This window comes from Mesoplodon bidens, assembly GCF_964165515.1.
Source record: "Mesoplodon bidens genome assembly, chromosome: 3".
Classification (NCBI taxonomy): Eukaryota; Metazoa; Chordata; class Mammalia; order Artiodactyla; family Ziphiidae; genus Mesoplodon; species Mesoplodon bidens.
This window is the reverse complement of record NC_138178.1, coordinates 97,780,601-97,924,779: the sequence shown is the minus strand read 5'-3', so window position 1 is coordinate 97,924,779 and position 144,179 is coordinate 97,780,601.

The window sequence follows — 144,179 nt, the reverse complement described above, 5'->3', positions numbered from 1 at the left end:
TAAGGAAATATTTTATTATAAAATTTATTGCTGTCAACATTATATATATGTTTTTAATATTTTATTTATTTGGCTGCGTTAGGTCCTAGTTGCGGCGCACGGGCTCTTTGCTGCGGCGCGCGGGCTTCTCTCTAGTTGTGGTGTGCAGGCTCTAGAGCGTGCAGCCTCAGTAGTTGTGGCACACAGCCTCAGTTGCTCTGTGGCATGTGGGATCTTAGTTCCCTGACCAGGGATTGAACCCAAGTCCCCTGCATTGGAAGGTGGATTCTTCTCTTTTTAGTTTTTCTTATTTATTTATTTATGTATGTATTTATTTTTGGCTGCGTTGGGTCTTCGCTGCAGTGTGCAGGCTTCTCATTGCAGTGGCTTATCTTGTTGCGAAGCATGGGCTCTAGGCACGTGGGCTTCAGTAGTTGTGGCATGCGGGCTCAGTAGTTGTGGCTCATGGGCTCTAGAGCACAGGCTCAGTAGTTGTGGTGCACGGGCTTGGTTGCTCTGCGGCATGTGGGATCTTCCTGGACCAGAGCTCGAATCCGTGTCCCCTGCATTGGCAGGCGGATACTTTTTGTGTGTGTGTGTGTGGTACGCGGGTCTCTACTGTTGTGGTTTCTCCCGTTGCGGAGCACAGGCTCTGGACACGCAGGCTCAGTGGCCATGGCTCACGGGACCAGCCGCTCCGTGGCATGTGGGATCTTCCCGGACCGGGGCATGAACCCGCGTCCCCTGCATCGGCAGGTGGACTCTCAAACACTGCGCCACCAGGGAAGTCCCTGGAAGGCAGATTCTTAACCACTGGACCACCTGGGAAGTCCCTCAACATTATATTTTAAGATTCAGGGTGCAGAATTCCAAGAAGTCTTAGAGGGAGTTATTATAGCAAAGGTAGTCTTCCAGAAAGAAGTCTCAGGCATCCACTTATGCTCTGTAGGAACTTGCTCCCTTAGTGACTGTCTGGTTGTTTAGTGCCTTCAATTTTCCTTCCTGCTCTGTCTCAATTGCCATGAGCTTGCAACAAATAAAGGCTTTTTCTGTGTTGAAGAAGTGTTGGCTTGACTCTCCTATTTGCAACCTTTAAAATTTTGAATATCTAATCTGAAACCACTGGTACTCATTCTTTTCTGCAATCTTTTATCTGGCTCCTAGTATTCACCATTCTTAAGAAATAGCTCTCGTACAAATCCCCGATAGCCTTGTGGATGGAGTGTGGGGTGGTAAATATGATGAAGTCGAGGTTTTGAAAAGCCACCAGGAATGGTGTACTCATTAGGACTGGGCTGGCAGTACTGAAAGTTGATGCCTCAGTGCTTCTGGTTGGAGCAGAGGTGGTCTTTTTGGAAGACAGTTAGGTGCAGCTGCTTGAAAAGAACCCAGATGCCATAAAACCTCCAGAGCCTGGAATTCCTCAAAGTAAGTCCAGTTTATAGATTCTTACACTCATGTACAGAAAACTAGTAAGACCCTGAGTTGAGATATAAATTTACTGATTCCATAGCTAACAATTCTATACAGTTCTGATATCAGTTGGAGCAGAAATAAATGAACTATTTTCCCTCTAAGATCTAGTCCAGGAGTAGGAGGTTCATGACTCCAAGAGAAAGAGGGAGGAAATTACAGTGACCCTAGGCTACATGAATTTACACTGCCACTGTCTTCCTGTTTTTAGTGTAATAGAGGTCATTCCCTATCCCCCACTTTGTGTGAATGAGAGAAATACCAAGTAAAAGCTTTACATTACTCAACAACATGAAAAAACAATTCACTATAAAACCTTTGCAACAAAAAAGCAGCTTCTTGTGAGATTCTTGAGACAATGAGAAAGGGGTTGAGGAGAATGCAAATTTTTATTAAAATAAAAGAATGAAATAAATTCTGAGTACTATGGATACTTATATAGCACAAATCTCAGGAAAGGGTAATAAGGGTGGTTAAAGAAACAGGAAGTTTTACATACTGTAAAAGTGTCCAGAAAAGGAGAGAAGTAGAAAGTAGCTTGGTGGAAATCTTTAGCTTTTTGAAGGCTCTAGTGAAATCTACCAACAAATAGGAGAATAGGAGGTCACACTGTGAAATTAATAACCAGTAAATTTAGAACAAATAAAACAGAAATGTTCTTGCGCAGCATTTAAGCAGCCTGTGGCACTGACAACTGCAGGAAGTCAGGGAGTTAAATGCTGCCGAACCGAATTAAAGAAGAAGCAGAGTAACATTGTCATTCTTACCGCTGTCATTTGGATGATGATTTGGGTGACTTTATCCTTTGCTTTAGAATTTAATTATGATTGCACTTTGTGAAAAGCTAATAAGGATGTAAGACAAACAAAAGAGTGAAAGTAGGTAAGGGCCCCTCTCTGTGAGCCTACAAATGTATTGAACATAAGACAAGTATTAGATGATATCAACAGCTGCTGAGTTTCAAAATCTTGCAGATATGTGGGTAGTTTGAATCTTGAGAAGGTTTCATTCAAACTTCGCATCTTCAGGAAGGACAACATAAAATAATAATTGGGAAATTAGAATTCCTTTCAATTTACAAAATCTACTTGAAGAAGGAAAGTTTTTTCATCATCCCACTCCTCCCAAATACAATATTTAGTGAACTATTGTCTTCTCCTGATCTGTTAACCCCAGCTGGCACCCCACAAACAATATCTCTTGGCAAATATTGAGTTTGATGATGTTGCTATTATTGGTCCATGGTCCATTGTTTTGCACATCTCAGGAGCAGCAGCATCTCGTGTGGACACAAACATTCCACCTAAGATCATTAGTACTTCAAGCATTGTAGGGGCCAAGCCCTCGTCCCAGTTCTAAAAATGAGTCATTTTACAAGTCTTAAATGTGACTTTTAGTTTTATTGCTAACCATAATCAATGCCTGGCCATTGATTATCACCAACCTTTTTATACATAGAAGGAGCCGTGGGTACCCCTCCTTACCTCTCCACCCCTAGCATATTATTGTCAGGTTGAGTTAATGTTCAACTAGGAATTACTTAGTGCGATGGGGAGGTAAAAAGATAGGGACATTTAATTTTTCATTATTCTCTTCCTTGCCATAATTAGCAAAGGTGTAAATATGAACACCTCTGATCTAGACATGAGTTGAAACTATCATTCATAAACTTGTTGCCATGGAGGCCACATTCTTCAAAAATAATGACACCTGACCACTTCATCCAGCATCTTAATTTGTTCATATTTTGGCTGCTAAGCATTCTGCTTTTCTGCTATTGTAATATCAACAATGGAGCTCCATTAGTTTGTATTATTTTTCATTAACTTTAGAACTGTTAGGTTGAAATTGAACAATGTATTTTTTTGGTTTTTCTTTCTCTCTTTTTTTCCCCCTTTTAAAGTGCAGTTGGCTTTTTTCCTCCCCTAAATAAATAATTTTTTTATTTCAGTATTTTCACTGTAATCATGGTTATAATTGACAGCTTTATAATACCGGGGGGCACAGTTGAGGTCTCTTTTTCTTTTCAAACACTCTTCTCAATCCACAGCAAGGGCTGTTTTTCTTTGTTGCTTTGCTGTCTGAGAAGAGGCAGAAGATCAGAGAGAGTTCCTGGCGGTGGTAGAATATTACATTCCATTGTAACTAGTGGTTTACATAGACTGTGCAACTAAATAGCCTGTGAAAGCAATTCAAAATGACTTTTCCTTTTCCTGTGAAAATCCAACATTTTCATAAACTCAAGGAAACGTTATGGTTTTGAAAACCTGAAATATTTGTATCCACTTTTTAATTGTTGATGTGACGATGTCAAACCACCATGCTGGATATTTTTAGTACCTATCCCCATGACTGATGTTGTGTGTAGAAATAAGAAGTAAGGGTATCACTCCTGGCAGAACTGGAGTGAATTAGAAATTCCGTTTTCAAGACATTTTAAAATATTCACTTTTTAACCTCCTTTTAAAGCTACTTCTTGCTGTATTTTGCAAGGGTGGGGATTTAATGCATGATGCCTACACATGTGTACATAATATTCTCTACATTTTGTCTTTAATATTCCTTGGTTTTAATTATTAAAGATAAGTATTTGAATTATAAATATTCTAGTTATACAGGAATAGGCAAAGCAGGCATATACCCTCAGGCAAAATTCTTCCATTATCCATAATCCTTCTGCCTCCTGCCTCCGTTTCTCGGCTTCCTATCTTTATGTCGCCTCAAAAAACACACAGAGGCATTCTTTTAAACCAACCTTCTCCTCCCCACTTAAACCATAGAAATCCCTTCTCAATATGCATAGAGGCCTCTTCCTTGAAGTGGGATGTCATACTTGTCCGAAATATAATAAAGTGCTATCTTCAAGGCATTTCTGCATCCAAAACACTCCCCAGAAACCTGTCGAGCCCTCCCATCTAACCAGTCTGAATGTCACAAATCATAGCCCAGAAACTGCTTTATAGTGAATCATTAACATTGTCAGGAATGACTTGGCAGAGAGAAAAAGCTTTCCATTATTGAACTGAGGGAGAATATACAAATGACAGCATTGTCATTCCACTCCTATTGTTTTATAAAGCTCAGAACTGATTAGTAAGAGTTTATTACAGAGGAATACGACTATGTATTTCACACAGAGCATGCATTGTGCTAGGTATTTTTGTATGTTTGCCCTTACATTTTTGGAGCTTCATCGTTTATGTAAATGTTTTGTTTTAAAAATTCTGCTTTCAGTGCTGAGTGAAGTTTTATAGGATGAATAAAGGTGTTAAGATGGGCATATGGATGTATGCAAAATAGCTGACCTGATTATTTGTAGGTGAAAGCCATTTTTTGAGGCCACTTGCCTGGGATCTGGATCTCAGTCCTCCTGATCTTTTGCCCAGCAGGGATGACTAAAAAGGACAGGATGCTGCACCAAGGATGGGCGAGAATGAGTTTGGATGAATGCTCTCTGTCTTATCTGAGCTTACATTCTCCAAAACCAGAATGGTTAATAAAGAGTTGATTTCCTAATATTCCTCTGCCTCCTTTACCTTGTGTTTATGTGTATAGTGGATATGGTGGTGCACAACTAGATTCCCACTGGGATGGAGATACTCATTCCCCAGGGGCCAGAGTGTTTCTTGCCACTGGCTTCCTGTAGTGATATTCTAAGGATTGCCCATGGCCAAAGGGAGTTATCTTTCCCAAAGTTACAACCCTTCCCCAGGTCCAGCCTGAATTCCATGACTAAACCATGCCTCTAGATAGCCTCATCCACCAGAGGGCAGACAAAAGAAGCAAGAAGAACTACAATTCTGCAGCCTGTGGAATGAAAACCACATTCACAGAAAGACAGACAAAATGAAAAGGCAGAGGACTATGTACCAGATGAAGGAACAAGGTGAAATCCCAGAAAAACAACTAAATGAAGTGGAGATACACAGCCTTCCAGAAAAAGAATTCAGAATAATGATAGTTAAGATGATCCAGGACCTCAGGAAAAGAATGGAGGCAAAGATCGAGAAGATGCAAGAAATGTTTAACAAAGGCCTAGAAGAATCAAAGAACAGACACCTAGAAGAATTAAAGAACAAACAGAGATGAATAATACAATAACTGAAATGAAAAATACACTAGAAGGAATCAATAGCAGCATAACCGAGGTAGAAGAATGGATAAGTGACCTGGAAGACAGAATGGTGGAACTCACTGCTGTAGAACAGAATAAAGAAAAAAGAATGAAAAGAAATGAAGACAGCCTAAGAGACCTCTGGGACAACATTAAATGCAACAACATTCGTATTATAGGGGTCCCAGAAGGAGAAGAGAGAGAGAAAGGACCAGAGAAAATATTTGAAGAGATTATAGTCAAAAACTTCCCTAACATGGGAAAGGAGCTAGCTGCCCAAGTCCAGGAAGCGCAGAGAGTCCCATACAGGATAAACCCAAGGAGAAACATGCTGCGACACACAGTAATCAAGTTGACAAGAATTAAAGACAAAGAAAAATTATTAAAAGCAACAAGGGGAAAATGACAAATAATAAACAAGGGAACTCCCATAAGGCTCACAGCTGATTTCTCAGCAGAAACTCTACAAGCCAGAAGGGAGTGGCATGATATATTTAAAGTGATGAAAGGGAAAAACCTACAACCAAGATTACTCTACCTGGCAAGGATCTCATTCAGATTTGACAGAGAAATCAAAAGCTTTACAGACAAGCAAAAGCTAAAAGAATTCAGCACCACCAAACAATCTCTACAACAAATGCTAAAGGAACTTCTCTAAGTGGGAAACACAAGAGAAGAAAAGGACCTACAAAAACAAACCCAAAACAAATAAGAAAATGCTAATAGGAATATACATATTGATAATTACTTTAAATGTGAATGGATTAACTGTTCTAATCCAAAGACACAGGCTCACTGAATGGATATAAAAACAAGACCCATATATATGCTGTCTACAAGAGACCCACTTCAGACCTAGGGACACATACAGACTGAAAGTGAGGGGATGGAAAAAGATATTCCATGCAAATGGAAATCAAAAGGAAGCTGGAGTAGCTATACTCATATCAGATAAAATAGACTTTAAAATAAAGAATGTTATAAGAGACAAGGAAGGACACCACATAATGATCAAGGGATCAGTCAAGAAGAAGATATAACAATTATAAATATATATGCACCCAACATAGGAGCAACTCATTACATAAGGCAAATGCTAACAGCTAGAAAAGAGGAAATCAATAGTAACACAATAATAGTGGGGGACTTTAACACCTCACTTACACCAATGGACAGATCATCTGGACAGAAAATTTATAAGGAAACACAAGCTTTAAATGACACAATAGACCAGATAGATTTAATTGATACTTATAGGACATTCCATCCCAAAACAGCAGATTACGCTTTCTTCTCAAGTGCACATGGAACATTCTCCAGGATAGATCACATCTTGGGTCACAAATCAAGCCTTAGTAAGTTTAAGAAAATTGAAATCATATCAAGTATCTACAATGCTATGAGATTAGAAGTCAATTACAGGGAACAAAAACGTAAAAAACACAAACACATGGAGGCTAAACAATTCGTTACTAAATAACCAAGAGATCACTGAAGAAATCAAAGAGGAAATCAAAAAATACCCAGAGACAAATGCCAAGGAAAACACGACAATCCAAAACCTATGGGATGCAGCAAAAGCAGTTCTAAGAGGGAAGTTTATAGCAATACAATCCTACCTCAAGAAACAAGAAAAATCTCAAATAAACCATGCCTAAACTGGCAATATTTCTGATGGACCATCCCAAGTTCAGAACTCCTCATGGGATTGGCTGTGGTCTCTGCTGTGACTGCACTGCAATTCAACATTTCTCTCTGACAAGCCCTGTTTCTTTCACTTCCTTACACATATGATATCCAAGAGCATTCTCCAGTAAACCACTCATATACAAATCTCAAGCTCAGAGTCTGTTTTACAGGAAACTCAACCTATGACAGTTGATACTAGGGTTGGTCCTAGGAGGTAGGCTCTAAAATGAAATTTTGGAGTTGAATTATCTACTCACTGGCTGGTGACTAGGACACCATTGCTGGTGGTAGGTAGGGTATCAATAGTGTTGAGATGCCGCAGTGGTGCAACTGTTAAAATTTTCACTGATCTTGAATTGTGATGGGATATTATCAGCAGAAGAAAATGCATTGCAAGGTGTAATATCGCAGGCGTTTGAGAGTTTAGGGGTAAATAGTAACTAAAAGACTACAAAATTACATAGCTGTTGCTGCAAGCTATCCATGCACTGGAGAAGACATGAAAGGCTGAGGGTGATTAATCACCAAATTAAGGTAAAGTATTAAGGCTCCTTTGACAGCATATAAAGAGACTCCCATTTCCTGTAGCTGGAAAGTAAAAAATCTGAGGATCTGACTTAGGACTTAATAATGAAAGTAGATTACCTCCAGAGAAGGTTGAAAATTTAACTCCAAGTTGTCTCTGACAAGATTTGGGCCAGGAGTGGGACACTGGGTCAAATAAGCTTCAAAATCTTGAATCTCCAGATTATCCCGACCCTCTGAGCCTGCAGAAGTAGCCTATACTTCCCTGCTAAAAGTGAATGTTTCTCCCTTATTTGAAGAAGATAACATGTGCCCCTTCTCTCAGAATCTATTCCCTACTCCCCTCCTGGTTACCAAAACAATAAGAAGGATTAAGTCACAGCATATTCCAGCTGGGGAAGTGTTGGGCTTGCAAGATTTGGGCAATGTGTACGTGTTTGGCCCAGGAGAGTATGTATGGAAACTGGATCCTGGAGGTGCTGAATTAAGGGGGCAGAACATAAAATTTGAAAGGAGATAATTCATTGATATAGGACCACTATTCTGTGATAAGGGTGTAATACTCTGTCAAAGGCTCTAAGAGAAGGAGCAAATATACTACTTTTAAGTTTAAAGAAACTGACAGTCCACACCAAGTGAAGTAGAAAGTACCATGGGTGGTGGCAGAAGAAGGGATCAAAAGACCCAGAGAAGTGGGAATCCTATAGTGGATGCACATAAGGCTCAAACCCACCACCTGAATGTGTTCTGTGGGAGGGCCTGGATGAAACTCTGTTTACCAAAATAAGGAATGAACTGGTGAGAGGGACAGGAGAATCATTGAAATGCTCAGTGTCTGTCCACTGTAAATCAGGGCTCATGGTAGGAGATGCTATTATAAAAATAGTTTCCTTGAAATAATAGGGATGATAAGATACAGAAATACTAGAGGCCAACTGGTGGCATATTATCATCAGCAGCAAGGTATGTGCAATTTTCATAATGAGTGACAAGGCTGGAAGAGCAGCCAAGGAGACCTTACCTGCAGAGAGCTATGGAGATGGTTAACAGAACCTGGATCACTAAGGGCAAGACAGATGGGTAGTTGACAAGGGAATTGCTAAATCTATAAAAACAAAGGAATTCAGGGATGGATGATCATAATGCTGAAAACAACTCCCCCAATAATAAGTCCTGATCACTTACCCAGTTTCTGTACCTGAGCCAGTTTACAGACCCAAAATTCCTTAGGGAGGACCCTACCACACCATAAAGAGTACATGATTCTTTTTGCCTTTTCCCAAGGGGACTTTTGACTCATTTACTTGGGTAGCTATTCACTGGGGAAGGGGAATAGCCAGATATTTTTAGGGCTGTTGACCTAAACCCAAAGCCTTGTTTATGACCCACTTAGCATGAGGGTATCTAGGGCCAGGAAATAAATAAAGTTCTGGCTCAGATATAAGCTCAGAATGGGTCCACTGGGTCCATGGACCAACTCAAAGGTCACTTTTGGAGTCTCAGAATATATACTTGGAACAGACATTTCTTGGTATTTGGTAGAACCCCCACATTTTTTCCTTGGTCTGTGGGATTAGACCCATCATAGCAGGGGAAGCCAAGTAGAAGCCTCTGAAACTGCCTTTCATCCTAGAAAATAAAGCAAATGAAAAAATATATACTAGGGTGAGTGGCAAGAATTAGTGCCACCATTAAAGACCTAAAGGACAAGGGATGGTGGTCCCATTGGTATCCTTCTTTAATTCAGCATTCTGGCTTTTACAAATACCAGACTGATTCTGGAGAAGGATGACACTGGACTAGTGAAAACCGCTAGAGTAAGAATATATATGGACCCATTGATGGTGGCAAAATGCTTCCATGTTTGGTCAAGGTCCTGGAAAGAGAAAGATTGGAAAGGTAGACTCAAGAAGTTTTGGGGAAGAGGCATTTATACGGACATATGAGTATGGTCACAGAGTGCGAAGACCTTTATATCACATGTTGGTATTCACCAGAGAGAATCACTAGGGAAGATGTACCAAATGACCAAATAGATGGAATAATGAGCGAGTGGACATCAGCCAGCCTCTGTCACTGGCTGCCCGAGTGCTGGCACAATGTACACATGAACAGGATAGCCACGATGGCAGGGATGGGAACTATGTGTGAGCCCAGCAGCGTGAAATCTCATTCACCAAGGCTGATATAGCAACTACTACTGCCGAATGTGAAATCTGCAAGCAAAAGAGACCAATACTAAGCCCTCAATATAGCACCAATTCTTGAGGAGATCAACAAGCTACTTGTCAGCAAGTTGATTACAATGGATCCTTTCGACCCTAGAAGGGCAACAATACATCTTGATTAGAATAAATAGTGTTCCAGATTTGGATATGCCTTCTTTTTCAGTCCACAGGGCCTGTATGAGTTTTCTAAGCTGCATTACAACTTACCACAAATTTAGTGGCTTAAAATAACACATTTATTATCACATTTGTAACACATTTATTATCTCACAGTTTCTGTAGCTCAGAAGTCTGGGCATGGATTAGCTGGGCTTTCTGCTTCAATGTGTCACCAGGTTGCACTACAAATGTTGACCAGGGCCCTGATCTCATCAGTGGCTTGACTGGGGAAGGATTATTTACAATTAGTGCCACTATCTGAAGGCCTACGAGGTATTTAATATTCTGACATAGGATTTCACACCACACTGCATCAGGTTGTGCTTGTGTGTAGTGGACACATAGCCATAGGGTTCACTGGTTCTATCAAATACTATACCACTTAGAATCTGCTGGTCCATAAAGCAATGAAACAGCTTTTTGAAGATATGTCTAAGGCATCAACTTGGAGATGATACCTTGAGAGGATAGATCTCCATCCTCCATGATGCAGTATATAACCTAATCAATGACAATTTTATGATACTATGTACCCAAAATGTAGACTACATAGGCCTGGAAACCAAGGGTAGATGCAGGAGTGGACTTTTGAAAACATCAGTCCCAGTGACCCATGGGACTTTGTCCCCACAACTCTACAAGTCTTGAGGTGCTGGTTTACAAAAAGGAACACTTTCACCAGGGTATATAGTAAGAGTCCCATTAAACTTTAAGCTATGACTTCCACCTGGTCACCTCATACCCCCTGTGCCAGGAAAAAAACAGGCAAGACAAGAATCACTATTGTGGGGCTTCCCTGGTGGCGCAGTGGTTGAGAGTCCACCTGCCAGTGCAGGGGACACGGGTTCGTGCCCCGGCCTGGGAAGATCCCACGTACCGCGGAGCGGCTGGACCCGTGAGCCATGGCCGCAGGCTCCGCAACGGGACAGGCCACAACAAGAGGCCCGCGTACCGCAAAAAAAAAAAAAAAAAAAAAAAAAAAAAAAAAGAATCACTATTGTGGCAGGGCTAATTGACTCTGATCATTAGGAGGAGGTAGGGCTGCTATTACACAATGGGGACAGGAAAAATACATTTAGCACTCCTTTTGTACTCTCCTCTCCAGTGGTGATGGTAATCAAAGATGGGGACCTGCCAGATGAAACAAGAACACCGACTTGAAAAGATATCTCCACTCTCATGTTCATAGCAGCATGTTTTACAAAAGCCAAGACATGGAAATAACCTAAGTGTCATTGACAGATAAATGGATAAAGAAGTTGTGGTATATACATACAAGGGAATATTATTCAGCCATAAAAATGAGAAAATCCTGCCATTTGTGGCAACATGAAACTTGAGGGTGTTATGCTAAGTAAAATAAGTCAGGCAGAGAAAGACAAATATGTATGATATCACTTATATGTAGAATCTTAAAAAACAACTCATAGAAAAACAGATCAGCTTTGTAGTTACCAGAAGTGGGGGATGAGGGATGGAAGAACTGGAGGAAGGTGGTTGAAAAATACAAACTTTACTAGGGGTATAATGCACATGATGACTATAGTTAACACTGCTGTCTGGTATATAGGAAAGTTGTTAAGAGAACAAATCTTAAGAGTTCTCATCACAAGGAGAAAAATATTTCTTAAAAAATTTCTTTTTTAAGTATTGTATCTACATGAGATGCTGGATGTTAACTAAAGTTATTGTGGAAATCATTTTATAATATATGTAAGTCAAACTTTTATGCTGTAAAGCTGAAACTCATACAATCATGTATATTCATCACATCTCAATAAAACTGAAAAAAATTACATCCACATTCATATGCTAATAAATATTTTCACAAATGACAATGATGAGAAGGAATGGATTTACAGAAAAAATTGCAATTCTACTTGGAATTTTTCCTGCTCCCCCACCAAAAAAAAGATGGGGATTTGATCTAGGTCACTCTCTCTGCCATCCCCACTGGTCCGCCAGCACCAATAGGGATAATAATTGTGGGTGAGGGAAGTCTAGAATGGGTAACAGAGGAGGGAGATTATGAGTATTAATTGTAGCCATGAGACTCGCTGGGACAGTAGGCTCTAGTTTTTCTCGCTAAGCTTCCTCTTGTTAGTTTCTTCAGGAAAAAAAGGTTACTGAGAATCCTGGAGGAGCTGCTTCCAGATGTGGTGAACTTATTATCTGAAGCAAGTGAATGTGAGTGGTTACAGAAGTTGACTGTAGTTGACTGTAGTGGATACTGGGCATTGCTGCTCAGATTCCCCCTTCAGGACAAAGACGGTCATTCCCCAGCTGCCAGGAGTGTTGCCACCTGACAACTCTCAGCTGAGTTTAATCTAGGGTTTGTGTTTGGCCAAAGGCAACCACCTTGCCTGGGGTAACAGCTCCCACCAACGACTGGTCAACGTAGGAGGTCCAATGGTCTGGCCCTTTTGACTCAATTTGGGACATCTATGAAGGCCCATCCCAGATTCACAGCACTAGTGGGACTGCTGAGGCCTCTGTTGCAATCTAATCGCACTTCAAATCTCCCTCTGCTTCCTTCACTCTCCTTACAGGTCTTTCACTGGAAAGCAATTCCCAAATAAACCAACTGCATGCAAATCTCTGTCTCAGATCTGCTTTTGGGGTGTGTGACCTCCAAAAACACGGGACTCCTAGAGTGAAGATTCCTGATAGAATGAACTGGATTGTTTACTAAAACAAAATTGCCCACCCATTGGCCTCTCTTCATTGATTTGACTGGCTACTGTTCTGGCAGGATACATCCTGGGCCTGAACTCCTCTATGGGAATATAGTCATAAGTTATTGAAGGTATTTTAGAACCATTTTAAAACTCAGAATATTATTAAATGTTTTTCTTTCATTTTGTTTTAGTGAGACAACATAGGTTAATGCTAAGAAATGTTGCATTCTCTCTGCCTATTAAGTGTAAGTAAAGGAAGCTGTTTTGATTGATATGTTTTCTACAAACATGTATATTATGTATGTGTTGTAAATTAAATTTACCACCTTCATAAAAGGTTATTGCACCACATCTTGTATATCTAGCTGTCCTCAAATATAAAAAATATATTGAACTACAAGTTGTTAAATGCAACACAAGAATGCCATCCTGTGTAACACTCAGCTAGGCAAAGGCAGAGAGAACTAACCTGATTTGACACCACTGGCCCTGCTTCACCATCTTGCTCTTGGCAGAATTCCCACTGAAGTTCATATAGGCTTTGCTAGAGCAAGGACCATATGATGGAGTTCACGGATTTTCTCCAGTGGAGATATAAGTCAGACTTTATTCCTTGGGCTCTGTTTACATTTGAGTATATTTTCATATGAAAATCTAGATGTAGGCAGAGCCTGGAAGAAACCAAGTGGATAAAAAGCATCAGAAGGACATCATTCTCTGCTGGGAACCAACTGGGTTGCATTTGCACGTTTTTGACATGGTTCTCAGTATCATACAGAGTGTACCAAATTCCTTATATACAGAAAATTATCACTCAGATTCAGTCAACCTAGAAATGACTTTACTCAGAGAACTGGCTCTGTAACATTCTGATTTCTTTTTTATTTTTTTCAAATTTTATTTATTTATTTATTTATGTTTTTGTGGTATGCGGGCCTCTCACCGCTGTGGCCCCTCCCGTTGCGGAGCACAGGCTCCGGACGTGCAGGCTCAGTGGCCATGGCTCACGGGCCCAGCCGCTCCGCGGCATGTGGGATCCTCCCCGACCAGGGCACGAACCCGCGTCCCCTGCATCGGCAGGCGGACTCTCAACCACTGCACCACCAGGGAAGCCCAACATTCTGATTTCTTAGCAAAGAACAAAATGAAGTGATTTACTCCTAATATTTCTAAAAATATTTGAATGATCCCTATGGTTGGAACCAAAATATCCTTGGGTAACTATTAAAAGTAAGTGTTCATCATTCTTATATCTTAGAGCAAGGCCAGCTTTTTATTTGAATAGAAAGTTATTTACAGGATATTCCATCCTTTTTTTAAAGATTTTATTTCCAACTATAAAAATTGTATATGTCCAAGCTGTAGATAATTAGGAAAATACAATGCAGCTACTAAGTGCATTGTATAATCTTTGATTTATGTTGAAGAATGCTTGTGTTATATATATTATATATATATTTATATATATACATACATGAATATATTTTTGGCTGTGCTGTGCGCTTGCAGGATCTCAGTTCCCCAACCAGGGATTAAACGCAGGGCATGGCAGTGGAAGCCTGGAATCCTAACCACTAGGTCTCCAGGGAACACCCCAACTTGTGTTATAATATTAACTGAAAAAAAAGAGAACAGAAACTTGTATGTATTATACATACACTCTATACTGTAATTTACCTGACCATTTCCCTACTGTGAAATCTATGTGTGCTTTCTAATTATTTACTAATAAAATACTACTCTGATGAACACTTGTGCATAACAAGTGCATAACATTTCCTCATATTTTGGATTATGTTTGAAGATTGTAGTAAACAACTGGGTTAGAAGTGTGGGCACTTTAGTGTTTTAGCATTTTGACAAGTGCTGCTTCATACATCGTTCCTAGCTATGTATGAGAGTGTTCATTTCATTTTATATGGTGGAAGAGAAAGTTTGAAGGATAAAATACATATGAATCTTGCTTTATTGTTTGTTATTGATCCAAATGTTTTCTGAAATAAATAGCAAACATACTCAAGAGAATGCATCCCAAAACTTTACCTTTTTTAATCTTTCTTTTTAAAATTGAGATATCATTGACATATAACACTGTGTAAGTTTAAAGTGTACAGTATGTTGACTTGATACGTTTATATATTGCAATATGATTAGCACTGTAGTTTTAGCTAGAACCTCTATCATGTCACACACATATTTATCACTTCTTTTTTGTATTATGCTGTGCATTATATCTCCAGGACTTATTTATCTACCTGTTGCAATTTGTGTACTTAAACAAGCAGCATCTCCTCAATTCCCCCACTCCCTTAGACCCTGGTAACCACCATTCCACTCTCATTTTTTATGTTTGGCTTTTTTAGATTTCACATATGATATTATACTCTATTTGTCTTTCTCTGTCTGACATATCTCACTTAGCATTAAGTCCTCAAAGTCCATCCATCTTACTGCATATAGCAGGATTTCCTTCTTTCTTACAGCTGAGTAATATTCCTTTGTGTATATATACCACATCTATTCATTGGTTAATGGACGCTTCCATATCTTGGTTATTGTGAATAATGCTGCAATAAATGTGGGAGTACAGATATCACTTCAATATCTTGTTTTCATTTCCTATTTAACCTTTTATCAGCAGAGGTATATCTTAGTTTTATACTTTATACCACATATATTTTATACCAGTTTGAGAAGACAATGCTTTGCACAGCAAACTGTGAAAAATAATCACTTAAAAAGAATAAAATGAGTTTAAAAAATAGGCTCTCAAAAAACACAATTTGGTTACAAAATTCTTAATGATGTCTACCAACTACTTCTTCCTCTAATCAATCAAAAAGTACTTTATTTCAATGAAGTTAATGTAAAGGAGTAGGAGAAAGAAGACAATAGGTGACAATAGAAAGGTGTGCTTTTGAGGTGGTTTTTCAATACAGTGGGAAGAAATGAAGGGAGGCAGAGGAACGGAAAAATAAACTTTCTTCTGTTGTGAGCAAGAAGATATAATTTGCTGTATCTCTTTGGTTTGCATTACACAAATGTTAATTCCTTTCCCCGTTCATTACCCTTGCAAAATATCCTGCTAATTTCTAGATCTGAAGACTTTGTCTTTTATGGAGTCTATACCAAGGGACCAACACAACCTTACAAATAAGAGCACATATTTTTACATCTACAGAAAGGTATTTACAAGGTTTTCCTCAGTTATAAACTCCATTTGAACTACCAACCCCCAAACAATTCAATGGTTTACTCTACCTTGGGTGTGTTTTCCACAGATTGCTGTATTTAATGTGTATTTGATTCACATTTCATATTGATTTGATAACTCTAACATTTAAATAATAAAATATTGGAATGCAGTGAATATAGGACTTTCAAATTCTACAGGTATGATCCTGGTGCAGCATACACTGTCTCATATGGCATATATACTCTGCAACCATTTTTAATAAGGAATTAAATTGGTAAGGTTCTATGTAAACTGAACAATTGGCCAACTTTTTGGGGCAGCCACATACACTCACAAACTTCTAATCACAACCAGCTTTCAGGTTTTGTTCAGCAAATATATATGTATTTATTATTATTGTTAATATTATTATCATTATTATCCAAACTAGAACATTTCTTTTTTTTTTTTTTTTTTCAGTACGCAGGCCTCTCACTGTTGTGGCCTCTCCCGTTGCAGAGCACAGGCTCCAGACGCACAGGCTCAGAGGCCATGGCTCATGGGCCCAGCCACTCCGCGGCATGTGGGATCCTCCCGGACTGGGGCACGAACCCGTGTCCCCTGCATTGGGAGGCAGACTCTCAACCACTGCGCCACCAGGGAAACCCCAAACTAGAACATTTCTGGGAGTGAAGGAAGAATGCCATGGAATAACTAACACAGAAAACGGGCACGAGCCATGATTGTCCAGAGCAAATGTGGGACACATTTTCACCCTATTTGTAGGGTATAAGGGGAATTTTCACCATGGCTGGCTACATAGTTTGTAGGGCCAATTGCAAAATGAAAGCACGAGCCCCTTTGTTAGAAAGGTATTAAGAATTTCAAATGGTGATTGTAGAGCATTAAACCAAGCAGGGAGTCTTTCTGAGTGTGGGCTTCTGTGTGATGCACAAGTCACATGCCCATGAAGCTGGCTCTGATTATCACCACTGTTAAAATAAGTGGGTTCCAGAACTTTTCTCTCCACACCAAGTAAATGTCAACACATATTTTTGTCTCATTTTGAAGTTTTTCAAAATTTTAAACAAATTTATTATCATTTTGCTAAATTAAAGTCCATGGTGTATAAATTAAAATCAAGTGTTCTGGAGTTCTTTGTCAGCAGTCTTATCATTTTTGACACGAGCCTTAGAGTGGAGGGCTAAAAAAGAATGAAATTCCAGGAATTTCACATTTAAGGAACTGAAGAAATTTTCATTTTTTTGCTCAGAACTAGCTAGTGTTAACATTGTTGATGTGATGTTTTCTTCTAATCATTTAGGAGAGTCCCCTATTTATAGGCGAAGGGTGTCAGTTTAGGAAATATAAGCATTTGATCTAAATACTTATGAGGAAAAAATACAGTAAAGAATGTTACACAAACATCTGTAAAGTGCATAGAAAGCACAATTGATGCAGAGAGAAAGAGATAAAGAAAAGGAATGAAATAAACCTAGTGTTTATCAAGAGGTAGCCATACCCCTGGCATTTTTTTTTTTTTTCCCAGTATGTGGGCCTCTCACTGTTGTGGCCTCTCGTGTTGCGGAGCACAGGCTCCGGACGCGCAGGCTCAGCGGCCATGGCTCATGGGCCCAGCCACTCCATGGCATGTGGGATCTTCCCGGACCGGGGCACGAACCCGTGTTCCCTGCATCGGCAGGTGGACTCTCAACCAGTGCGCCACCAGGGAAGCCCCCCTTGGCATTTTGATGAAGTAGCTGAGTGACAAGTGGCCATCAGGTGCTCCTGCTTAACTGTGAAGAGCGTGGCTGGCCACAGAAATTAGGAGAAATCACCTAGGAGCTGAAACCCTGTTTATAAGAGCGGCTCCAAATGTGGCCCATGAACTAAAGAAGGATTCCTGAAAGGAACCTATAAAACTAGCTTTAAAACAAACAAACAAACATGAAGGCCAAAGAGCATCACGGAGGGAAAACAAATTACAGCACCCATTATGGATTCTTACTAATGAACATGGGTCATACCGCTTAGATTAATACTGATTTTCACACTAGATGAGTTTTTACAGTGCTACATGATGAAAAAAGGGGCTTTATTCAGAGGTATATAGATTACTAATCTCTGCAGTAGGATAGCCACAATACTGGAAAGGCTCATTACCATTCAAAACTTCAATTTTTCACCTGTTGGTCAAAGTCTGGAATCCTCCAGTAAAACTAGTTTCCTTAGAATCGTGTTCTAAAGAAGCTGAGTTTCAGGCACTGCCAAATTAATATACTCCTTGAGGAAAGGGAATGTCTTTTTCTTGTTTACCCTTTCTATGAGTCTGATTAAAACCTAATTTTTTAGTTCCAGAGTAGAGCTATAGTGGATTCTCTTTCTCTTTCTCAATCTCTCTCTCTCTTTCTCTAGATGGGTAGACACAAAGGCACAGGGTATAGAGAGGACTTAAGTATCTTCCAAAATGAAAAAAAGGGATAGTGAGCGAAGGAGGATGACCATTTTTCTATCACTACAGGCAGATTTTGGAGAAGGGGAGGAGGGCTGTCATCGCACAGGCCCTCAGAAAGATGGATCGTATTTTGTCGTCCAAAGGAAGGAGAACACACCCTTCAGAGGGTCAAAACAAATGAACAGCAGTCACACAGGTTGGGTGTGAGTCCTGTTTCCATGGAGCCTCCTTCTATGGAGTGCCACGTGGACAAAGGTCTACAGCCTAATTCCAACAGTCCACTGGAGTATATCAAAGTTTAGCCAGGGTTCAAGAGCAGGGCAAAAAATAAACAAACTTTAAAAAGTATACTGCTAATAACCGGACACACACTTATAGTTCAAATATAATTTTGGTACCCATGTTTAAACTGCTATGTTTAATTAAGTTGCACCAACCACCTTTGTATCTATGGCCTATAGACTTCAACAACTTTATGGAATGGTCTGATACCAAAAAGAAACTGTGGAAACAAAGTGATATCTGCTTAGATGGCCCTAGGTTTCCAGGGCCATCTGGGGATTGAATATGAGACCTGACTAGTGCAAATTCTATATGCTGTATCATTCAGACTCGATCAGAAGAGCTCCCTGGTGCAGGTGGGATTGCACAGACAAAAGCAAGGAGAGAAATCCATGTATGACTGTGACCAGATGCAGACAAAGCCTGTGTAGATTTCTAAGCTGTTGAGGTTGGAAACTGTGCCATAAATTTTGTTTAACTTCTATAAAATACTTTGCACAGTTTGTAAATTGCTTTCATCTCAATAATAAAGATCTGTTTGTAAAACATACTCTTGCAAAAGTCTCTTTCTTTCTGGTATGCTTTTTTAAGGTAGGATTCAACCAATAATTCGTAGGAATTTCCAAGCAGGTTCAGATAAAACATCCGGTGCCTTGCAAAGTCATAGGCTACCAGTTCTCTCATTTGGGAATATAATCAGAAATAATCACTTTGCTCAAAAATAGTCTAACGCTTAAAATTTGTTTTGACTCCTAAAGCATTCAAGTGTTCTCCTTAAAAGTATCTGGAGAGCTTGAATAAATGGGGGTAGAGCATTTTGAGGAACATCCTGGGAGAATGGGTGAAGAACTGGATTTGGGATCCAACCTAACTATGTGATTTGGGCAAATCACTTGCCCCTGGGTTTTGAGCCTCAGGTTTTTTTCAACTATAACATGCAGGTAATAATATCCGTTCTGCTTACTTCACTAGGTATTGTAAAGACTAAATTAAATTATACAGATGAGAAAACTTTAAAAAGTGATGTACATGTATAAGTATTTTTATATGTTTATCAATAAGGAGGAAATAGTTCACAATCAAAGGATAAAGTTAAACCTTGTACTGTAATTATTATGACTGCCTATTCCAACCCTTTTGAATAGTGAGATATATTAACTTCAATTATGGTACTTTTTACAAAAATGAAATAAAAACTAAAGGGATGTTAGGTATTTTTTTAAAGAGGAATTTTCCCTGATAAACCTCAAGGACCTTGTGTTATTATTCATTTCTTTTTCATCAGTGCCTGGCATATTATGGCTGGCAGATAGTGCCTGACATATTATGGCTACTCAGTAAATCTTTAATGAACAAATGCCAGGAGTTTGAGCATCACTTAGAAACACACTCAGTTTATAGAGTTAAAACTAAAGCCCCAATAGAATTTTAAATTGAAATTATTTTTACATATTGAAATATTGATACCAGTGAGTAGAGTGACCTGCTTAAAGAACAAGGAAGTTTTTTTTTTGACAGAAGTTCCCATATAAGAAGTTTTATTTATCATAAATATTCAAGGAAACTTTATTCATCCAGCTAGAAACTTATATTCGTCAGCAAAAAGGCATTGCTCTGTGGATGTCTATTAGAGTCCATTCAACACAGTAGGTATTTTTTGCCTATTTTGTCAGAAGCATTTGGACTTGCAGAAAAATACATTATCCTATCTCTAAAAAGTAAACACACATTCCGAGCGTGTTGGGGCGAGCCACTAAGTGCCCATTTAAAACAAATCTTCCCATTTGATTTTCAGAGCAAAAATGGAAACTGTCTGTTTTGATTTAAATCTGTCTTTGAGCAGTTTCCATGAGTTAACACAGCTGAATTGTAGACCTAGGACCAAATAAACAAACAAATACCCAAGTGGCTTTGAACAACTGAACCACTGCATGGTTTCCAGTGGGTGCATCCTTCTCCCCAAGCCTGCATTATAATTAAGAGGTTACAATGGAAAGAACCTGGGACAATGGCATGGGGAGTGAATGCTAAAATAATGAGAGGAAAAACCTGGGACAATCTGTTTAATAACCTCATAGCCATTGTTCACATCAGAGTGACAAACAGTATAACATGGCAGAGCTCTTGTGTCCTCTGGCTGTCCAGCACAGCGTCCACACTTCTTTACTGTGCCAGAACGACTTAGCTTGTTTTTACAGCCCTCACACACATTAAGTCGACAAGAGACGGAGAAAGCCTGCCATTGCAGCATGGGAAAAACAGGAGAGTGATGAGGAACTGGGTCAGACTGATTAAGGCATAAAGATGAATCTTGAGTAGACATATAAGGAGTAAGACAGATAAATGACACAAGCCCCAGATATTTTAGTTTTTAGTTCTGTGTGTAAGCAATAATCAATGTCCTTTTTTGTTTTTTTTTGTTTTGTTTTTCCTCTGAGTTTCACACTGTGATATTAAAAAAAAAAATCTCTTAATTGGACTCAAAGGTTCATTACAATAGCCAGGGCATTTGAATTAACAGAAACAAAATAAAATAAAGAGTGTTAGAAAAGGTAACTTGACAGATTGTAGGATACACTTTTTGTTGGGTGTGAAAGTTATATGGAGGAATGTTGAAGAGTCCAAAGGGCAAAGTGCTTGGCACTTTCTTATGGAGACATACGTAGTTTCAACTAGGCCATTCATTCATTGTAAGGCTCAAAAGGACCAGGGCTCACTGATCTACATGCCTTTAGGGTACAGGGATAGTGCATAAATGCATACATTTGGCCAGGCATGAAATAAAAGGGAATGGCAGGGATTTTGCTTTTATCCATGATAAACTAGTCCTCCTACAGAACAAATATAAAAGGTAAACTAAAAAAAACAAAAAAAACCACAAACAAAACCAGAAAACAACTGTTTGAAGGCATTAGAGCAACCAAAGAATCCAGAAAATAGGGATACATCTTTAGATGAGCCAGATCTCACCTGCTCTTATTCTATTCCTTAGGGTTAGTGTTAGAGTTAGAGTTATGTTTACAGTTAGAGAGTCTGCTAATTCCAAGCACGGTGCCTAGAGGCTGAACTGAAAGCATTCGTTTTAAATTTGCAGAGGTTTCAGTGGGCTGGGAAGACAAAAGTTAGAGTTTAAGGTTACCAGGTTAGCCAGGACTTAAGGGGCCAAGATCCTGGAGAAAAGGGAACTGCAAAGAAATAAACCCAACAAACTACATGGAATTTCCCCTGACACATGTGTAACCCTGAATTGTACTTGAATGAAGCCAAATCAAAAAAAACAAACAAAAAAACCCAGGAAACTAAGTAAAGAACGATTGCTAAGAGCCAAAGAGCCAAGCAAAGATCTGGCAGCCTCAGGATTCTGGAGAGACATAATCTGGAGTTCTGGGCCAGCTATGAAGGAGGGGCTCTGAAACTCCAAGAGCTTCACTTGAGACTTCCTGAAGGTCTATGCCCTAGGAGTAAGAGCAAACAGAAATATACAGCCTTGAGTGGGTCAAAGTTATCGTCACATGTATCTGCCAGATGAAAATTAAATTTTTCATAGAAGATAAACTCATCCAGATCCTTTACAACTTTTCCTACATAATGTTTGGCAGTCAATCAAAATCAGCAGGTATCCTAGAAAATAGAGCCAGATGAGCAAAAATAAAAACATACAATAGAACCAGAACAATAGAATATCAAGAAATTGTAATTATGAGATTGGCATTAAAGTAACTATGATTAAAATGTTCAAGAAAATAAATGAAAAGATGGATAATTTACCAGAAAACAGGATTTTTTAAAAAGAAGAATCAACAGAAAATTCTAGAATTAAAAAATATAATAACTGAAATTAGAAACTCAGTTGGTGGGTTTAACAGCAAATCAGAGGGAGGAAAAGCAAAAATCAAACAGTAGAAAATACCCAGGTTGAAGCATGAAATGCAACAAGGATAAAATAATGGAAAAAAATGAGACATTTGAGATAGTGAAGAAAGACCTAATGTGTATTTAATTGGAGTCTCAAAATGAGATAAGATAAAATATGGAGAAAGATATTTGAAGATATATTGGCTCAAATTTTCCAGTAATGCTAGATCTATTTAGCTGTAGATTCAAGAAGTTCTACAAATTGCAAACTTTTTAAAAAGTGATACCTAGGTATATGATAGTAAAAATGCTGAGAACTAGAGACAAAAATATAGTTTTAAAAGTGGGCCCCTCTCCACAAAGACTTATAACCTTCAGAAGAGCAGCAGCTGACCATAGGAAAGGTGATATAGTCAAAGTACTGAAAGAAAATAACTACCAGCCTCAAATTCTGTATCAGGAGAAGATATTCTTCAAAAATTAAGGCAAAATAAATATATATTCAGGCTAACAAGAATGGAAAAGAGTTCATCATCAGAAGGCCCATACTTAAAAGACATGCTAGGGACTTCTGGGGAAGATGGCGGAAGAGTAAGACACGGAGATCACCTTCCTCCCCACGGATACACCAGAAATACAGCTACACGTGGAACAACTCCTATAGAACACCTACTGAACGCTAGCAGAAGACCTCAGGCCTCCCAAAAGGCAAGAAACTCCCCACGTACCTGGGTAGGGCAAAGCGGAGAGATTCCTGCACAGAGGATCAGTGCCAACCGGCACTCACCAGCCTGAGAGGCTTGTCTGCTCGCCCGCCGGGGTGGGTGGCACTGGGAGCTGAGGCTCGGGCTTCAGTCGGATCACAGGGAGAGGACTGGGGTTGGCGGCGTGAACACAGCCCGAAGGGCTAATGCGCCACAGCTAGCCGGGAGGGAGTCCGGGAAGAAGTCTGGACCTGCCGAAGAGGCAAGAGACTTTTTCTTCCCCCTTTGTTTCCTGGTGCACGAGGAGAGGGGATTAAGAGCGCTGCTTAAAGGAGCTCCAGAGACGGGCGTGAGCCGCGGCTGAAAGCGTGGACCCCAGAGACGGACGTGGGACGCAGGGGCTGATGCCGCCGCCACGAGGCCTGTGTGCGAGCGCAGGTCACTGTCCACGCCCCGCTTCTGGGAAGCCTGTGCAGCCCGTCACTGCCGGGGTCCCGGGATACAGGGACAGCTTCCCTGGGAGAACGCATGGCGCGCCTCGGGCTGGTGCAACGTCAGGCCGGCCTCTGACGCTGCAGGCTCGCCCCGCACTCCATGCCCCTCCCTCGCCCCCGTTCTGAGTGAGCCAGAGTCCCCGAAGAGGCTGCTCCTTTAACCCTGTCCTGTCTGAGCGAAGAACAGACACCCTCCGGCCACCTACACAGAGAGGCGGGGCCAAATCCAAAGCTGAGACCCGGGAGCTGTGAGAACGAAGAAGAGAAAGGGAAATCTCTCTCAGCAGCCTCAGAAGCAGCGGATTAAAGCTCCACAATCAACTTGATGTACCCTGCATCTGTGGAATACCTGAATAGACAACGAATCATCCCAAATTGAGGAGCCAGGAGTCAGTGCTGTGCCTCTGAGTTGGGAGAGCCAACTTCAGGACACTAGTCCACAAGAGACCTCCCAGCTCCACATAATATCAAACGGCGAAAATCTTCCAGAGATCTCCATCTCAACACCAGCACCCAGCTTCATGCAATGACCAGCAAGCTACAGTGCTGGACACCCTATTCCAAACAACTAGCAAGACAGAAACACAATGCCACCCATTAGCAGAGAGGCTGCCTAAAATCATAAAAAGTCCACAGACACCCCAAAACACACCAGCAGACGTGGACCTGCCCACCAGAAAGCCAAGATCCAGCCTCATCCACCAGAACACAGGAACTAGTCCCCTCCACCAGGAAGCCTACACAACCCACTAAACCAACCTTAGCCACTGTGGACAGACACCAAAAACAACGGGAACTACGAACCTGCAGCCTGCAAAAAGGAGACCCCAAACACAGTAACATAAGCAAAATGAGAAGACAGAAAAACACACAACAGGAGAAGGAGCAAGATAAACACCCACCAGACCTAACAAATGAAGAGGAAATAGGCAGTCTACCTGAAAAAGAATTCAGAATAATGATAGTAAAGATGATCCAAAATCTTGGAAATAGAATAGACAAAATGCAAGAAACAGTTAACAAGGACCTAGAAGAACTAAAGATGAATAAAGCAATGATTCAAAACACAATAAATGAAATGAAAAATACTCTAGATGGGATCAATAGCAGAATAACTGAGGCAGAAGAACGGATAGGTGACCTGGAAGATAAAATAATGGAAATAACTACTGCAGAGCAGAAGAAAGAAAAGAGAATGAAAAGAACTGAGGACAGGCTCAGAGACCTCTGGGACAACATTAAACACAACAACGTTCGAATTATAGGGGTTCCAGAAGAAGAAGAGAAAAAGAAAGGGACTGAGAAAATATTTGAAGAGATTATAGTTGAAAACTTCCCTAATATGGGAAAGGAAATAGTCAGTCAAGTCCAGGAGGCACAGAGAGTCCCATACAGGATAAATCCAAGGAGAAATACGCCAAGACATATATTAATCAAACTGTCAAAAATTAAATACAAAGAAAACATATTAAAAGCAGCAAGGGAAAAACAACAAATAACACACAAGGGACTCCCCATAAGGTTAACAGCTGATCTTTCAGCAGAAACTCTGCAAGCCAGAGGGAGTGGCAGAACATAGTTAAAGTGATGAAGGAGAAAAACCTGCAACCAAGATTACTCTACCCAGCAAGGATCTCATTCAGATTTGATGGAGAAATTAAAACGTTTACAGACAAGCAAAAGCTGAGAGAGTTCAGCACCACCAAACCAGCTTTACAACAAATGCTAAAGGAACTTCTCTAGGCAAGAAACACAACAGAAGGAAAAGACCTACAATAACGAACCCAAAACAATTAAGAAAATGGGAATAGGAACATACGTATCGATAATTACCTTAAATGTAAATGGATTAAATGCTCCCACCAAAAGACACAGATTGGCTGAATGGATACAAAAACAAGACCCATATATATGCTGTCTACAAGAGACCCACTTCAGACCTAGAGACACATACAGACTGAAAGTAAGGGGATGGAAAAAGATATTCCATGCAAATGGAAACCAAAAGAAAGCTGGAGTAGCAATTCTCATATCAGACAAAATAGACTTTAAAATAAAGACTACTAGAAGAGACAAAGAAGGACACTACATAATGATCAAGGGATCGATCCAAGAAGAAGATATAACAATTGTAAATATTTATGCACCCAACATAGGAGCACCTCAATACCTAAGGCAAATACTAACAGCCATAAAAGGGGAAATCGACAGTAACACATTCATAGTAGGGGACTTTAACACGCCACTTTCACCAATGGACAGATCATCCAAAATGAAAATAAATAAGGAAACACAAGCTTTAAATGATATATTAAACAAGATGGACTTAATTGATATTTATAGGACATTCCATCCAAAAACAACAGAATACACATTTTTCTCAACTGCTCATGGAACATTCTCCAGGATAGATCATATCTTGGGTCACAAATCAAGCCTTGGTAAATTTAAGAAAATTGAAATTGTATCAAGTATCTTTTCTGACCACAATGCTATGAGACTAGATATCAATTACAGGAAAAGACCTGTAAAAAATACAAACACATGGAGGCTAAACAATACAGTACTTAATAATGAAGTGATCACTGAAGAAATCAAAGAGGAAATTAAAAAATACCTGGAAACAAATGACAATGGAGACACGACGACCCAAAACCTATGGGATGCAGCAAAAGCAGTTCTAAGAGGGAAGTTTATAGCAATACAATCCCACCTTAAGAAACAGGAAACATCTCGAATAAACAACCTAACCTTGCACCTAAAGCAATTAGAGAAAGAAGAACAAAAACACCCCAAAGTTAGCAGAAGGAAAGAAATCATAAACATCAGATCAGAAATAAATGAAAAAGAAATGAAGGAAACGATAGCAAAGATCAATAAAACTAAAAGCTGGTTCTTTGAGAAGATAAACAAAATTGATAAACCATTAGCCAGACTCATCAAGAAAAAAAGGGAGAAGACTCAAATCAATAGAATTAGAAATGAAAAAGGAGAAGTAACAACTGACACTGCAGAAATACAAAAGATCATGAGGGATTACTACAAGCAGCTCTATGCCCATAAAATGGACAACCTGGAAGAAATGGACAAATTCTTAGAAATGCACAACCTGCCAAGACTGAATCAGGAAGAAATAGAAAATATGAACAGACCAACCACAAGCACTGAAATTGAAACTGTGATTAAAAATCTTCCAACAAACAAAAGCCCAGGACCAGATGGCTTCACAGGCGAATTCTATCAAACATTTAGAGAAGAGCTAATACCTATCCTTCTCAAACTCTTCCAAAATATAGCAGAGGGAGGAACACTCCCAAACTCATTCTATGAGGCCACCGTCACCCTGAGACCAAAACCAGACAAAGATGTCACAAAGAAAGAAAACTACAGGCCAATATCACTGATGAACATAGATGCAAAAATCCTCAACAAAATACTAGCAAACAGAATCCAACAGCACATTAAAAGGATCATACACCATGATCAAGTGGGGTTTATTCCGGGAATGCAAGGATTCTTCAATATACGCAAATCAATCAACGTGATACACCATATTAACAAATTGAAGGAGAAAAACCATATGATCATCTCAATAGATGCAGAGAAAGCTTTCGACAAAATTCAACACCCATGTATGATAAAAACCCTGCAGAAAGTAGGCATAGAGGGAACTTTCCTCAACATAATAAAGGCCATATATGACAAACCCACAGCCAACATCATCCTCAATGGTGAAAAACTGAAACCATTTCCACTAAGATCAGGAACAAGACAAGGCTGCCCACTCTCACCACTCTTATTCAACATAGTTTTGGAAGTTTTATCCACAGCAATCAGAGAAGAAAAGGAAATAAAAGGAATACAAATCAGAAAAGAAGAAGTAAAGCTGTCACTGTTTGCAGATGACATGATACTATACGTAGAGAATCCTCAAGATGCTACCAGAAAACTACTAGAGCTAATCAATGAATTTGGTAAAGTAGCAGGATACAAAATTAATGCACAGAAATCACTGACATTCCTATATACTAATGATGAAAAATCTGAAAGTGAAATCAAGAAAACACTCCCATTTACCATTGCAACAAAAAGAATAAAATATCTAGGAATAAACCTACCTAAGGAGACAAAAGACCTGTATGCAGAAAATTATAAGACACTGATGAAAGAAATTAAAGATGATACAAATAGATGGAGAGATATACCATGTCCTTGGATTGGAAGAATCAACATTGTGAAAATGACTCTACTACCCAAAGCAATCTACAGATTCAATGCAATCCCTATCAAACTACCCCTGGCATTTTTCACAGAACTAGAACAAAAAAAGTCACAATTTGTATGGAAACACAAAATATCCCGAATAGCCAAAGCCATCTTGAGAACGAAAAATGGAGCTGGAGGAATCAGGCTCCCTGACTTCAGACTATACTACAAAGCTACAGTAATCAAGACAGTATGGTACTGGCACAAAAACAGAAAGATAGGTCAATGGAACAGGATAGAAAGCCCAGAGATAAACCCACGCACACATGGTCACCTTATCTTTGATAAAGGAGGCAGGAATGTACAGTGGAGAAAGGACAGTCTCTTCAATAAGTGGTGCTGAGAAAACTGGACAGGGACATGTAAAAGTATGAGATTAGATCACTCTCTAACACCATACACAAAAATAAGCTCAAAATGGATTAAAGACCTAAATGTAAGGCCAGACACTATCAAACTCTTAGAGGAAAACATAGGCAGAACACTCTTATGACATAAATCACAGCAAGATCCTTTTTGACCCACCTCCTACAGAAATGGAAATAAAGACAAAAATAAACACATGGGACCTAATGAAACTTAAAAGCTTTTACACAGCAAAGGAAACCATAAACAAGACCAAAAGACAACCCTCAGAATGGGAGAAAATATTTGCAAATGAAACAACTGACAAAGGATTAATCTCCAAAATTTATAAGCAGCTCATGCAGCTCAATAACAAAAAAACAAACAACCCAATCCAAAAATGGGTAGAAGACCTAAATAGACATTTCTCCAAAGAAGATATACCGACTGCCAACAAACACATGAAAGGATGCTCAACATCTTTACTCATTAGAGAAATGCAAATCAAAACTACAATGAGATATCATCTCACATCAGTCAGAATGGCCATCATCAAAAAATCTAGAAACAGTAAATGCTGGAGAAGGTGTGGAAAAAAGGGAACACTCTTGCACTGCTGGTGGGAATGTGAATTGGTACAGCCACTATGGAGAACAGTATGGAGGTTCCTTAAAAAACTACAAATAGAACTACCATATGACCCAGCAATCCCACTACTGGGCATATACCCTGAGAAAACCATAATTCAAAATGAGTCATGTACCAAAATGTTCATAGCAGCCCTATTTACAATAGCCCGGAGATGGAAACAACTTAAGTGTCCATCATCGGATGAATGGATAAAGAAGATGTGGCACATAAATACAATGGAATATTACTCAGCCATAAAAAGAAACGAAATTGAGCTGTTTGTAATGAGGTGGATGGACCTAGAGTCTGTCATACAGAGTGAAGTAAGTCAGAAAGAGAAAGACAAATACTGTATGCTGACACATATATATGGAATTTAAGAAAAAAAATGTCATGAAGAACATAGGGGTAAGACAGGAATAAAGACACAGACCTACTTGAGAATGGACCTGAGGATATGGGGAGGGGGAAGGGTAAGCTGTGACAAAGCGAAAGAGAGGCATGGACACATATACACTACCAAACATAAGGTAGATAGCTAGTGGGAAGCAGCCGCATAGCACAGGGAGATCAGCTCGGTGCTTTGTGACCGCCTGGAGGGGTGGGATAGGGAGGGTGGGAGGGAGACGCAAGAGGGAGGGGATATGGGAACATATGTATATGTATAACTGATAAATTTTGTTATAAAGCAGAAACTAACACACCATTTTTAAACAATTATACTCCAATAAAGACGTAAAAAAAAAAAAAAAGACACGCTAAAGGAAACTTTCTGGGAAGAGGGAAAAGGATAATAGATAGATGAATGGAAATGCAAGAAGAAATGAAGAGCACCAGAAAAAATAAACAAGTAACTCTATGTTTACTGACTTTTGAAAGCAATAATAATGATGTCTTTAAAGTAGTCTTTAAAATTTAGGTAGAATTAGAATATATAACCACAATAGAATAAAAGGTCAGGGGATGAATAGTGTTAATTTAGAATAATAAAAATACTCAAATCATCCAAAACAGAGTAAGAAAGGAAGAAAAGAAGGATGAGATAAACAGAAAAGAAATAGGTTGGTGATTTAAATCCAAATATATCAGTAATTACTTTAAAAATAAATGTAATATATACTTTTTTTAAAACTATTTTTTAAATTAAATTAAGTTAATTAATTTTTTTGACTGCACAGCTTGCGGGATCCTAGTTCCCTGACCAGGTATCGAACCCAGGCCCCCAGCAGTGGAAGCGTGGAGTACTAATCACTGGACTGCTAGGGAATTCCCAGGACTATATACTTTCAATTAGGCTACATAAGCTTAAAAAAACTATAATTGCCAGACTGGATTAAGCAAACAAATAAAAATTAACTATATCTTACTACAAAAGGCATATCTGAAACATAACATAAAAGTTAAGTGAGGGCTTCCCTGGTGGCGCAGTGGTTGAGAGTCCACCTACCGATGCAGGGGACATGGGTTCGTGCCCTGGTCTGGGAGGATCCCACATGCTGCGGAGCGGCTGGGCCCGTGAGCCATGGCCACTGAGCCTGCGCGTCCGGAGCCTGTGCTCTGCAACGGGAGAGGCCACAGCAGTGAGAGGCCCGCGTACCGCAAAAAAAAAAAAAAAAAGTTAAGTGAAAGTGTGAAAAGGGATTTACCATATTAATACTAACCAAAACAAAGTTCGTGTAGTTCTACTAATATCAAAGTGGACACAGTTATATTTGTGTTATTAATTTCTAGATTTATTGCACTCTGGTCTGAAGATATAGGGTATATGATTTCAATCCTTTGAAATTTCTTGATACTTGCTTTATGATCTATTACATGTTTAATATGTGTATGTGTATGTTTGATAATCTTGTTGTTCAATTCTTCTTTTTCTTTACAGAGAAATCTGTTAAAATCCCCAGCTGTAATTATGGATCTTCTATTTCTCCTTTTGGTTCTAGCACATTTTGCTTTATATATTTTGAAGCTATATTCTTAGTTGCATATAAATTTAGGGATACTCTAGTTGAATTGATCATTTTACAGTTAGAAAGTGTTCCTCTTTTCTAGTAAATACGCCTGCCTTTCACAAAGTATAAATTCATTACTGAGAGAAATAAAAAACTATATAAATAGAGATATATATCATGCTTATAGGTTGGAAAATTAGTAATGAAAAGATATCAATCCTCTCCAATGTGTGTGTGTATTTAAAAAAATGCAATCTCAATAAAAATCCTAGCAGGTGTGTGTGTGTGTGTGTGTGTGTGTTTGAAAATGAAAAGGCTGATGCTAAAATTTGTATAGAAATGCAAAGGGCCAAGGTCAACAAATAAAATTTGAAAAAGAATATAAAAATTGTTGGACTTACCTACACATATGGTCACTTGATTTGTGACTAAGGTACTACTGTAATGCAGTAGAGAGTCTTTTTAATTAACATTCATAGATCAATTGGATATACATATCTAAAAAAATGACAATTCCCTTATTTCCTACCAAACACAGAAAATCAATTCCAGACAGATTGCTTGTGGATGTAATTGTGAAAGATTAAAAAATAAAGCTTATCGAGGATAACACAGAACAGAGGTCAGCAAAATATGGTTTAGAGGACAAATTCATCCTGTCACATATTTTTGTAAATAAACTTTTATTGTAATACAGTCATACCCATTTATTTATGTATTGCCTCTGACTGTTTTTGTGCTACAATAACAGAGCTGAATGGTTATGACACAAAGTGTAGGGCTTACAAAGCAAAAATATTTACTATTTGGTTCTTTACAGAAAAAGTGCCAGTTCTTGACATAGAAGAATATTGTCATGTCCTTGTAAGAGGTAATGATTTCTTAATTGAATGCAAAAAGTACAAATCATAAATAAAAAGATTGCTAACTTATGCTTCATTATTATTAAGAATTTCTATTAATTATAAGACATTATTAACACAGAGTGGGAGAAGGTTTTTGTACTATGTTTCTAACTGTGGTACATTGTATTATTTATTTACTGTTATTTTATCCCTGCTCTCCTCTGCCTCCTCAGTCCTCCCCTCCTTCCCTCTGCCTTCTTAATCCTCCTCTACTTAATCCTCCCTTCCATAATCTCTAGGGAGAGTGTATTTCCCTGACCCAGTGAGTTTGGGCTTGATTTTGTGACTTGTTTTGGCCAATGGTATGTAAATGGACCTGACATTTATCCTGACTGAATAGATGCTTTTAGAGGCATTGCTAGTTTCTGCTTGCCCCATCTCTTGCTCTGACTTTCAACCATAAGAACAGGATATGTCAGATAGTGGATCCATCTATAACTTATGTTCTAGAATGAGAAGACATGTGAGGCCAAGTCCAGCGAAGAAAAGCTGAGTTCTACTTAGTCTAGTAGAGTCCAGAAGAGTTGCAACAGATCTGCAACCAACATGTGAAGTAAGCATAAAATATATATTTGTTATTCTAAGCCAATGAGATCTGAGATTGTTTATTGACATAACCTCATGAAAGCTAACGCATAGACAAAGGATACATATCTAGAAAAAAAATTCTGTGAATCAATGAGAAAAAGAAAAACAACCCAATTAGAAATGTGTATGGAGGATATCCAAAGCAACCAATAAGCATGTAACAAGTTGCTCAAAATGCAACTTAAATACAAATTAAAACTAAAAAAAATATCATTACACAGCCACCAGAATGGCTAAAATGAAAGAAAAAAGCCTTGACAGTACTAAGTGTTGACAAGGATGTGGGACAACTCTAACATATGATGGTGATTGTAGACTAAATTGGAATAATCCTTTCAAAAACAACTTGGTAGTATCTACATGAATACATGCATAATTCTATTACCCAGCAACACTACTCCTGGAAATATAACAAATTGAAATAAATATAAATGTGTAACCAAAGACGTTAATAAGAATTGTTAAAAGCATTATTTGTAATATCTCCAAATTGGAAACAATGAAAATATTCATCAAGAGCAGACTGGATATACAAATTGTGATATATTTCTTCAAAAATACTATAAAGCATTGAAAAAGAAGAAACCACTGTCAAGCATATCAACATAGATGGATCTCACAGGTGTAATTTTCAGCAAGAGAAGCCAGATGCAAAAGAATATATACTGCATTTTATGTTCTATAAATTGCAACAATAGGCAAATTGATTTTGGGGAAAGAAAGATTACTGGTTACCTTTATGTGCAGTAAGCACTGAGAGGGAGCATAAAAATGTTCAGGGTGCTTGTAATATTCTACATCTTGATCTAGATGATGATTACACGGACAGGTTTACCTTGTAAAAATTCTTTGAGCTGTAGACTTAAGATCTGTGTATTCTAATACACGTTATACTTTGAAAAAATATCTACAAAAAAGGAGTAGTGGGGTCTATTAATTGGGCGTGTTTGGGAGGTGAGTGTGCACACTAGTGCTCACACTTACACATAGCTTGAAGGGATTCAAATGAAACAAAACAAACAAACATATTTCGAGGGATAAAGTCAGTTTACATGTCTTCTGCTTAAGGAATTTTATTTCATTCTGTACCAACTAAAAATTGAAGATGACTTTTTTCTTCACATAAAAATTATACTAGGCATAAAACTAAGATAATATATAAATAATTTATAATGGCTTCTATTTTACTTTTAAATTTTACAGTCTAAGAAAAATATTCAATAGTAATAGGTCCCTGGTGATACTAACAATTGAGTGTGAACAACTGTTCTAGAACGTATTTCTATTAAATGTGGAGTTAGAATATAAGATCCAGAGGGGCAGGTATTTCATTATGTTTGTACAATGCTCTATACCACATTTCTAGAAATTTGTCTTGTTTGTGGTAATACTCAATAAATATTTATTGAATTAACATAAAATTAGATACTTTGTTCAACATAAATATTTTAAATACTGTAGTTCCACTGTGTCTGTACATCCCTATGGTCAAGTTTCCAGTTCAGGATAGCAACATAAGAGGATCCTGAATTCACCTCCTTCACACACTGAATCTCCAGCTACATACAGAACAACTTCATCTGAAAAAAACTAAAACCTGGCACGAGGCAAAGGAGAGAAAGCCAACATCAAAGCAAGTAGGAGAGGCTGGGACAGAATCTCACCACAAACCCCACTCCCTGGGCACGGTGACCCATAGTCAGTAGGGAATTCAAAACCTGGAGCTTCTCCCTGATTAGTGAAGGGTTTGAATCCCACAAAGGGCACTCCCAACTTTTGAGACCTTCACCTGAGAGATGAACCCCAAAACATCTAGCTTTGAAAACCTCATGTTTTCAAAGAGGTTTGAAACCTAGAAGCCTATAAGGATCTAAGAAATAGCTCTTAAAGGGCTCATGCACATTTGGACTAGTTTATCTGTATCTGTGAGTCTGTTTCTATTTTGTTATATTACCTTTTTGTTGTATTTTTTAGATTCCACATATAAGTGATATCATATAGTATCTGTCCTTCTGACTTATTTCATTTAGCATAATACCCTCTAAGTCCATGCATGTTGCTGCAAATGGCAAAATTTCATTCTTTTTTATTGCTGAGTAGTATTCCATAGTATATATACACCATATCTTCTTTATCCATTCATCTGTTGATGGACACATAGGTTGCTTCCATATCTCAGCAACTGTACATAATGCTGCTATTGGGGTGCATGCATCTTTTCAAATTAGTGCTTTCGTCCTTTTCTGCATATATACCCAGGAGTGGAATTGCTGGGACAGATGGTAGTTCTATTTTTAGTTTTTTGAGAAACCTCCATAGTGTTTTCCACAGTGGCTGCACCAATTTACAATCCCACCAACAATGTACAAGGGTTCCTTTTTCTCCACATCCTTGCCAACACTTGTTATTTTTGTTCTTTTTGATGATAGCCATTCTTACAAGTGTGAGGTGATAGCTCATTGTGGTTTTGATTTGCATTTCCCTGAAGATTAGCAAGTTGAGCATCTTTTCATGTGTCTGTTGGCCATCTACGTGTCCTCTTCCGAGAAATGTCTATTCAGGTCTTCTGCCCTTTTTTTTTTTTTTTTTTTTTTTGCGGTACGCGGGCCTTTCACTGTTGTGGCCTCTCCCGTTGCGGAGCACAGGCTCCAGAGGCACAGGCCCAGTGGCCATGGCTCACAGGCCCAGCCGCTCCGCGGCATGTGGGATCTTCCCGGACCGTAGCACGAACCTGTGTCCCCTACATTGGCAGGCGGATTCCCAACCACTTTGCCACCAGGGAAGCCCATTCTGCCCATTTTTTAATTGGATTGTTTGTTTTTGGATGTTGAGTTGTATATTAATCCATTGTTGGTCAAATCATTTGCAAATATTTTCTCCCATTCAGTATGTTGTCTTTTCATTTTGTCAATGGTTTCCCGTGCTGTGAAAAACTTTTATGTTTAATTAGTTCCCACTTGTTTATTTTTGCTTTTACTTCCTTTGCTTTAGGAGACTGATCCAAAAAATATTGAGATGATTTATGTCAAAGAGTGTTCTGCCTATGTTTTCTTCTAGGAGTTTTATAGTATCCAGTCTTACATTTAGGTCTTTTTTTTTTTTTTTTTTGCGGTAGGCGGGCCTCTCACTGCTGTGGCCTCTCCCGTTGCGGAGCACAGGCTCCGGACGCACAGGCTCAGTGGCCACGGCTCACGGGCCCAGCCGCTCCGCGGCATGTGGGATCCTCCCGGACCGGGGCACGAACCCGCGTCCCCTGCATCGGCAGGCGGACTCCCAACCACCGCGCCACCAGGGAAGCCCACATTTAGGTCTTTAATCCATTTTGAATTTGTTTTTGTGTATGGTGTTAGAGAATGTTCTAATTTCATTCTTTTACATGTAGCTGTCCAGTTTTCCCATCTTTTGAAGTCTTCATTCAAAGAAAAAGTTGACTTCAAGATGGGCCTTGAATAACTAGTAGAATCTGGACAGTCATAGAAAAGGATCAAGAATACTTATTTTATTAAACAATGTCATACAGCTCATGGGAAAAGTACAAAATAGTAGAGACTACCAAGATTAGCTTGCTGGTATCAGAAGGCATATGTGAGGATTAGAGGAGATCTGGAACAAGCAAAATGGTGCCAATTATGAGTGCCCTACCTAGCACAGGGCTTTTCTAGCAGTGTGCCTACGAATCATCTTGTTAAAAGCTAGACTGTGATTCAGCAGGCTTGATTTGGGCCTGAGATACTACATTTCTGATAAGCTCCCAAGTGACACTAATGCTACTGGTCTGTAGATGCACTCAGAATAGCAAAGGTCTAGAATACATAACAAGAAGATTTCAAATTTGATATGATGGAAAATAGTTTTGTAGGACTGGAGAGGGAAGAATACAGGTAGATTATGCTACTAATGAAAACAACAACAATAATAACCTTTTATTGAATTTTTACATAAATTATCTCCAATTCTTATTTTGGTCAGTTACAGAAGCAACCACCAAGAAGCCAAGAATATTTCTGTAAAAAACAGGGATGAAGAGGGAGATAAGAACTTTATTAAGACAAAAAAAGTCAGAGAGGACCAAGAAAGTAATGAAGACACAATAAACAGTGGCATGATCCAGGGTTTGCTTTAGAATCCCATAGCAATATTAACGTTCTGGGACTTCCCTGGTGGTCCAGGGGTTAAGAACCCGCCTTCCAATGCAGGGGATGCGGGTTCGATCCCTGGTCGGGGAACTAGTACCCCACATGCTGCGGGGCAACTAAGCCCTGCACCACAACTAGAGAGCCCACGTGCTGCAATTACAGAGCCCATATGCTCTGGAGCTCGTGTGCCACAACTAGAGAGAAGCCCGTGCACCGCAATGAAAGGTACTGCATGCTGCAACTAGGACCTGACACAGCCAAAAATAAATAAATATTTAAAAAATATTAATGTGTCGAGGACATGGGGTTCCCTTGAAGGCCTGGAATTGCTTTGAAGCAATCAAATGGACCTCTACCTGAGCTTGCAGCGTCTTCTTTCATATTCATAAAAATCCAGGTCATAAGTTGGCTTCATAAAGAAAAGTGCTGAAGCTATGCTCTTTTCTTTTGGTTGTTTGCTTGTGTTATTCACCCTCCCACCATCCCCAGTAAGTTTGCTACTGGTTTGTAATTTTCCAGTGTAACAGTCTGAGTGCACATTAGGGACTGGAGGTTTGAAATAGTATCACAAGATGTATGTTAGTCACCTGTTAATTGAGCACTGGAATACCAGGCCCTTGCCTTACAAAGCATACTTGCTTTACAAAGAATACTTTGGGGTTTGTAGATAGTATAAGAAATGTGTAGACATTTGAATACAAAATTAAGGAGAACCTCTCCTAAGTTCACTTGTGATGATGAGTAACTTGGAAGCATCTTACAAGGTTAACAGGGTGGAGCTGGCCACCCTACTCTTTTATGAAGTGAAGGGAAATGCTGGTAGTAGGGCCATCCTGGGACAGATGAATGACCTGCCCTGTCAACACTATTCAGAGGTCAGTGTCCTTGGGGAAGAGGATCTAAGGCCAGATGCACGTAGGATATGCTCCCTGCATGTGCTTAACTTTCTACTGCTAATATATGAATTTTCAGTATGTGTTTATTCAGCTGCTCAAGTCACAAGTATTTTTTTGCCCGAAAATAGAAACTCTAGGCAGAAAAACTCCTCTTTCAAAATGAAGGGGAAAAAAAGATATTCAGATCCCATTAGTCTGCTTTATGAAAACAAAAATTTAAAGTTAGCTAAAGCATGTATGTTCTGCTCATCTTAAAAAATTGTCAGGGTCAGATGCATAAACCTTTCAGATAAAGAGGTGTGCAGGGCAATGAGAATTGTATTTATCTTTTCATTTGTGCTTAAATAATTAGAAATAATTTTTACTCACTTTTATCACAAAGTAATACATTATCACTATAGAAACTGTAAAATACCAATAAGTAGAAGAGAATGTAGTAGCCCATATTTCCACAGGTTAGTTAACATTTTGCTGTGTGTTTTTCCAATCTCTTTTCTATGCATGTTTTATTTGCTATTTGACATAGTTGTCTATGTCCAGATTAATTTGAATCCTGCATTTGAAAGCGAACATTATACCAATTCTTAACAGATGAAGCCTTCTGGGGGCATTTTTTATTTTGAAGTTACCAAGCATTTCACCCTTGGAAGGTTAAGAGGATTAAAATAAAGAGATACTTCCATTAAGTGGAATGCAGAGCCCAGGAAAACAGCTTTTGCTTTAGTGGTAAGTCTTTGTAAATGCAATTTAAAATGTTTATAGCATGCATCTGTACTTCTATCAGACCTTAAAAAGGAGATTGCACTGTGAAGAGGTAAGATTTTTTTTCTTGCTGAATATTTGAATTTGTGTGAGAATCCATCTTTAAAATTCCAGTTAATGAAGTAAATTCAGGGGTTTTTCTTGTAGAAAATAGAAACTGGGATGATTTTTCCCCCATATTGAATTTCTCCAAGGCCTTAAGTTTTCTTTTTAATTTGAAATACAGACATTTACATAAAATAAAATGCATCCACTTTATATACACAAGCTGATAAATTTTGACAAATTTCTACACTCATGTAATCACAACCACAATCAAGATACAGAACAACTCTATCACTCCAAAAAGGACTCTTGTGTCGCTTCCCAGCCATTCTCTTCCCAGAGCCAGGCAACCTTCAATCTACCTTCTGACTACACCAGCTTTGCCTGTTCTAGAATTTTCTATAAATGGAATAATAATAATTGTTCCATTGTGTTTCTTTTGCTCAGTGAAATATTTTTGAGATTCACTTGTGTTGTCGTGTGTATCAATTTATTCCCTTCTAAACCGAAGTATTGTTCCATTGTGTGAGTGTTTCACAGTTTATCTATTCACTAGTTGAAGGACATTTAGGTTGTTTCTGGAAACATTCATGTATAGGTTTTTGTGTGAACACAAGTTTCCATTTCTCTTGGGTAAATACCTTAGAAACAGGATTTCTGGGTCTTATGATAAGCGTGTTTAACTTTATGAGAAACTGCCAAACTGTTCTCCAAAATGGTGGCATTATTTTGCATTTCCAGCCAAAATGTCTCAGAGTTCCAGTTGTTCTGCATCTTCATCAACATTTGATATTGTCAGACACCTTAAAGGTGTGAAGTGGCATCTCCATGTAGTTTTAACTTGCATTTCTCCAGTGACTAATGATGTTGAGCATCTTTTCATGGGCATCTTTTATTTGACCATTTCTATACTTTCATTGGGGAAGTGTCTGTTCAAATCTTTTGTTCACATTTTAAAAATTGACTGCTTGCTAGAGTTTTAAAAAAAGTTTTATTGAGGTATAATTGATGTAAGTAACTGCACATATTTAAGGGTACAATTGATAAGTTTTGAAATATGTATGCACATGAAACTACCACCACAATCAAAACAGTGAACATATCCATCACTCTATTACTTCATGCTTCATTACATGCACTCCATGGCCCCCCTACTTACCCACTGGCATCCCTAATAAACCACTGATCTGCTTTTTAAAACTAGAGACACTACTATATTTAAAATAGATAGCCAACAAGGACCTATTGTATAGCACAGGGAACTCTGCTTAATATTCTGTAATAACCTAAATGGGAAAAGAATTTGAAAAACAACAGATATATGTATATGTATAACCAAATCACTTTGCTGAACACCTGAAACTAACACAACATTGTAAATCAACTATAGTCCAATATAAAATAAAAATTAAAAAAAACCCATATTTCAGCCAAAAATAAATACATTAATTAATTAAATTAAAAAAACTAGAGAAATCTTTGTTCTGTTATTTTAGTGGTTGCTTTAGTTTATAACATACAGCTTTAACTTCCCACAGTCTACCTTCAAGTGGTATTGTACTATATAGAGTAGATGAGCTCTATAACACTGTACTTCCATTTCTTCCCTTCCTTGACTTACCACACATTTTACATGTATGACAGGTTGTAAACTTCACAATACAGTGTTATTATTTTTGTTTAAAAGTCAATTGTATTTTATTTATACCTCTTTTAATTTCTTAGTGTGTTTAAAATATGCATCTTTAATTAATAACAGTCTACCTTCAAATAACATTATAGCACTTCCTGTGTAGTATAAGAAACTTACAACTGGATACACCAAATTCCTCTCTCCCATTTTATGTGCTATTTTTCCAAAAATATTAATTTTATATATACTATATGACACAATATTGTCACTATTTACTTTAGACAGTAAATTATATTTTAGGATGACTAAAACTTAGAAAAAAAGACTTTTAACTTCATTTTAACAATTTCCAGAGATGTTCCTTTCTTTGTGTAGAACTCAGTTTGTCTGGTAACACATTCTTTTGTTTGAAGAATTTCCTTTAATATTTCTTATGATGCAAGTTTTGGGGAAATTAATTCCCTCAGCTTTTGTTTGTCTGAAAAAAAGTCTTTATTTTCAGTGTGTGTAGCATTCTTGCCTGACTTTTGTCCTTTCACCGCTTTAACGGTATTATATTATTTTTCTTCTGGCTTTTAAACAAGTCTGCTGTAATTCTCATCTATATCACTTTAAATATAATGTGTCTTTTTCCTCTGGTTGCCCTTTCAAGATTTTCTCTTTATCTCTCATTTTCAGCAGTTTGAATATACTGTGATTAGATCTTAAAATTATTATTATTATTAATAATATGATTATTCTTGGTGTTTTCTGAGTTTTTCAGATTTTTTATTTCATGTATTTCATCATTTTGGGGAAAATTCTTGGCCACTGTGTGTTCAATACTTTCTAATTCTTTCTTCTCTAGGATTATGGTTATACACATTTTAGACTGTTTGGTAGGTCTTGGATGGTCTTTTCTCTTCTGTCATTGATTTTATTCCTTTTTGTCTTTGTGCTTTGCTTTATTAAATTTCTGTTGTCCTATCTTCAAGTTCACTGATTCGTTCCTTAGTTGTGCTGACTGTGCTTAATGAGACTGTCAAAGACATTCTTCATCCTTTTACCATGATTTTTATTTCTAGTATTTCCATTAGACTTTTCCATCTATTGGCTGATATTCCCCATCTCTTAATACATTTGTCTGTCTTTTAACTTGAGCCATTATCATGTTAAGGGTACTCATTTTTAATTCCTTATCTAATACATGCAATATCATGCACATCTCTGGGTCTGGTTATATTGATTCCTTAGTTTCTTGACAAGAGATTTTTTTTTCTTCTGAATGCTGACATTATATGTAGAACAGTAAAGATCAAGGTAAATAGTATTTATGCCTAAAAGTGGGCAAGTCTCTTCTGTTAGGTCAATAGTGTTGGAATTTTCATCCATATACTCATTAGTTAAGCTGTGTTTGCCTTTGGTTGTTGTTGCTGTGATTATCTTCTGTGCAGAACCAACTGCAAATCCCTCTAGTATGGCCTTAAGTGTATGGTATGGACTGACTTGCTGGAGGGTTTCTATAATGTTCTTTCTCCATCTTCTGCTTTTGCCCTTCTTGTGCCTGTGCTTAAGAGGGGGTTTTTTCTCCATGCTCTTGCCTCTCTGATAATGGAAAGCTGCGGTTGTTCTTTATTCAGTGCTTCCTAACTTAGATGTGGGGGCAAGGGTAATTCTCTGTACTCTAACCCAGCCTCAGTTTTATGTATGCCACCTGTCCTTGGGTCTCAGTGATCCTGCTTCTGCTCCATGTGGCAACTGAATTTTGCCTTGTATGTGAGAGGGTTTCCAGCCCCTCCTCCAGCAGCAGGAGACCACTAATGGTCTGGGCCCAAGAAAGTTTTTTCCCTTCCCTAGGAATATAGGTAGGAACTGTTATTTTACCCTTTCTTCAGACTCCGCAAGTGTTCGTGCCCCTGGGAGTTATATATTTTCTGCCCTTTGCCCATTGGGTTAAGAATCTTATTCCATATGGGAGAAGAATCTGGTAGGGCTTTGGAATTTTTTCCATAGCAGTGGTTTCTCCCCTCCCCAGGTCTGTACTACTGAGAGAGGATTTCTCTGGTCTCCTGCCCTACCCACATGCTTTCTCTTCAGTGCCCAGTGGATGTCAGTGGAAAAGAACCTATAGGTAGATTCCCCTTGAGTCTGCAGTTCTCAGGGATTTTATACTCTCATGCTAGCTCACAGGGATTTTATACTCTCATGCTAGCTCACACTGAGCCTTAGAAGTTTGTTAAATATTTTAGCTGAGATCTTATTCACTTACGTGGGGCTCAGCACTTCTTCCCCACATGTTCTGCTAAAATTGAGCCTGTGATCACTTTCTTTCTGTTTGGACGGGCCTGTCTTTCCTTAGATTTCAGGTTGCTTGGTTGCTTTGTAGTGTTAGCTCTCAAATGGATGCAAGAAAAGTGATTATTTTTAGTTTTATATAGCTTTTTAAAATTATTGTTAGGGTAGGAGTGATGCGCTTTCAAAACCTTCATTTTTAATACACTCATAAATGTAGATGTCTTTAAAGTATTAATAAAATGTTTTGTGTTTGGGACATACCTGATATATTTTCCTTTTTATTCAGAGATAAGAGTATTTGGTATGCAAATTCCCCTGGTTTTATTCCCCAAGCTTCACTGAAGCCCCTTTTGGGAAAAGAGGTCAATGATATTCTATAACATATATTGTATGAATAGTTTGGGATGGTGGGAATGAGGAGACTTTTACTAGCTCGTATTCAAATCGCTGTGTCAAGCTGGAAGCATATGGGAAATTACCGAAAGGGTAATTATAGGCATAGAAAAAATAAACTTTGGGCACACTAGTATTTTTTACTGGCAAAAGTCTGAGCATTGAAATTATATTTCAAAATATCATATAAAATTTGTCATTGGGAATGAAATGGCAATGTTACTTATATACACATTAACTTAACCTTAAAAACAAATAAAGATAGTTACCAATAACTCCAGTAAGGTAGGTAGATCCTAGGCAAATAGTTCAAGATATAAAATTATTATCATAAATAATTGACTTTCAGAAAGTGGCCATGGTAGATATGCTATATGTTAACTCTTTAATAAGTGGGATTGCTTAGAACAGTTTAAATTTGTTAGTCCACTGATGGCAATATACTTGGAAAAACTATTTTCTCTAAAATATTAACAATTTCTTCTAAGTTATATAAGAAGTACTAATATTATTTTTAACTACAGTAGGCCTACAGAATATTGTATACATTATTAAACAAGATTATCTGGCAGATCATTAGTGTACTATGACCAGTGTACACTTATCCTATCTTTGGAGAAAAATAATGGGTTAATTAGCTTTGAAAGTGTCTCTAATTCTCATGTGAAGTTTTGAAGATGAAGCATTAAATGTGACATTATTTTAATCCTTTTCTGGAAGCCTCCCACTGATGTAAAATAATGTAGGACAATGCAAATCAGAGGAAATAAGAAGTACATTAACGTAAATATATGTGTGGTGAAAGTATTAACTTCTAGGCATCGCAAGAGAATTTTTATTTGAATCAGAACTCCTCATTTCTCCATTTTGTGGCTTTTAAACTTTGTGAGGAAGGCATAGTAAGGGAATGATTCTTTAACAGTACATTGAGTCCCTTCAAGGAACAGCCATTGAACTCTCAGTATTTTATTGGTTTTTTAAAAAATGTTTTTTATTGTGGTAAAAGTCACATAATATAAAACTTATTATTTCAACCATATTTAACTGTACGGTTCAGTGGCATTAAGTATATTCATATTGTTGTGCAACTCTCACCATCATCTATCTCCTGAATTTTTCACCTTCCTAAACTGAAACTCTGTCCCCTTTAAACACTAAGTCCCCATTCCCCCCACCCCCACCCCCGGCCCCTAGTTATCTACCAATGTACTTTCTGAGTCTATGAATTTGACTATTCTAGGTACCCCATATAAGTGGAATCAAACAGTATTTGTCTGCACCTACTGTATATTGGAATGCATTTGTAAGGTTAACTTAATATATGTCCTACAAACAGATTGTACCTTCTTCTTTTTCTTTCCCTGTGCTATACAGTAGGTTCTCATTAGTTATCTATTTTATGCGTAGTAGTGTGTATATGTCAATCCCAATCTCCCAATTTATCCCACTCCTCTTTTCCCCCCTTGGTGTCCATGCATTTGCTCTCTACCTCCGTGTCTCTATTTCTGCTTTGCAAATAGGTTCATCTGTACTATTTTTATTTCTTTTAAATGTTACTTTCTCCCTTTTTTCTTCTCTTTCTCAGTTCTTGAATATGTTAGTAAAGATTCATGTTCTTGAGTTGGTCAAGGCAAATAAGACAACAAATTGAAATTTGTTGAACTGTATTGTTGGTCTCATTAATCTTGCTCTTTTTGAGGCTGTCATTAATTATTTTTAAATATTTGAATTAATTGTATTTATCATAAATTAGATCAAGGCCTAATTATGCATTCTCATGGAGGATGCAATTAAAGATGTGAAATGAAATAAAAACAACAGCTAGTACCTCTGCAGACTCAGCTTGCTTAATTTTTCAAAGTACTGTTAATAAAATCAACATAACGAATTTGCATTTCTGAGTGGATAAATAGACATTGGAAAAGGAAAAATTTTCTTTGTGTTCAGAACAAAGCAAAAGAAGAAAGCAAAATTTCCTTTATAAATATAAAACAATTTTCATATAGGGCATTTTTGCAGAAATCAGAGTCAATATCTTAGTAATGTAATCTCAGAATTCTCAGTCTGGGAGTGGACTGTGATATAATTCCATAAGCAAAATATTTATAGAATGACTGAAATGAAGTTGTGTCCTTTTTATCAAATGCCAGAAGTATCCCCCAATCATTGTGATAACCAAAACCAAACAAACGAAAAAAACCATTACTTCCAATTTCCAGTATACTCCTGGGAGCATTACTGCTCCATTAAGATCCACAGGTTTAAGGTCACAAGGCCAAAGAACTGGCGAGGGACAACAGCCTCACAGTTTTGAACTTGGAAAGCAGATGTGCTAGCGGTAAGAGCAGAGCTTAGAAAGCTGATCCTAAGCCAGCAGCCAGGAAAACTGACAACCTGATTTACACCACAGAAACTCAAAAAGGCTCATGAATTTGTGACCATATGTATCTCCAAAAGTAGAGGTGAAGGTAGGTTAAAAGCAAGATGGTATGGAAGTCTGTTTCAAGTTGAGTCTGGAGGCACTGACTGAAAAAACCATAAATGAATATTTCCACCTGAATGAAACATTTCCACTTCTTACCCTTGATTCTATTTGGTTTCCAGAATCCTGGCAGCCTGTATTGTACCCTCTAGTCTGGGGCTTGTAATATTCTTCTATGGGACTCTCAATAGCTTAGAGGAACTAAAGGTAATGACCTCAGGGTTACCTGGTAAAACATCTCAGCCAGATCACCATACAGTGAAACTCTTGTTTCCCTTTTCTAAACCCTGTTCTGGAGCTCAGATTTTCAATCAATTTATAGAGACCCATGCTTTGCTATGAGTGGGAAATCAAGGATCACCAAACATTTGAGAAAAGCCTTCAATGTAAAAGCTGGAAACTCAAACAAACTAAAAAATGCAACCTCAGGGAAAAAGAATGAGGCTGGATTAAGAAAACTTCAAAATATAACCATTAGTATCCTTACAAAGTAAAACACTTCATTCTTAAAGTAAATAAGAACAGGTTGCTATAAAAAGGAACATCAGAGACAAAAAAGTTAATGAAAAGGGAGTAAAAAAGTAGAAGTAGAAAAAAAATTAGAAGACGAGGAAATCTCCAAGAAAATAGACACAAAGTGCAAAGAGAAAAACAATATGTCTGAAAAGATAAGAAATTTAACCTCTTCAGGAGTTCCAGAAAGTGAAACAAAATGAGGAGGAGAAAACTATCCATTAAGTCATTAAAGAAAATTCCCCTAAACTGAAAGCTTTCCTTGGTTTGCTTCTAGTGTTATCCAGGGGAGCCTGACAAAGAGTTGCATCTTTTTGGATTCCTTAGGGCACCTTTATTTAAGGAATATTGCCAATATTTAAGGAATATTTAGGGGAAGTCAGTGAAGCTCTAAGTCCAGGAAATGGAGAATTTGACACAAGCAAAATCGTCCTCTTGAAGCCTGAAGGACTAATCAGGAAGGCTTTAAGTCATTCTGAGGTGCTTAGGATTAAGCACAGCGTGTAATAACATGCAGGGAACCGTTAGTAAATGGTCATTGACATGAACAATTGCATGCTAGCCCTTGACTGTGCATGACTGGGATTGGTAGTGGTCTCAATGGGCTGTTGTCTTCTGAACATTCCTCTTGGGACTGCAGCTCAAGCAGAAAGAGATTTGGATTTAAAATATGTTTTAGGCACGGTTATAGCTTTTTTCTAAACCAAAAACAGGAACTCTTATCCTTGCAGGTAATTTTCTTTCTGAATTGTAAATTTACTATATGAAAAGTTTTGCAAAGGTATACAAATTGACATTTAATTTGTTAAAAAGAATAAAATTATACTGAATTGGATATGCTCCAGAAACTCTAGGCTACCTGCAGTAGCCTTAGGTTATAAATGCAAATATACTTCATTATAATTTTGTCCTACAATCAGTGCAGCATGCATAAATAAGCTGAGTAAAGCCAGATTGTGCGATAAACAGCAGTTTCAATCAATGGCACCTGAGATCCTATAACCTATTGGAATCTATTGTTTTAGAAGGTTGAACTTTTTAGAGAGGGCTTCACTATTTGGCAACTACCTCTCAAGATTTAGGTCATAAAGTTCCGCAATACTGGATAAGGGCAGGCTACAGAGTTTCTTTCAGACACACTGAGAAAGGCACATTTATAATACTGAATAATAGGGAAAACAGTTTCTTTTAGGGGAAATCTGAAAACTAAATACTGTAAGACTATTACTTAGAATAGAAAACTTTTATTTTTGTGATCAAATTAAAAATGGGAATAAATCGGATACTACAAAGTTGCGATATGCCAATTTAGACCACTTTGACAGGACTATGTTCTGACTTGTTTTCTGTCTTTCCCTTGTCTTATTGAATGTATACCTTACTATTTAGCAGTCTGGATCTTTCTCCACATTTATTTTATGTGGCAATGATTCTTTGTGTTCTTGGATGTAAACTACACTTGGAAATTGAACTTATTTGGGCGAGGGAGCCAAGCAGACCATATCTACCTTTATACATTTGAGATTGTAGCTTTTGCCATTTCAAATAATTCTCTCTGAGCACTTGGAAATTTCTCATCCATATCGTGGTATCTAGGAGCTCTGGAAAGGAACAAAATGTTAGTGTTTTTCTATTGAAATCCCATTTACTCCATTCTTCCTGCTCTACTAGTAGGCATAACTGTAGTTGGTCAGCCAGGCAAATGCTGTTGTGAATGCAGAATTAGATACCAGTTTTTTAGGTGAAACTGAAACAAGGATTATTTCATTGCCATCCAGGTAGATTTAATCTTTTTATCCTTCAAATTCACCCAGACCTCTCGCCTGTCATCTCCTCCAAATCTCTGTACTTGTGCTCCCCTACTTGCCCTTTCATTTTATTCTCAATTTTCTTGGCTCAAGGAGCTCCAACAATGGTGGCACCAACTGCTGAAGAGTGACACATTCAGGCTAACAGTTGGGATTTTATTGTTTGATACCAAATTATTTACTGGATATGTTTTGATAAATAAAATGTAGCAAAACCAGAAGAAACTACTCTTACCTTTCCTAATAAACACAACTTATTTATTTAAAATTACTTCTAAACATATGTCCTTCTTCTGGAATCTGGGTGGGATTCTCTGTGAAGAGAAGCTCATCATACAACATGATACGTTTCTGGGTTAAGTGAACACATTTTACTTGAAATGCTACTTAACGTTTCTTATCTACTTCTAATTATAATGCCTTTTTTTCCTTTCTTATTTTTTTCCAGCATCCTTTCCTGAACTATTTTTAAGACCTTACTATCTGCAAAGAACTAAGTAGACACAATCTTTATCCTTGAGGAACTTACAAGGGAGTGTGCGAAACAGAGATATGAGTAACTATACCACAATGCAAACTGCTAACACTTATGGATAATGCTACTATGAGCTGGACACAGTACTAAGATCACAGAGAATCTCATTTAACCCTCAGAAAAGACAGTACAGGGTAGGTTAATATTGCTTTCATTATAACATATGAGGAAATAGGTCCAGAGACTTTGGATCTTTGGTTTAGGTTAAAGAAACTAAGTTTTCTGCCTCCAAAGCATAGGGATTTTTGCACAATGACCCACAATATCCCCAAAGGCAGAAATGTAGATGGAAGATAACAGGTATCCTAAAAGTGAAGCAGGTCATACCCCCAAAATGCAGTAATAGGCAGGTGGGGAATGTGGGATCAGGGATGGATTGATGGAGTAGGTGGCAATTAAACTGAGTTGAATGGCATTAGGGTGTTGAGAGAGAAAGAGAGAAAATGTGTGCATGTGTGTGTGTGTGTATGTGTGTGTGTGTGTGTGTGTGTATAAGGCACCAACAAACCAGGCTTTCAGCCTTGAGAAAGCTGGGCATCTTTTTGAGTATATTTGCAGCAACTTTACCTGAGTCTTATCAGAGCTCTGAGACAGCTGCAGTCCATTGAGTTAAATGGTTTGTCAAAGATCCCACAGCTCATCAGAAGCAGAGCCAGGACCAGGACTACTGTCATGTTTATACTTATACAATTTTTTTATACAATTTTTTTTTTTTTTTTTTTTTGCAGTACGCGGGCCTCTCACTGTTGTGGCCTCTCCCATTGTGGAGCACAGGCTCCGGACGCGCAGGCTCAGCGGCCATGGCTCACAGGCCCAGCCGCTCCGCAGCATGAGGGATCTTCCCGGACCGGAGCACAAACCCATGTCCCCTGTATCGGCAGGCGGACTCTCAACCACTGCGCCACCAGGGAAGCCCTACTTATACAATTTTAATTGGCTTTTATGTTGTATCACAACTCATTCAATCATAGCTCACTGTAGTCCAAAAAGTTGATCCAGAGCCTTGTGACCAATTATTTGGAGCCACAACTGGTGACTGATTTCCTGTTCCTAAAATAAGTTCATATTGGGGAAATCACTTGACTATAATTAACCTTCTTTAAAAATGGAAGCACATAATCAATGTGTGACTAATATTGCCAAAGAAACTATTAGTCATCAGATTTCAATATGAAAAACAATTCAAAATGTTTTAGAAAAGTGAAAAAAAAAAAGACTTGGGAAAGAGATTGTTTGAGGTAATAATGAAAGATCTGAAGAGTGGGAGCATTTACCTTGGTGAATAAAAGGTTAAGATATTGTCGATCGGGCTTCCCTGGTGGCGCAGTGGTTGAGAGTCCGCCTGCCGATGCAGGGGACATGGGTTCGTGCCCCGGTCCGGGAAGATCTCACATGCCACGGAGTGGCTGGGCCTGTGAGCCATGGCCGCTGAGCCTGCACGTCCGGAGCCTGTACTCCGCAACAGGAAAGGCCACAACAGTGAGAGGCCCGCGTACCGCAAAAAAAAAAAAAAAAAAAAAAAGATATTGTCGATCATCAAGTTTAGATTATCATTGTAATGGGAAAAGACAGTCTACCCCCACCTTTAGCTCTGTACACATTCAATAATAAGTTTAAAAATGCACACTGAAGTTCAGAATTTGATGTTTGAGAAAATCAATTTCATTCACTTTATACACTTGAAAAAGTTTTTTTAATTTTTTGGAAAAAGATCCAGTTTATATGAGCTCATAAGGCTTCATAGAAATTGAGTTTATAATTTTGGTTTTGAGGGAAGAAAAGGGATGGTCTCTGAGTATAAGATATATACATATAATATAAAATATATAATGTTAATTATAATATAATAAAAAATTCACTTAATTATGTGCTATAAAAAGGAATAAGTTAGTTATTATAACATAGGCTAATTATATTAACCTATTATATATGCATAACCTATTATAATATAGGTTAGTTTTATAAATTATGATATTTTCTATAATTAACTCATTAGTATTAATTTTTTAATGACAAAAAGATTAGTGCAACATAAAAGTTTAAAAATAACAAATGATTTAAGTGTAATTTGGAAGCTTATCAATAATAAAAGCTTGAGTGAGAGCTATATCCTTCATTGGAAGATGAGGGTAACTCATAGTAGTTGATAGATAATAATTCATTAAAAACTTTCATTATTGTGTATTACCAACATACACAAGTCAAATAACATGACAAATCCCCATGCTCCCATCACCCAGAGTCAATTATTGTCAACCTCGTTGCCAATATTATTCCACTTATCCTCCCTCTTACATTTTAATTTTTACTAGAATCTTTTAAAATAAATCTTAGACATAATGTTATTTCACTCTAAATATTTTACTATATTGTTAACAGATGAGAGTTTTTTTTAAGGTGCCCACAATACCATTATCACATCTAGCAAGTTAATAACTTTTTATTATCTAATACCTAGGCCATACTCAAATTTCTTCAATTGTTTAAAAAAAAATTTTTTTTAACAGTTGGTTTGCTCAGAAAGAGATCCAAACAAGACCCAGGCAAATACACTTTATTTGGCTGATATGGCTCTTAAAGCTCTTTTAATCTGTAACAGACCTTCCTCCCCCCACCTTTTAAAAAAAAGATCTATTTATTTATTTATTTTATTTCTGGCTGTGTCGTCTTAGTTGCAGCACGCGGGATCTTCGTTAAAGTACTCGGGATCTTTCGTCATGGTGCGTGGGCTTCTCGCTAGTTGTAGCATGTGGGTTTTTTCTCTTCTCTAGTTGTGGCGCACAGGCTCCAGGGCACGTGGGCTCTGTAGTTTGCATCACATGGACTCTAGTTGAGGTGTGCAAGCTCAGTAGTTGTGGCGCATGGGCTTAGTTGCCCTGCGGAATGTGGGATCTTAGTTCCCTGACCAGGGATTCAACCTGCGTCCCCTGCATTGTAAGGCGGATTCCTTACCACTGGACCACCAGGGAAGTCCCTTCCTCCCTTTTTAATGGTATTTATTTGGAAGAAATAAGGTCATTTGTCCTGTGGAATAGTCCATATTATGGATCTGACTGATTATTTCCTCATCATATCAAATAATCTGTTTCTTTTTCTTCTACTTTCCATAAATGGTAGTAATATTTGATTATATTTGATTATATTCAGGATGACTCATTTTAAAATTTCTTAGAAATGCTTCAAAAACAACTGTAATTATGTTACAGAATTATTTAGTGTCTCAGATAAGTGAATACACAATTTTTACATACAGTAAAAGTAAGGTGTATTTTACATATAATAAAAGTACAGATCTCAAGTTTTCTATTTACTATGTCTTGACAATTCTATACCCATTTCCCACCACCCAAAACAAGATACAGCACATTTTCATCACCCCAGAAATTTCCTTTATGTTCCTAGCCAATCAATCCTCCCTTCCAGAAGCAACCACTTTCTGATTTCATTCACCACAGATTAGTTTTACGTTCTTGGATTTTATATAAAAGCCTTCTTTTCCTGAATGAAACACTTTTGAGATTCACCCATATTGTTGCATGAATCACTAGTTCTTAGCTTTTTGTTTTTGAGGAGAAGTCTATGGCTATGCCTCAATTTGTTTATCAATTCTGTTGAGGAATATATGGATTTTGTCCAGTTTTTGGCTACCATGAATATAGCTTCTCTAAGTATTTTTTTTCAGCTTTATTGAAGTATAATTAACAATAATTAACAAATAAAATTGTAATATATTTAAAATCTACTGTATAGCTCAGGGAACTCTACTCAGTGCTCTGTGGTAACCTAAACGGGAAGGAAATCCAAAAAAGAGGGGATATTTGTATACATATAGTTGATTCACTTTGCTGTACAGTAAAAACTAACACAACATTGTAAAGCAACTACACTCCAGTAAAAAGTAATTTACAAATAAAGTGTATAATGATTTGATATATATTGTGAAAGATTCCTACCACTGAGTTAATTAACAGACCCATCACCTCACATATTTATTTATTTATTTTATTTATTTTTTTAATGAGAACACTTAAGTTCTACCCTCTTAGCAAATTTCAATTATACAGTACACAATTCTTTTTGTGGGTATATACACACATATTCATCCCTCTTGATCTTCTATGTTTTTTTCTTGGAAGCTTTATAGTTCTAGCTTTTATGTTTAGGTCTATAATCCATTTTTAATTTATTTTTGGGTATGGAGTGAAGTACGGGTCAAGAGTCTTATTTTCTTCCAGACAATTGTACAGTCTTTCCAGTATCATTTGTTAAAAAGACTTTGCTTTGTTGAAAATCAGCTGCTTTGTTTACATGTAGATCTATTTACCTCTCCTTATTCCAGTAATTAACTGTCCTGATTAGTTTAGCTATAGAGTAAGTCTTGAATTCAGAAGGTGAAAGTTCTTCACCTTCGTCTTTGTCTTTTCAAGGTTGTTTGGCTATAGTTTGCATTTCCTTATAGATTTTTGAACCACTGTGTCAATTTCTTCAAAAAATGTTGCTGATACTTTGTTACTTGTGTGGGATCCATAGATCAATTTAGGGAGAATGAATGTTTAATGATATAAACTCTTCCAATTAAGAACAGGGCACCTCTCTCCACTTGTTTACATCTTCTTTAAGTTTCTCAGCAATGTTTTATAGCTTGCAAGACAAACACATTACACATCTTCTGGTCCATTTATTCCTAAGTATTTGCCTTTTTTGGATGCTTTTATTAATGCTCTTAAAAATTTCACCTTTTGGTTAGTATGGGGAAATAAAACTGATTTTTATATCTCAAAATTTTATCTTATAAATATGTTCAACTTACTCATTAGTTCTAGTAGTTTTTTTTTTTTTTTTTTTTTCCCTCTTTGGATTTCTTAGGGTTTTCTTTGTGTACAATCATATCATCCGGGAAAAAAACTATTTTCATTTTACTATATTTCTAATTTTATGCCTTTTGTTTATTTTTCTTGCCTTGATTAGAGTTAATGACTAGAACTTCCAATGAGTGCAATGTTAATATGGAAAGGGTGATAACAGACACTTTCTAACTTTTAGGGAGAAAGTGATAAATATTTGCCATTAAGTTTGATGTTAACTGTACATTTTTAATAGATGCACTTTATTAGATTGAGAAAAGTCTCTTTTATTTCTAGTTCACTTAGAATTTTATCAGGAATAAGCATTAAATTTTGTCAAATGCTTTTTTGTGCATTTATTATCATATGATTTCCCTTTTTATTATATTAATGTGATGAATTATATTGATCGATTTTTTTTTCTTTTGCTGTACACGGGCCTCTCACTGTTGTGGCCTCTCCCGTTGTGGAGCACAGGCTCCGGACGCGCAGGCTCAGTGGCCATGGCTCACGGGTCCAGCCGCTCCGCGGCATGTGGGATCTTCCCGGACCGGGGCACGAACCCACGTCCCCTGCATCGGCAGGCGGACTCTCAACCACTGCGCCACCAGGGAAGCCCCAATTTTTGATTGTTAAACCAATTTTGCATTTCCTGGTATATATGCCATTGATTATGGAATATATCATCCATTTTACATACTGCTGGGTTGGATTTATTAATATTTTGTTGATAATTTTATATATATTCATGAACAATTTTTATCTGTAATTTTATTTCCTTTGAAAAATGTTTTGATAATATCTTTGTCTATTTGTATTTAGCATTATTGTGGCTTCATAAAATGAGTTAAGAAATGTTTCTTTCCTTCTCATCTATTTTATCAAAGAAATTATGTAAGCTTGGTATTATTTCTTATGAACTGTTTAGTAGAATTCACCAGTTAAACTACCTGGACCTCAAGTTTTTTTTGTTTGTTTGTTTTTTTCGGGGGCACATGTGTAAAATTTTAATTCACAATTATTTTTCCTGTTATATACAGGGCTATTCAGTTTTTCTATTTCTTTCTGAGTCAGTTTTGGTAAATTGCATTTCTTAAGGACATTCCATTTCATTTGTGTTGTTGAATTTATTGCCATACAATTGTTTAAAATATTCCCTTATTTTCATTTCCTGGTTATAGGCCCTGTTAGGCTACCACCTCTTTCATTCTGGACACAAGCAATTTGTGCTTTTTCTGTCTTCTTTTCTTGGCCAGTCTTGCTAGGATTTTGTAAAATATATTAATCTTTTTAAAAAAAAGTTGTTTAGTTGCTGTGTTTTTTGTTTTATATTTCATTGTTTTCTGCTTTTATCTTTATTTTCTTCCTTCTATTTTTTTTAGATTAATTTGCTCTGCTTTTTCTAACTTCTTAATATAAAACCTGAGGTCACTTATTTTAAACATTTCTTCTTTAATCAGGAGTTCAGATTAATAAATTTCTCTCAAGCACTGCTTTAGCTGCATCTCACAAACGTTTATATATTGTATTTTCATCATTGCTGTTTGAAATATTTTTAAAAATTTCCTAGTGGTTTATTCTTTGTCTCATGGGTTATTTAGATGTATGCAGCTTATTTTCCAAATAATTTGAAGTTTTCTACATATTTCTAATTCAACACTATTGTGGTCAGAGAAATACACTCTATGATTTCATTCTCTTGACAGTTTTTTATGCTTCTGTATGACCCAGCATATGATCTATCTTGGTTATCTCATGTGCATTTCAAAAGAATTTGTATTCTGAAGTTGTTGGGTGAAATGTTCTATAAAAATTAATTTGTTCAATGTGGTTGATAGTGTTGTTCAGAGTTTGTGTATCCTCACTTTTTATTGTAGTTGTTCTATTGGTCTATCAATTATTGATAGAGGGGTGTTAAAATCTCCAATTATCATTATGGATTTGTCTATTTCTCCCTTTAGTTCTATAAGTTTTTGGTTCATGTGTTTTGAAGCCCTATCGTTAGGTGCATATATATTTAGAATTCTTAGCTTTTTGTGAATTGGACCTTTTATCATTTGAAAATGTCCCTTTATCTCTTCTTGTCAATGTCTATTTTGTCTGATAGTCACAGCAGATTTTTCCACTCTTATTTCAATCTAAATCTGTGTTTTTATTTATCTATTCACTATGCTTAAAGTATATATTTTAAAGACATTTTATAGTTGGGTCTTACTTTTAAATCCAGTCTGAAAATCTGTATCTTTTCATGGAGTACATTTGTACCTAATGCAATTATTTACATGGTTGGGTTTAATTCTATCATCTTGGTATTTATTTTCTGTTTAAACCATCCAGTCTTCCTGTTTCTCTTTTTCTGTCTTCTTTTGGATTAGTCATATATTTTATAAAATAAAATTCAATTTTATCTACTTAATGAACTATTTTTATTACTTTTTAGTGCATGCTCTAGAAAGTACAATATTCATCTTTAACTTACCACAGTTGAATTTTAAATATTACCTTGCAAACAATGTAAGAAACTTACAACAGCATAATTCTATTTAACTTCCCTCTTGTTCTTTATGCTTTTGTTATATCTTCACTTTTTTATATCTTATTACTTTAAATACATTGTTATTTTTTCTTTACATTGCCAATAGTCTTAAAGTTAAATATATATACATATACATATGTATGTTCACACATATGTAAAAAAGTCTTTTATATTTAGCCACATAGTTGCCCTTTCTGGTGGTCTTTTATTTTTTCCTTTAGATTCAGGCTTCTATCTTGTATTATTTTCTTTCATACTAAAGAATGTCCATTAACATTTCATGTAGATCAGGTTTATTGAGATAAATTCTCTTGACTTTGTCTATTTGAAATGTCTATTTTGCTTTTATTTGTGAGGGATATATTTGCTATATACAGCATTCTATTATTGCTTTCAGTACTTAAAGAATGTTATTCCATTGCCTACTGGCCTCTTTTTTTTTTTTTGAGAAGTCAGCCATCATTCCTATATTCTTTTTCTTGCATGTGTTGTGCCTTTTTTTTTCCTGGCTGTTCTTAAGATTTTTCTCTTTATCTTTTGTTTCTAGTAGTTTGATGTTATGCCTAGAATATGTGGATGTATATATTTCATTAATTTTGGAAAATTCTCAGCCATTATCTCTACAAAATAAATGTCTGCCCCATTCTCTCTTTCTCTGTTCTCTTTCTGGAACTCCAGTTATACATTTATTAGATAATTTGATGTCATTCAACAGGTCTTGGCTTCCCCATTCAGTTTAAATATTTTTTTCTCTTTGTATTTCTGTTTGGATGATTTTTATTGTTGTTTTCCAGTTCACCAATCTTTTCTTCTGCTGTATCCACTATGCCCTTATGCTCAGTAAGTGAATTTCACACTCCTTATATTATTATAGTGTTTCTACTTAGCTCTTTTGTATAGTTTCATATATTTGAAAATTTCAACCTCTTTTTGCATCAAGTTTCACTAGATTCTGTAAGGCATTTATCAGAGTTAAAGTTCTCATTAGCTAAATAAAATATCTGAGTCATCTGTCAGCCTGTATCTGTCTTTTCCTTATTGGTCATATTTTTCTACTTCCTCACATGTTTTGTAATTTTTATTGTATGGCAGTCATCTTGTATCAGGAAACTGTCAGCAAAGGGCTTCCCCTTCCTCTGTCAGACTGCCAGAACGTGTGCTGAGTCAGTCTCATCTGTCATTTCACTGAGCATAGGCTTTGTGGTAGATTTAGTTAGATTCGGTTTGCCACTGGCTTCAAATACTTTAAGGATCAGCAACTTCTTTTCAGCAGGGCCTGAGATATGAGCACCAATAATTCTCTAGCAATACTTCAATGCTTTAAAACTCAATTCCCAACTTTGTGAGTTACTGGAAGTTAATTTTGCTCTCCAGACCTGCCCTGGCTTTCTGTATCTCAGGACAGCTCTGTTTATCCTGTTTCCTTAACCCCTTGGTACACCTCAGGGGATCTCTTCAGTTTTCCCATTCTACTCCCAGCCTTCAGTGGGTTACTGCCTTGAAGTCAGTGAAAGACCCAGTGAAAATCCTGTGTAACTCTCCAACTGCCCCCAGCCTGCTGCTGTTGGTGTCCTCTGCCTTGTGCTTTGGTGAAGGCCTTTGTGTGCCAGAGGAGTCCTGTTCTCTCTTCTTGCTCCCAGCCTTTAGCACGTTGTCCAGATGTACTTAGTGATGGTTTCATAGAGGAGAGTTTGTGGGTGGGTGCACATTCTCTCTGTGACTGGGGCTCCTTGGGTCTGTAATCTGTCATACTAACCCACAGTAGCTACTTATAGCTTGTTAAAAGTTGAGCTGGTTTCTCTTTACCTTCACATGGAAGATTAGTCTCTCCTACCACTACTGTTGTTCTTCTATCAATAGAAGCAGGCATATGATTCTCTTAGAAAAGATTTGTCCATTTTATTTTATTTATTTATTTATTTGACTGCAGCTTGTGGTTTGTGGGATCTTAGCTCCCCAGCCAGGGATTGAATGTGGTGCCCCCCGGCAGTGGAAGCATGGAGTCCTAACCACTGGATCACTAGGGAATTCCCCAAGATTTGTCCATTTTAAAATTCAATTCCCTCAGGGCTTTTTTAAAAAAAAATCATTAGCTCTCTGATACTCTGAAAAACTCTTCTTTTGTACTTCTGTCTGTTTTGTTTTGATTATATTTAAAGTGGGGATGATGGTTGTATTAGTTTCTTTTTGTTCCTATAAAAATTGCCACAAACTTAGTGTCTTGAACTAAATTTATTATTTTACAGTTCTGAAGGTCAGAAGTCTGAAATGAGTTTTACAGAGATAAAATTAAGGTCTCAGTAAGGCTGCATGCCTTCTGGAGGCTCTAGGGGAAATTTTATTTCCTTGTCTTTTCCAGTTTTTAGAAGCTACCTGCTTTCCTCGGCTCCTGGCTCCTTCCGAAGTGATCTTCAAAGAGCATCACTCCAACTCCTGTTTCTGTTTCACAGGTCCTATTATCACTCTAATACTTTTCCATCCTTCTAGTCACAAGGACCCTTATGATTACCATTGGACCCACCAGGATAATTCAGGATAATCTTCTCATTTCAACATCCTTAACTTAATCACATATGAAATGTCTCTTCCCCATATATGGTAACATATTCACAGGTTTCAGAGATTAGGACACGAACATCTTTGGGGGGCCATTATTCAGCCTACCACAGTGTCCTATTGCAACTTCCTGCTTCCTAACAGAAACTGGAGATAAGGACATCATCTAAAATAATATGGGGCTTCCGTGGTGGCGCAGTGGTTGAGAGTCCGCCTGCCGATGCAGGGGACACGGGTTTGTGCCCCGGTCTGGGAAGATCCCACATGCCGTGGAGTGGCTGGGCCCGTGAGCCATGGCCGCTGAGCCTGTGTGTCCGGAGCCTGTGCTCCGCAGTGGGAGGGGCCACAACAGTGAGAGGTCCGCGTACGGCAAAAAAAAAAAAAAAAAAAAGTTTTATTTCTATCTTTCACAAAGAAAGATATTTTATAGATAAAATAAAAGAAATGTTTCATTGTGGGTTATAGATAAGTATTTCTTTTCCATAGTAAAGCAAAGAGGGAAATCTGACTCTGGAACACTAAGGCTTGACTACAAACTTGTATTGTTACTTATCTTCTTTGACCCTCTATTGGCTCAAATGGAGATCATCATCTTTCACAGATTTGTTGTGATTATGGTATTCAATGCCATAGGTACATTTCTGATTACTAATAACATAGTACGAACTCAATAAATAAATGTTCATTCACTTTCATTTTCTTTTTCTTTCTGTAGCATATTAAATTAGAAGAATGAGGACAGCAGATTAGAATTGCAAACATGCAATGGCAACAATGTCAAAGTTGAGAGTTTCCCTTTGAAACACCAGCTATTATTTGTGACCTTTACCTTGGTGGAATTGAGGTGTGTCTTACTGATAGTCAACCATGTAAAAAGATCACAGAGCTATATGCCATATGATTGGCATCCTGTTATTTTGTCTACTCTCCTGAGGTCTCCCATAGCCCAATTCAGATTCAATATCCTTACATGGTGGAAATATGTCTAATACTACATTCTTCTGACCTTTAATTATTTCCATGGTAATTGGCCCCAAAAGAAATATGCTCAGGTAAAATCTTATATCATTGTCATCACAGTATCTTGGCAATGGCTGATGGAGTAACATTAGAACTCCATATATGAATCTTCTCTTTGTGGGCAGTTTTTCTCCTAATGAGTACCTACTCAGTACAATTAGTCATTTCAGCACCCTATATTTTAGAACTATTCATATGTGGTTTATAAATAGCTGGCACAGAAAAGTGGTTTGGGTTTAATAATGCCCTCTATTTTAGATGACACTAAGTACCCTGTTATTGCTAGGAAAATAAATAATAATATACCTCTTATAAAATGTTAATCCCAGTCCATTATTATTAGTTCATCCTGTGGTGTAGGACTGAGAAAATGTGACACGTAACTAAGAGCATAGGTGGTAATTATACTTGAAGATGTCCCATAATTAAAGTAAAACCTTTATAAAAGAGAACATTTTCTATAGTTAATTTATAACATCTCTTGCAAGATTTTGAAATGCCATTTTTACATTTCGAGTAATAAAAGATACAGGAAAACATTGCATACCATCCATGTCTAAGCACAAATGCAGTTGCCATGTGGCTTTTGCTTCCTTTCTTTCCTAAACAAAGTCCGTGCACAGGAGTACAGCATTTTGAGCTACATTTATCGTGAGAAGCAGGCTGCAGAACACAGATATAGCAATCTGCTTGGCTGACTCCTGCTGCACATTGGGAGTCATGGAATAGGTCTCAGCAGGTTGAGAGCTGTGCACCCACGCACAGCAGAACGCTGTGATTATAGCAGGTAGGTGGCTCGGGTAACGGAGAACTTTAGAGAGCGGGGAGTCCAAGATAATGTGATGTGTGATTTATTGGTATTGGTGGGGACACACACTATAATTGTATCTTGGTCTAATGTCTGATTGTTGTGCCTTTTATGCCCTCTGGAGGCCAGACCCCATGTAAGTGATAACCCACTGGAGCTTTTGTTGTGAGTGCAATTGAAACATATGAAATGAATAGCAACTGATTAATTGAAGCAGACCACATTTTTGGAAAACAAATCAAAGTGATTTGCGTGAATCACAATTTGTTATATAATACACTTTGAGGGCACAAATTACCTTTTTAAAGCCTAAGACACATACATACACAGTGGAACAAACAGAAATACAATAAACTGGGCTATAACTACATAATTCATATTGAACACTCGATGCCAAAACTGATATGAAACAAATGATTTTCCAATAAACTACTCAGGCAGAGCCATACCTGTTCTAAACTTTCAATTGAATATTATTTATAATACCAATAATTCTTCCCAATTGTTAACTATGGAATGAGGGAACAATCTGTTTTACATATTAGTTTGGGGTGTTTGTGTATTCCCAAGTAGGAAACCGATTTGTAGTCATGTCCCAGAAGATGTGGTAAATAATAGTAAAGTCTGAGAGAAGTACTTGGAGGAAAAGTTTCAGAGCAAAATCATTATTGCCGTGTTCTAGTTTTGAATAAAAATTGAAGTAGTAAAAATAGTGTTGTCAGCATTAAAGGCAAATATAATCATCATTATCATTATATGTTTCTCTGAGTTTAATATCTATAATAGATTTTTTAAAGTTTCCTTTATACATACATATACATACATATATATGAGAAATAGTCCTAGGAAAATATATAAAATATACAAAAGCATATTAGAAAATGGGATTGTACTATATGTATCACTTTATAATCTGCCTTTTTACATAACAAAAAAGTAGCAAAAATTTTTCTATTCAATAAATATATATCTGTATCGTTATGGAATATCATTATTTATTTAACCAAACACATTTTTTTTACTATAATAAACAAAATACCAAAGAACATCCATATACATAAATCTGAACATACTTGTTTGATAATTTTGTTGGGATAAGTTCCTAGAAGTGGAATTAATGAATCAAAATGTATGCAGACTTTGAAGGCCTTTGTTCACATTGTAAAATCACCTTCCAGTAAGTTTGTATCTGAGATTATTCCCCCATCTTCTTAAGTCTCATGACTCCTAACTACAAATGAAAATGTCCTTCTGTAGTAGGTTGGGCCCCTCTCTTCCTTTTTTATCCTCCCTCCTTTTTCCCTTTATTCCTGCATTCCTTTAGATAGATGAAGAGCAAAGTACCTCTTTATTTTTCTTAAGTGCATAACCTTCACTCACTTAACAGAAACTTACTTAATTGAAAGATGTTTTTTTAAAATAAATCGTTATTGGAGTATAATTGCTTCACAATACTGCATTAGTTTCTGTTGCACAACAAAGCGAATCAGCCATATGCATGCACATGTCCCCATATCCCCTCCCTCTTGGGCCTCCCTCCCATCCTCCCTCTCCCACCCCTCTAGGTCATTGCAAAGCACCAAGCCGATCTCCCTGTGCTATGCTGCTGCTTCCCACCAGCCAACTGTTTTACATTCAGTAGTGTACACATGTCGATACTACTCTCACTTCGTCCCAGCTTTGCCCTCCCACCCCATGTCCTTAGGTCCATTTTCTATGTCTACCTCTTTATTTCTGCCCTGCAACTACGTTCATCAGTACCATTTTTTTCTTTTTTTTAGATTCCATACATATGCATTAGCATATGGTATTTGTTTTACTGTTTCTGACTTACTTCACTCTGTATGACAGACTCTAGGTCCATGCACCTCACTACAAATAACTCAATTTCATTTCTTTTTATGACTGAGTAATATTCCATTGTATATATGTGCCACATCTTCTTTATCCATTCAACTGTTGATGGACACTTAGGTTGCTTCCATGACCTAGCTATTGTAAATAGTACTGCAATGAACATTGTGGTACATGTCTCTTTTTGAATTATGGTTTTCTCAGGGTATATGCCCAGTAGTGGCATTGCTGGGTTGTATGGTAGTCCTATTTTTAGTTTTTTAAGGAACCTCCATACTGTTTTCCATAGTGGTTGTATCAATTTACATTCCCACCAACAGTGCAGGAGGGTTCCTTTTTCACCACGCCCTTCCCAGCATTTATTGTTTCTAGAGTTTTTAAAAATACTTTATCAGTCTTTTTTTTAGGGTACTATTGGCTACCTACCGAATTTTATTTTATTTTATTTTTTTTGCAGTATGCAGGCCTCTCACTGTTGTGGCCTCTCCCATTGCGGAGCACAGGCTCTGGACGTGCAGGCTCAGCGGCCATGGCTCACGGGCCCAGCCGCTCCGTGGCATGTGGGATCTTCCCGGACCGGGGCATGAACCCGCGTCCACTGCATCGGCAGGTGGACTCTCAACCACTGTGCCACCAGGGAAGCCCTGTTTCTAGATTTTTTATAATGGTCATTCTGACCGGCATGAGGTGATACTTCATTGTAGTTTTGATTTGCATTTCTCTATTAGTGATGTTGAACATTTTTTCACGTGCCTCTTGGCTATCTGTATGGCTTCCTTGGTGAAATGTCTGTTTAGGTCTAATGACCATTTTTTTAACTGGACTGTTTGGTTTTTTGATATTGAGCTCCATGAGCTGTTTGTATATTTTGGAGATTAATCCTTTGTCTGTTGTTTCATTTGCAAATATTTTCTCCCATTCTGAGGGTTGTCTTTTTGTCTTCTTTATGGTTTCCTTTGCTGTGTAAAAGCTTTTAAGTTTAATTAAGTCCCATTTGTTTATTTTTGTTTTTATTTCTGTTACTCTAGGAGGTAGGTTAAAAAAGATCTTGCTGTGGTTTATGTCAAAGAGAGTTTTCCCTATGTTTTCCTCTAAGAGTTTTATAGTTTCTGGCCTTACATTTAGGTCTTTAATTCATTTTGAGCTTATTTTTGTGTATGGTGTTAGGGAGTGTTCTAATTTCATTCTTTTATATGTAGGTGTTCAGTTTTCCCAGCACCAATTAATGAAGAGGTTGTCTTTTCTCCATTGTACGTTCTTGCCTCCTCTGGGCATTCTATCCAGAAACTGATCTATATTTCTGTTTTTGTGCCAGTACCATACGATCTTGATTACTGTAGCTTTGTGTTATAGTATGAAGTCAGGGAGCCTGATTCTTCCAGCTCCGTTTTTCTTTCTCAAGATTGCTTTGGCTATTCGGGGTCTTTGGTGTTGCCAAACGAATTGTAAAATTTTTTGTTCTAATTCTGTGAAGAATGCCATTGGTAGTTTGATAGGGATTGCATTGAATCTGTAGATTGCTTTGGGTATTATAGTCATTTTCACAGTATTGATTCTTCCAATCCAAGAGCATGGTATATTTCTCCATCTGTTTATGTCATCTTTGATTTCTTTCATCATTGTTTTATAGTTTTCTGAGTACAAGCCTTTTGCCCCCTTAGGCAGGTTTTATTCCTAGGTATTTTATTCTTTTTGTTGCAATGGTAAATGGAAGTGTTGCCTTAATTTCTCTTTCTGATTTTTCATTGTTGGTGTATAGGAATGTCAGAGATTTCTGTGCATTAATTTTGTATCCTGCAGCCTTACCAAATTCATTGATTAGTTCTAGTAGTTTTGTGGTGGCATCTTTAGGATTTTCTATGTATAGTATCATGTCATCTGCAAACAGTGACAGTTTTACTTCTTCTTTTCCAATTTGTATTCCTTTTATTTCCTTTTCTTCTCCAATTGCTGTGGCTAGGACTTCCAAAACTATGTTGAATAAGAGTGGTGAGAGTGGACATCCTTGTGTTGTTCCTGATCTTAGTGGAAATGTTTCAGTTTTTCACCATTGAGTATGATGCTTACTGTGGGTTTGTCATATATGGCCTTTATTATGTTGAGGTAAGTTCCCTCTATGCCCATTTTCTGGAGAGTTTTTATCATAAATGGGTGTTGAATTTTGTCAAAAGCTTTTTCTGCATCTATTGAGACAATCATATGGTTTTTAGTCCTTAATTTGTTAATGTGGTGTAGCACATTGATTGATTTGGGTATATTGAGGGACCCTTGCATCCCTGGGATAAATCCCACTTGATCATGGTGTATGATACTCTTAATGTGCTGTTGGATTCTGTTTGCTAGTATTTTGTTGAGGATTTTTGCATCTATGTTCATCAGTGATATTGGTCTATAATTTTTTTTTTTTTTTTTTTTTTGCGGTACGCGGGCCTCTCACTGTTGTGGCCTCTCCCATTGCAGAGCACAGGCTCTAGAAGCGCAGGCTCAGCAGCCATGGCTCACGGGCCCAGCCGCTCCGTGGCATGTGGGGTCTTCCCGGACCGGGGCACGAACCCGTGTCCCCTGCATTGGCAGGTGGACTCTCAACCACTGCGCCACCAGGGAAGCCCCTATAATTTTCTTTTTCTGTGACATCTTTGTCTGGTTTTGGTATCAGGGTGATCATGGCTTTATAGAATGAATTTAGGAATGTTTCTCCCTCTGCAAGTTTTTGGAAGAGTTTGAGAAGGATCAGTGTTAGCTCTTCTCTAAATGTTTGATAGAGTTCGCCTGTGGAGCCATCTGGACTTTTGTTTATTGGAAGACTTTTAATTACAGTTTCAAGTTCATTACTTGTGATAGGTCTGTTAATATTTTCTAATTCTTCCTGTTTCAGTCTTGGAAAATTGTACCTTTCCAAGAATTTGTCCATTTCTTTGTGGTTGTCCATTTTATTGGCATATAGGTTTTTTTAGTAGTCTCTTATAATCTTTTGTATTTCTGCAGTGTGTTTTGATTTCTCTTTTTTCATTTCTAATTTTATTGATTTGCGTCCTCTCCCTTTTTTTCTTGATGAGTCTGGCTAAGGGTTTATCAATTTTGTTTATCTTCTCAAAGAACCAGCTTTTAGTTTTATTGATCTTTGCTATTGTTTTCTTCTTTTCTATTTCATTTATTTCTGCTCTGATCTTTATGATTTCTTTCCTTCTACTGACTTTGGGTTTTCTTTGTTCTTTTTTCCCTAGTTGTTTTAAGTGTAGGGTTAGATTGTTTATTTGAGATTTTTCTTGTTTCTTGAGGTGAGACTGTATTGCTATAAACTTCCCTCTTAGAACTGCTTTTGCTGCATCCCATAGGTTTTGGGTCATCGTGTTGTCATTGTCATTTGTTTCTATGTATTTTTAAATTTCTTCTTTGATTTCTTCAGTGATTTCTTGGTTATTTAGTAGTGCACTGTTTAGCCTCCATGTATTTGTGTTTTTTACAGTTTTTTTCCTGTAATTGATTTCCAATCTCATAGCCTTGTGGTCAGAATAGATGCTTGATATGATTTCAATTTTCTTAAATTTTCTGAGGCTTGATTTGTGACCCAAGATGTGATCTATCCTGGAGAACGTTCCATGTGCACTTGAGAAGAAAGTGTATTCTGCTGCTTTTGGGTGGAATGTTCTATAAATATCAGTTAGATCTATCTGGTTTGTTGTGTCATGTAAAGCTTATGTTTCCTTATTTATTTTCTGTTTGGATGATCTGTCCATTGGTGTAAGTGGGGTGTTAAAGTCCCCTATTATTATTGTGTTACTGTCGATTTCTCCTTTCATGGTTGTTAGCATTTGCCTTATGTATTGAGGTGCTCCTATGTTGGGTGCATAACCATTTATAATTGTTATATCTTCTTGGGTTGATCATTATGTAGTGTCCCTCCTTATCTCTTGTAACAGTCTTTTTTTAAAGTCTATTTTATCTGATAGGAGTATTGTTACTCCAGCTTTCTTTTGATGTCCATTTGCATGGAATATCTTTTTCCATCCCTCCACTTTTAGTCTGTATGTGTCCCTAGGTCTGAAGTGGGTCTCCTGTAGACAGCATATATATGGGTCTTGTTTTTGTATGCATTCAGCCAGTCTGTGTCTTTTGGTTGGGGCATTTAATCCATTCACATTCAAGGTTATTATCAATACTTATGTTCCTATTACCATTTTCTTAATTGTTTTGGGTTTGTTCCTATGGGTCTTTTTCTTCTCTTGTGTTTCGCAGTTAGAGAAGTTTCTTTAGCATTTCTTGTAAAGCTGGTTTGGTGGTGCTGAATTCTATTAGCTTTTGCTTGTCTGAAAAGCTTTTGATTTCTCCACGAATCTGAATGAGATCCTTGCTGGGTAATCTTGGTTGTACGTTTTTCTCTTTCATCACTTTAAGTATATCCTGCCACTCCCTTCTGGCCTGCAGAGTTTCTGCTGAAAAATCAGCTGATAACCTTATGGGGATTTCTTTGTATGTTATTTTTTTGTTTTTCCCTTGCTGCTTTTAGTATTTTTTCTTTGTATTTAATTTTTGGTAGTTTGATTAGTATGTGTCTTGGTGTGTTTTTCCTAGGTTTTATCCTGTATGGGACTCTCTGTGCTTCCTGGACTGGGGTGACTATTTCCTTTCCCAGGTTAGGGAAGTTTTCAACTATAATCTCTTCAAATATTTTCTCAGACCCTTTCTTTTTCTCTTCTTCTGGGATCCCTGTAATTCGAATGTTGGTGAGTTTAGTGTTGTCCCAGAAGTCTCTGAGATGGTCTTCAATTCTTTTCATTCTTTTTTATTCTGCCCCTTGGCAGTTATTTCCACCATTTTGTCTTGCAGCTCACTTATTCATTCTTCTGTCTCAGTTATTCTGTTATCAATTCCTTCTTGTGTATTTTTCATTTCAGTTATTGTGTTGTTCATTTTTGTTCGTTCTTTAGTTCTTCTAGATCTTTGTTAAACATTTCTTGTATTTTCTCAATCTGTGTCTCCATTCTATTTCTGAGATTCTGGATCATCTTTAATATCATTACTTTGAATTCTTTTTCAGGTAGATTGCCTATTTCCTCTTCATTTATTTGGTCTTGTACCTTTCTCCTTCATCTGTGACAAATTTTTTTGCTGTCTCAGTTTTTTTTTATTAAAAAATTTTTTTTAATGTTTGGGTTTGTGTTCCTGTCTTACTGGTTGTTTGGCCTGAGGGTTCCAACACTGGAGTTTGTAGTCTATTGGGTAGAGCTGGGTCTTGATGCTGAGATGAGGAACTCTGTGAGACCACACTCCCATGAATATTCCCTGGTGTCTGAGGTTCTCTGTTAGTCCAGTGGTTTGGACTTGGAGCTCCCACTGCAGGAGCTTCAGCCCGACCCTGGGCTTGTGAACAAAGATCCCGCAAGCTGCCTGTGCTCATTTGTTGCTGGGTGCTGCTTAATTACCAGAGAGTTTCTGTTAAGGATTTTTAGCCCTCTTTGAGTCCAGACCTGTCTGAAGCAAGGTCCTGGAGTAACACCCCACCGTGTGTGGCAGATGGCAGGCAGGACATCTGAAAGATGATTTTAAATAATTTCTCATCTTTGCATTAATTCACTCTAGGAAGGAAAATCACTCACCTCTGGAATTTTAGGATTCCATGCTGTCATTTCTGTGCCTGTCCTCTTGTTCTTGTTCATGTCCATTAAAATATTTTCCTAGGGGAAATCAATGTATAGACTTTAAATGTTATTTCATTTCTTTTAAAAGGAAATGAATACACTACAAAACTCCTAAACCTAGTTATGATTGCCAAATGTCTAAGCAAGTCACACTAATCATTAGTAAGTTGAGCATAGAATGATCCATAGACTCTTTCTCCCTCTTAATTTATTAGGTCTTTTAAACTAGAGGTTCATTATCAGGAGAGCAGCACATATCTCAACAGACACTTGCTTGGCCTTCATAGAAGCTTGTGGTCTCTAATTTTTTTGTATGTATTTTACCTCTTCTTGACAAGTACATATATTTTTAAAATCCTGAATTAAGAGATTTGAAAGGAAACCAAAAAATTTGGACAAAAATAATTTTCACAAGGGCAAAGTTAGAATTGGGGAAGTTTTGGGTTAATAAAAATATTAGAAATTGTCAGAGATTTCCCCTACAAAGTGTTTACATAATATGAACTAGAAAACTTATCACATTGATAAGTTCTTACCTTTAAGAAATTTGTTTTAATAATATCATGATATTCCAAGATAGGCACAGCGGCACTGATGTAAGCATATTGATTGGTAATATTTTTTTCTAGCCAAATGTATTTTCAACTTAATGGCATAACACATTAGGAAAATAAGTTTCATTTAATTAGGGTGGCCCAAGGCAAAATTTTGAACTAAGTGGGATTGATCCTAGCCATCTTCCTAACTCCAATTTCTCATTGAAAAATTATTAAGCATAGAGGGGCTTCCCTGGTGGTGCAGTGGTTGGGAGTCTGCCTGCCGATGCAGGGGACGCGGGTTCGTGCCCCGGTCCGGGAGGATCCCACGTGCTGCGGAGCGGCTGGGCCCGTGGGCTGTGGCCACTGGGCCTGCGCGTCCAGAGCCTGTGCTCCATGGCGGGAGAGGCCGTGGCAGTGGGAGGCCCGCGTACCGCAAAAAAAAAAAAAATTATTAAGCATATATAATATTCTATTCATTGCAATAAGAGTAAAAGAATAAGATAATTTCTCTAATCTTTAAAATTACTCAGTTAGCCAGGAAAAATGAGGAACAACTGGTATGGGTGAAAGAGGCTTCCATTGGAAAGAACAACATGTGCAAAGATTGACTGCAAAAAAGCAAGTAACGGGCTTCCCTGGTGGCGCAGTGGTTGAGAGTCCGCCTGCTGATGCAGGGGACATGGGTTCGTGCCCTGGTCCGGGAAGATCCCACATGCCGTGGAGCAGCTGGGCCCGTGAGCCATGGCCACTGAGCCTGCGTGTCCGGAGCCTGTGCTCCGCAAAGGGAGAGGCCACAACAGTGAGAGGCCCACGTACAGCAAAAAAAAAAAAAAACACCAAGTAACAATTTTGAGGAAGTGCGAGCGTTCAGTTGGTGTTCTTTTATGCCCTGCTCTGAATCCACTAACTCCGCGCTATGGCTGTTCAGAGTCACCAGTCCATGTGGTTTCCCTTATGCATTGGACTAGGATCAGAACCTTTCTGTCTTCTTCTCCCTCTTCACAAAAATTTTCCCTGTTGTAGCTATTTGTTGGAAAGACACTAACATCTTTGTGTGAATATTTGCCATTGACTTATAGGATATTGCACATGCTATCATTCCGGGGAAAAAACCATATCACAAAAGAGGGCAATACCTAATGCAAGAAACCTTTCATGGAAGAATTTCAGGCAATAGTGGCAATCTTTGTTTGGAAGATGTTTTGGGATCTTTAGAATTACTCCTTATAGGCAGCCATTTATTTTGGCCACAAATACGTCTAATTTTGTATTTAAAAGAAATCTTTGTAATAGAAAGCTTTTCTGAAGAAAAAATGTATATCCAGTTATATGTGATACCTGTGCCACATACAAGACTTTGCTGTACTGTTACAAAACTTAGCACAACCATTGCCTTCCATTGCCTGCTTATTTTGCTAAGTACAGGTAACCACCACTGACTTGGATAATTCTCTAGACAGTACATGTCCTGAGATGCACGTGTGACAGTCAAGACAAAAGAGTAATGCTTGGAGTGGTTCAAGGCTGAGGTTCCTGTCTTATGAAAACATTGTGAGCTGGCTGGTGTGTGTCTTTCTGGTAAAACATCTATGAGTTAAGGATGCTTCCTATTGTAGGTTATAGGATCTGGTGCCTACAGATCTCCTGGTTTTGGCTTAGGCTTGTTTTACACATTAGTGGGGATTAAACTTGTTGTTACCAGTTCCATCTGTTCCATTAGATGCTTATTAATAAAACTCCAGGTGCCCAGTATTCACCACATCATAACATACGGATGGCAGTTAATTCACCTAAAGTTTTCACATTTGATGACTTCCTCATTCGTGTTAATTGGGTACTTGGAATTTTCCATCAATCATGGCATCTCAGGTTTTGACTCTTCTGAAAGAGTCCATTTGTGAGACATATATTATAAGCCAGATGTACACAAGCAAAATTAAGTGTAGGATCCAATTTCAACTATGACTCATGTCTGCTTTGACTGAAGTGCTGGGTGTAACTTGGCCCTTCAACAGACTCTTCCTCAGAAGAGGAAAAGGAAGCTAAGAGACCTCAGACCTTTACCTCAGCTCTCCTTGCTCAGAACTCCACTGATCCATAGTGCCATGAGAAAAGATTTACGTTTAAGGAGGCTTTGAAAGGACATTTGCTGCAGGGAGCCGTGTGGGGCAATTCTGAGCATGTGGAGAGTCAAGTTCTTTTCTGGGACATTGAAGAGTATCATGATTTTGTTCCTTGTGTTTCTCATCTGTAAACCCCAACAGTTAAAATCGATGGTCTCTTGGGATCATTCCAGCTCTTTAATGTGGCCAGAATCTGTTGATGAGAATTCTTGAGGTTTGAGGGAGTATTATGCTGCTTTTCTCTACCTTGCTACAAATATCTCCCCTGTTTCCATTCACCTACAGTTTAAAGAAATGCAGTGTTTAAAGAAAAGGATTGTTCTTTTATTCAAAGCAACCAATTTCTCATTCCAACTTTAATCTGAAATTCATGCTCTGCTTCTCTTCTCAAAGTAAAATAATTTTTTAAAAAACAAGTAAGAACATTGGTGGTACATATTTCGCTTTTTTTTTTTTTTTTCCTCTACTGCTCTTACCAGAAATGGTTACAATTTAGATACAGAATATTTCAGTGAAAGAGAAACTCAGCAGAGGGCATGGGCTCAGGCCACTTTTGTCCATGACACTCGGTGAGTCATCTTTCTGTAATGTGATTGCCCTGTAACTACTGCAGTATCTGCTCACTGGGCTGAATCTGTAGACATCCTACTGGTTCGTGTATCTTCAAGGTCAAGTAAATAAGCAATTCCTACAGCCCCAAGTTTCTCCTTATGCCAACATGCTGCCAGGATACTAAGTAGGTCACAATAGGACCCAGATAATAATTCATTTCAGGTTTCCAGGTTGCTAAGAGCCCCAGTGGTTTTCCTATGTATGGCCCACATTCTCTTCAATCTTGCTTGGCTGTTTCCCTTCTGAGGTCTTGATCTCAGATCTGCATATATTTACATGTTTTAGCCTGTAAGCTTTTTAGCTGCAAATTATATAAAATAGAGGTCAGCCCTCTGCCAATATAATTTTCCTTTTTTCCCCATTTGCTTACTCTAAAAAATAAATAAAACCATGAAGAGAAAGAATAAAAAAGTGAAGTCTTTCTATAGAGGTCTTTTAACTCTGACCATCAAGACAACTGTTGCTTTAATACTCCTTTCCACAGAGCTGCACTGTATCCCCAACTTCCAAGGTGCTTTGCTCCAAGCTGGTGCTTTCCCTACTATACATGGAGGGACAGTGGTGCTTTGCAAAATTTAAAAGACTTATGATCTCTCCCGGTGAGGCTGGATCTCAAGACAATATATAGACTTGGACACTCTGAACACTCAGTTAAATCACTAATGCATGATCTGGGTTTCTGACCATTCTCAGTTCAGTTTTGCTAGTAAAGATACAGTTAGTGATAATCAGTGGGTTGGGCTTTTCTGTCTCCAAGGTCATTGTGGTTCTTAACCCTTTAATCATATTTATAGAATGATTTCTTTTCTTTTGAACTTGTGTTTAGTTTCATTTTTTTGTCTATCCATTCTAATTCTTAAGTATTAGTGCTGTTCAACTTACTTTCGATTTCAGGCTCCTTCAACATTCTTTAAACTTTCCAAGCACTTTTGGTTTTGTGTCCTTTTAAAAGTTACATATTATTCATGGATTTGGGAATGAAGAAGAAATACTACAAATTTATAAATTCAGTAAAATTTCATCTCTTGCACTTAGGTGATGCTTGTCTATCTGGCATATTTTTGTACATTAAAGGAAGCTTATCTTTCCTCAAGACATTTTCTAATCTGCCAGAACAAGAGTCCTAATCAATAAAGAAATCTATGATTACTATGGATTGTTCTCCCTGGAGCTGGCTGGTGTACAACATGTACCACCATATGCAGCAGACATGAAGAGCCTTTACCTTTACCTAACCATTGTTGCCCTAATTATACTTGTATACTTTCCTGAAGGAGTACCATCTTTATAGATTGACTATGATTGCTGAAAAGTGGAACTGAACTTGAAGTTGAATAGGAGACAGTGCTTCACCAACGACTGAAATGATTGTTAGCTGGGATAAGAAAAACATCTCCTTTTCTTAGGATTATAATGTAAATCTCCTTTATCCACTACAAAACAGCAGAATCATGAAGCCAAACTTTTCTGAAGAGATTGCCTCCAGAAAAAAAAAAAACCCAATGTTAAACAGAGAAACCTGTAACATAAATCATGCACTGTAGTACATGATTATCAGGCACATTATAATCAGTGTATGTGCAGTATTTTAAAATACATCTGATGATTAATAAATCACCCATGTGTAATGACATACGGATATCAGGAAAATGGTTCTCTGAGTACTGCTAAAATCTGCAGAGTAGAATACTGGCAGGTTTCCAAGACTTGATTCACATGCTCGTTCCAATATCTAAACAATGGATCAAATGTTTACCTGTATTAATGATTTAAGTTAATCATTCTATTTATTCTCAGAAGACCATAATAGGAATCAAAGGTTATGATTTAGATTTAATGCCATTCTAGTTATAGCCTATTAAATGTTCATCTTTTCACTTTCTGAACAAAGTATAACAATGGAACCCTAGTGCCTAAGCTAGAGGATAAAGTACAAACTCCTTAGCAAGGCATATAAAACTTCCCCAGCCAAGTTCACCATCTAGGCTCTTGTTGGTGTAAGTGGATGAGGGGGAGGCTTGGGCTCTTTCCTGAGCTGGGGTCTTCAGAATCTGTCCCATGATCCTGGGTAAAAGAACCAAGGGGAGCTATTGTTTGTGTCCTAGATGCAAGTGTGCTCAGGGATAGATGAAGAGCTTTTAGAACTGAATCTGAAGGGAAAAGTCTGCCATGGAGATGAGGTAAAATGAGGAGGTTGGTGCTGGAGGCAGCACCCAAGGAAATTTCTGAAGAATGAAACAGTCTGTGGGGTAGAGTGTGTTTACATTTTCAAACACTTCCCTCTTTAACTCCATCTTCTACAATTCGAACACTCACTATATTCCAGCTACACCAATTACTACTTTTCCCTCTGCCTTGAAAATTCTTCCCATCACCTTCTACCTTTTGAACATATTCTTTAAGAACCAACTCAGTCTCTACTTCTATCAATTACTTCTTTATCTGAACCTCACGCAGATTTGGATGGTAACTCCTATCCTAAGACACTGTAACTATTTATGACTGAGAGCAGGACAATACATTCTTTAATCAGTCTATGCTTGTGGATAGAACCTAAGATTCAGTAGTTTGTGATATAAATTAATGAATAAATAAAAATTATCATTAGTGAGATGTGTATTCTGTCCTTATGCATAACAAATAGTCACAGTTACATTATCAAACCCCAAGTATTTATGGGCACTTTCCAGGTGCCAAAGACTCATATTTGCATATTTTTGGGGAATACTGTGGCTTATGTATGAGACATAGACTTTATCATTGATGAATTTACAATGTAACTGGGGAAACAAGATATATATTCATGCAATCAGTAGGAAACATGCAAGTTAGTGTGTGATATATGCTCTCTTTGGTACAGACCAGTTAGTAAATACTTCAAGTGAGGAATATATGGTTTGAAATAACTCCTTTTGGGAGTTCTGTGAACTCCCTGACTATTAAAGCCTTCTCAGAGAGTAGACAAAGGAATAAAAGATCGTAGGCATAAAAAAAAGAATTTCTTCATATTTACACTGGAATGAGAGTTTGAGCACTTAACAAGGTGAAAGTTGAAGTCCCTTACAATCCTGAGGTTTCTCATAACTATGAGCAATAACCACATTGGGGTAGGTGGTGTGTGCTGTTCCAGGAAGGGGAAGAGCATGATAATGTCCTTTGTCTGAGAATATGCTTCTGTTATTAGGACCTGGGGCTTCCGAAGGACAAACTAGTAGACCATCGCACAGGTTTCTGATTTCCCCTTCTTTCATTTTGTTTGAGACAATACTGTTAGAAAAATTTCAAACTAAGATAAAATTTTTCAGACATAATCTTTATTTTAATTAATTAATTAATTAATTTTTTGGCTGCGTTGGGTCTTCATTGCTGTGTGTGGGCTTTCTCTAGTTGTGGCAAATGGGGGCTACTCGCCTTTGTAGTGCGCGGGCTTCTCATTGCAGTGGCTTCTCTTGTTGCGGAGCATGGGCTTCTAGGCACATGGGCTTCAGTAGTTGCAGCATGTGGGTTCAGCAGTTGTGGCTTGTGGGCTCTAGCTCTAAAGCACAGGCTTAGTAGTGTGGTTCATGGGCTTAGTTGCTCTGTGGCATGTGGGATCTTCCTGGACCAGGGCACAAACCCATGTCCCCTGCACTGGCAAGCAGATTCTTAACCACTGAGCAACCAGGGAAGTCCCATAATCTTTTCTTAATGTCCAAAATAGTCTTGTTACTAATTTCATTCTTCCTCTTCTCAAATGGATTGTGCAAGCATTCCACTAGTTCTTATCATTAAAGCAAAATTGCTTCAAAAATCCCACAGCCCTCAGTGTGCCATTGCTAAGCAGCACCACTAGGATGGAGCATTCGACATTATTTTGTATCTAATGCAAACACATATGATAATAAATTTGTTTCTGTAACCACCTATATATTTACTAACTTACCCAAATAGTTGACATTTTTCCCCTCATGGATAATTATTTTCTGACAATGCCAACCTAAACAAGAAGAAAAAAAAGAAGAATGTTATTGCAGTCATGGTGCTGGGGTTCCTATCATTTTCTTTTGACTCCTATTTCACAGAAATAAGGGCTGAGAAAACCAGTACATGACTAAAGAGCACTTTCTAAGACAAGCATTTTAGTTCAGCATCATATGGCATCACTCAGATCCAGCACCATTTGCTGAAATGGTGTGTGTACTTACAGTTCTTTCTAAATGTGGTAATTAAAGGGAGAAGAGCCATTTATTTCTCTCCTTTGATTTTTAAACTTGAATTTACTTTTGTATGAGTAGAAAAAAGAGAAAATACATGAGCAGAATTTCTTTTTTTCCCCTTCTTTCCATTTGTACTCTCGTATTTAGCCCAGCCATTTACTTCATTTTCAGATTATCGGTATATATAAATCCATTAAGGAAACATGCCTGGAGCAAACAGATACCATACAGACTTATACAAAGATGCATGCAGTTTAGAGACTTTCGTCAGCTAATCAATTATGAACTGTTTTGACAAAGAAATTTGTGGTTTTGTTAAAATACCCATATATGTATCCTTATACACTCTGACTCTTATTGCTGGATATTTCTGTAGAATGTCATATCCTTTCAAAGCTCTCTTTAGCCAGTAATTATTGCTGACAACAATCTAGGCCCTGGCACTGTTTGCGGTCACCTCTGGCTGCTAAGAGGAGCAATCTAGACCCTAGCACGCTGCAGTTAAATTAAATTATCATAGAGATGCAATATACGCTGCTACACCACTCTAGCCGTGAACCCAGAATTGAAAAAAGATTGATAGACTACAGGAATGGATCAACAAATAACTATGTGGGTGGTTCTGTAAGATACTTACTTCTACAAATATTGATGTAGATAAATGGAATGGGGCTTAAAAATTATATTTTCCCAAAAAGGGAAGTGTTGTTTGTATATATTTCCCTGTAACTATCAGCTATCGAGTGATAATGACAATGTGTTCATGTTTTCCATATATGGGCCCATGCGATATTTGACGTAAGATTTGCCTTCATGTAAGTAATATTAAATCATCATAGGATGAGGTCACAGGCCCTGTATGCTTGAGAGTGACTACTTCTCACCCCGGAAAAATGATGCAGAAAAGATCCATTGAAAGGTGACCAAAAAATACAAGACTTTTCCTTAACTCTGGAGTATGGACCAGCATCTATGCAAAAATAAATAAATAAATAAAAAATAAAAAAAGGAAGCAGTTGCAAAATACACTGGGATGTGTCTATAATTATAGCCACCATTTAACATAATGAATTATAAGAAGTAATTCCATGATGGCACTAATACTTTTGTGTCTATAAATAAAATATAAAAATAATATTAGTTTGGAATGTCAAATGAAAGTGTGTTTTAATAAAACCAAATTAAAGAAGCCACTTAGTTTCTAACATTTAACTCCTCATTTGTATATTCAGCTTCTATGTAAGACTTTAAACAGCAAAGGAGAATACAAGACAATCATTTATTTTAAGAAGACCTAGGAGATGAGACTGGCAAATGAGGCAATTAGATAAAAATTTAAAATAGGAAACTTTAGCCATCTAAATCTCTGAAATACATAGACAACTTTTATTTGGGGTTATTATAAAGTCTTCAAGTGATATGGGCATTTTTTTTTTTTTTTCTTTTTGCGGTATGCGGGCCTCTCACTGTTGTGGCCTCTCCCGTTGCGGAGCACAGGCTCCGGATGCGCAGGCCCATCGGCCATGGCTCACGGGCCCAGCCGCTCCGCGGCACATGGGATCCTCCCAGACCGGGGCGCGAACCCGTATCCCCTGCATCGGCAGGCGGACTCTCAACCACTGCGCCACCAGGGAGGCCCGATATGGGCATTTTAAGACCTAGTAGAGTATGACACACATACTGCCTTCATTAGTTTTCAAGAAATTCAGATGGTAAAAAATGATAGGTAATAATAATCATAAAACCAGACAGAAAAAAGTTCCTAAGAGCTTGTATTAGATGAGTTAAATCACACCACCTTGAAATAGGTATATATCACATAGAGGCAGTGAAATGAAAGTATGTATGTAAAGAGAATAAAGTGAGACATAAATATATTGTATTATGTATTAGTCATAATAAAAGTGTTTATCTTTTCTGTTAAAAATAGAGTATAGAATCTCATATAATGCTCAGTTATAAAATGCCATGTATCCCTCTCTCATCCCTGTTTACATTGGCATGTAAATTTTTTGCTATGGAAATAAATCAAACATTAAGAGCAGATGTGTGTCAACCCAGCTCTAAAGAAAGGATGCTAGCACTTATGGCTAATAAAAAGAGCCATAATTAATATTATCTCAAGAAGATATGGTGTCATCATGCCCAGCAATATCAGTTATTAACAGCTTTTGTTGTTAGAAAAGAAAATCCTTTCAAATGGAGAAACAGATTGGAATAGAGTGGATTCAATATGAAAATTCAAATTACTGGTGACCTACCCATACTTAACATGATTGAACTAGAGAGGGCTTAGCTGTTACCCAATCCAATCTGTTCACTTTACAGTTAAGAAAAATAAAGCTCATTTACTCATTCAACAAATATTTATTGAGTACCCACTGTGTGCTAGTCATGTTATAGGTGTTGGGGATGGAGCGAAGAATGAGACACATAGGGCCTTACTCTACGGAGCTTGCATGGTTGATTTGGAAAGGCTTCTCTGAGGAGATGGTATTGAAGCTGATGGATGAATGACAGGAAGGAGCCAGTTGGAAAAGATGGACAGAAGAGCATTCTAGGCAGAGGCATCAATTAGTGAAAGTTTGTAAGGCATGAATAAGCCATGAATGATTGATAAACAGGAAAGAAAGCTCACTGTGACTTGAGCATGGTGAAAATAGGACCACGAACGAAGATGAGGTGAGAGAGACAGGAAGGGGCTGATCATGTTAGCTTTATAAGCCAGGGTAGGACATTTTGATTTTTTTTTTTTTTGATAGGAAGCCATTGGAAGATTTTAAGCACTAGAGTGACATGATATGATTATACAGTGAAAGAATATGATGACTGCTGTGTGGAGAATGGATCAAAGAAGAAAAGAATGGAAGAGGCTGATTGGTTAGGAGGTCACCACCTTTGTCCAAGGCAGAGGTGGTGCTTTGACTATGCTGGGAATAGTGGAGATAGAATTGTTTGCATGTGAAATAGGTTTTGGAGTAGAATCATCAAGGTTAGATGAAAAATTGGATACTAAGGGTAAACAAACTGGAGAAATCAAGGATGACTCCTAGGATTTTAGCTTGAGTTGCTGGGGAGATGGCAGTACTGCTTATTGAATTTGGTAAGGCTGAGGGAAGAGGAGGCTTGGGGGAACCCTTAGTTTTTGTGACATGTGTTTGGTATGATTATTAGATATCCATGTGGAACTGTCAGTTAAGCAGTCAAATTAAAAAGTCTGACTTAGGGATGGTACTTAAAGCCATGTGACTGACTGAATTCAAAGAGGAGAAAGCATGTATATATACAGAAGAGAGGAGGACCTAGGTACAGAAGCGGAGGAAGAGACAGCAAAGGAGACTGAAAAGGAGAGTTAGTGTCACACTGGGAAAATGATATCATGGAAGCCAGGAAACAATGTTTTAAGAGGATTGAAACTGTTACTACAACAAATGCCATTGAGATAACAGGTAACACATGATCAGAAAAATAACCATTGGCCTTGGCAACATGAACATCTTTGTTGGTTTGTCCAAGAGCACCCAGATAGAAAGTGCTTAAATTATTTGTGATTTTCTATTCCCATCTGCAAAAAACAGAAGTCCATGTTGCGACATTTGAGGACTTCCCCTGTATGTTAGCTGCATATTAAGGCTGCCCCCATAGCATTGGAATATTGAATTAATAAGGTTTTATATTATCTCACCTTTGATACCTTTTATCAATTAAAGTTTTATTTACATGTTCTCATAATTCAGTGTATATTTCCTTCAAAGTAGGAAAAGAAAAAAGATGACCACATCTTCTTTAAAGATGGGAAAAATAGAGGCAAAACTAATGATGCTAGGAGCCCTCTGTAGGTAGTTGTTATACATTAAGTAATTAATGAGACTGAAAAATGCAAATTTTTGAATCAGAGATCCAATTAACACTTTTTGACTAGGCAGAACAATTTTCTTAAAAGCACCTACTGCTGGAGCTCTCAGCAATAAGTTGGGCATTTTTCAGGCAAAGAGGAAGGACATACAGGCCTGATGTTTCCTGGAAGACTGTAAGAAACACTGAAGCTATAAGAAGAGAGAATTTTACCTGCAATCTTCCTATCCTATGCTAAGCCATCTTCTCGTCAAAAATGACGAAAAACTGTCAGTGCTGAAAACATCGAAATGATTCAGAAAATCTCCATGTTAATCCTTATACTCAGGATAGGAGTAAAGTGAATAAATTGTAGTTACTCCATTTGTCACAAATGAAGCTTCATTCATATCTGATTCTGGTGATACCTAGAAGAACTATTACATGTGGCTTAGGTTTAAAGACTTTAATCTTAGTTCATTTGATTTATGACAAATTCTGTTTTTTTTTGCAAAGACCGTTTTAAGGATTATTGCTCCTTCTGTTGGATCTGGGAACATGCCCAAAGTTCTCGGACAAAAAGTACCTGACTCTTAGGAGCTTAAACTCTAAAAAGTTTACAGTGCTCCTTACATTATGCGTGAAATATGACCTAAATGTAAGTAAGCTTCTTGTTAAAGTGAGCTTTTAATTTTTCCTTTATTTTATGTCTGCTCTTTTCCAACCCCACAACCCTCTTTTTACCCCTATCTTCAATTTGGTAAGCCTGGAGAGGAATAACAAATAGATGAAAGAGAATTTATTGGCATTACATTGAAGACACAAGTAATATTTTAGCTGGGATAGGTCTTGGAGAGGAATCAATCAACAGGCTCTTTTTATAAATGAGAAAACTGAGGCCTAGTGAGGGTTCCATACCTAACTGGTGATGAGAACAGATGGAAATCCAGGAGAGATGCATCCTAGTCATGTGAAATGCAGTTTGCCCTTTTATTAGACTGCGATATTCACATGTCAAGTGGGTGATACACTTTAGCGCTTCCAAAATATGACCTAAGACCAAAGCTAATTTCATCTTAGTCCATATAAATAAAAGTATACTTTTCAGAAAAAGTAACCAGACCTCATAAAAATTATTACATTTTGCTCTAGGTGCCACATTTAAAAAGAATCCCTAAGGGAAAGTTAAAAGGACACAAAAGACAATCAAAGCAAAGTCACGTGAGAAATAGCTCAGACAACTGGAAATGTTAAACTGGACTCAGAATGTCTCTTGGAAGAGAAGAAAGGTAGCAAGGAAGTGATAATGATATCGGCATGGAATCAGTTTATTTTGCAAGACTAAAACAGAATGTGTATATATTTCAGGGAGGTAGTATTCCATAATGGTTATAGAATCAGACAGAACTAAGCAGCTCTGTGCCCTTGTGGAAATTTCCTAAACTATGTCTGTATCACTTCATCCTTAAAATGGGTTTAAAACACTACAAGTGGATTTAAATGAGGATATGCATCTAATGGTCCTATCCTAATGTCTGGTATGTAATGAATGTTAAATAAATGGTCACTATCATTATTAAACCTTTCATATTCCTATGGAAAGAAGGTCTCACTCAAGGTAAATATCACATCACTAGAGGAGAATAGGGGCAAATACATTCAGCCACTCCAAGTAGATGTTGTAGAGAGGAATTCATGCATAGGATGGGTGGTTTCTAAGTGCTCTCAATTCAAATGTAGTGATGTTAGGACTTTGGCCTCCTACTCAGTGTTTTCACTCCTGTCCTGTGAACTTCAGGAGAAAACAGCAAATCGAAGGTATGATTGTAAAACCATTCCTGAATCTTCATTATTCAACAAAGTGCGGGTTTGAAAACAGGAACAAAGTCACAGACTCCGTATGCAGTGTCGTCATTTCCATACTCATAACATTCACCCAATAGTTAATTCTCTTCCACATGTTTTCAACCTTATCTTCCTGGACAGCTCTGCTGTGGTTGTGATCCTGATACCAGATGTTTGAACCAGTGTTTGTTCCTTGTTCTGTCTCCATTTTACACATGGAGAAACAGTACGATGAGTCCATTGGCTGACATAGAGGCAGAAGGGATAGATGGAGGGAACAGGAGAGATGTAATAAGAGCTGAAGGAGAATAAGGAGAAGAGAGGTGAAGCTCACAAAGTAAGCTATTCCCAGAATCAGAATTGGCATGCACAGAGTTTTCATTCCTTAGCTCCAAGCTAGGCTGGCTGCCTTCTAAATTTTAATGTACTAATTTATTTTTCTCAAATTTAATTTACACTTTTATGACATTTAATAGGTGACTTGTATCAAATGGCCACTTGACTGCTCAGGTCCACATCTCTCATTCATATTTTTACTGAAGCAAAATTTTACAGTTTTGAATAACGCAAAGGATTTTCCGGAGGTTTCCATACTGAAGTGGGAAAAACAGACACAGACCTGACTTTGCCCTGGCAGGGAAGCAGCAGTTCTAACACGGTTAGTTACTGGCAAGAGTTGTAACCTCCTGGAGGAGGCTTGTAACAACACTTGAGCTCTCGTCCCCCTCATTTAGAAGCCTCTTGGTGTTGATGAATCAATACGTACATGACAGAGAATGAGGCCCAGTGATGGGGAAAAAGGGTGATAATTTTTTCATATTTGTTTTGCAAGAGATAAAATGAAAGCCCAGAAAATGAGGGATTTGTGATCGCTGAAGGCTAAAGTTGTTTGTTATCCTGAGATTAGACAGACATTTAAATATTAGCTATCATACTCAGTATACCCAGACCCTTGAACAGGAAACCCTGGTTATGTTTAGAAAGGAAAGGGTAATTTTCTCGGCATCCTTCAAAACGGAATTGTTTTGAACAATAACAAAATGAGCCCCACTCTTGCCAGGTAGACGACTATTTATCTGGCCTTGGATACTGATAAAACAAAGTCATGTGATTTATGGAATGTCAGCAACCGTCTCATCAGAATAACACAGACTTCTTTGGACTATGCACCAACCAGACTCTTTCTGGAAGGAATTTGGTTAGCAAATCTACTAAAACCTACAACATTTGGGGTCAAAAGAGTTTTGGCTTTTCATCTTCCATTTTACCTCTGGGAAAAGAATGACATACAAGTTGTATGATAGGTACAAAGCAGGATGTTGTGACTGAAATGATGAACTACATCTAACTAACTTGCACTAATGCATTATGCAAAATAAAAATATATATAATTCAAACCAAACATGTGTGGTCAAAAATTGCATTGCTTGATAAAAACAGACTTTCTCCTTAAGTAGTGAGTCTAGAGGATGTATTTACAGGGCTATCAAAAAACAATCTGAAACATCATAAGGCATAACATTTGTTTGCCTTCTCAGGAAAGTAACTGTGCAGGCTTATGGATCATCTAAATTAGACTTTACTATTTTGATGTCCTTGCCATTTGTTCTTTTAAATTTCAAGCCTAAGGGGTATATTCTCCTATCAATGTGCATGTATAAGTCCCATTAAGGCTAATAGGAATTTGGTGCCTGAGCCCAAAGAAAAATCTGCCTCTAAGATGGCATTATGCACATGTAATACACAAAGAAAAATAACCAAAAAAAATCCATTTCTCTTCATCCAAAGCACATAAAACAATTATATTAATTATAAGTACAAGATAGAGTACTTGCTTGTGGAATTTTAAATCCATTTAATAAATTTGCGATTTTATGCATTTCTCTCCCTCAAAATTGCTTTCCTCAAATTGCTTTAGGTTGTCTCAGGCTTTGAAGAACCTAGTGACAAATGGAAACCAAGAAGAATAGGAGTGGTGGGAGTACATTTCTCAACAGTCTTCATTTATTTATATTCTGCAGCACACGCACTCATGATGTTTCAACCTTATTTCCACCAGATTCAAAATAAAACCTGGAACACAAAACAGCTTGCCCATATTTTGTTGTTTAAGGCTCTATCTCCTGAGCTTTCCTCTGTATCTCAGTTTCTAACCACATAAGAAATTTTCAGGCAAGAGTCGGTATTCAAATGAGATGTTAATTTAAAAAATTGCTCCATCCTTCTGTTTATTTTGGTAGAAGGGAAATATTGGTTCTTGGAGTTGCATTAAAGCCCAGATAAAAAACAGTTTTTATCTTTATACATCTTTCGGAAAAAAAATTCTACCTCAAGAAATTTCTTTAACAAAGAGAACATTATTTCAGACTCTAACATTTCTGTCTGCCGATTATCATTAGTCATAAGCTAAGCCCTGCACTAAATGTCTAGTGAGCACAGATAATGTTCATTTTGTCTGGAAGACAGGTTGCTGCCTGTCAAGGAGCGATGGAATAAATGACAGGTTTTGACTCTGTGCCTTGCAGGCATATTAGGCTAAGAAATCGCCAACATGATGAAAAATTATTTTGTCAAAAATTTGTAGGTCACCCATCATTGTCTAATGTATTCTGTGATTAATTGCTAGCATAGATCAGCATTATGTCTTTCCAGTGAATCGCTTAATTGTTGCCTGCTTCATGCTCTTAATGTAATGATGAGGCATCTGCTCCTTTCACATGTGCTTTTAAATGCCAGCTTTTGCATCCAGGTTACAGGGTTGGTAATATTCAACTTAAAGAACTAGTTCAAATGAAAACTTTTTATGGGAGCGTGCGTGGAAGGCTGAGTGTTAGTGTTAATGTATGTAGATTTTATTTCTGATGAGTGATTATTTGACTGTTCATTTTACGAAGATTTATGGTGTGCTTTCTATCTCCTGACTGCAGTGCTACTCTTATCTTTAATAAAGGAGATGAGGGCATTAATCAGCCATTGTCAGGGCTCCTGACTAAGACATTAAATGTACTGTATGGGATAGGTAAACACGCTCCAGATCCTTCTCTACTCCACTGGATCAGGCAAAAAAACACTCATTATATTTATCATAATTTCACATCTGCTGTTTTTGAAGCAATGTACCATGAGGCCATAAACTGTATTACAACTGTGCATAAATTCAACTGATTTGTGGCTGGAGTAACTAATTCCTAAAGTACATTTTAGAAAAACAAGCAGTGAGCCCTGAAATTGCAGTTCCATAAAGGCACTAAATTACTGACTGCAGAATCAAAAATTTGCTTGATGTGATTCTGCAGTGACCATTTTATAAAAAGTGACAGTGTGCCTGTGATTGAGTCAATAAAATAAGGACGAGTGAGCTGTACACTCAAACAAGATTAAAGAGAAAAGGAATGACAGAGGACAGGCTCATGGTATACAAATAGAGGAAAGCATAATTTTTCCCCCCAAATGGCTTTAGGATGCAACTATTTTAGCAACAATATTGATTTGTCAGTAATCTTTTCATTATTGTGGAGGTGAAAGAAAAGATTTTATTTTTCTCTCTTATTCATTTCACAGCACAATCGGGAGCATACTTAATATGTTAACAAAGTGGATTTAGAAATAATTTTTTAATTGTGGCATTATCTATTGATTTAAGCTTGCCATAATATTTTCCAAGATTATAAAGGATAATTCTTTATGGATTATTTACTTGTCTCCTTGTTTTTAACGGTGTATGTCCAAGTAAGCTCTTTGTTAAGGTATCTAGCCATGTTTGGGTAGAAAATGCATGTGTACGTTTATGCGAGGGGGGAGTGGAATATTTCTATGTGTGACTTTACCTTTACAGATGTGTACCACTTCATTTTTTACAAACTTAATCAGTACCTGAACTTGCTATAATATCTTCTGCAAAAGAGAAAGGAGAGCGGGAAGTGATCTTTCATACAGGACAAGAGAAACCAGAAACACCATTGTTTTTGAAGACAAAATGCACTTGACATTTGTTAAGATGAAAACCAAAGGCAGACCTGACACGTGGAATCCTGAATAGAGGTGTGAGCCCACAAGTGAAACCTGCTAAGGATGTCAACCATGTATGTTCTCCTGGAAGTAGGATGTGATTGTGTGATTATTTATTGACTAGAAAAAGCAATTTAAGGGAAAAATAAATGGAACTGGACTTTCATTGCTTGGGTTTCTCAAGATATCCATTGCCTTTCACCAATTATTTCATGCATCTCTGTTGTTGAGACCGGAAGTGCCACCGAGGTGCTTTTGTTGTCTTTGACAATGACACATATGCATTCTTTGTTTTTTTTTTTTTTTTTTTTTTTTGCGGTACACGGGCCTCTCACTGTTGTGGCCTGTCCCGTTGCGGAGCACAGGCTCCGGACGCGCAGGCCCAGCGGCCATGGCTCACGGGCCCAGCCGCTCTGCGGCACGTGGGATCCTCCCAGACTGGGGCACGAACCCGTGTCCCCTGCATCGGCAGGCGGACTCTCAACCATTGCGCCACCAGGGAAGCCTGCATTCTTTGTTTAATATTCTGTGTTTGAAGGCTCCTTCTCATCAAATGTGGGCAATTACTTGCTACCCAGGGCATATTGTGAAGGGCATGTACACAGAACATATTTTAGAGTAATATAATCTTGTTTGGTTTTATTTACAGAAGAGTCTATTTGCCATATTTTATCCCTTTTCCTGATCACATTCCTGGTCAACTTTTATAACTGCAAATCTGGAGCTGGCACATTGAATATTGCTCTATTCTTTACTCATAATATCAAGTCAAAAATGGTCGTGTTCATAAGGCATTGCACAGTTTCTATCTAATGGTATCAATCTGTGCATCACAGAGCGTTTCTTTTCCTGACATTATTACTTTACTGAAATTAAGCTTGAAACAATCTGATGTCAGATATTGTATATCTACTTTTATTGCCAGCCTTTCTGAGCCCACCATATTGCCAGGACTGCATCTCATTTTAGATGGGTTTAACCAGATATATATTCTCAAGTTTACTGAGAGTTGGAGAGATTACATTTCCCATTCTCAAAGAGCAGGCTGGTCCTTTCAGTGCATTTTATAGAACAAATGTAAATTCCCATGCTGCAGTTGACAAAAATTCATGGTTCTTTTCTTAGTGTCAAAAATAAATTCAGCATAGCACTGGAGATGAGTAAGTGTGGTATAGAGGAGCAGGCTTCAGTTCACCCTTCCTGATTTAGCAGCAGTTTCAATGTGCTTGAAAAATCTGTAGAAGTTCAATTACTGTGGTCTAGGCAAAGAGATCTGCTCACACAACAGAGCTACTGTACTTGGATATGAATTGTAAGGACTCCATGAAATGCAAAGCACTTTCTGAGCACAGCACGCCCCTCTGCCTCCCATCTCCTCTGTCCCCTTTCCTTCCCCATCTACTTATATCTCTTACATGAAGACTTTTCTGAAGGTTTTCATTGTAGTTAAATAAAACACAGCATAAAAAATTGCCAAATCACTCTATTAAATGCAATAAAAATTAGTCTTTTACTACATTTGGGAATTTATATATTTAGGAGGTGCAGGATATGCAAAGAATAGATATCAAATAAATTTATTAGCAGCTTGGCTTGATCAGTTTGTCAAGATTGCTTACATATGTATGTTTTTGCAGGAAAAGCAGATTTGTATGGAAAAGGTGTTTATAGCTAAGAGTAAACCAAACATACTGAATCATGGAAAAAAATGCTCTCTCAAATACCATGCACTTTATCAACACAACACACAGCTCAGATTGTGGACTGTCTGCTTAAATGCTAAGAGTGTGTCCTTATAAACAAACAGCATGTCTTTCAATATTTACATTCATTGATTTGATTTTTTCTCTTGGTCAATGTTAGGGGTTTCCTCTAACTATCCATCAAAAATTGCTTTTAGGAAAAAAAAAATGAAGAAAAAAATTGAGTATCCCGTGAAAAGAATGTAGCCTGTCTACTACAAGAGTCAGGTCAGGTGTGCATGTTCTAAACATTTTCCTTTTGTCATTTTTCATTTTGCTACCCCAAGGTTTGAGCAAGTAGGGGATGGGTACAACTGGGAAGAGTTAAGACCTACATAATTCCAGCAGGGGTAATGTGATCAGACTTTCTTAAAGAGGAAGGTCAAGTTCCTTACAGTCACATTTATACTCTTATTCATGTTCTTAATGAGAAGATCATAAATAAGGTGGAATCTTGTGGAATCTCAGAGTATGGTCCTCCTCGAGGCATCAATGAGGCAAGGACAGCCTTTGGTTACAAGGGGAAGACACATCTGGACACACACACACAATGCGTATAAAACATATTACACAGATATGGTATATGGTTATTACTTTACAATCATCCCATCTGACATACTTGTGTGTGATGATAAAATAAATTTTAAAGTATTAAAAAAATAATTATTTCAAGTTTGTGAATTTGAATGAGGGGCAGCCTTCACATAAGTCCAAACTAAAATTACAGAGAGTCCAAACTAAAATTACAGAGCTTATTTCTAAGACATTGTGTCTTGTGAAAATTAATGCTCAAAGAACATATACTTTCCTTCATTAAGGACTGTATCTTACATTCTCAAGGTAATTCATTTGATAAATATTTTTGGAGAATTCACTATACATCAGGCACAATCCAAAGCACTGTGAGCTTGTCAACTACCAGTGATCACACTATCCAAGGTGAAAATAATTAAAATCCAGGATAAAATGTTCTCTTATAAAGATATATAGAGAGGGACTTCCCTGGCAGTCCAGTGGTTAAGACGCCGTGCTTCCACTGCAGGGGGTGCACATTCGATCCTGGTTGGGGAACTAGGATCCCTCATGCTGCTCGGGGCAGCCAAAAAGGAAAAGAAAAAGATATATAGAGAACCTGTCATTAGAGCACAATTAATAGAACTATGAGTGTGAACAGAAGCTATGAAATTTGTACCAACACTTAAATATGCAGTAGCTACATCCATTTGTTTATTCATTCACTCCTTTAACAAATAAGTGTGAAATACCTATTATGTGCATCACTGGATTGGGCTCTGAGACTACAGCAGTGAGCTGGGACAAGTCCATGCCCTCTATTGCCTACAGGGAGCTGGAATCAATAGGTGGTGGGATGATAATTTACCAGGGCAACTAAGCTGGGCTTGATGAGTCAGAGAAGGTTCCCTGGAGGAAGAGACTTCTGCAGTGACTCTCAACGTGGAAGGACAAGGAACAGTTGGCCAGGTGAAAAGTGAGGAAGCCCCTGGAGAGTGGGGTGGTCCTTGAAAGAGTGTTTCCAACTGAGGGAAGAGAGTGTGTGTAGGTCAGGAGGTGAGAGAGAGCGCATGGTCTACTTTAGGAACTGGAAGTTCAGTCTCACTGAAATGTGTAGGCTGAGACGGGGAGGAAAGAGAAAGCAGGTCATGTCGGGTCTCAAGAGCCAAGAGTCTGGATATACGCTTTAGGGCAATTGGAAGCTAGGAAAGGGCTTCTCGTAAGCAAGAGGGTGATCAAATTTTTAAAAATTACTTTGGTTGTAGTTGTGCCAAATACCCCCCAAATTCTTTCATCATACATCCCATCAGTAAAGATTTTTGGAGAACTCATCTCTAACATACGAATATTTATTTATTTTTACATTACTATACAGGTTCCACTGTACTAATATACTATGTTTATTTAAACAAGTACACAAAACTAAAGATTTAAAAGAATGACCTAATTTTGAAATGCATTTAAAATTTTTTAAAGGAGTATTTTGTTTTTTTAATCACACCAATTCCTCTGCTTTCAAGTTGTAGATGTTTGTTTTCAGGTAGTGGGTGTTCAGTTTTGATGTGTCTTGCCAATCACCATTGCATCATTTTTTATCTCATATCATTGTCTCAGTGATGCTTTCCCTGATCATCTTTAAAATTATAACTCCTTCCCTACCATTCCCTCTCTCTCTTCCCTGCTTCATTTTTTCCTATTACCTTTGAATACTCTATATAATTTACTTACTTGGTTTACTGTACATCTTACTGCACCTCCCCATGAATGCATGGATTTGTCTTTTGCTCACAGCCATCATCTCCTGGGCCTAGAATACTGCTTGGCCCATCATAGGTGCTCGCTCAAGAAACAGTTGTTGCGGGCTTCCCTGGTGGTGCAGTGGTTAAGAATCCCCCTGCCAATGCAGGGGACACAGGTTTGAGCCCTGGTCTGGGAAGATCCCACAGGCCGCAGAGCAACTAAGCCCGTGCGCTCTAAAGCCCATGAGCCACAGCTACCGAAGCCTGTGCGCCTAGAGCCTATGCTCTGCAACAAGAGAAGCCACCACAATGAGAAGCCCGTGAACCGCAACAAAGAGTAGCCCTCGCTCGCCACAACTAGAGAAAGCCCGCGTGCAGAAACGAAGACAGGATGCAGCCAAAAAAAAAAAAAAAAAGAAACAGTTGTTGCATGAGTAGGGTGAAGGTCATTATTAGCAGTTGTGGATGTAAGTCTACCTTTCCAATAGTTTTCCTGAGAATTAAAAATTTTTTTTGCCTGAACTTTTGTTAGACCAATTTAGGCCATCATTATTTTTTAACTTGTAATGTGAATGATGAAGCACATGATTAGGAATAAGAGAAGGATTGCGTGTGCTTCTATTGTCTCAGTTTTTCTGCAGGAATCTTCTAGAGGCATAAGGCCATATTGGGAGGGTCAGTTTAGTTAAAACTAGATAACATGATCTGGAGGTCTGTCTAACTGGGTAGAAGTAGGCGATTATGCCCTGGGATGGGCTGCAAGCAGACGAAGGCAGGAGGGCCCTTCCCTGCTCTAGTGATATTGCTGCTTTGTTCAATCTCCCTCTTGTGCTGTAAGTGACGTGTGTCTGAGTGAGGCTGTCAGTGTCAAACTGTATATTGAGTTTTAATAAAGATTCATTTCCTTCTTACTTTTATCTAAAAATAAATACAGGGACTTCCCTGGTGGCACAGTGGTTGGTAGTCCTCTTGCTGGTGCAGGGGACATGGGTTCGAGCCCTGGTCTGGGAAGATCCCACATGCTGCAGAGCAGCTGAGCCCGCGAGGCACAACTACTGAAGCCCATGCGCCTAGAGCCCATGCTCCACAACAAGAGAAGCCACTGCAATGAGAAGCCCATGCATCGCAACGAAGAGTAGACCCCACTCGCTGCAACTAGAGAGAGCCTGGGTGCAGCAACGAAGACCCAACACAGCCAAAAATAAATAAATTAATTAATTAAAAATAAATAAACACAGATAGAATGTCTAGTGTGTTCTCTCACGTTGGTGGCTCACCCTGAACACTCTGAAGGCATCTGGGAGAGAAAATGAATCCTGGAGGGCAGCAGAGTGGTTAGAGAGGTAACCCTGGCTTCCCTTCACTTGGTCAGCTTCACCTGAGGAAGTCCGGGTGGGTAGGCTCCCAGGTTTTCAACTTCGAAGGATTCAACCCTTATTGGGAAATATATTTTCTGCTATGCCTATTTTTCTTTTTTTAATTTCCAAACAGAGGTCACCGCCCTCTGCCACCATACACACATAGTCAATGTATAAAACACCATGTCAATTAAGATAGGATATGAACATTTTTCAGGATTGCCTGTTGTCAACTGTCTCTGCTCAACTAAAAACAGAACCCAAATAAACTGAAGCTGTAATTATGTGTACGGGGATTCTCTGGTAGTGAGGATTATTTAAAATTAGAATATGCTTTTAAAAGTTTCCATTCTTATGCTTGTGGCCTGTGAGGAATGCTATAGAGAAGAGTCCTTCTTAGCACAACATTTCTTTGGGTCCTTTCAAAATGTGAGTGAAGGAGAAACTGATTTTTGTCTTCATGAAAATTGTATACAGACTGGTGTCTTAGTTCACTTCAACTGCTGAAGCACAGCTGCTATTCTGAAATAGCTGGGCAAAGCACTTCCTACTTTACAAACTGGTTGTATTACCATTTTATCTTTATTTTTAAATATTTCGTTGTTATTGGGAAGCAGATCCTATACCACTCATTCCAGGTAAATAGTGAACAGTTGACTGTGTCTGCCTCACTGAAGCTGAAGGGGCCCATGTTCAACAGAAATAACGGTGCTAGGAAGGAACAGTCTCACAATTGTGACTTGGAGGTGCTGTTTACTTCAGCAGGAGTTGGGCAACTTGTAGTTTACTTCCTATATGGGTTGCATGTGGAAGCCAGAGTTTACTTCCCCATTGATTGAAATGATGTTCTTGCATCGCTTATAGATTTGATTCCAGGTCCATGAATAGGCTTACAGTTGGTGCCTTATCCAGCTCCACACAGAAGCATAGTTTTGATGACTTGTTAAATCCCTTGTCACCTTCAGACTCAATTACTCAAATTCAGGAATCATAATCTAATTGAATCATTTCAATAAGAAATCATGATTTTCATCTAACTTTTAATTTAATCTACTCCAATGAATTATACTGAGGTTATTACAGCATCCTTTTGACTTCAGCAACAAAGGCATCTCCCTATTCACAAAGCAGGACAAAATCCTTATATGTGGCTAGGTTCTTTCAAAGTAGAAGGCATTCTCTTGCCTAGTCCCTTTCCAAATGTGATTCTATGCTATTTGTCTAGTTAGTGTGTTAATGGTGTACACATGTGCATGAAATGGGACCAGTACATTGAGCTTTGTATGAAGTGAATATGGTGTGATGTCTCCAGTATGTGATAAGCGATCTGGACAGCAGAGCCAAAGCGGTCATTTTGGCCATCTTGGCAATCAATACTGACCATTTCAGCTGTACGCTAGAGTCTGGAGTCTGACTTATTCACAAGAGTGGCCAAAGTGAAGAACAAAATGCCTCAGGATTCCACTTATGTCATTCAGATGGGCACAATCTCGGTCAACATTTAATATGAACTTTGTGTTGAAATACTCAGAAAAGTGTTATAAATCACAAATTCAAAGGGCAAAGGAGACAGAAACAAATAAACAAAACCTAAGGTCCTAATTTCCAAAATAAAATATACATAAGATTATATTCATGTATAGTTTTGTGATTTCTAACATCTTCCTCCTGTGATAAGAGCTATTTCTAGAACTTGGACCTAAATTTCAAAAAGAAAAAACCATTAATCAAATGCTAATTAGCATGTATCATTAAATGTTATAGAGTGAGACAGGAAGCCCGCCTCTTTATAAATGGCTCATTCCATTTCTCCTATATTGTCAGACATTTGGCCATTTCTCTTTCTTTCTCTCTGGTTCAGTTCTTTGCTGTGCAGACTGCAAAATATAATAACTTCTAAGCAGTGTGTAAAACAAAGTGCTCAATTCACTTTATTAAAATATCCAATAATAATTGATTTAAAGGCAATAAAATGTGTTCATTAGAGGGTTTATATTCAAGAAATATTGAAAGTATACCTAAAACTGTCACTTTTATTGTGAATGAACAGGATAATATAATTTGAAAAGAGTGTGATCATGCTAAAGATTTGTCCTGCAGCATTATCTGATAGCTCGTAAAGTGCTGAAATTTAATATGATGCTTTCAGTCAGTTTAATTGAAATTTAATTGCCACTTTGGGCAGAAGGTTTAGATCTGATCAATAAAATATTAAAGATTTTGTGCTTTCACTTGGAACAGTTCCTTTAGCAATGCGTCAAGAGGACCCTATATTTTTGGAAATATTTGTTTGTTATAGTTCACACATTGCTCGATACCACTTTCTAATCTGAAAGTTTTAATGTGCTGTGCAGACAAATAGTGGAAATAATAAAGCAATAGTTGATCCATTTAATTACAACATGATGAAAGGAATAACGGTCACCTTCAGATTCATGAGAAAGGCATTAATGTAAAAGAGCAATAAATATTTTGAAATGTCAAACCTCAGAAAGACAGAGTCCAACTTGAGCTGGGTTGTAAATCAGACTGAGGGAAGAACCTTGAAAAAAAGATGGTTCTTTGGTATTTTAGAAATAATTACTAATACAAAAAGGGTAATGATGAAACTATAAATTACATTAAAAAGAGCCATTAGAGGAGGATTAGTTTATAAAGCCGTGAGATGGTTCTTAAAATTATCCTGCTGGTTATTTCTACTTTTCATTTTATTCAGGAACTCCCTGCTCAATTATCTGATTATTAATAAGCTAATTGATCACTGCTTTGCAGTTCAGATACTAAAGGCAAGTTAACTTTCTCCTTTTCAGGGACTCCCATGGGACTTCCACATTGCTTATATTTTAGGAAGGAAGAGAGTTGGAGATATCCTAAGATATAAGAACAGTAAACTGGAGAATGACTTCAAGCTAAGTAACATCCCTATTAATATGTCTCAAAATTATCATTTCTTTCAGATGACTATATGCCAAAGATGACTGATACTTGTGTGGTTATACTCTTTTCCTAATTATCCCTGGAATAAGTCTTTTCCTAATGATCTTTTTTAACATATAGAACTTTTCAAATGCTCCATGTTCCAGCCCACATGCTTCTTTAGTCACCAGTCTCCTATAAGAGTGTAAGTTCTATAGCATCGTGAGTTGTTTTATTTGGTTTGGTATAACTCTAAAGTATATTTCCTCTTTACAACCACATTCAAACAAGACTAATTATCTGCAATGATCATAATCACTTGTCTTTTTTTCCTCTAACCATCTCTGTCCCAGACTTCTCTTGGTTAACTATCTGCTATCACCATAGTTTTTAATCTTACAACCTTATTGAAATAGATCATTTATTTTCTTTTGAAGTAGACACACATTTTTTTTCCTGTGACCAGTCAAAAATTGTTTTGTGACATCTAGATGCTGGGCGTTATTCTAGGGCCTGGAGACACAGCAATGCCTAAGGAAAACATTCCTGACTTCAAGAAACTTATATTCTAGTCTGGGAGAAAGACAGTAAACATAGATAAATGAAGAAGGTAATTTCAAATCCTGACAAGTAGTATGAGGAAGATAAGTTAAGCCCTATCTCTAAGTTAGTGTGTGTGTGTGTGTGTGTGTGGGCGCACACACATGTATATGAACAACTTTAACTCCTTCTCTGAGAGGTGACATCTAAGTTAATGAAAATAAGGAGGCAACCTTGTAAGGATTTGATGGGAAGCTTTCTAGGAAAAGGAAAGAGCAAATGTAAGGACACTGAGCTAGGCACAAGCCGGATTTCAGGGTCTATAAAAAATATCAATGTGGCACTCTAGCACTAATCAAGGGGAAGATTGGGAGGAAATGACATCAGAGAGGCAAACAGGGACCAGATCATATAGATTATGAATAGCCTTATAGGCCAGAATGAGAAGTTTTGATTTTATTTAAGTATAATGGGAAGACAAAGGAAGGACTTAAGTAGAGAAGAGCAAGAAGTGATAGGGTGTGTGTGTATATCTCTCTCTCTATATATAGGTATATATATATGGGGAGGGTGGGAGCTGAGTAATATGAATTATGCTTTCAATAGCTCACTCCCTGCTTTATGGAGGCTGGGCCATAAAGAGTTAAGAGTGGTGGCAGAGGCATAAGATAACAGGTCATTGCAGCAGTCCAGGCAAGGTAGCTTGGACCAGTTGTAATCACGGACATGTTAAGAATGAGTGAAATTTGAGACATAATGTAGAAAGTAGGACAAAAAGACTTATTGATGGATTGGGTGTAAGCTTGATGATGGTAAGAAAGAATTCAAGATTGACTTTTACGTTTTGAGCCTGAACAACAGGGTAGATGATAATGCCATTTACTGAGATGGAAAAGGTCTAGGAGAGTAGGAAGTATATGTTTGTGAAAAAACAGTAGTTCTGTTTGGCCTCTGTTGTCTGAGGTGCCTATTGGAGAGCCAAGTGAGAGGTCAAGTAGGCAGTTGGATCTAGAACTTCAGAGCTCAAGGACAGGTTTTTTTTTTTTTTTTGCGATACGCAGGCCTCTCACTGTTGTGACCTCTCCCATTGCGGAGCACAGGCTCCAAACGTGCAGGCTCAGTGGCCATGGCTCACGGGCCCAGCTGCTCCGCGGCATGTGGGATCTTCTCGAACCAGGGCACGAACCCACGTCCCCTGCATCGGCAGGCGGACTCTCAACCACTGCACCACCAGGGAAGCTCAAGGACAGATTTTGACATGAGCTATCATTTGAGTTCTATTAGCACATAGTTGGTAGTTGAAACTGGATGGGATCATCTGAGAGCCTGTATTTAGAGATGAGAGAACCAAGGATAGAAGTTGGAAACTTTATCATGAGAGATTTGGCAGAACAAGGTGGGTAAGTGAAGTCGATTGAGAAGGAGTGATCAGTGAAGGTGGCATGTAGCCAATGACAGGTGTTTAAAATTGTTGACTCAGAGACATATAACAGCTTGTTTCTTCTCTGGGCACCCATATGAGCTTGCTATGTTACCTCTCCCCCTTTCTCACCTGCTTCTTGAGTCTAACCCCCCAGGAAAAACACATGAGAAACTACAAATTAATTCAATTTTTACAGTAGGATGACCATATGATTTATAGCTTTGTAGTAGGCATTAAGACACAGACCAATAAAAGTTAGTAAGAGAGCTGATCCCGCCTTCACGAGGTTTATAGTCTAGGGTTGGGATTGCACACTCTTTCTGCTTGCTTTCTAAAAGACATGCTGGACTTCTAGAATTTAAATTTGAAGCTCTTCTTAAGATTTGTCTCTAATATTTGTATGTTTTCTTGAGAGCATAATCAGGGCCCTCCCATATTATAGTTCTTAATTACTGATTCCATTACTTCTTTTTAAGAATAAAAAGATGTATTTTTATTAAATAAACATTGGAAAATATAGAAAACTAGAAATAAGAAGAAACTGTTCCTGATTATATCACAGAAGTTTAGTTACCATTAATATTTTGATGTCTTTTCCCATTTCCCATTGGCGTTTTTTTTCCATTCACTGACTTTTTGGTAATTTTTTTCATAGCGTTAATTGTAGTCTGAGTATTACATTAATCGCTATGTACTGTAAATCTGTTCATTGTGGGGTAAAATGGTATGATGGTGAAGAATGCAAACTCTGGAGGGAGACTGCAATTTTCGTTGCTGGCTTATTGACTTACTAAGTGTGTTTGATCTTGGGCAAGTTATTCTACCATTCTATGCCTTGGTTTTCTCAGCTGTAAAATGTGGATAATAATATCCTCCTCACTGAGTTATTGGGAGCATTAAATAAGTTACTGCATATGAAACACATAAAACAGTGTCTGGCACATAGAAATTGCTCAATAAGTTTTAGTTGTTATTAATTAGAAGTGTTTCCATATATATGTAAAGATATTTTTCCTGGAAGGCTATATATATAAATTTTTATTATAAAAGTCACATAGGTTTGTTGTTAAAATGTATAAATAAAGAGGAGCTGAAAATCAATAATTACGACAGGTAATGGAAACACCCAGGGATGTTAACTACTGTTAATATTTTCATCTACATTTCTCTGAAAGTATATTTTACACAGGTACCTGGGTATTTCATGGCCCAGCTAATAAGTATAATTATCCTGGGTCTACAATTAATATGCTTTATTCTACTGCTGATGGGAAGTGAATCAGACAGGTTACAAGTCACTCTGATGTGTTCAAGTCTAGTTAATAATTTTGGCACATTAGTGACAATTTTGGGGTCAAGTTAAATTTTTTGATAAATACCAGCAACCAAGTTATTTAAATAGTATGACCATAGATTGTAGACATCTTCATAATGCTTTTCGTATTTTACGTATTTTCTTAAAAAACTGTACACCCAACATGGTATCCATTGAATGCAGATTGTATGCTAAGAATTCTTCTATGGATTAAAGGTATAGTTCCCTGAACTTACAGATTTTAAATAATAACGTATTTTCTAATTTTGGCATTCAGCAATTATCAGTTTTGCTGCCCATGTTGTGAATCTAAGTCACCATCTCGAAATACTGTAATGAATATATAGATTTGTTTAGTTTTGGAAGACTATGGCCTGTGTCTGGGCAACAACAGCCCATGAAATTTTTACAGTACACTTTCTTACTTTTTTGAAGAGTATGGTAAAGTGGAATTTCAGTCCTGGGGCATTACTTCAACTTTTCACTAGAAGAATCCACACAGTGTAGCAAAACATAGAGTCACCATCCCATGTAGAAGGAGATGTGTTTTGGAATTTTACAGACCAGGGTTTAGACCCAGATTCCGTCATTTCCTCACTCAGTGGATTCCGGCACATTATTTAATTCTTTGTGCCTCTTTTTTTTTTTCTTTTCATGTATACTGTAGTGATGAGAAAAATCCTTGTAGGATTTTTCATGATAATCAATGAGATTATGTATGTTATGAAGCTTGCACTTACATTGTGGTTCTTGTCACTGGTGTTTTCATGAAGCAGGAGAGCCTCTGGGAGACCTTGATAGGATGGTAAAAGTGTCCAGGAGCTTGTTACTGTCATAGTTTTGAGGACACTACTTCTTCACGTTGCCAGTGAGAGGCATGCTGCTTTATGAGTCCATGTGAGCTCATTCTGACCAAAGGAGGCGGTGGGATGGGGTGGGAATCACTCCTAGAGTGAACAACAACAGGAGGGATGGATCAACTCTAAGAATGTATTGGTTTTAATATCAGCAAGATCTCAGTTCAAATATTTACCTTTTTTTTTTTTTTTCGGTACGCGGGCCTCTCACTGTTGTGGCCTCTCCCGCTGCAGATCACAGGCTCTGGACGCGCAGGCTCAGCGGCCACGGCTCACGGGCCCAGCCGCTCCGCGGCATGTGGGATCTTCCCGGACCGGGGCACAAACCCGCGTCCCCTGCATCGGCAGGGGGACTCTCAACCACTGCGCCACCAGGGAAGCCCTACTTTTTTAAAAAATAAATTTACTTATTTATTTATTTTTGGCTGCATTGGGTCTTCGTTGCTGCACGCGGGCTTTCTCTAGTTTCTCTAGGAGCTACTCTTCGTTGTGGTGTGCGGGCTTCTCATTGCAGTGGCTTCTCTTGTTGCAGAGCACAGGCTCTAGGTGCGTGGGCTTAGGTAGTGTGGCTCGCAGGCTCTAGAGCGCAGGCTCAGTAGTTGTGGCTCATGGGCTTAGTTGCTCCGCGGCATGTGAGATCTTCCCGGACCAGGGCTCGAACCCGTGTCCCCTGCATTGGCAGGCGGATTCTTAACCACTGTGCCACCAGGGAAGCTCTCAAATATTTACTTTTGATAACTGCCAGCAAAGAATAAGTATCTTTAAATCTCTTCAACTCCCCCTTGCCTCATGAGACTTAATAACATACTGTTTCTTGTTTATCACTTTAATGACTGAATTAGTCCATTTTCTTACACATCTCTACCCATGTTCTATTTCTCCGAGTGCCACAGACTATTGCTCTTATTGGAGTCCAAAAAGCAGCTCTCCTTTTATATAGATTTGGTAAGAAAGAAGGCTACAGTCTCTTCCTGGAACTCTGAAAAGCTTAAATAACTTAATTCTAAATTTAGGAAAGGGACAATATGTACTAGAAAATTAGGGTAAGCGCAGTGGAAAATCCTTTATTTTTATTTCCCTTTCTCAGCAGATTCAAGACTAGACCTTAGTTTCCCTATGTTTTAAGATAAGGATATTTTCCCCTCTTGTTATTTCTGAGGAATGTGAAGAATTTGAATGGTGAATGGTTTGATCTTAGTAGTGAGAAAAGAATAAATTGCTCACTTAATAAATTGCCAGGCCACTTGGGTACTATTTAGTAGATTACCTTTTCCAGAGCACTAAATGACAGTAAATGGCAAGTGGCAGTAACCAGAAGAGTTAATGCAGCTTTGATCTCTTGAACTGAAAGACTCTGTAGTTTCCTTAGAATGAAATGGAATTATTTCTTCCCTTTTATCTGAGGCCCAGTAAACCCTCAAAAAAGGAAGACATTATTACTTTTTTCCCATCTTGCATGACCATTACAATAAAAGGGATATGATAGCTCTACACACACTTATATGCACACCCAAAGTGGCCATTATGAACTCTGAAGAGAATTCTTGAAAAAGTACCATTTACCACTGATTTAATTAAAAATACTTACTGAGGACTGACTACGTGCAAGGGTGTGTGCTAGATGCCGGGAGAAGCATATGGGAGCAAGGTAGGTCCTGCCCTTTAGGTGTGCCAGTGAGGAGAAAATACTTTCTCAAGGCTCTTAATTTCACCTTCCTTTCAAAACAGCTGACACTTAACACACCAATTTGCATCCTAATACCCACTGCTGGTAACATGGATGGTAGCACACATGGGCCACAGGAGAGAGCCAGAATCTAGGGCAAATACATTTTAAGTTGCGCCTTCTTCAGTCAGGAGCTGATTATGACCACGAATAATAAAAAGATATCTATTCACTTGGTGGAATGCTTGTAGAAATGTTCTCTTGCTTGGTGGAGTTCACTCCTAATGTGAACAAAAACGGGAGGGATGGATAAACTCTAAGAATGGATTGGTTTTAGTATCAGCAAGACCTCAGTTTAAATATTTACTTTTTATAACCGCCAGCAAAGAATAAGTATCTTTAAGTCTCCTGGGAGTAAGTACAAGGCCTAGGGGGAACCGTACTCTCTGCGAAGTGTGTGCTCACTGTGAGCTCTAATACTTATGCTATTAGTGCAACGCTGGATGCCTGTGCCACGGTCAAGTGGCAGATTCAGTCTGGAAGGAAAGGATGCACTTCCTAGGACAAGGCTGTAGTTGTTGACCAGTGTTCCTAGAATATTTCCACGGACTCTGCAAGAGATTCTCAAGTCATAGTCATTAAAGAGAACCAAATTTCAGGAGCTGGCAAGGCAGGAGAGGGAACACCCCGATTCTAATTTAATTCTAGTAGATGGTCGAACTGACTCTGAGCTGCTTTCACACAGTACTGATACTCCAAATGGCAAGCACTGTCTTATTAATTTGAATAGTAATATATGCCCATGGTAGAGCAAACTGAACTCCCAACGTATACACAAATATATGCGCATGGTTAAAAAATCTAAAACCCAGTTCTACTCCCCAGAGATAACTGCTCTTAACATTTGGCATATATATTTTTTTATTTTCAAAATTGGAATCATATTGTGTATTCAATTTTTGCTGCCTGCTTTTATTCATTTAGGAACATACTGAACACATTTTCCCATGTAATTAAATGTTCTTTGAAAACATTATTTTAAATTACTGCCCAGTTCCTCTCTTATTGGGCATTAAGGTTGGTTTCTTAGTTTTCTTCTATATAAACAAACCTTCAATGAATATTCTTATTTGTAATAATCTTTGCCTATTATTTCTTTAGATTCCTAGAAATGACATTACTGGTTCAAAGGGCATAATTTTTAAGGCTTTTTGATATATTTTACCAAATTGTTATCTGGAATGATTGCACCATTTTACAGCTTCATCCATCTGCAGGTCTTTTAGGGTACTGCTTGATGACTGATATTGGGTTCAACTGACCAGGGCACAGAAGAAAAAGCACACAATTCACTATACCTTTGGGTTGTTTTGGTTTTAGCAGAGACAGAACTCTTTCCATTTCCAGAATGAGTTGGATTTTACAATGTTGTGTAGACGAGGGCTTAAATATATAGACAATTGTACATTTTCTATTTCTACTACCAGTTGGTTAGAAGTGATACAAAGTTTCAAACACACACACATTTTTATAGCAGAAAAATACTTACATCTAAAAATACATTTTTATGTTTTTCTTAATCTAAGAGTAGGGTAAAAATACACTCCATACATCCACACTCACTACTCATGAATATATTTGCTGATATGTATGAAAATAGGCATTATAGATATATCACACCAATACCATACACCAGCATATCCAATATTATACACCAGTATTATCACACCATACATCATATTTTTGTACCTGGCTTCAACTCAACGTATTAAGAATGTTTTTCCAATTTGAACAAGTTCTCATTTAACTAATTTTTCTTTACTTTGGCTGCACTGTATGACATGCAAGATCTTGGTTCTCTGACTAGGGATCAAACCATTCTCTCTGTGGTGGAAGCACAGAGCCTTAACCACTGGACCATCAGGGAAGTCCCTGTAATACACAATTTTAAAACTTTTTCTTGTTTTATATTTATTTTCACATCTTGTCTCTATTAGTTTTCTACACTAACAAATTACCACTCTAACAAATTATCACCAATTTAAGGGCTTTAAACAGCAAACATTTATATCTTACAGTTTTGTAGGTCAGAAGTTTCATGTGAGTCTCACTGATCTATAATCAAGGTGTCAGCAGAGCTGTTCTTTTCTGTAGACTTTTGGTAGGATCCATTTCCTAGCCTTTTCCAGCCTCTAGCGGCCACCCACATTCCTTGGTTCATGGTCCCTTGCCTCCATCCTCAAAGCTTTCAAAGGCGAATCCAATTTTTCTGACACTGCATCACTCTGACCTCTTCTGTTTCCCTTTTCCACTTTAAGGACCCTTTTGATTACATTGGGCCCACCTGGATAATCCAGGATACTCTCTCCTGCTTAAAGTGTGTAACTTAATCACATCTGCAAAGTACCTTTTGCTAGGTAAGGTAACTCATTCCCGGTTTGGGGGGATTAGAATGTGGACATTTTTGGAAACCATTGTTTTGCCAATCACATTGTCCTTTTTCCTCTCGTTGTTCATACCCTTGTATTTTTATTATAATCACACTTCACTTTCTTTCTCCTTAGATTTTCTAATGTGGATCCAAGTCTAGACTTTTTGCTTCAGAGCTAGTATTTATTAATTCAGGTACCAACCCTTAGTGTGGCTGTCCCTTGATCATATGCTAAACAGCATAGTATTTTAGGATGACAAAGACCATTATTTTGTTTGTTCCTTAACTTTCAAGCTTCTTCCTTCCAAGGGTACATTTTTCATTTCAAAGCCACAGGAACTGGTGTCACTTTCTCTCTGTACTGATAACACAGGATTAAAATTGTTGCACCGAATAGTCTTCTTTTTTTCTCTCTCCTCCTAATTTATCACAAGCAGATATTCTACCAGAAGTTGGGAAAAAAGATTTCCAGATGATGGGCAGCACCTCTACCTTGTGGAAGATTCATTGCCCTGCACATTTTGAATCTGCTGACAAGAAACTTGGAGCAGAAGTAATCAGAGCTCTCTCAAGATTGATTTTTGTCTCCTGCTGGCATACGGTATAGAGGGTGGAAAGGCGCTCATCTCTCAAACTAATCTTAACTATTTAGAAGCCATTATTGCAGGATTACAAATCATCAGAATACCCCCTTTTCTCTAACAACGTTATTTATTAGCAAGACCTTCAAATTAGTCTTGTGTCTTGGTTTTACACTATTCTTAAAATCAACCCTGATATAAGTTTCTTCTAAAAAGCATTGCAGTTAGCACCATCACTTTAATTGCACAAACGTTAAGCCAAATCCCCTTTCCAGTTCACATTTTAAAAATAATTCAAACCAAAATGCAAATTGATTCTTGTCTTCAGTTTGTAAGAAATGCTTAAAGTCAACTTGTCATGAAGGAGAAATTGAATCTATTACCTGTACTCTTCCAGGAAGGAAGATGTATGGAAAGAATAGTGAGATTTATCTGATGTTTGGCTGATATATGGGTATATAAAATCTTAAGTAATACTGATAATGTCACACAATATTGCAACATATATTTTCAGTGGAACATTATAAGACAATAAGGCATAAATGGAAATTAAAGGGAAAAATCTGAATGGTTGTCAGGGAACACTTTTTCATTCAGAGAATCATAAACATATGGAATGGTGTGTCAGGCAAAGTTTCTAAGATGAGAATATTGGAGTAATTACAAAATGGATTTATATTGTGAGGATTGAAGTGCACACAATGGGAAAGAGCTTTGAGTCAAATGATTTTTAACCACCACCCCCAAAAAAGCGCCTCATGAAAATGTATTTCATAAGCATTATCTGAAACTGTGAGGCATCAGAAAGAAATGTTTAATTATTTAAGAAATAGCTATTTCAAAAAAACAAAACAAAACAAAACGATGGTAAGAAAAAGAAATAAGTAGAGATAATACAAAGATTGGAAGGGGAAGAACCAAGCCAGTGTGAGGGAAGACTTAATAGAAAACCATTTAAATGAAATGGGTGTATTAATTCAATTTCACAAGTCCTGATTAAAGGCTGAAAACTTGGTCAAAGTCACCTTGAGGACTTTTTGAAACTTGGTGGATAATATTTTTAGCATAGCTACCCTATTAGCTTCACAAGTTTTGAACCAAGAATTCATAATCTTTACATCTGAATCCAGTCTACCTTGTAACCCCCATCTTCTGCCTCCTTCTTACAACAGATATTGCTATGTTACACCAAAACATTAGTCATTCCTAAATGTAACACATGTTGCTCCCCCTTGAATATGTTGAAATGGGCCCCTCAGCAGAGATTCTCCATTTAGTGTCGCAGCTCTGGGAGTTCAAAAGAGCTCTGCTTGGTTGGTTGATTGGCTGAAACACAGATCATGAGGTGGTTCATAGTGAGTAAGCTGAAAATGCTGACCTGCCTTGGCTCCTCATAGAAGAAAGGATTCAAAGACTAAGGGAGTTTGGAATGTTAGAGCAGATTTGTCATTTAAGACTAACTATCCACTCTGGGAGAATCCAGAAGATATACCTTTTACCACAACTGTGAGAAATAAATTTGTGAGGGGAGGACCAGTATCCTTAAAGAGCTCTGTGATCATTTTTCTCTGGAATGTCCCATGGTGGGGACTGCGGCCACTAAACTGGAAAACCTAAATGCAATGAGAGTAATTGCAGCTGTTGCATGAAATGCAATTTCATTGCTTGAGCAAATTAACGTGTCCCACGATGCCTGGTATGCACCTATGGATCTGGCAGATGTGGCTTTTTTTCCTTGATATGTGGTAGAAAGATCACTAGAAGCAGCTTACTTTCAGCTGGCAAGGCCAGCAATACACCTTCACTGTCCTACCTCAAGCATATATAAATGCTCAGCCCCATGTAATAATTTAGTTCATAGGCTTTTTGATCACCTTTCCCTTCCACAAGATATCACACTAGTCCATTACATTGAGGAAATTATGCTGGTTAGACCTAGGGGGCGAGAAGTAGCAACTACTCTAGTCTTGTTGGTAAGAAAGACATTTGTGTGTCAGAGAGAGAAATAAATCTGACAAGGATTCAGGGGGCTGCTAGATTTCACATGTAAGTGATACTACCACGATGTACATTTAAATATCTTAAAATATTATTTGTCAATTATACCTCAAAAAAGCTGAAAAAAATTCAGGGATGTTCTACCTGAATTTCTGGAGTGAAATTTCTAGGGTTCAGTGGTGTGGAGTATGCTGGGCTATCTCTTCTAAGGTGAAGGACGAATTATTGCATCTGGCTTCTCCTCCAGCTGAAGAAGAAACACAATGCCTAATGGGCCTCTTTGATTTTGGTGGCAACATATTCCTCATTTGGGTGTGTTACTTTGACCCATTTACTGAGTGATATGAAAAGCTGCTAGTTTTGAGTGGGACAGGAGAAAGCTTTGCAATGGGTCCAGGCTACTGTGCAAGCTGTTGTGTTACTTGAGCCTTATGATCCAGCAGATCCAATGGTGCCTGATGTGTTAGTGGCAGATAGGGATGCTGTTTGGAGCCTTTGGCAGGCCCCTATAGGTGAATCATAGTGCAAGCCCTTAGGATTTTGAAGCAAAGCCCTGCCATCCTCTGCAAATCACTACTTTCCTCCTGAGAAACAAAATGTTTAACCACGGGCCACCAAGTTACCATGCACCTTGAGCTGCCTATCATTAACTGGGTATTATCTGACTCACCAAGCCATAAGGTTGGGCATGCACAGCAGTACTCCAGTGACAAATGGAGGTGGTAGATACAACATTGGGCCCGAGAAGGTTCTTAAGGTACACATAAGCTACATGATGTGGCCCAAAGGCCTATGGTCCCCACTCCTGCCATTCTACCTTCTTCCTCCCAGTTTGCAGCTATGGCCTTATGGGGAATTCCCTACAATCAGCTGACAGAGGAAGAGAAGACTTGGGCTTGGTCTATAGATGTTTCTGCACGATATGCAGGCAGCACCTGAAAGTAGACAGCTGCAGGACTATAGCCACTTTCTGGGACACCCTTTAAAACAATGGTGAAGGGAAATCCTCCCAGTGGGCAGAACTCCAAGCAACACCCCTGGTTGGTCTTTTTGCTTGGAAGAAGAAATGGCCAGATTTGCAGTTATATACTAATACATGGGCTGTGGCCAATGGCTTAGCTGGCTAATCAAAGACTTGGAAGGAACATGATTGGAAAATTGGTGACAAGGAAGCCTGGGGAAGAGGTATGTGAATAGACTTCTTTAACTGGGCAAAAAATCTGAAGATATTTCTGTCCCAGGTGAATGTTCACCAAAGGCTGAGCAGTTGAATAATCAAGTAGATAGAATGACCCATTCTGTGGATACCAGTCAGCCTTTTCCCAGTCACCCCCATCATCACTTAGTAGGCACATAAACAAAGTGGCCATAGTGGCACAGATGAGGGTGTACACAGACTCAGTAACAGACTTTCACTCACCAAGGCCAACCTGGCTATAGCCACTGCTGAGTGCCCAATCTGCCAGTAGCAGAGACCAACACTGAGTCCCCAATATGGCACCATTCTCTGGGGTGGATTGCTTCCATCATGGAAGAGGCAGCATTTTATTCTTTCTGGAATAAACACTCTGGATACAGATTTGGCTTCCCAGCATGCAATACTTTAGCCAAAACTACCATCTGTGGTACAATTCTTTTTCCACAATCATGGTATTCCACACAACATTACTTCTGATCAGGAAATTCACTTCACATCAAAAGAAGTGGGGCAATGAGCCCATGCTCATGAAATTCACTGATTTTACCATGTTTTCCCACCATTCTGAAGTATCTGGTTTGACAGAGTGGTGGAATAGCCATTTGAAGACTTAGTTACAGTGCCAACTGGGTGGCAATACCTTGCAGGACAGAGGCAAAGTTCTTCAGAAGGTTGTATATGCTCTGAATCCGTGTCAAACATATGGTTCTGTTTCTTTCACAGCCAGGATTCACAGGTCCAGGACTCAAGGGGATGGAAATGAGTGTGGTACAATTCACTATCATCCCTACTGACCCACTAGCAGAATTTTTGCTACCTGTACCTGCAACCTTATAATCTGCTGGTCTAGAGGTCTTAGTTCCAAAGGAAGAAATGCTTCCACTAGAAAACACAACAGTGATTCCACTGAACTGGAAGTTAAGACTGCCATCTGGCTATTCTGGCTGACTCATGCTTCTGAATCAATAGGCAAAGAAGGGAGACATGGTATTGGCTGGGGTGATTGATCTTGAATACTAGTGGGAAATTGGACTGAAACTCCACAATGGAGGTAAGGAAGAAGATATCTACAATATAGGATATCCCTTAGGGCATCTCTTAGTATTGGTATGCCCTGTGATGGACAGTCAATGGAAAACTGTAACAACCCAACTCAGGCAGGAGTACTAATGAGACCCTTCAGGAATAAAGATTTGCCTCTTCCCAGCAGGCAAAGGATCACAACCAGTTGAGGTTCTTGCTCAAAGAAAGGTAATATGGAATGGGTAGTAGAAAAAGATAGTTATGACCATGGGACCAGTGACAGAAATGAAGACTGTAATTGTCGTAATGCGTCCTTATTTTGTCATGAATATGTTTGTTTTCGTGTGTGTATAATATCATTACATAAGATGTATATCATATCAAGGTGTTACATCATTGTATTTAAGTACTGTTAACTTTACATCATAGTATTTAAATTACAGTATATTGAGAACAGTAAACAATAAATACTTTGTATTTTCTTTTGGGGAAAGGTTAGTATGTTTTCAGTTGTACACAGAATAGTCATATATTAGGCAGAAATATGACCTTATTATTCTCTTTATTAGGAGATTAAGGATGATTTAAGGAGATCTGTATGGTTGCTAAAGGGTGGGTTTGTGATGGTTAGTTTTGTGTGTTAACCTGGAGGGTGTTTAAATGTTAATGAGGTTAACATTTAAATTGGTGAACTGCTGGTAAAGCAAATTGCCCTCCATAAAGTGGGTAGGCCTCATCCAATCAGCTGAAGGTCTGAATGGAATGAAAAGAGGCCTCTCTGAGCAGGAGGAAATTCTCCAGCAGAGTGCCTTCAAACTTCATCTGCATCATTGGGAGGTGAACGGGTTACTTTACATGGCAAAAGAGACTTTTCATATGTGATTAAGGTAAGGAACTTGAAATGGGAAGACTATCCCGAATTGTTTAGCGAGTCTAATGTAATCACAAAGGTCCTAATAAGGAGGCAAGAGGGTCAGAGTTTCTGGGCTGTTGGCCTCTTTACACTGGATCTGCACCATCAGCTTTCCTGGGTCTCTTGACTGCCAGCCTGCACAGCAGATTTTGGACGTGCCAGCCTCCATCATCACATGAATCAATTCCTTATAATTTCTATCTATATATGTACACATCCTAATTGTTTTGTTTCTCTGGTGAACCCTGACTAATACATATTCCAAATATCTTACTTCATTTCTGGTTTGGGTACTTAGAATCAAAATAATTGTCTTCTGACACAATGGCTTTGTTTTGTGCTTGCTATTTTTAAAAAATGAGATGAAAATGCTTAAAGAATTCCTATGGTTTTATGAACCAGGAGAATACTCACTTACCTTTTTAAGGTGAGTATTCTACAGCTCCTTATATTTGGTACCATGTTAGTCATATTTCACAAAAGCACGGGAGCCTAAGTTTATTCCTTAACTCAATTGCTTCATATGTGAGTTTATCAGTTCTCCTAAGACCGTAAGCTTTGGAGAAGTAGAGAATTTGACATATTTTTTTCTCCCTTGATAGCACCTATCAGGAATAATATAATGAATACAGTATAGCATAGCAATGACTATGTAGTATAATACATAAATATAGCAAATGCTCAATAAATACTCTACTTGCAGTTTGGCTGTTGACCACTACATCTTGCCTTCCCAGATCCATTGGGCACCTGGATGAAATGAATCACCTGAAGTAACGTTAAGAATAAAATGCACAGTAAAGCAAATAAACTGAGGAGAACTTCAAGATGACGGAGGAGTAAGACATGGAGATCACCTTCCACCCGTGGCACATATATACAATGGAATATTACTCAGCCATAAGAAGAAACGAAATTGAGTTATTTGTAGTGAGGTAGATGGACCTAGAGTCTGTCATACAGAGTGAAGTAAGACAGAAACAGAAAAACAAATACCGTATGCTAATACATACATATGGAATCTAAAAGAAAAAAAATGGTTCTGAAAAACCTAGGGGCAGGAGAGGAATAAATATGCAGACGTAGAATATGGACTTGAGGACATGGGGAGGGGGAAGGGTAAGCTGGGACGAAGTGAGAGAGTGGCATGGACATATATACACTACCAAATGTAAAACAGATAGCTAGTGGGAAGCAGCCGCATAGCACAGGGAGATCAGTGTGGTGCTTTGTGACCACCTGGAGGGGCGGGATAGGGAGGGTGGGAGGGAGACGCAAGAGGGAGGAAATATGGGGATATATGTATATGTATAGCTGATTCACTTTGTTATAAAGCAGAAACTTAACACATCATTGTAAAGCAATTATACTCCAATAAAGATGTTAAAAAGAAAAAAGAAAAGAAAACTACAGAAAGGAATTATTGCTAGTGATAATAGAGGTCAATAGCATAAATGTAAATCCTATGAGTTTCCTATAGTTGCTGAAACAAATTATCACATACTCAGTGGTTTAAAACAAGACAAATTATCTTACAGAATACAGGTCAGAAGTCTGAAAATGGGTCTTATAGGTCTAAAATCAAGGTGTTAGCAGGACTGTTTTTCCTTCTGGAGTCTCTACGGGAAATCCTTTCTTTGCCTTTTCCAGCTTCTAGAGGCTGCCTGCATTCCCTGGCTGGTGGGTCCTTTCCAGCAATGGCAATTCCCTAACCTCTGCTTCCACTGTCACATGGACTTCTCTGACTTTGACCATCCTGTCTCCCTTTTATCAGGATCCTTTTGATTACATTAGATTCGCCTAGGTAATTCAGGATAATTGCCGCATTTCAAGATCCTTAACTCATTCACATATGAAAAGTCCCTTTGGCCATGTAAGGTAACATATTCACATGTTTTAGGAATTAGAAAGTGCATAGTCTGCCTATCACTAAAGTCAATATTTATTAAAAGAGTGGCAGTTTTTTCTTAAAAATAGGAATGTGTATATCTTTTCATTTTCCAAATAAAGTTAAATACTTTCTGGATTAAGTATGTGTGGAGTGTTCCACAGTGAAATGTGTTTTGATGTTTCAATAGCAGATGTATCACCCAGGGACATTCTGCTTAGGAAACAGCAGGAACCTTCTGCCTACTCCCTCTTCTGACTTGGAATTCATCTCCTCACCAGCTGCCAACTTTAAACTGTAGTGGGTTTCTCCGTTTATGGTCCTTTCGAGCTAAAATCTGTTGCACTGGTAGAGAAATTACAATACTTATGTAAATCAATAATTGTAATGTATATGACACCATAAATTCATAGCATGCCCAGAGTATTATTAGCTGCAACATTCATGTTTAACATGTTTAGCCTATAAAACAACATATACAGTGTAACTCATTTTGCATACCTACCTAGGTATATCTTTAGTTTTCTAATTCATTTTTTATAAAAATACAACAATTCTGGATTCAGGAATTTTTTTAAAAATTGAGAGAACTCTGAGTTTAAATAATTCAAATTATATTGTAAATATCCTGAGGGTTTTTTTTTTAGGGCTTCAACATGGTAACATTTCTGAGCAAGACTGGAAGGCTCTTAGTAGAGCTTTTTCTCCCCAGTTGCTGTCACAGATTCAAATCAAAAGTCTTATTAGAAACTGGAAGTAGACTCAGTGTTGATAGTTCTAGGTGAACCCAGGTTCTAGATTTAGAAATTTTATTTTCTCTCTTAATTCTAGTGCCTGTTTCTATGTTAGTGTTAAAAGTTGATCACACTATTTTTTTTTCCCTGCACCACCTAGAGTTTGTATGGGAATAGTCATTCATTCATTCATCAAGTAATTTTAAAACACCTGTCACCTCATGCATGTGTGAAAAAGGAGATACAATGGTAAGAGAGACATGATGTCTGCTCCTAAGAAATCTACAGTCTAGTGGGGGAGCAGTAATTAACAATCATACAAATAACACATCAATATAAATAAAATTATGATAAGTGCTGCCCAGGGAAAGTACAAATAGAATGTACAGCAATAGATTTAATGTAGTCAGGAGATGAGAGAAGACTGCCCTAAGGGAGTGCTTCTAGGTTGAAGTGGAACAAACAAATTCTATTTGAGGATATTTTCTTCAACTAGTCATTTTTTCTTCTACTATGGCTATATGACAAAGCTTTTGACTTGGCTCTTTCTTCCATTTTATTTTTTTTTGGCAAATATTTTTTATGGCTTCAATGAAACAAAGACCTGCTGCCACCCACCGATTCCAAGATGTTTCTGTAGTGTCCATTGTTCCTCCAGGTTCTTTATTCATCTTGAGCTTGGAAGTACAGTTCAAACTTGATCACACATTTGTATTTTGACAATTTACAGACCTTCCTTATTTACTGAATTTATTCTTCTTGAAAATATTCAGGCTCAGTTTAGGACACAAACTCAAACTTCATTTGAGTTTCAAGTTGGGTTTGACTGCAGCTCTCTGTCAATAACAGACACCATGGCAGTGCATCCTGACACGGGTGCCACCTGTGCTCTTCCATTGGAAGACCCATTTTCCAGGGGCAGGGAGGAGGACCAACCCAACCTATTTTTATGCCTAAATGTACCTTTATCTCTGCTGGGATTATCTCACTCAAGTTACTAACCAGAAAAACTTTGTAACCTTCCTCATGGTGTTATGTACACATTTTTCAAGACATTTCAAGTATTTATATGCATCTCCTCATAGTCTAAATTGGTGAGAATTCCTCTAGAAAGAACTGTGCTATATGCTGCCATTGCATAAAAATTTAAATGCACAGACCCATAGTCAATGTTGACATGTTTCGTGTAAACCTCTAGAAAAAAAATTTGTTATATACTTGGGTATTTTTGTGAGGTTATGAAGTAGAAAGCTTCAACTATTATTGTGAAAGGGTTTTCCATTTTTCTTAATGTCAGAAGACACTGGGAGACACCGTTAGTATTCCCTTGACACACTCTAGAGCATTAGACAGTTCAATCTGGCAACGATTGGGAGAGGCACTGTGCTTACTGATTCAGAGAGCTGGTTGGAAAGTCAGGTAGCCTGGATCTGAATCTCAGCCCCGCCTATACCAGCTGTAACTGGCAAAATTGCTCATTCTCTCTAAGGCTCTCTCATGTAAGAAAAATCATGATCTACCTATGGGCTTGTTGTGGGGATTGATTAGGTAATGAATTGCATAGTGCCTGAAACACTGTATGTAAAAGACTCAATGCTGACTGCTATTTTGAGTACTGAATTTTATACCATATGCTAAGTAGTGTTATGGATACTAGGCCTCACACTTAGGGAGACAGTGGTGCTGGAGAAGTGATCTGTAGTACCAAGTAAATGCCCCTCCCTGTATGGAAAGGTGGGGGTGGGAGTGACAAAATCTTCCTGGGATGAGAAGGTGAGCAGAAGGAGGTGGATTTAGAAATGCTTCTCAGATCAAGTGACTTGTAAGCAAATTCTTAAAGAATAAAAAGTATTTTCTCAGTGGAGTAAAAGGGAAAGAGTTTTGGAGGCAGGGGAGATATTGAAAAAATGTGGAAAGTACCCAGGTAACCAGGGAATGGTAAGGAACACAGTGGGACTTCTGGACTGAGGACAAGACGGGGAAGATGTTGCAAAGGTAAGTTGGGGACAAGTTATATATACAGTGAAACCCTTGTTCAGCACTCAGATTTGACCAGATGAAATATTGTTGAGAAGGGATTTAAGCTAGTTCACAAAGAGTGAGTCTATATATTACCATTTGTCACAGCCATCAAGCTATCAAAATATTCTCATTCTTGGCAATGGTGGTTTACATACATTATTCAGTATATCAAGGTGAAATTTTTACATGTTTTCTGAGGGTCTCAGACCATGCATATTCTCTAAAATGTGCAACGACAAACTGAAAGTAATCTCAATATATGCTGCCAAGATCATGTGAAATACAATCCCATTTTGCTAGTCCTCTAACAAATTGTGAAGAAGGTCACGCTTGACTTTCATTTTCTTATTCCTCATCAATTCATCTCAATTTATAATATATATGTACATATATATACCCAAATCTTATAATTTCTCACCACTTCCAGTCAGAATCACTATGAAAATTAGAATATATTTTGAACTTAATGAAAATAAATCACAGCATAATAAAATTTGTGAGATGGAGCTAAATAAATGTTTACGGAAATTTACAGCATTAAATGCTCATATTAAGAAAGAAGGAAGGTCTTAAATTAATGACCTAAACATTCACTTTAAGAAACTAAAAAAAGAAAAACATAAATAAATATAGATGCTAAAATCAATGAAATAGAAAACAGAAAAATAATACAGAATTTAAAAAAACAATGAAAACAAAACCTGTTTCTTTGAAAACATTAATAAAATTGATAAACCTCTAGTCGATTGATCAGAAAAAAAGAGAAAAGACACAAATTGCCAATGTGAGGAATGAGAAAAGGGACATCATTAAGGATCCTTCAGGTCTAAGTATAATACAAGTATATCATGAACAACTTCATGTCAATAAACTGAACAACTTATGTACAATGGGAAAATTCTTAAAAGATAAGAGCTTTTAAAGCTCACTCAAGGGACTTCCCTGGTGGCACAGTGGTTAAGAATCTACCTGCCAGTGCAGGGGACACGGGTTCGAGCCCTGGTCCAGGAAGATCCCACATGCTGTGAAGCAGCTAAGCCTGTGTGCCACAACTGCTGAACTACTGAGTCTGTGCTCTAGAGCCCGCGAGCCACAACCACTGAGCCCGTGCGCCACAATTACTGAAGCCTGCGCTCCTAGAGCATGTGCTCCGCAACAAAGAGAAGCCTCTGCAATGAGAAGCCCACACACCGCGACAAAGAGTAGCCCCCGCTAGCTGCAACTAGAGAAAGCCCGTGCACAGCAACGAAGACCCAATGCAGCCAAAAAATAAATACATAAATAAATTTATTAAAAAAAAAAAAGGTTGGGGCTTCCCTGGTGGCGCAGTGGTTGAAAGTCTGCCTGCCGATGCAGGGCACATGGGTTCGTGCCCCGGTCTGGGAAGATCCCACATGCTGCGGAGCAGCTAGGCCCGTGAGCCATGGCTGCTGAGCCTGCGCATCAGGAGCCTGTGCTCCGCAACGGGAGAGGCCACAACAGTGAGAGGCCCGCGTACCGCAAAAAAAAAAAAAAAAAAAAAAAAAAAACTCACTCAAGAAACTAATTACCTGAAGAATCCTAGATCTCTTAAAGAAATTGGACTTGAAGTTAAAATCTTCCCCCAAAGAAAACTCTAGGCCCAAGTGGCTTTACTGACAGATTCTAACTAGCGTTCTTAAAAGAAATTGTACAAAAATTCCTCCAAAAAACAAAAGAAAAAAAAAACTTTTCAACTCATTTTCTGAGGCAAGCATTACCATGTTAGCAAACAAAGACATCATAAGAAAAGAAAACCAGAGATCAGAATTCTGCATAAACATAGATGAAAGAAGCTTTAATAAAATGTTAGCAAATCAAGCCCAGAAATATATTTAAAATGGTGATTAATAATGACTTCAGTGGGATTTATCCCAGGAATGCAAAGTTGGCTTAATGTCTAAAAATGAATCAATGTAATTCTCCATATTAATAGATGAAAAAGGAATCCATATGTGCATCTCCATAGATGCAGAAGAAGCATTTAACAAGATTCAAAATACATTTATAATAAAGAGTCTCAAGCCTATTTAGAAGAGGAGGGAACATTCTCAATTTAGATAAATGTAACTGTGGAAAAATATATAGCTATCTTTATACTTAATGGTGAAGTACTAAATCATTTTCCACGAATAGGGAACAAAGCAAGTATGTCTACTCTTGACACTTTTATTCAACTTACTGAAATTCCTAGCCAGTGCTATAAGGAAATGAAAATAAATGCTTACAGACTGGAAAGGAAAAAATACAATAAAAGTCCTTATTTACAGTTGGTATGATCAACTTTATAGAAATTCCAAAGAATCTATGAAAACCCAAATTTGACAAGGTAGCATGATACAAGGTTAATGCACAAAAATCAATTTTATGTCTATATGTTAGCAACAAACAATTGAAAATCAAAAGTAAAACAACAATGCCATTCAAAAATATGAAATAGGGCTTCCCTGGTGGTGCAGTGGTTGAGAGTCCACCTGCCGATGCAGGGGACACGGGTTCGTGCCCCGGTGTGGGAGGATCCCACATGCCGCGGAGTGGCTGGGCCCGTGAGCCATGGCCGCTGAGCCTGCGCATCCGGAGCCTGTGCTCTGCAACGGGAGAGGCCACAACAGTGAGAGGCCCGTGCACCGCCAAAAAAAAAAAAAAAAAAAGAAATACTTAGGGGTAAATTTAACAAAATATATTCAAGGCATGTACACTGAAAATTACAAAACATATTAAAGAAGACCCAAACAAATGAAGAGAGGCACTATGATTATGGATTATTAGAAAGTGTAATATTATTTATTTATTTATTTTTAACTAAAGTGTAACGTTATTAAAATGTCAGTCCTTCCTAACTTGATTGACAAATTTGGCTTGATTCCAATCAAATCCCAGCAGATTTTTTGTAGCTGCTGAAAGCTTATTCTAAAATTTTCATGTATATGGAAAGGACCTAGATTGGCCAAAATAATTTTGAAATAGTAGAACAAATCACAAGACCTACACTACCTATAGATTTCAAGATCTAATATCAAGCCACAGTAAAGATAGAAATATTGATCAGTGGAACAGAAGTCCATAAACAGATTTTTCAGGGTGGGTACCAAGACAATTTCATTGAGAAATTATGATCTAATCAACAAGTGGTGTTGGAACAACTGGATATCCATGTACAAAAGAAAAAAAAGAAAACAATCCCAACCATTACCTCAAGCTATATTTAAATTTAACCTGAAGTAAATCATAGTTTTAAACTGGAAGAGTTAAAACTGTAAAACTGTAAGTGTAAAAATGTGGAACAATTGGAATTCTCATTGCTGGTGGGAATGCAAAATGGCACAGACACTGTGAAAAACAGTTTTGCAGTTCCTCATAAAGTTAAATATATACTTACCATGTGAACCAGCAATTCCATTACTAGGTGTTACCCTTAGAGAAATGACATTTAGATGTACATAAATACCTGTAGTTGAATGTTCATGGCAACTTTATTTATAATAGTCTCAAACTGGAAACAACCCAAATGTCCATCACATGGTGCATGCACAATTTGTGGTACGTTCATAAAATGGAATGCCATCCACTATAAAAAGGAATAAACTACTGATATACATAATAACACAGATGACTTTCAAAAGTATTATGTTAAATTAAAATTTAAAAAACAGAACTGTATGCCACAAAAAGCAGATCAGTGTTTGCCAGGAGCTTGGGGGAGAGTTTGCTAACGAATACAGAAAAAACTTTTGGAGTGGTGGTAATGTTCAGATCATGACTGGTAGTGGCCATATGAATATTTACATTCATCAAAACTCATTGAATTAAAACTGATCACTTAAAATTGATATATTTTATTGCTTATAAATTATATATCGATAACGCTGACAAATATACTAAGAAAGAAAAAAATGACAAAAAAAGTTAAGACAAGGACATATTCAAGACACCCAGTCAGATTTGAATAAAGAAACTAAATTAGCTTAGGGAGAGTAGGCTGGGAATAAAAGGTTGGATCCCTGTTATCATAAGCATGCTTGAAAATACCCATTATTGCTTTTCTTTCTTTGTTATCTAAGTATTTATTAAACTAGCACCTAGAATATTATAATGCTTCAAGGACATTTATTCAGTAAATGTTAGGTGATATAGGTAGGAAAGTAAGGAACCACAGATCTATTCAAGAAATTACCTTCACTCTTGAGTGAAAATTCAAAAATGGAAGAGAGATTGCTGACATTTCGATCTGTTCACTCTTAGCTGTTTCATCCTCCTGGTGGTTTAGTTTTTTTGTGTAAGCAAATAAACCAATCAGAATGATTCGTTCCTGCTACCAGTTTAGTTTATATGAACAAACATTTAAATTAGTCACTGTGGGCCAGCAAGACAAATGGGTGGGCGTCATCCTGATTCTGTCACAAGTTTTGGTACATGTTCAATCTTATCAGGTTTCCCCAGAGCCATAAACTTAAGCATAGCGGAGTCTATTGTTTTTGACAGCATAAAATGCATATAAATTGAAAGTTCATGAAGGAATATGGACTCTGAAACCTGTTTTGTTATTGAGGGTTTTTTTTTTTTTACTATTAACTTTTGGTAAATATATATCTCCTTTTCTTATGTAGTACAAATCAAGTGAAGTATCAGAAAGGGTGTCTTAAGAGAACTTTTAAACTTTTTAATCTATTCAATTCATAAAATATGCATTCTTATTTTTATATTCAAAAAAGTTTTTTTAGAATAGGCTTGCATTTTCATACTGTTATAATTCTGGGTTTAAGATTATTTTCATCAACTGAAATTAAAGACTAAAAGAAAGTTAAGGTGTTTATTCATTATTACATGGTAACTATGTACACAGTTAAGTATTTACTGTATAAAGTTAGAGTAAAAATCATACACTCTACCAGTAGGATTCTGTAGTATGTTACATTCTGACATATGTTACTTCTATCTGTCCAGCAATGATTCCATCTTTTCTGGTAGTTGCATCCTCATTTACTTTGGGCAACTACTTCTTAATGTCACTCTTTTTTTTTTTTTTTTTGGCTGCTTTGGGTCTTCATAGCTGCACGCGGGCTTTCTCTAGTTGCACTGAGCACGTGCTACTCTTCGTTGTAGCCTGTGGTGCACAGGCTTCTCATTGCGGTGGCTTCTCTTGTTGCAGAGCACGGGCTCTAGGTACGTGGACTTCAGTAGTTGTGGCACATGGGCTCAGTAGTTGCAGCACGCAGGCCCCTAGAGCACAAGGGCTTCAGCAGTTGCAGCACGTGGGCTCAGTAGTTGCGGCACGGGCTTCAGTAGTTGTGCTGCGTGGGCTCAGTAGTTGTGGTTCACGGGCTCTAGAGTGCAGGCTAAGTAGTTGTGGCGCATGGGCTTAGTTGCTCCACAGCATGTGGAATCTTCCTGGACCAGGGATCAAACCCATGTCCTCTGCATTGGCAGGTGAATTCTTAACCACTGTGCCACCAGGGAAGTCCCTTAATGTCACTCTTAATGTCAATCAAGGCTCTCTGTCCTTTACTAGCCAAGAGGTGCATCATTGAAACTAGGCTAATCTGATTCTTCTCCTTTCTGGGAATTTTGCATTTTGAGAAAGGATGAAAAGTGGGGCTGAGTTCCTTCCAAAATGGTGTCCAGAAAAGATGATCAATTCCAGCTACCTAGAACTCTGGATGCATTCTGGTTTCTATTCTTTCAGAAGAAAGTATCTTCAGTTTTTTTAATCTTTCAGTTTTTTACAGAATACTATAAGCTATTCTACATATCCTTATATTAAATTCCTCCTTTCTGCTTAAGTTACCAGTGTCATTTGAGTCAGTTTACCAGCTTGTTGCTTGCAACTGAAGAGCCCTAAGTGTTAAAATCCCATGATTATCCTGAGTGATTTCTTGTCCAAATGGAAGGTTCAACTAATATGCTGTCAGACCGATGATCTCTACATCTCCATGGACCTTCATCTCTACTCTACCTTAGCAATGTACTTCCATTGGCACACCTGGATCTTAGCATTACCCATATCTCCTTTTACTCTAAAATTATTAGTTCAAGTATGCTGTTTCCTCTGATCACATTTTCTCTCCTTCCAGTTTATTTGTTCACAAATTACTTCCAGAGTCTCCCCTTTCAGGGGATGAATTTCAGGATGTGGAGTTTCCCATAATTCCCTGTTTTAAGAATGGTACCCCACTCAATCCTTGGATAAGCCTGCCTATCACCAAGTCCAGTTCAATTCTCATTCTATAATCTCCAGTTCTGCTGGAGTCCATAGAGGATCAGGAAGGGAACCTGGAGGACCTTGATATTCTCTATACAATCTTCCGTTCAGATTTTCATGTTTTCAGCCTCACCATGCATCACTTTCCGAGGTACTTGGAACCTCAAATTCCCCAGCACTTCCAAAGGTTTAGTGTGGGAAGTGACTTTTTTTTTTGGTTCCCTTCCTTTTCCCTATCCTAAATGTAGATTTAGGTTTCCAAGCCAGCAAGGCTACTATCTAGTCTTCAGTATTTTACCCTCTCCACTGTCATAATTTATCTTTTTCTTAATTTTAAACTCACTTAAAAAAACATTTTATAGCAATTTTAATGAGATTTCAAGAGAGAAAAGAGATAAATAAGAATACAAGTTGCCATATTTATCAACACTGCTATTGCTTTATAGATTTTCCAAGCTAGAAACATCTTAGTGTTATCTAGTTAACACCTACATTTCCCTCTCTTAAGCTTCCATCTATAAAATGAACATACTTTTTGCCTTGTGGTAACACAGTGTTATTTGAATATTGAGAAAGATGAAGTATTTGAAATATTGTACAAAATAAAATATTTTATTATTAACTTTATGTAAAGTTTTATGCAAATATGAAACATTATTTTTAGCAATCATTTATTATTCCATTACCAAATTGTTATTGAGCATAGAATAATAATAACATATGAAACAGTTTATAGCTATTCAGCACCTACCATCTGCTAAATACTCTGCTAAAAGTCAGGGTTTTGAAATAAAGAATAAATAATGGCCTTTATTCTCAAATATATCACATTAAGGTAAAGAAGTAAGCACATAACAAAGATACGCTTTATGTTTATCATAATAGTTATTATATTTTAATAGTTTAAATATATTATATAATAATGTCATTATATATGTTCCATACATTCTAATAGAGTTATAATTTAGGTAAGGGAATTATGCACAAAAGAAAAAGAAGGCATCTGGAATCAGAGAGGGTCTCAGAAAGCTGGTCATATCTGATCTATATATTAAAAGATTAGCAGAAGTTTTCATGGGAAAAATGAGCAACTAGGCAAAAGTTTGTGCAAACACTCAGAGGCACAAAAAATTATGCATGGCTGGGAAATTTACATAGCTACTGTATTACTTAGGGTTCTCCACAGAAACAGAACCAATAGGATCTATCTATCTATCGATCTATCATTCTATTGGTCTATCTATCTATAGATTTAGATATACAGAAAGAGATTTATTAGGAAGGACTGGCTTACACAATTATGGAGGCTGAGAAGCCCTACAATCTGCCATCTGCAAGATGGAGACCCAGGAAACCTGAAGGACTGAAAACCAGGGGAGCCAAGTGTAAATCTGTGTCCTAAAGCACAAGAACTAGGAATTTGGATGTCTGAAGGTAAGAGAAAAGAGATGTCCCAGCTTCAAGCAGAGAGACAAGATTTGCTCATTCTCCACCTTTTTGTTCTATTCAAGCCCCCAGTGGATTGGATGATGCCCACTTGCATTGGTGGGGGTGATCTTCAGTCTACTGATTCAAATGCTAATCTCTTCCAGAAACAACCTCACAGACACACCCAGAAATAATATTTTACCGGCTATCTGGACATCCATTACCCCAGTCAAGTTGACACATAAAATTAACCATAACAGCTACATTGTAGAATATGCACAGGAAAGTGGTAGGGAGTGAGGATTCAAAAAATGACTGCGGTAGCCCACACTGTGAGGGCCTATATGATGTCTGGGACTGTTAAGAAGCAATTTTGTTTTATGAAATCCTCTAAATAAGGATTTCAGATTAGCTTCACAATAAGGACTTAGAAATTTGGTTCTTACGTGTAACATGAGAATCATCTAAAGTTGTTCTAAGTTCAGCATTTGTTGCTCTAAGTTCTACACGTGTTTTTCTATCTTTAGTGGATGGTTGGTCCTTGGCTTCCATTTAGCACAAAGAGCAGGAAAGGAAAACTCTGCAATACCAAAATACAGATTATGAATTACTACATAGAAAAAAAAGGTCAATGTTCACCTTAGTTTTTCTGCTGAAGGCTTCATAAACCTTCAATAATTTATCAGTTACCCTCAATGTGAATTATGATTGACACTATCCTCTGAAGCCTCCAAATGGTCCACATTCCCTTTGGAGGGAATCTAGAGGTTGATACAGGACCACAGAAGGGTCTGATGGTTAGAACACAGAATGACAAACTTGGAATTAAACAGATACTTCCTGGTCATAATCAAAATAATATGGAGAGTGCTATGAAATGCATTAGTAGGTCTTTGGGCTGTAGTTTCTTCAAGATATACTAAATGAATTCTTAGGTGTTTACCAGCTATAACATGCTGGGATGTAACATGTAAGATGCTGTTTAAAACCTGCAGATAACTAACAGGTGAATACTTTCATTCTACCAAAATTTAATTATGGTGTCCAGAGACCAGTGCTCGCAACATATTAAAACATTCATATTTTCTTAAAGAGAGATTTGATTAAGGGGTAACAGATTTCACTGGAGTATCCTGAGGAGATACAAAACATCAGATGTTAATAAGGAATGTTTATCTAGCATAGTTTAATGGTTTTCCTTGGAGACTATTTTAATTAGCTATAGTAGTTCATAGGTTAGTATGTCATTGTTTCTAAAGTTCATTGTGATTATAATGACTTCCATCATATCAGGTCACTTCCTCTGAGGTCCTGTAAAGAGACAGATGTTCTCCTTTTCACCTGTGCTTTTGCAGTTGAATCCTATATGATTGTGTTCTTGAGTATAAATTCTCTGGGATAGATGCAGAGCCATCAATATAAAATGTTATCTGGATTTCCTCACTAATCTATGACAAATATAAGCCATTTGGAAATGCTGCTGCAGTGTCATGTCTCAGGAGCATGTTACATGCCAAATTAGAAGGAAACCTTTTGTTCCACCATGATGGTAGATCATACTTCATTCCCCTAGAATTATATGGTTATTGTTTATATGGCAATTTATACTAGCCTATTCATATATATAAAATAATACTTTAATTATTTATATTAATGTAATATATATTATATATAAATTATATATATATATATATATATATAATTTTATTCCCAAGTGTTTTTCCTACTGATATGGTGATGTTGACAAATACTATATTTGATATTCTATTTTGGTAGGCCAGAAAAGATGCATTTTGGAATATATTGATTATGGTTTAAAGTAAAATCCTGGTAGCCAAATGACAAATGCCATTCTATGTAATTGATATTACGTAGGACTGAATCATTTTATTAAAAACTATATTTTAGTACTATTCTTAAGCAATAAATATTATAGAAATTCTTCCTCACACAGTATCTAAATTTTCATAATAATACTCTGTTCTGGCTATTTCTATTACCAAAAGAATCCAGATGCTGGGGCATAGGTGAATGGTCATCCTTTGCAATGAATGAGGAATGACCTTGTGATATATATATATATATTTTGCGGTACGCGGGCCTCTCACTGTTGTAGCCTCTGCCGTTGCGAAGCACAGGGTCCGGACGGGCAGGCTCAGCGGTCGTGGCTCATGGGCCGAGCCGCTCCGCGGCATGTAGGATCTTCCCGGACCGGGGCACGAACCCGTGTCCCCTGCATCGGCAGGCAGACTCTCAACCACTGTGCCACCAGGGAAGCCCCCCTTGTGATATTTTTAATCTAAATATAAACAACTACTTTTTAAAGGGGCTTGAGCTTAATGATATCACAAGTGTATATTCCAGAAGACTGAGATAAATGAAAGAAAATGGATTACTTGGGTACCTAGAGCCTAGAAGATAACCAACAGTTGTTGAAAATAAGATATCCTGGCTAATAATCTGAGAGCAGTGAGTTGGATTTGACATTGAAAGTATACAAGACTAAATGTTATTAAGATTTAAAGTGAGGCATATCTGGTCTAAGAATGGTTTTACAAGAAAATTCTATTTAGTAAATTTATGCCCAGAATGTTTTGAATACCAATAACAACCCAAAAAATTTCTCAGTGCAAAAGAGACACAATCTTGATCAACATACTTTACCAAAAATTCAAATTTAAATCGTAGATCAGAAAGACAACTTATAAATTATTGAGTCCAGTCCTCCCTTCCTCCTCTTGGGCTTTCCCACCCATATATCCAAATACAATTTACACTTCAGTAAAGTAGGTGAGGAATTTATAGTAGAACCTGCAGAGGGATTAAGTGACGTGACTAACAAAGACAGAATGATTTGTGGCAAAGAACATAGCTGACTGGATTCAAATCCGAGCTTTCTCACTTACTAGCTGTGTAATCTTCAACATATCACTTAACCATTTCTGTGCCTTGGGTGGCTCATCTGAAAAATGGGAACAGTAGTAGCAACTAACTCATAGAACTATTCTGAGGTTTAAATTAGCTAATCTGTGTAACGTGTTTAGTACAGTGCCTAGCATATAGTAAGTGCTCAATAAATGTTTGTTATTTTAAATTCTAGTTCTGCAGTTGATTAGTTGTGTGCCCTTAGGCAACTTACGCTAAGCACTTTGTGACACTTATCAGGATTTGCTTTGCACAGTTTATCATTTATGGTCTATCTTCTCCACTGGATATAAATATCCAGGATTGCAGGGACTAGATCTGAAGTGTTAAATAATTAATAATTAGTGCATTGTTTAATAATAATTAATGTATTATGTGGTGTCTAGCATATACTAGGTGATCAAGAATGCTTTTTATTATAAGCGTAGGGTGGATTATTATACTCACAGCCCTTAATAGGGTTATTAAGAGGATTAGATGACAGAATGAAAGTGAATATGCTACAGGATAGATCGTACCATGCTATGAACTCAAAAGAGCAAGTACTTAACTAATGTGTGTGTTGTGATTGTTGCTATCACTGTAAGCCTCAAAACTAGACAGTGGCAGAAATGCGACTGCAACTAAGTTTTCCTAGCTCCCCACTGAATGATATCAATTATATATATATGGAAAGCAGAAAATCTCACTCGTAATGTTAGAAACTGTATCTCACGATGTTATTCTGAAGTTGACGATACTGCCTGGTGGCAAAATCTGAGGAAGAGATAGTAAACTGAGAGATCAAGGGTTGATTGAATTCTTCTCACATACACTTTGCTTGGCCTGGACAGCATTACAACAACAATATCAAATAGGCGAGGTGGCCAACATTTTAAAGTAAAGAGATTTTACAAAAGTTATCAGAATTTTGGTCTTTCTGGAAAAAATTAGAAGGGAGGCACACAGGGCTGCCCCCCCCCCACCTGGCAACAACTCAGTGGCAGCTCAGAGGTGGCTCCCCCTTCTGCGGGGCACTTGCCTTTCAATTTACACATGACCCCTTGGAGGCACTGGTGTTTGGGACCTGATTTGGGATTAATAGGATGTAAGGCACCTGGATGTCTTTGTAGTAATGATTCTGACCCATGTAAGCAACACCTTTTTTGTTGCAGAAAGATTTTTATTTCTGTTGCCTTTTTCATCATTCCTCACCTTGCTTGTCTTTTATGCAGCATCTGATAGTGAGTGTCATGAGAAATTTAAAATTATAGTTCATTTACTCTGGTTAAACATAAGGAAGGAAAAGCAATTACCATAGTAAAATGATGGAATTAAAGATTCTTCTTGCAACCTAGTTAGGTATTTAGTGTTTGATGAGTGCTGGAAAAGATAAATACATTTTTCAAGGAGGACTGTATCAATCTGCAATCATGAATGAAAGACTCTGAACATGATTTAGATATCAAACATATGGTTTGCAAACACAATCAATCTTTCTCTAGGCAGTCAGAGTTAGTTGACAATATATTGTACCTCTTTTTTTGTTTCTAAATTGGAAAAGGCTTTTTTAGTAGTGAATAAATTTCCTGCACCAACAGATTTTTTTTTTTTTTTTTGCTAAGGAAATATGCTATAAGATAGATGGTGCTTTAGAAGAGACCATGCAGATGGTCTGTAGAAAATCTTATAAATATAATCCCATATAAACAGAGTAAATGCATTCTTCATATGAGAATAAAATGTTAATTAGTTTAGTTTAATTACAGATTTGCTACATGCTAGAAGTTTAAATTTAATGGATTGGTGATTCAATTTGATAGATCATAAAAAATAACCATAAGCATGTTCCTGGCTGTTTTGCTGACTAACTTAACAGGGATGCCCCATGCATCTTTAATTCAGCTCTGGCTCAAAATGTACGTTATTCATAAAGGAGCCCATCAGATAATCAAACGTATCTAACTCATGCTAACATGGGCTATATACATCAATCTTTCTTTAAAACTAATCATGTGGTCCTTTTGTTATCTTTCACAATACACCCGTAAGAGGAGTTACAAAAGCAGTAGAGAGTTCTCTCTGCAATAATGTAAAATTTGGAAATGTTGCTGTCATTTTGTTCTCAAAAATTTGAAGGAGTAAGATTTTAGGAGTGGGCTGTAGTTATTCTGCATGTTTTATGCAGGCAAAACCCCCCCACAGAAAACAGGGAAGAGATACCAATAACATCAGGAAGAGACTGATGAGGAAACTTTTGATTCAAGAGCATCATAAGATATCGGAATGCATTATTTAAGGTCATTGTAGAATCTCTAAGATTATGAAAGATATTAGTGTGGGATGATTACTTGTCATTTTGTTACAGTGCTGGAGATTAGACCAGACTAGTTTTAGAAATACATTTCAGAAGTGATTACACTCCAAAACTTCTGTCTAGCTAGCCTATTGCGTTTTCATTGTCCACATTGGCACTAACCCATGCTGTCACCTCGTCCTCATCTACTTACTTCTTTCCCATGATAAAAAGCGTGGATAATAATATCACATCAACAAAGATTTCAGCAAAAATAAAAACAAATAGAAAAGTGAATAACTTCAGTACTGATATAAATTATTTTGTGCTACCTGATTTGGTGAAGTCCTATTTTCATGCTTAGATTATGCTATTAGTCACTGATGGTTTTATGAAGTTCTGTTATCAAGTTATTTTATGAAAGAAAACTAAAGACTCATGACCAAAAAATGTAACATCAGCTCAAACAGAAATAAGTACAGCGTTTCTTCTGTATTAACTGAGAAACACAGAGAAAAGTGTATCAAAACTATTTCTAAAAGCAAGGGCTAAGACCTGATGAGCTTGCTTCAATTTTCATCACAGTTCCTGTCACTGTGTGTCCCTGAAATATGCTTATTTATGGGTGACCATGAATTGAAAGGATTTACAATATTTCAGTTTAATTATCTGCCATTGAAGCATTTTATATTTATAAAAACATTACATTAAAAGAAGAACCCAACTCTATTTTCCTATAGATATATTGCTTTTTGTTTGATGTAGACCATTTTCATAAGATTACTTAATTTTACTAGTCTGCTGATGAGTAATAGTTGTATTCCCCTCCTACCTCTTGTGGAAACTCATTCACAGCCTGTTAAAATTCATTAAAATTTTTTCTAAACATCACTGGCATTTTATTTGTGCAGGTATATTTTGAAAAGACTTATGAATGTACCTGTTTTGTTGCACAGTAATTTTAAAATTTGCTTTCAGTACATAAATCTAAGGAGGCTGTGTCTACACTTTTCTTTTATAATAGAAAATATCAGGTATTTCCAATGATTGAAAGACTAATAATAATAAAAAATCAAGTAAAATTAATCACAAAATCCATTTTTCTTGCATTTAACGTAACTATGTAGTAAATTTAGATGTTAGAATAATAGATTTTAAATATTTTCTCATAAATAAGTAAGTAAATCAGTAGTCCAGTAGAATAAACATAATCTGTAGAGTAGGGGATTAGCAAATTATTTTAGAGATAAACTGAAATCAAATTTGAAAGCATCTGAGAATAGTGCCTTTTCTACTGAAAGCCTGAAGGAAACGAGGTGGATAAAAATATGAACTCTTAGGCCTAAAAGGATTTTGTTAACAGGGACAAACAAAACAAACATTTTGTTAAATGCTTAAACTACATTATTCATTTATACTTCACAACAGTCTCATATAGGAGGTGTTATATTCTACATTTTGAAGATTGTGAAACTATTGAAAATCAGAGATATTATATTACTTGATCATGATTATATACCTCCTAAGTGGCTGAGGTTGGATTTGAACCCCGTGCTTTTGGTCCTACATTATAAAGTCTTCTTCCTTCCCACACTTACTGCATATATACAGATATTTCGGGAATTGGTGCAGTGAAGACCTTATATAGCTAGACAATTTATGAAGATACTCATTTGTGTATGGACTCCCTGTGTTGTTTCTCTCCCTCAGCAAACTCGTCTACCCTCTCCATTGACAGGCAGATGGTCTAGTCTCTTCATTTCCTTGTCTTGGAGATTTCTGTACAGGTCGAGGCTCAGAGAGGCTTCTGGGCCTCTTGAAGCCTCCTGAAGCCCAGCAAGTCAGAAAACGATGAGGGGGACAGGAAGGCCTAGCTGTGAAGTCACAGGTCACACCAGTTCCACCTTTAGCTCTGACAGAAGGCTCCTAGGCCCTTCACTCCACTGTCTTGAATTCAGAAAAGCCACACTCCTCTCCATATGACCCCATACCATTTTGGAGGCTTTTAGAGGGAGAGGAAAAAACAATGAGAGTGTGAATTAGTTTTCTATTGCTTCCATAACAAGTTACCATAAATTTAGCAACTTAAAGTAACACAAATGACTAATCTCTTGGTTCTGAGGCCAGAAGTCTGACAGGGGCCTCACAGGGCTAAAATCAGTGTCAGCAGGACTGTATTCCTTTCTGGACGCTCTAGGAGAATCTCTGTTTTCTTGCTCATTCAGGTTGTAGGCAGATTTCAGTTCTTTGCATTTGTAGGACTGAGGTCTCTGCTCCCTTTCTGGCTATAAACTGAGTTGTTCCAGACTTCTAGATGCTGCCAGCAATCCTTGCCCCTTTCCTCCATCTTCAAAGCTTCAACGGTAGGTCAAATTTCATATTTTAAATCTGTCCTGTCTCTTCTTCCATCATATCTGTCTGGCAAAATTTTCTGTCTTCCTCTTCTTACTTACATGGGCCTACTTTTAAGGGCCCATGTTATTACCTTTGGCCCATCTGGTTAAAAAGAGTTTAATCTCCCTATTTCAATGTCTATAACCTTAATTCCATGGAAATATCCTTTTACCACGTAATATAAAATATTCACAGGTTCTAGGGATTAGGGCATGAACATCCTTGGGGACCATTTTTCTGCCTACCACAGGTTTTTTTTTACCTTAAGATAGTTTAAATTATTGTACAGGTCTATAGTTATTGTATTGTATTGTAAGCTTACTTTCTCTTTATGTTGGAGGAGGGCAGTCATGAGGAAAATTAATCATCTCTGAGAAAGACAATGTGATGAAGCCCATTTTCTTTCTGTATTTGAATGCACATCTGAATTGTGATTCCATTATTTAGAACAGAGAAATAGTTTTTAAACAGATTAATCTTGCAGAATATGGACCTCCTAACCCATATGCTCTATTTGCTACTGCTGAAAAATAATTCCAATTTTAAAAGGGTATGTTGGCTTTAAAAATAAGTTTATAATAGAAATGATTACTTCTCACAGTACCATAAATATAGGCATTATTATGCTATAAATATTATTGCTATGAGACCAACCCATGCACCTACAGCCTTAAGTAATACATAGGCCTTTCAGAGTTCCAGACGTTTTGAGAAACAATACTTGATGGCTGTAATTTTAGGTCTTCCAAAGCTGGCTGAAGTTCTAGGGTTCTCCTGACTGTTGATCAATTGCCAGAAGTGTAGCTGGCTTCATGGAATTCCCCTGACATTTCATATTAGTTGTTAATATTCTGTGATTTAGACATCTATTTGAACATTTCCAATAACATAGTTCCCAGACTAATGGACCCTCTCCCCAGATTCTTTTGACTAAATTCATGAATACTGACCTATCTTATTAAGACCTAATTATAATATCCCATTCTGAATTCTAAGCAATGGAATTGGACTAAAGGAAACAAGTCCATTAGTAATGTGACTGAGATCATTTCAGTGGTAAGTATATGATAGGCTCAGGAACTGAGACCTTGTCTGAGCATCTACCAGATAACCAGGGCTTAATGGGGAAGTAAGATTGGTAGAGGCCTCGGGAATCTTGGTAAGTGGAGATTTTTGGATCTGGGCGTCATGGCTTTGTATATGTGCACTTCTGCTTTTGGCTCTTTAATCTTTGTATTGCACTTTACTCACTGTTTTATGATTGTGCACTCTCTAAAAACTGGTCATAATTTATAAGCATTACTGAACGTTTTATATGTTTTTATGTGTCAGAACTATATTTAAATTTCTATGCAAAGAATAGATTGAACTTAGTTAAAGAAAGAAAGTAAGGTAGAAAGTAGAATTTGGGGGAAAGAGTGCACAATAACCGAAACTCTGAAAAACTATAATTGCAAGCAATTTGGGTACAATGGAACAGAAACCATGAAACTGAGCCTATAAACAAACTCCGTGTTCTATAAATGAAGGGCATGACCCAGTGAGTATGAGTAAAGGTGAGACAAGATGGGGAGGGGTGGTGGTGATAGTTAAGAGCTAAAGGAAATCTCCCCAACTTGATCAAACAGCTCCAAGTTTAGAGATTTTCTTCACCCTGACAATACAACTCTCAGAATGGGAAACACTGCCTTAATTCACAATTTCAATAACGCAGGAAGTCATTATTCAAATTTTCCTACAGGGTCAAGAACTCAGAGGTTGACTTCAAACTATAAAGCATTTTAAACTCCTTTGGCAGGCTTAAAGTTCTCTACCTCTACATATGTTATGGTATATATACTTGACTACACAGACACAATTTGTATATAATTCCATTCCCAAAAGGCATGGAAGAGGCAATGCATCTTAACTCAATTGCCACCAAAGAGCACAAAGATGAATGTTTAAGTCCAGATGCTGAGACATCCCCCTAAATTTTCAAAGCATGGCTTGCAGTCTCAGCCCCCTGACTCCTATTCCCTGTAATGGAAGTCAGGTGGCAAAACCCTAATGCAAACTCCTTGGAAATCTAGAAGACGGCATAATGATGTTCTTTGTTTTGCTATGGAAACATTTATATGGGACACAGGTTCAACTGTCCATGAAATGATGCACTAATCTCCAGAGTTCACAATGTAATTTGGAGTGTATTTTCTTCTCCATGTGCATGCAATTGTGAAGGTAATTGCCACCCTGAAGGTAAAGAATGCCGTGTCCCCCACGTAACACACAGTTACATTCTGAGCTATCTCAGAGCCAGGTATTCACATTATGCATCCAAAGAAAAAGTCCAGGGAATTCGTGTACATCTTCATTTTTAACATGCAGTCTTTCTGGAGAACACCTGATCTTTCCTTGATAAGGTTTGTTGGTTTTCATAAACTAGTTTGTTGTGAATAATCAGTTCAGTTTCTGGCCTGAATAGTATCATTGATTTAATATGATAAACAGTTCTCTTGCTTCTCAAATTTATAAATTCTATTTGGATCCCATAGATGTTTAAAATCTGAAAATTAAACCAGCTTAAGAATTAAAAGGGTGGACTTCAGACATGCTAGGGATTTATTAAATGCAATATCAGCCCCTCAACTGTTCTTAGATTAGGCTGAGACCACAAGTCAGAGGCTCCTCTATTACATTCAGGAAGTAAAATCACTATCTTAATTTGTGTGTAAACTATTTTTAGAAATTAAAATAATTTAATTTTGGATAAAAAGGGGTTATCTACATTTTCAATGACTCTAACATATGATCACATTACTTAATTATAGGCAAAACTCTAATAATAAATATTTTAAATTATTGCATCTAATTACCTTATGAGAAATCCACTGCAACTTAACTTTTCTACACAACCTAGCACTTAGGGACACATAGTTTTATATCTATTTCATGTTTTAAAGTATCACTCTTTTTCTCTCTTCTGAACTTGACTAAGCACTCCTCAAGGGATGTAAAAGAAGTTTAAGACATAGTTCTCCCTCGTAGCATCCAGCACAGAGTAGAGTTCATTACAGGAGCTCAATAAATACTGTGCATGTATTGATTGATTGTCAGCATTCTGCTTTGTGACTCCTTTTAATATTTCAGGTGCTGAAAGGTCATTATCATAATCATTGTAAACCTCATTTATCTGTTCATGACACTGTTCTGGGCGCTACGTAAAATTTAGCAGTGAGTTCTATAAGTATAAGAACAACTGAATGCACGTTGACTTACCCACTAATCAATCAGGAAAGATGGCACATGGGGTTGGAGGATTCACCCACACATTTTAAATTAAATTTATTGAATTTACATATAACTCACTTCTTTTCAAAAATAACTTGAAGCATTTTATGGCAAAAAGTGATAAAGTTATAATATAAAAATAAGATATCTGTACTAATGTAAGAAATGGGTAGAATGATGAGAGAGTGAAAGTTTTGCTGTGAATTTCTCTGCAGTCCTGACAAGGAGAGAAATATCCTAGGCCAACCTCATTTTGACATTTTGGACTGGATAATTCTTTGTTGTAGAGTGCTGTGCATTGCTGTCTGTTTAGAAGCATCCCTGGTCTCTAACCACTAGATGCCAGTAGTACCTCCCTCCCTCCCCTTCTGTTGTAACCACTAAATATGTCTCCAAATACCGCCCCCAATTTAAGAATCACTGCCCTAGGTGACCTAGCCTTCTTTATAAGGATGAGAAAGCACAACCTAGTTCTATGGGGGTAGGGGTATAAGAGAGCAACACAATTATTTTCTGACACTAATTTCTAAAACAGATTTCAATAAAACATTAGTGATTTGATCTATAGTGTCCTCAGTAACAGTGGCTAATATTTCTTGAGACCTTACTATAAGCCAGCTGCTGAAATTGGCACTGTATACACAGGACCTATGAGATAGGTAATATTGCAATCTTCACTTTATAGGTAAATAAATTGATGGGACTTCTTATTTGAAATAGCTTGGCACTTAATTTTCTTATTTTCATCGATTTCAATAATATGCTGTATCACACTGTAGAGTGAGAAGGAATCTGGAAAAGAGCTTGGAATTATACCGATCCAGGTTGAATTCTAGTACTGAAACCTACAGCTGTGTAACTCTGAACAACTATTTGACCTCTCTGGTCCTTATCTGAAAATGGGTATATAAGTATTATATATATATATATATATATATATAAAATACATATAATATAAATGTATAATGTATTTATTTATTTGTATGCATAAGATTACAGACTTAGGTAATATGAAGTATTTCTTAAAATGTTAAGTTGTGAAAATGCCTACACAGTACTAACACTCTTTTTTATGTGTTATTTGCTGTATTTGCTCTGGAAAACTTGTGGAACTTAGTATAATGAAAAGGGAAGGAGTGGTAATACTGGAGATTTCCAGGGCCATTTTTTTTTTCCTGGGAAAACATATGTTGTCCAATGCTCTATTTCTTCAGGTAGAAGTAAGCTTTTGGCTTATGTTGACTTATTAAATATCATCCCTGGTAGCAAATTTCCTTTGGCACTACTTTATCAGATCCTGAGCTCTCCCCCTCCCCTACTGGACAACAAGATGCACTTTCTCTCTTTTTGTTCCTATTAGGCTCTTTAACAGAATCAAACTATGACTCAGAGATTAGAAAGATTTATGCTGACTTGCTGAATACCCAATACATGTCTAGTTTTTGACGGATTGCTTATTAGTTCCCTTCCTTAGCCATTAATTTTTTTGTAATTTAGTGGATTTTGAAATACACCCAGAGGATCCTATTAGATACTCCATTCTAAGCTAAGTCAAGCATAAACATATATATTTTGGAACATATTTTTAAAATATCTTTCTACTCTCACTTAGGTTAGGTAACCCAACTCAGCAAGTATTTTTGAGTACCTACATAGGCAATGCAGGAAATGTAAAACATATATAAGATTTGATTTAGCTACTCAACAAACTCAGAATTGCTAGTTCCAACAAGACATATGGGAGGGCCTTGGAACATGGCAGAGGAATTCAGAAAAGGGGGAGCAAAAATAAGCTGGAAACACTGTGAAAGGTAGGGTTGGTAATATATATCCCTTAAAAAAATTTTAAGCAACATACATACAATTATATGATAGTTATACCTCACATCCTCACACACAACACACATGCACTCGAATTTGTATATTTTTGTTGTTCTTTGTTTTACTAAGAAATGAGATTATTCTTTAAATTTTTTACATGGATATACTTCCATACAGTGTACATAGATCAGTTTCATTACTTAAAAATGTGAATAAAATGTGAAAATTATTTAAAAATGGTAATCACATAAAATGGATATGCCATAATTTAAATATTCCCCATGACGCTCATTTTAAGTGGGTTTTCAAATTTCCTCTCATATGGAGAATGCTGCAAAGAACATCCTTACTTCCCTATGCAAGCAACTCTGTAGGATATGGCTCTAAAGTGGAATCCCTGGTTCAAATTATATGCATATTTAAAAAGCGTTATTGGGCTTCCCTGGTGGCGCAGTGGTTGAGAGTCCACCTGCCGATGCAGGGGACATGGGTTCATGCCCCGGTCTGGGAAGATCCCACATGCCACGGAGCAGCTGGGCCCGTGAGCCATGGCCGCTGAGCCTGTGCGTCCGGAGCCTGTGCTCCACAACGGGAGAGGCCACAGCAGTGAGAGACCCGCGTACCGCAAAAAAAAAAAAAAGAAAAAAAAAAAACCCCGCAATATTGGATGTACACATTAGCCTCTAAAAAATTGCCCCCATTTATAGCTCTTTGGAGACCAAACTCTTTCTCCCACACCTGCATAGAATCATTTTTTATTTTTGCCAATCTAGTAGGTGAAAAATGATATCTCTTCTTTCAAGAATGAGATTTTAAAATTTGAATGACAGGTAAGAAACTGAAGCCAGGAAAATTTCTTTGGGAAACGATTGTTATAATATGACAGAGTCAATCAAGACAGTAAGGAGTTAGGCTATGTGAAGCAGAACATTCACACCAGGAAATAGAATTAAAATGGGTTAGGAACAGGTGTGTTAAGAGAATGACATGCCCATGAAAATAAAGCACAAAATTGGCCAATGTGTGATCAGAAAAGCACTCTTAAAAATTATTCTCCCTGAAAAAGAGATTTGTAGGTCTTTTCCCTAATTTTGTCCTTTGCCTTAGGGTTTTTTTCCTATTCTGATTCCTACTTTACCAACCTACTTTTCTTCCAGGAGTATACTTTATATCTTTTGGCTCAAAGTTACACCAAAATAGAATTCCTTACCGTTTGCAAGGCAAAGCAGATATGAGTTAGTGGTAGCAGTGGGAATGAAGAGGAAGGATTGTATACTAGAAGTCTCTGAGGATGTATCATAAAAATGACTCGCTGGCTACTGAGTGTGGATTGTGGAAGAAAAGGCTATCTTAGCAATGGCCACCAGCCTAAGTGACTAGAACAGTCTCGCTGAGATTGAGAATACAGTAGTAGGAGGAAGTTGGTGAGGGAAGTTAATTCAATTTGAGGCCTGTTCAGTTTGAGGTGTTGCTGGTGCTCGCACATCTGCTAGGCGATATTTTGGAAATTCTGGTCTGCTTTTTGGGAAATCAGTCATACTGAGGTAATATCTGAAGTTATTTACCTGGACATGGACATCAAGAGGAAGAGAAGAGAACATTTGGAGGTGAGAACATTTGGAAGTATCTCCTATTAATGGTAGGCAGAGGAAGAAGAGCTGTGCTTTGTGAGAAAGATTGTCAGGTGATGGGAGGTCCCTGAGAATGTGGAAGATGAGTTCCTTCTTTTTGGCTTTATTGGGATATAATTGACAATTATTTGTATATCTTGACACTTTGATATGTGTGTACATTTTGAAATGATCACTATAATCAAGCTAATTAACATATCCACCACCTAGTTACTAATTTCTTTCTCTTTCCCTTCCTTCCTTCCTTCCTTCCTTCCTTCCTTCCTTCCTTCCTTTCTTGGTAAGAACACTTAAATTCTTAGCAAATTTCAAGTGTAAAATAGAGTATTTTAAACTATGGTCACCATGCTGTACATTAGATCTCCAGAACTAATACAATTATCTTGCATAATTAAAATTTTGTACGCTTTAACCAACATCTCCCAATTTACCCCTCTCCCCGGCCACTAGCAATCACCATTCTGTACTCCTGTAAGTTGGACTACTCTAGATTCCACATGCAAGTGAGATCACACAATATTGTCTTTCTTTGTCTGAATTGTTTCACTTAGGGCAATGTCCTTCAGGTTCATCCATGTTGCTACAAATGAAATAATTTCCTTCTTTTTAAAGGCAGAATCATATACCAATGTGTGTGCGTGTGTGTGTGTGTGTGTGTGCATGTATAACATTTTCTTTATCCACTGAAGGTCAATTTTTTCTGAATCCAAGATATGAGGAGAAGCCATATAAAAAACCTGCAGAGATCTTGTAAAGTGACAAAACAGGATGTCACTGCAACTTCCTGCAAGAGTGGTGTTCAAAGGGTCTGATGCAGAATTCAAATTGCTGGATCAATGTAGTATAGTAGTAGGGAAAAGCTTTTCAAAAATTTAGCAGTGAAGGAAAAAGAATAAAATTAATTACTACCTCTACAAACAACATAAAACTATTATATCTAGTTTGATCATTTGAAGGAAATGAATATCTTTTAATCAATATTTTTGCATGCATAATGCTCTAGAATTACATTTGTGTTTATGCCTTTTCCTTTCCTTTTGGACCTCGAGGGCAGAAGGTTGAGTAATAGTACTTAAAACACTTCTCTTCCTTAATATAATTTTTTATTTATTTTGTTTTGTTCCCATTATTCCTGACCTTAACACGTACACCTTTCACTATGCCCTAACAGTATTTCAGTGGCCTCCACACAAAATACTTCAAAAATGTCTCTGAATATGTATATATTTTTTAAAATGCATATTTTTTGTATACATAGCTTTAATTTACATAAAGACTATTATTTTGCCAATATTGCTTTATCTCATTTTCATCACTCATTTTTTTCACAATTTTAGGATCTGTCTTTGATGGGGGAAAAAAAACATCTTGTTAATTTCTTCTCACTTCTCAAGAGTATTTCATATTCTACATCTCCCACATTTTACATATCTACTTTTTCCATGATGGAAATATAGGTTGCTGCCACCATCTCACCATCACAAAGACCATGGCAGTGAACATTTTAACATCTTTCCCCTTGTGAAATTACACACGAGTGACTTTGGGGTACATGCTTGGGGATGGGATTAGATACTTGCATACTTAATCTTGTTAGCTATTGCCCTATTGCTCTTCAGAATGGCTGCACCAGGTTATACTCCCAACAAGACAGCGCTCGTTTGCTCACATCTCTTCAATAAAACTTGACATATCTGACTTTGTGATATTTGTCATCTCATAAAGAGTTATGCCATTGTTCTATTTTATTTTACATTGTTCATTTAAATCATGAGAAATTCTTCATAAAATTTTAGTCATTAATGTTTCATTTTCTCTGATTTATCTATTAATTTCCTTTTTTCTACCAGATTTTCAATCTTTATGTTGTTGCATTAAGGAATTCTTTAATGTACTAGATGTTAAACTCTAGCTAGTTTTTATTTTTAACTTTTACTTTGGAATACTTTTTTATTTACAGAAAAGTTGAGAACAATATAGAGAGTTCCAATATACATGTCACCTCGTTTTCCCTAATGTTAACATCTTACGTTAGTGAAAACTAAAAAATTCCTAGTTTATGTTTTAAAAAAACCTTTATTGTGATATACTTCACATGCCACACAAATCTCTATAGATTTGCTTATTATGGACATTTCATATAAATGATATCATAAAAATGTTGTTTTGTGACTAGGTTCTTTTACTTAGCATGCTATTATTGAAGTTCACCCATGTTGTAGCATGTATCACTACTTCATTCTTTATTACTGCCAAATAATATTCCATTGTATTAAATTTTGTTTATCCATTCATCAGTTGTTGGACATTTGGATTGCTTCCACCTTTAGCCTATTATGAATAGCACTACTATGAACATTCATGTACAAGGTTTTACGTGAATATGTTTTCATCCTTTGGGATATATACCTAGAAGTAGAACTGCTGGATAATATGATAACTCAATGTTTAACATTCTGAGGAATTATCAAAGTTTTTCAAAGCAGCTGCACAACATACATTCCGACCAGCAAGGTATGAGAGTTCCAATTTGTCCATATCCTTGCCAACACATTATTACTTATATTTTAAATTATAGTTGTCTTCGTGGCTGTGAAGCAGTATCTCATTGTGGTTTTGATTTACTAGTTTTTTTTTCCCCTTTGGAAAAATGTCTATTAAGATCTTTACCCATTTTTAAGTTGGGTTATTTGTCTTTTTATTGTTGAGTTGTAAGTATTCTTTATATATTCTGGACATAAGTATCTTATCAGTTATATGATTTGCAAATATTTTCTCCCATTCTATGGGTTATGTTTTCACTTTGTTGTTGGTGTCCTTTGAAAAATAAAAGTTTTTAATTGTATGGAGTCCATTTTATCTATTTTTCTTTTTTCAGTTGTGTTTTTGGTTTCATATCTAAGAAGGTGTCACCTGACTCAAAGTCATGAAGATTGGCTCCATTGTTTTTTTCTAAAGGTTTTATAGTTTTAACTCTTACATTTAGATCTATAATATATTTTAAGCTAATTTTTGTGTATGGTATGAGTAAGCAGTCCAACTTTATTCTTTTACCTGTGGATGTTCAGTTGTCCCAGCACTATTTGTTAAAAAGACTGTTCTTGGGACTTCCCTGGTGGTGCAGTAGTTAAGAATCTGCCTGCCAATGCAGAGGACTCGGGTTTGAGCTCTCATCTGCGAAGATCCCACATGCCACAGAGCAACTAAGCCCACGTGCCACATTTACTGAACCTGTGCTCCAGAGCCGGTGAGCCACAACTCCTGAAGCACACATGCCTAGAGCCCATGCTTCGCAACAAAGAGAAGCCACTGCAATGAGAAGCCCGTGCACTGCAATAAAGAGTAGCACCCACTCGTCGCAACTAGAGAAAGCCCACACGCAGCAATGAAGACCCAACACAGCCAAAAATAAATAAATAATAAAATAAAAAAAAAAGACTGTTCTTTCCCCATTTAATTGTCCTGGTTCCTAATTAGTTTTTGACAGTCTATTTTTTCCAATCTATTTTTTTTCTGTTAATTTTGCATATGGTATCATTTCTGAATAGAATACTTACTTATTAATGCAATCAAAACCATCAGTGTCCTACCTTATGACGCTGGCTTACTGAAGAAAGTTCTTTCCATCCTCAAGTTTACAAAAATATTTTTCTATAATTTTGTATGTTAGCTCTATAGTTTTACTTTTCACATTTAGGTATTTACCTGTAATATGCCTTTATATGTGATATAAAGTATACATCTGACATCATTTTCTTCATATAGCAAGGCAGTTATCAAACAATCCATCCTTTCACCACTGGGAGGTCTGACCTCTCTTGTTCAAATTCTAATCAAAGGCTGGGGAAATTTAGAAAGTTGTGCCAAGTTAGAATAATAGAGCACATAGATTTTAAGGACAAGGTAGATGAGCAACCTCTTACAGTGGTGCATCACTGAGAAAGATTTCTGGTGAAGGGCATTTTGCTAAGAGAAATAGTTTAGATCAAAAGTAGTTCGGACATTGGTGTTTCTTTTCCTGAATTACCAAGCAATACTGCAATGACTGAAGTCATAATTCACCCAGTATTAGTTCGAGACTCTTAAAGGCTTATAGAATGGTCCTAGGTCTTGTTATTATGGCTCCTTTTCCACAGATTTTCCTTGCTATGCACCAGGCAGGCCACACTGATATCACGCCACTCACCCTGCAAGGTAATCATAATCCACAGAGGGAACTTAAAGTGCACCCATACGTCTTTAATGTATACTTTGGAGCCATTATAGTCTATCTTATTAAGTCATTTAAATATTTAGATAATGTATTATGGCACAGTAGATGTTTCTTTAGATCTGGTTTAATCTTCTGGGTATGTTGACAAGCCTTCAAAAAAAAACTGCAATAAAAATGAAACCTTGAATTTCTTAAAATTTAGCAATAAGAAATACTTTCAAGTGACAACTATTTTTTTCCTTTTTTGATCATATTTATTCAAATGTAAGTAAAAGTTGATTTGTACAAAATTCAAATGAGGCTAATGTTTTCAATTTTACCTCCTGTGTTTATAACCTTACTCACATTATATAGCTAATAAATCTGTATTTTATAATTTCAGTATGGTGTATAGTTTTGAGTTTTTATAGCTATTCTTATTTGTCCTTTAGCCAAAATAAAGGATATTGTGAGGTCAAGGTTTAATAAATTTAATATCTGAATTATTTCACATGTTGTAGCTCATAAATCTTTACCCTATAGAAGGACTATTCTGTTCTTTAGATTGAAGTTTCTTGAGGACAATACAGATTTTATTAGAGCAATTAATGAGATATTGACAACTTACTGACATTCAAAAATGATTTACATTTAAAATAGCCTTTTTGTGTAGAAATATAAAATGCTGGTCTTACTGAACTGTGTGCTACATCAGGCTCCAGATCTATAGACTATCTCTCCCATGATAGTTATTGACTCAGATTGTTACCATCTTGCACTTCATTTTCCCTTTACTCATTATGTTGTATTATATTATTTTTCAAGTGTACATATTTGGGAGATTTTTTTGTTCAAGTGATAACTTTGATAGCAAAATATGTCTTGTAGTTACATGTAACTGTTTAAAGTGTAGATAAAATAGGACTTTTAAACAAGTGAGTTTGAACTAGGGGAAAATAATTCAATTGCTTGTTATTAAATTTATAAGACAGGAAAAACTTCCCCGTAATGTGTAAAACTAGGGCCATGAATAAATTTTGTTTGAGAAAAACTGTGCTAATTCCATTTGCAAATATTTCTCCCCATCAGTAGGTTGTCTTTTCAGTTTGTTGATGGTTTCCTTGCTGTGCAAAAGCTTTTAAGTTTAATTAGATCCCATTTGTTTACATTTGTTTTTATTTCCTTTATTTTAGGAGATGGATCCAAAAAAATATTTCTGCGATTTATGTCAAAGAGTGTTCTGCCTAGGTTTTCCTCTAAGAGTTTTATAGCATCAGGTCTTACACTTAGGTCTTGAAACCATTTTGAGTTTATTTTTGTATATGGTATTAGAGAATGTTCTAATTTCATTCTTTTACATGTAGCTGTCCAGTTTTCCCAGCCCCACTTATTGAAGAGACTGTCTTTTCTCCATTGTATTCAATATATTCCTGCATCCTTTGTCATAGATTAATTGACCATAAGTGTGTGGGTTTATTTCTGGGATCTTTTTTTTTTTTTTTTTTTTTTCCAGCTTCTTTTATTTATTTATTTATTTATTTATTTTTTTAATTAGTTTCTGCTTTATAACAAAGTGAATCAGTCATACATATACATCTGTTCCCACATCCCTTCCCTCATGCATCTCCCTCCCTCCCACCCTCCCCATCCCACCCCTCCAGGCGGTCACAAAGCACCGAGCTGATCTCCCTGTGCTCTGCGGCTGCTTCCCACTATCTACCTTACGTTTGGTAGTGTATATATGTCCATGCCTCTCTTTCGCTTTGTCACAGCTTACCCTTCCCCCTCCCCATATCCTCAAGTCCATTCTCAAGTAGGTCTGTGTCTTTATTCCCGTTTTGCCCCTAGGTTCTTCATGACATTTTTTTTTTTTTAATTCCGTATATATGTGTTAGCATACGGTATTTGTCTTTCTCTTTCTGACTAACTTCACTCTGTATGACAGACTCTAGGTCCATCCACCTCATTACAAATAGCTCAGTTTCGTTTCTTTTTATGGCTGAGTAATATTCCATTGTATATATGTGCCACATCTTCTTTATCCATTCATCCGATGATGGACACTTAGGTTGTTTCCAGCTCCGGGCTATTGTGAATAGAGCTGCAATGAACATTTTGGTACATGTCTCTTTTTGAATTATGGTTTTCTCAGGGTATATGCCCAGTAGTGGGATTGCTGGGTCATATGGTAGTTCTATTTGTAGTTTTTTAAGGAACCTCCATACCGTTCTCCATAGTGGCTGTACCAATTCACATTCCCACCAGCAGTGCAAGAGTGTTCCCTTTTCTCCACACCCTCTCCAGCATTTATTGTTTCTAGATTTCTTGATGATGGCCATTCTGACTGGTGTGAGATGATATCTCATTGTAGTTTTGATTTGCATTTCTCTAATGATTAATGATGTTGAGCATTCTTTCATGTGTTTGTTGGCAGTCTGTATATCTTCTTTGGAGAAATGCCTATTTAAGTCTTCTGCCCATTTTTGGATTGGGTTGTCTGTTTTTTTGCTATTGAGCTGCATGAGCTGTTTATAAATTTTGGAGATTAATCCTTTGTCAGTTGCTTCATTTGAAAATATTTTCTCCCATTCTGAGGGTTGTCTTTTGGTCTTCTTTATGGTTTCCTTTGCTGTGCAAAAGCTTTGAAGTTTCATTAGGTCCCATTTGTTTATCTTTGTTTTTATTTCCATTTCTCTAGGAGGTGGGTCCAAAAGGATCTTGCTGTGATTTATGTCATAGAGTGTTCTACCTATGTTTTCCTCTAAGAGTTTGATAGTTTCTGGCCTTACATTTAAGTCTTTAATCCATTTTGAGCTTATTTTTGTGTATGGTGCTAGGGAATGATCTAATCTCAAACTTTTACATGTCCCTGTCCAGTTTTCCCAGCACCACTTATTGAAGAGGCTGTCCTTTCTCCACTGTACATTCCTGGCTCCTTTATCAAAGATAAGTTGGCCATATGTGCGTGGGTTTATCTCTGGGCTTTCTATCCTGATCCACTGATCTATCTTTCTGTTTTTATGCCAGTACCACACTGTCTTAATTACTGTAGCTTTGTAGTATAGTCTGAAGTCAGGGAGCCTGATTCCTCCAGCTCCGTTTTTCGTTCTCAAGATTGCTTTAGCTATTCGGGGCCTTTTGTTTTTCCAAACAAATTTTGAAATTTTTTGTTCTAGTTCTGTGAAAAATGCCATTGGTAGTTTGATAGGGATTGCATTGAATCTGTAGATTGCTTTGGGTAGTAGAGTCATTTTCACAATATTGATTCTTCCAATCCAGGAGCATGGTATATCTCTCCATCTATTTGTATCATCTTTAATTTCTTTCATCAGTGTCTTATAGTTTTCGGCATACAGGTCTTTTGTCTCCTTAGGTAGGTTTATTCCTAGATATTTTATTCTTTCTGTTGCGATGGTAAATGGGAGTGTTTTCTCGATTTCATTTTCAGATTTTTCATCATTAGTGTACAGGAATGCCAGAGATTTCTGTACATTAATTTTATATCCTGCTACTTTACCAAATTCATTGATTAGCTCTATTAGTTTTTCGGTAGCATCTTTAGGATTCTCTATGTATAGTATCATGTCATCTGCAAACAGTGACAGCTTTACTTCTTCTTTTCCAATTTGGATTCCTCTTATTTCCTTTTCTTCTCTGATTGCTGTGGCTAAAACTTCCAAAACTATGTTGAATAAGAGTGGTGAGAGTGGGCAGCCTTCTCTTGTTCCTGATCTTAGTGGAAATGGTTTCAGTTTTTCACCATTGAGGACAATGTTGGCTGTGGGTTTGTCATATATGGCCTTTATTATGTTGAGGAAAGATCCCTCTATACCTACTTTCTGCAGGGTTTTTATCATAAATGGGTGTTGAATTTTGTCGAAAGCTTTCTCTGCATCTATTGAGATGATCATATGGTTTTTCTCCTTCAACTTGTTAATATGGTGTATTACATTGATTGATTTGCGTATATTGAAGAATCCTTGCATTCCTGGGATAAACCCCACTTGATCATGGTGTATGATCCTTTTAATGTGCTGTTGGATTCTGTTTGCTAGTATTTTGTTGAGGATTTTTGCATCTATGTTCATCAGTGATATTGGCCTGTAGTTTTCTTTCTTTGTGACATCCTTGCCTGGTTTTGGTATCAAGGTGATGTCGGCCTCGTAGAATGAGTTTGGGAGTGTTCCTCCCTCTGCTATATTTTGGAAGAGTTTGAGAAGGATAGGTGTTAGCTCTTCTCTAAATGTTTGATAGAATTCACCTGTGAAGCCATCTGGTCCTGGGCTTTTGTTTGATGGAAGATTTTTAATCACAGTTTCAATTTCAGTGCTTGTGATTGGTCTATTCATATTTTCTATTTCTTCCTGAGTCAGTCTTGGCAGGTTGTGCATTTCTAAGAATGTGTCCATTTCTTCCAGGTTGTCCATTTTATTGGAATAGAGTTGTTTATAGTAATCTCTCATAATCTTTTGTATTTCTGCAGTGTCAGTTGTTACTTCTCCTTTTTCATTTCTAATTCTATTGATTTGAGTCTTCTCCCTTTTTTTCTTGATGAGTCTGGCTAATGGTTTGTCAATTTTGTTTATCTTCTCAAAGAACCAGCTTTTAGTTTGGTTGATCTTTGCTATCGTTTCCTTCATTTCTTTTTCATTTATTTCTGATCTGATCTTTATGATTTCTTTCCTTCTGCTAGCTTTGGGGTATTTTTGTTCTTCTTTCTCTAATTGCTTTAGGTGCAGGGTCAGGTTGTTTACTCGAAATGCTTCCTGTTTCTTAAGGTGGGATTGTATTGCTATAAACTTCCCCCTTAGAACTGCTTTTGCTGCGTCCCATAGGTTTTGGGTCGTCGTGTCTCCATTGTCATTTGTTTCTAGGTATTTTTTAATTTCCTCTTTGATTTCTTCAGTGATCACTTCGTTATTGAGTAGTGTATTGTTTAGCCTCCATGTGTTTGTATTTTTTACACATCTTTTCCTGTAATTGATGTCTAGTCTCATAGCATTGTGGTCGGAGAAGATACTTGATACAATTTCAATTTTGTTAAAATTACCGAGGCTTGATTTGTGACCCAAGATATGATCTATCCTGGAGAATGTTCCATGAGCACTTGAGAAAAATGTGTATTCTGTTGTTTTTGGATGGAATGTCCTATAAATATCAACTAAGTCCATCTCGTTTAATGTATCATTTAAAGCTTGTGTTTCCTTATTTATTTTCATTTTGGATGATCTGTCCATTGGTGAAAGTGGCGTGTTAAAGTCCCCTACTATGATTGTGTTACTGTCGATTTCCCCTTTTATGGCTGTTAGTATTTGCCTTATGTATTGAGGTGCTCCTATGTTGGGTGCATAAATATTTACAATTGTTATATCTTCTTCTTGGATTGATCCCTTTATCGTTATGTAGTGTCCTTCCTTGTCTCTTCTAATAGTCTTTATTTTAAAGTCTATTTTGTCTGATATAAGAATTGCTACTCCAGCTTTCTTTTGATTTCCATTTGCATGGAATATCTTTTTCCATCCCTTTACTTTCAATCTGTATGTATTTTATCTTCCACCTCACTTATCCGTTCTTCTGCCTCAGTTATTCTGCTATTGATCCCATCTAGAGTATTTTTCATTTCATTTATTGTGTTTTTAATCGATGCTTGATTCATCTTTAGTTCTTCTAGGTCCTTGTTAACTGTTTCTTGCATGTTGTCTATTCTATTTCCAAGATTATGGATCTTGGAAATAGAATCTTGGATCAGCTTTACTATCATTATTCTGAATTCTTTTTCAGGTAGACTGCCTATTACCTCTTCGTTTGTTAGGTCTGGTAGGTGTTTATCTTGCTCCTTCACCTGCTGTGTGTTTTTCTGCCTTCTCATTTTGCTTATGTTACTGTGTTTGGGGTCTCCTTTTTGCCGGCTGCAGATTCGTAGTTCCCGTTGTTTTTGGTGTCTGACCCCAGTGGCTAAGGTTGTTTCAGTAGGTTGTGTAGGCTTCCTGGTGGGGGGGACTAATTCCTGTGCTCTGGTGGTTGAGGCTCGATCTTGTCTTTCTGGTGGACAGGTCCACGTCTGGTGGTGTGTTTTGGGGTGCCTATGGCCTTATTATGTTTTTAGGTAGCCTCTCTGCTAATGGGTGGGGTTGTGTTCCTGCCTTGCTAGTTGCTTGGCATAGGGTGACCCGCACTGTAGCTTGCTGGTCGTTGACTGAAGCTGGGTGCTGGTGTTGGGATGGAGATCTCTGGGAGATTTTCGCTGCTTGATATTATGTGGAGCTGGGAGGTCTCTTGTGGACCCGTGTCCTGAAGTTGGCTCTCCCACTTCAGAGGCACAGCACTGGCTCCTGGCTGCAGCACCAACAGCCTTTCATCCACCTGGCTCAGAATAACAGGGAGAAAAAGTAGAAAGAAAGAATTAGTAGAAGAAAGAAAGAGAGAGGGAAAGAAAGGAAGAAGGGAAGAAAGGAAGGAAGGAAGGAAGGAAGAAAGAAAGGAGGGAGGGAGGGAGGAAGGATGGAAAGGAAGAAGGAAAGAAAGGAGGGAGGGAGGGAGGAAGGAAAGGAAGAAAGACAGGAGGGAGGGAGGAAGGAAAGAAAAAGAAAGTGGAAAGAAGAAGGGTGGGAGGGAGGAAAGAAAAAGAAAGAAGGAAAGGAGGAGCGGAGGGAGGGAGGGAGGAAGGGAGAGTAGGAAAAAAAGAAAGAGCAGGTAAAGTAAAATAGAGTAAAGTATGAAATATAGTAGCGTTATTAAAATTAGAAAGTAATTATTGAAAAAAAAAAAAAAACCGGACCGATAGA